This window comes from Equus przewalskii, chromosome 1 (assembly GCF_037783145.1).
Source record: "Equus przewalskii isolate Varuska chromosome 1, EquPr2, whole genome shotgun sequence".
Classification (NCBI taxonomy): Eukaryota; Metazoa; Chordata; class Mammalia; order Perissodactyla; family Equidae; genus Equus; species Equus przewalskii.
Window position 1 is genome coordinate 126,085,208 of NC_091831.1, and position 142,086 is coordinate 126,227,293.

The 142,086-nt window shown below is 53.8% G+C and overlaps 1 protein-coding gene and 1 long non-coding RNA gene across 3 annotated transcripts; both read right to left on the bottom strand.

Moving 5' to 3' along the window:
* Positions 1 to 9,761: 9,761 nt before the first annotated feature.
* On the bottom strand, positions 9,762 to 84,053 carry SMAD6 (SMAD family member 6). Of its 2 annotated transcripts, XM_070623014.1 has the most exons (4): positions 82,138 to 84,038; positions 74,474 to 74,530; positions 70,676 to 70,753; positions 9,762 to 11,558 (listed from the first exon to the last, which is right to left on the bottom strand). In XM_070623014.1, exons 1-4 carry the CDS (start codon positions 82,955 to 82,957, stop codon positions 11,017 to 11,019), a joined length of 1,497 nt encoding a protein of 498 aa, XP_070479115.1. In that variant the 5' UTR covers positions 82,958 to 84,038; the 3' UTR covers positions 9,762 to 11,016. The 2 variants fall into 2 exon arrangements, with proteins under 2 accessions (XP_070479115.1, XP_070479120.1); XM_070623019.1 differs by lacking the exon at positions 70,676 to 70,753 and having other exon boundaries at positions 82,138 to 84,053.
* A 48,455-nt stretch (positions 84,054 to 132,508) lies between these two features.
* LOC139083835 (uncharacterized) lies at positions 132,509 to 135,470 on the bottom strand. The gene is made up of 5 exons (XR_011540811.1): positions 135,291 to 135,470; positions 134,341 to 134,488; positions 134,080 to 134,134; positions 133,374 to 133,555; positions 132,509 to 132,940 (listed from the first exon to the last, which is right to left on the bottom strand). It is a non-coding gene; the product is annotated as an uncharacterized lncRNA (long non-coding RNA).
* Between the last annotated feature and the right edge of the window lie 6,616 nt (positions 135,471 to 142,086).

The following is a 142,086-nucleotide window of genomic DNA, read 5'->3' on the forward strand; positions in this document are numbered from 1 at the left end:
ACTCTGCTGAGAGGGATGAAGCACTGTGGCCAGCATCTGTGAGGCACATGAAGGCATCCCGGTGCCTTGGGTGAGGGAAAGCAAGTGAGATGGAACTTAGACAGCACTGGAACAAGAGTCAGGCAGGCCTAGTTGCAACTCAGCACCACCCCTTGCCTGTGTGACCTTGGGCAATTGCTTGACTTCTCTGAGCTTTTGCTTCTCCCCTGTAAAGCAGGCATCATCCCACAGATGCTGAAGCACTGTTGTGAGCATGGAACAAGAGAACTGATGGTGTATCAGCTATCTATTGCTGCGTAACAAATGAGGCCAGCCTGTCTTGTTTGTCAACACCAGCAGTCAGGTGGCATTCATCAGCCCCACAGATGTCTAAGCGATGGGAGTGGGTGTGGTTGACGGCCAGCTGCACTGACAGGTGTTTTGCATGGGAGGTGCAGGAGTTGGGGCTATCTGGTGCTGTTCTCATAACTTCTCGGTTTGGGGGGAAAGGTGAAGGGAAATGGCAATCAGAGCCATCTGGCGGGGGTGGCCGAGCCAGCAGTCAGCTCTAAGGCACCAGGAAGGGAGAGCTGCACAGGGCACTGGCCCCTGTCCAAGGTCTTCCCTTGCCGGGCTGAGGTGTCGGTCTTCCTCGACCGCCACAGCAACCAAACTGCCTCACTTGGTTACGTGGACCAAGCGGAGGTGAGGGAGATGAAGTCGGGAACTGAGTCGACAAGACCGTCCCTGTGGGTGGCAAGGAGCAGGGAAGGTCATCGAACACCTTGACTGTCAACCCGTTGTGGAGTGCCTTCTGTGATAAAAAGCACCCCACTGTCAGCCTGGAAGTGGTCCAGAAAGCTGAAAACATGACTCAGATTAGTTTTAAGGGCCACGATCTTGTGGCCGGAACTGGCTGATCAGACTGGAACAGCAATACCATAACCTGAAAATGTGTCACCAGCAGAGAGGCACACACCCATAGCCACAAGACGGGGTCAAAGGTCTAAGGTAGCCCGTCTGCCATGAGCAGGCAGAGACCATGCCCACTGCCACACAGTCAGGTAAACTTTTGGCAGGTGTCACAAGCCTGGCATGCAGTGTAGAAACATGGAGTCCTTTAGGCGCACAGGTCTCTGAGGGTAGGCAAGTGGCCCTACCTGCCAGGATGAGAGGTCCAAGCAGCCATGGGGGCAGTCTGGGCGGGGCAGGCACGCCCGTTGGTCTCACCAGAGGACAGACCCTTACCGTGTGTCATCCACAGGCCCGACCCACACAGTTCAATCAGCAGCCTCAACTTGTTCCCACAGTGTGTGACCCCATGGAAGGGCGCCTTTAATCAGCCAGTCTGTAGTTTTCCAAATGGCAGACGAAATAGGCAGGTCATTGGCTACACTCAAGAGACAGTAAAAATGTAATAAGCTTCATCAAGGGGCGTGTTGGCTGGAGCTGTGAGGACAGCCCTGAGTCTGCCCACCAAGCAGAGGGACTGTGCAGAGCTGGTACCGGGGTGGGACAGCCGCGGCAGCCCAGCGGACGCCATCAGGACAAGCCCAACCTGGAGCAGTGAGAACCCTCATACTATTCCATTCTTCACTGACGGTTTCCCCTGGGAGTTTGACGTTCTCACGGAAATGTCCCCAAGAAGGTCAAAACCCCCTCATAGCAGCCAGAACCCTTTTATAGTCTTTTTACTGTCATCTCTGAAGGGATCTAAAGTTGGCATGACAGACTGCAAGAGGGCTGAGTCATCATTTGTCCTTAACGAGCAAGATGGGCCCCACCCTCTCGTCTGCAAGTGAACCAGCCAGAGAGCTAAGGATCCCTCTGGTCTCTGCGCAGAGCAGTCAAGAAGTCCCTCTCACAGTGCCCATCTCTGTAACTGCCATCAGGAAGGCGGCGTCACCTCCTGCCCACCCAGGACAAAGCCTAGTGCTAGTTTGTTTCAGTGCGGAGGAACTGAGGCTGGCCACTACATCGGCAAGGAAGGCCCCCCCACCTGGAGGAGAGCTAGCCCCAAGCAGGGCACCATTTTGGCAGCTGTCTTTGAACCCACGTCCTGGTACTCAGCCTGCAACCACCTCCCCAGTTCCTCCTCATGAAAAGATAATAAAATAAAGGACCATTTATTGCTCACTTGGCCATATAACTTGGTCAATGTATTTGCTACTGATTTCCATGGACTTCCCTCAAAATCCCATTAGTTGGCTTGCAAAGCCCTCATCTTTCCTATTCTGGAAAGCCATGTCTCTGTCAGCATCTCATCCTCATCACCAAAACTGTCAAGAACTGTGGAGGATCTGAGGTGTTACCCTATTTGCAAGATAACAAGTTAGCTTGCTCCATTTCCTGGATGCTGGCAGAAGACACCAGACTCCTGGGTCAGAGATGACAGATTTCTATTACTCATGGCACAGCTGGCAGCGTGAGGATCACGTTTGCCTCGGTTTCCTTGTGGTGCAAAGAGAGACAGGTGACACCTGCATTCTCAGTGGGGTGCTTTATAGGAAAGGAGCCCTGAGCTTAGGGAACCTAAATCTTTTATAATGGGCAGTAAAGATGCCTGCCCTTTGCACCAGAGGAGACACTATCTTGGTCTTCTAAGGCTGTTGGCTGTCATATATCCTTGAAGAGATGGTCTAGAAGAAAGGTAGTCAGTGCCTTTGTTTGCAAGATTTGCAGAGACACCCATGGAGAATTGTCTCTCGACACCACATGCTTCCTCAGTTGGTCCCCAGATGTTAGAGGATATCATGCCCATTTTACATATGGGAAAACTGAGGCCCAGGGGAGATGCATGAAATGCCCAAGTTCACAGAGATTGGAAAATGAGAGGCAGAATTCAAACCTATGTCCACAGGCTTTCACTTCTTTCCAAAGCTGGCCCCTCCACTCTTGTCAGCGCAACTCAGGCATAAGGCTTGATGGAGAAGGTGACAAAGTCTCTCTATTCCAGACCAAGAAAGGGTGGTTTTTGGTGGCTCTGTGTACTTCAGTTCCCCAGTATCTCCTCCCTTCCCAACCATGGCAAGTTCAAGAACTTTGGCTTCTCCTGGTCTCTTGGGAGCCCACGCCCGAAGCCTAGAAACCATCACAGAAGATGTCTGATGACATCCCCTGCTTGGGTCAGGGCCAGGCCAGCCAGAGCAGTCCCCTAGGGGAGCACCCCAGAATCTCCAGCCTCAGACTCAGGCAGAACGAGATCCCAAACACGCTGACTGACAACTCCTCAACTGCAAACGCAGTGTGGCTCAGGCTGGTTCTTCTTCCCCGCAGCCCGGCCAGGGCACGGCACGGATCCCGGCTGTGGGCCTGGATGGGGCCACGTGGCCTCAGGGGTCAGACCTCAGCCCCCCGGAGCCCTCAAGTGAGGAGAGCCCAGCTGCCAGTCCAGGCCTGTCACCAAGGCAGCTCTGGCGCCACCCGGCTTTCTGGAGATCTGATGTGGTTTTTGACATCGTATTGTGGGCAGCACAAAGCAAGGGAGTCTTTTTTTTCCTTTTTTTTTTTTTGGAAGATTAGCCCTGAGCTAACATCTGCTGCTAATCCTCCTCTTTTCACTGAGGAAGACTGGCCCTGAGCTAACATCCGTGCCCATCTTCCTCTACTTCATATGTGGGACGCCTGCCACAGTACGGCTTGCCACGCGGTGCCACGTCCGCACCCGGGATCCGAACAAGCAGGGAATTCTTAAAGCATCAGAAAGGTTGTCGTCAGGCCCGGGAACAGCAACATCCTCGCTCAGCGGGCAGAAAAGGGAAGAAAAGAAGGAGTGGGGGGTGGGGTGGGGTCGCCATTTCCAAAGGGTCTGCTTCCACGCACGTAGAAAACACCAAAATGCTGCCCCTTTTAGACAACTTTAGGAACCTGGCCAACACGGAATGGCCTATGGAAGAGATTGTCTTCTCTCCTCTACAAAAACTCACGAATAGATGTGTTTCTGTAAAACGTTAAGGAAAGCGCACCTTGGACTGTCCGCACGAAGTAGTGTTACTTACGCGTGTGTTTTTCGAGGCATTCCTAAAGCTCCGGTTTTCTTGTTGCTCAATGATGAGAAACAGAAAGCGAAACTATTAAAAATAAACATTTCCAATTAATTTGCTGGTTCAAACCAAACCAAAGAAAAAGCTGGGAACAAACACAATATTTTTAAATTCAACAAGTGCTAAATGTTACTCACAATGAGGCAGGCCCTACTCTAACTGCTTCGCAAATAGAAACTCAGTTAGTTTAATCCTAAGCATTCTATGAGGGAGGTGCTAGTCTTATGCCCATTCTAACAAATCAGGAAACTGAGGCTCAGAGACTTTAAGTAACTTGCCCAAGGTCACTCAGCTGGAGGCCGAGCTGGGCCCGAAGCCCAAGAGTTGCCTCCAAGCCCATGTGCTGCGCAGCAGTGGGAAGTGAAGTTCAGAAGTACTGCCGCCAGCAGGGTCAGGGGAGGAACACCAGCCCTGGAACCAGAGAGATCTGGGTGGGAACCCTAGCTCTGACACTTCCTAGCTGTGTGACCTTGGGCAACTTGCTTAACTTCTCTGAGCCTCATCTATAAAACAGGGATAAGGATCAAATGAGATGATTCAAAGTGCCTAGTACATAACAAGTCCCCCAGTAAATGAGAAGAATTATCATGATTGCTAAAAAAAAGTAAGAGTTCTATTACTAGTGACTGTCTTGGCTCCTCTCAGTAGTCCAATGGGAAAGTCCATCCGAGCTGCCTCCCTTGGGACATAAAATTTTGGGGTGAGTGGCCAGGGCTCTCTAGAGGCACCGTCAAACCATCTGGTTTTGACCTTGCATTTTGGAGGGGAAATTGAGGCCCAGAAAGGGAGGGGCCTCTCCCAGCACGGGCTCCCACGGTGCCCCGAGGGGGTCCAAGGAGGTCACAGTGAAAACTGTCTGTCTCCTCTGCTCAGCCCACAGGCTCCGGTCTCACGTTCAGAAATTTGAGGCATTTTATCTACACTCCACTAGCCTCGCTGTGACCTGCTTTGAAAACAGCCAGCGAGGCTGCGAGGCCGTTCCAGCCGATGCTCCCGGGAGACAGTCAGCCTAGACTGGGTGCTCCTTCCCCGCGCCCTGGGCCAACCCCTCCGCGGGGCCGAGGCGACACACAGCTCCCTCGGGGTCACGCAGGCTGCCGGGTCTGAGTGGGGCCGCCAAATCCCAGGGGGAAGAACTTCAAAACTTTGTCTTCATTTGCCTTTTATTAAAGAGTAGAGGGAACACAACAACCAGAAGGTACTTAAAGCCACTGAACTGTATACTTAAAAGTGGTTAAACGAGTCAATTTTAGGCTATACATATTTTACCACAATTAAAAACAAACAAAACCAAAAACTGACCTGCACCCCTACCTGTCCTGCCTCTCACCTGCTTGCTCGGGCTGATGCTGGCTTCACAGAAGGCTCGACAGCTTCCCTGAGAGGCGGGCTCTGGAGGGAGCCCCGTCACAGGCTTAGTCCCCATTGGCCACTGCTTTCCTGTGTGACCCTGGTGAGCACCTGCCCTCTCTGAGCCTCCGTTCTGTAATAGCGATGAAACTAGATGCACTCACTCTAAGGGCCTTCCCTGTGCAGCTGGTCTTGCCACCACACCCCTGAGAGGGTAGAATAAGGCTGCAGGACATGAGCCCCCAGAACCTGGGGCCTGAGGATGGGGGAGGGGGTGAGGTTTCTTAAGGGCCTGTAAGGAGAAGCCAGCTGAGGTTGTCATGGAGACACAGGATGCTAATCAATACCCTGCCCCCACCCCCAAGCCCACTTGGTCCTTCAGAGTTTATAAAACACACCCACATCCATTACCTGCATGACCGTTCACCGCACAAACATCCAGGGAGCCCATCCCTGCCCAGCACTGCGCTGGCCCAGGGCCATGGGGCGAATGAGACACGAGACATCTCTGGCTTCCAGGGAACTCCCTGGGAGGAGAGATGGGGCAGCCGTGTGGTCAGAGCTTGGACTGGGCAGGCTGAGGCATGGTCAGGAGGAGGGGGCGGCTTGGGCAAAGGCTTGTGGGGAGAGAGAGAGGTCTGGAGCGCGGGCCTTTGAAGGGGTTGGCCAGGTCAAGATGGGGCAGGGCCAGATGCCCTCAGGGCCTCACAGGCCACTCTAAGAGGTAGCTCTTTATCCGGAGGGCACAGGGAGTCATCAGAGAGGTCAGGGTGACACGGAGGACAGGCGCCGTCAGATCTGGGTGCAGACCATCACTCTGGGTGGAGAGCGGATTGGAGGGGCAGGACGGGCAGGAGGCTCAGGGAAGAGGCCACAGCAGCTGCTGGGGGAGGCCCCGGTGTCCCCAGCTATGGATGTCCCAGTGGATCACGGACTCTACTTTCCCGCTGAAGAAACCGAGGTTCACGCAGGTCAGGTGACCGCCCAAAGGCAACAGCGAATTAAGAGACCCGAGTTTGAGTCCTCATCTTCGCTGAATCCCCAGCCAAAGCTGGTCTCACCAACCTGAGCTACCTTCCAGGCCCCAAAGCACTAGGGAGCACTTACTGAGAGCTTAACGTGAGTCAGCTCTGAGCGCTTTACGTGCATCAATTCATTTAATCTTCCCAGCAACCCTAGGAGGTAAAGACTCTTATTATCATTCAGATTAGGAAAGTGAGGCACAGAGAGGTTAAGTAACTTGCCTCAGATCACATAACCGATAAGTGGCAGTGGGGATCAGAACAAGGCACTGCAGCCGGAGGCCGCTGGGACTGGAATGTGTGTATGGGATGGAAGCTTCTAGGGGAGGACAGAGGGAGGAGGGAATGGGGCGTTCTCAGAGGTGAATAGATGTGTGTGCATGCCCCCTGGAGCACTGATGAAATCTGTGCCCAGACACAGAGGAAGCAGCCAGACAAGGGGTCCTGAGACCTCAGTTTTAGGCTCAGCTCTGCCCTGAACTTGCTGTGTGACCTCGGGCTACTCACACCCCTCTCTGGGCCTCCTGTTTCTCGCCTGAGGCATGAATACAAGATCTCCAGGCCCGCCTGTCTCCCAGTTCTGCTTCTCTCACTCCTAGATCAACCCCTCCATCTCCACACCCCTGACACTCCCAGAGACTAAGGCAGGGGGGGGACTACAGGTCGGGGTGGGCTGTGGAATGAAGATGGAGTATGGAGGGACTAACCCTTCTCCAAAAACCTAGTCAATTGCAGGAACCCCACCCCCACCCCCTCCAGGACTGAGCATGGGTTTGGGGGCAGTAAGCCCCACCCACCCCGTTCCCAGGGCCTGCAGGGACCAGGCTCCCGCCACACTCTCCAGAGACTGGCCTTGTTTAGAAAGTGTCTCCTGTGGCGCCTGAGTCACCAGATCCCTGGGTGGTCTGGGGGAAACCACAGAGTTACTGCAGCACCATGACTGGGGGAGGCGGGGGGACGGCAAGTCCTGCCACTGCTTGTGACCTCAGCAGCTCAGCCTATTCTGTCTGACACTCGGTTTCCCCATCTGTAAACTGAGGGGCTGGAACCGGAGTCTCAGACCCTCATGAAGAAAGGCAGCCACAAGTTCTCTCCCTGACACTTGAGGCCACCCGAAGACCTCAGGGAGGTCCTCAGTCTCAGGACAGGGCAGGCCTGACAGCAAGAGAGCTGTGAGGTCGATGTCCTTGGACCCCCAGAATTCAGCCCTTCAGGCTCGCGCTCGCAGACTGGCTCCAAGGGACAGGCTCACTCTGGCAGACCCATCACGGCCAGCACCGGGGAGAAGCCCCAGCTGGCATCTGAGACAGAGGGCTTGTTCCTTCCCCAGGGAGCTTGGGCAAATGATGGCATTCAAGTAAGCATCAGTTTTTCCATCTGAAAAAGAGAAGTAACTGAGAACCCGCCGCAGAGGTCCTCATGAAAATGAGATGCAGGAAAGATGCTGAGCGCATAGTAAGGGCTCACAAAGAGTGAGTTAGCATTATCAGGTGAAAAGAAGAAAAACAGTGACTCTGAGCCCATCCTTACACAGAACAGCCCAGCCCTGCTCAGTGCTCGAGAGGACCATGGCCTGGACAGTGCAGGACAATGGAGGGAGGAGGGGTCGGGGCGGAATGAAGGAGCAGAAGGGTCTGGCTGGCAGGGGAACCAGGAAAGAGTTTTCCTTGAAGGCCAGCGTGGCCCATGAGGCTTAACTCTAGAGGACAACATCAGCGGCCTGCATGGGCACCCTTTGAGAATCTGAGAGACAGGGAAAGGATGTCACTGTTTGGTCTGCACGAGTACACCCGGTGGTGGGAGAAGGGGAACCTGGGTCATATCGGAGCATCCATGATTACAGGCTTGAGGTGAGCACATCCCTGCTCTGGGCCTCAGCTTTCTCATCTACAAAATGGGCATGTCAATCCCTGTCCCTCTTGCTCCCTCCCAGAGGGGGATTAGGAGCATCACTTCCACGTCCAGGGTGGACTGGCTGCTGCCTCTAAGGGCAAGGGGCTCTCAGGAGACTGACCTGGGGGGCACTATGCTCTGGGGAGCCAGGACGGGTTCAGGGCTCAGCTGACCCGTTCCTGCCTGCAGCCTGGCCCTCCTTCTGGGACGCCCCTACAAGGAGCCTCCTAAAGCCCAGCTCTGATCACCTCCTTGGCCCACTCAGAAACCAGCCCAGTCCCCTGCCTCCCGAAGGTCAGCGCAGCTCATCTTGAATTTTGAGGGCCCCCCAGCCTCCCTTATTAGTAACAGCTGATATGCACTGATGATGGACCTGGTACTGTGTGACGTGCTTAATTCTCCCAATTTGCGCCTACTTCTGACACGGGAACCATTGTATCCCCATCTTAAAGATGGTAATGTTGAGGCACGTTGCGAAGTCTCTGACCACTCCACAAGCGGCAGAACCAGGATTTGAACTCAGGCAACTGGCTCCAGAGCCCAAGTGTCTGAAGACTCCCCCATCCTGCCTCCTAGGTGTTCCATGCAGAGGATGCCTCCTGGTTCCAGCCACTCCCACGGCCTTGCCCCTTTGCTCCTGCCCCCTCCGCCACCCCCAGCCTGTCAGCTTGCCACTCATCTGTCCTGGGAGGACCAGAGCTGCAGCCCTGAGGCCTCCTGGGATCCTCTCCTCAGCACTCCCCCAGAACTGGCTGCTTATTCCATCTCATTCCATCCTGCACTCCACTGGCTGCCTGAGCCCGAGGTGCCTCCCACACTGACCCCACACCAAGAACACCCCAGTAAGGCAGACACCCCCCACGAGCCTCTTTAGGGCAGAGCCTCAGTGCAGGGTGGTGCCCTGGGGTGTCCCGCAGTCAGCAGTGGCCAGCCCAGAGGCACCAGTGTGCCTGGGTGTGGGGACAGGATCAGCAGGGGTGGGGAAAGAGTCCACTGGCAAAGAACTTCAGGAAACAAGTAAATGGTGTATTTCTTGGAGGATGTGGTGGCCATAATCCCCACCTCCTTGGCATCCATTCTTGTGTGGTCCCTCCCACATCAAAGCACGAATGGTTTGTGTGATCAATACAGCAAAAGTGATGGCACGTCACTTCCAAGATAAGGTTACAAAAGATGGCAGCTTCCCCTTCGTCTCTCTTTTGGATCAGTTGCTCTGGGGCAAGCCACGCCATGAGCAGGCCGGTGACGAGGCCTACGTGATGAGGAACTGAGGCCTCCAGCCAACAGCCACGTGAGCTGGGAAGTGAGGCCTCCAGCCCCAATGAAGCCTCGGATGACTTGCGGCCCCGGCCGACAGCTTGACGGCAGCCTCATGAGACCCAGAACCAGAACCACCCAGCTAAGCTGCCCCTGCATTCCTGAACGCAGAAACTGAAACTGTGTGAGATAATGAATGTTAGCTGTTTCAAGCTGCTAAGTTTCAAGATAATTTATTATGGAGCAATAGATAATACACAGGACTTCTCAGAGCATTTAATATGCTAATCTAAATCTCCAAGAAAGATAGACAATGTAACGTTCCCCTTAGTTATTTGGCCAAGGAGGCCTTCTTTTTTGAGTTTTCTCAAGCGAGAAAACGGATTTAATATGGCTCTGGTCCTACAATTAGATGTAACTTCTAACCTTGATCCGGCTCATGAGCTAGTCATTTATCGTTCCAGGACTCAATTTTTCCCTTTTACAGAGTAGAAAGCCACTTGCCTTTGCATAAATCATGGACAAGCCCCAGATGGGCAGGTTCTGAGCTATCTGGTGAAGGGGGTAGGAGGGTAGCTTGTCTCCATCCTAACAGGAGCTTCACCCTGGGGCTCAGTTGGGTTCTACAAGGTCATCTTTCCTTCTCGGTCTTTCTTCCTCAGGCCATCTCCCCAAAGTAGTGAGAAGGAGTGTCTTCTTTGAGCTGGTGTGTAGCTCAGAGCCTGGAGGGGCTGACCTGAGCCTTCACCACCCGGGAGCCCGTCCGGGCCGGAGCATGCGCCTCCCCCCTCAGACGGGAGCGCTTCCCCAGGACGCATGGCCTCCTCTTCCATCCTGCGGACACACCACAGGCGAGGGCAGGAAGCAAGAACAGAACCTTCTCCGGCCTTAAGAGTAAACGGATCTCCTTCCTCCCATTTCAATTTATTCCCTCCCCTCTTTATCCCACAGAAGATTAAAATCAAGTTTCAGGATGCCTGATGGATCAGAAACCCACAAGCCCTGCGTGTCCCTCTTTGTTAAAAAGAAGACAGTTTAAAAAAAAAAAACTATAATGCGAATACTTTATTATCAATGGGTGGCTGGGATTAGCTTTTCATCTGGGCATTAATATTTCAAAAACCATACACCAAACCCAGGCTTTTCCACCTAGCTCTGCTGTATCATTTTCTTAAAAAAAAAAAAAAAATAACGAAGAGGAAGGAGGAAAAGAAGGAAAATATATCTGTATTGAAAGAATTATAAGCCAAAGTGCGTCTTTCTTGTTTTGTCCATATACACACATTGCACCATACATAAATAATTACATTGTAAAAATGACTCCATAATTACAAGTATAATATATATTTCCATATAATATATAAAACTTTATATTAAATCTAGGTAGATGATATCTGGGGGGTTCGTCCAGGGGGCTGTGTCTCTGGGCACCGGCCCCTCGGCGGGGCAGGCGCGGGCTGCCCGGGCGGCCGCTATCTGTGGTTGTTGAGGAGGACCTCGAGCCAGCAGGGGCAGGAGGTGATGAATTGCCGGGAGTAGCAGGGCCCCCAGCCCTTGGCGAAGCTGATGCGCACGCTGTTGGGGTCATAGGGGCCGTCGGCGGCGTCGGGCTCGGGCCCGTGCTGGAGCAGGCCGGAGCGCTCGAAGTCGAACACCTTGATGGAGTAGCCGGGGGGCACCTTGCGCACGACGAGGGCGCGGCCGCCGGGTGCGTCCAGCGTCGGGGAGTTGACGAAGATGGGGTGCTCGCCGCGGTTGTAGGCCCACACGCCGTCGGGCTCCTTGCTGAGCAGGATACCGAAGCCGATCTTGCTGCGCGTGCGCCGCACCGACTCGCTGCGCTGCTCCAGGTTGAGCTGGCCCAGGCAGAAGCCACTGCCCTGAGGTAGGTCGTAGAAGATGCTGACGGCCTGGTCGTACACCGCGTAGAGGCGGCCCACACGTGTCCGGTGCTCCCAGTAGGCCACGCTACACCAGTGGCTCGGCTTGGTGGCATCCGGAGACATGCTGGCGTCTGTGGGGCAAGCACAGGGCACCGGGATGTTATTCGGGGTGGGGAAGCAGGTGGCAGAGGGGAGCCGAGGTGGCACTGCGGCCTGGACAATTGGGGTTGGGTGGCGTTTCTAGCATTCAACACACTTGAGAGCACCTACTGCGTACCAGGTTGTCCTCAAGAAATTTAGCACACAGTAGGACATCCCCTTACCACACCACACACAAAGAAGACAAAGGCTATGAATCCGCAGAGAAGGCAAGGCATCTACTGCGTGCTAGGTCCTGTGGGTACACAGACGAACCACACCTGCCTGGCCCCTGCCCATAGCATTTTACAAGCGAGCAGAGAGGAACACCCACACACCCAGAGGAGGGCCTGAACAGGAGCGCCTACAACATCCCGGGGACTGGGCAGGCACTTCTTACTCTACACATGGCCTCGCTGTGTCCTGCAATCACTGTGGGGAGGCCACCTTCTCCTATTTTACAGATGGGGATCCAAGACTTGGCAGACACCAGCAGCGTGCCCAAGGCCACACAGCTAGGGAGGGGCATGGCCAGGGTTTGAACCTGGTCAGTCCAGCCTCAACCTGGACAGAGCGGGACTAAGCTATTATGGGGCATAATTACCACTTGGAGGGGACTCAGGCATAGGAAGGCGGTGGGGGTGGGGTGGGGGGAGGTTGGCTCCAGGGTCTCTCCCAGCCGAAATCGTGGCCTCGAGCATTTATGCCCAGTCTCCCAGGACCTGCCCCTTGAGTTGGCTCTCCCGGCAGGAAGGGCAGGTTTTCACCAGAACTGCAGGCACCTCTTTGACACAGAAGCTGAGGGTCTCTCAGTGCTAAATAGAATCACCCCTCTGGGGCTCCAGAGTTTGCCAGCTCTCGCAGCTGTGTGCTGCTTCTCTCTGGGCCTCAGTTTCCCCACGGACAGCCAAGGGGTGGCCTAGATGATGGCTAGAGTCCCTTCTCACTCCAGCTTGGGGCGTCTCTGTGTGTCTGGATGAATCTAACAATTTTCTGAGACCAGACCTGAGCCCGCACATATCCGGGGCCGGTCTCCAAGGGTAGCCCTATCCTCCCCGCTCTCGTGTGGGACCAGCTGCTCAGATTCCGAAGCCTTTTGACTCTGGTCTTTGCTTTGAGCTCACAGCTCTGAGAAGCAGGTTGGCACCCATGTCTGCCCAGCGAGGTGACATGTCCCCACACAGGCCCCCGGCTGGGGGTTGGCATGGAGGGAGAGGTTCTGCGGGAGGCGTTCTGCGGGAGGCCTGATAAGAACACAGCCAGGCACTTTACAGCTTGGCTTCTCCAGGAGAAACTGAGCAAAGTCCAGCCAAACCTGAGGGAGAAAACACTGCTAACAGTTCCATTCGGGAGCTGGGGTGAGGTCAGCTGTCTGCCTTCAGCCCAGCCCCGCCTAGAAGCCTCAGAGCAGCAGGGTGACGGGCCCCTGACAGCCTCTTAGGCACTGGGAGGCCCGCCTAGCCACCAGGCAGGAAACTGTGTGCCCGAGGGGCCTCCACCTGTAGGCTGCCAGCTCTGCCCTGGCCTTGGGCTGGGCAGGGCCTCAAATGGCATGCCCCTCACCCTCCGCCTGGCATTAAGGTCCCAGCCACAGTTCCCCAAGCCAGCCCCTGAGGACATATCATTTTGCCTCACAGTCTCCATCCAGGTGTCTCATGGTTCCTGCTGATGGTCAGGGGGGTAGAGAAGAGGCCTTGCTCCCTGCCCTCCCTTAGCTAGCAGGCAGAAAGCCAGCTCTAGCCCGTGGGGGGTGACCAAGCTGGCCAGTCCCAGCAGGTAGGCAGTCAGGAAGGCCCCAAACCATTGGCCCTCTCTCCATCCATCCATCTGGCACCAGTCTGAGAGTTCCCAAGATCCAGGAAAGCAGCACCATCCTGGCCTGCCCATGAAACTCCAGCACCAGCCTTCCCACCCAGTAACAGGAGTTCCTTCAGTGCATGAGGCACAGAGAGGTGGGAAAGCAAAGCAGCTGTGCCTGGAGGATGCTGGGCGCCAAGCCACAGGCATCCCTGAGTGCCGTCCATGAGCTGGGTGCCTTTTTCGCCAGAGTCACCTCTATCAGCACCCCATCTCACAGGTGAGGAAACTGAGGCCCCTGGTGGCGCCCCAACTGATAGAGAGGGTACACAGGAGTGAGTGCTGGAGCTGGCATCAGTACCAGGCCACACTCTGGAGGGGAGCTCTTCTCCATGCTCCAGGCAGACTCCTCCCTGACCCCCATGCACTGAGCAAGCCCCTCCCCTTCTCTAAGCCTCAGTTTCCCTCTCTGTAACCACAACTGCTTTTACGGTCTGTGAGTCCTACAGGTGCTTACCCACAGGCCGCTGAGTCACTTCCCACCCCACAAATGAAAGGCCTTCACCCCCCAAGTCCTTGGCCTACAGTCTCACTGGTGAGGGACTCCTGCTGTCCCCTTTTTACAGACCAGGCTCAGAGAGGGCCACCCAGTCATAAAGTGGCAGCTCTGCCCCAGGGTGTAGCCGCTCCACTGTAAAAGCAAAGAAGCAGCTGAACAGTGGGGAGTGTGGGGGGAGGGTACTGGGCTGGGGGGTGGGGCACTTCTTCCCTCCCAGCTCCCAAAAGGCTTTCAATTAAAAGCCAGGTGGGACTTCCTGTCTCCTCCTCTTAGCTCCTCCCACCTCAGCCAAGCCAAATGTCCCTCATCATCTACCCCCACCTCATCAAGACCTGTGTCCCCGGCCTTGCCTCAGTGCCCCAGTGCCCCTCAGGGGGATGGTATCCTGGGCTTAGGGACGAACCCCGTAGAACTGCCCTGGGGCTGGTCTGCCCCAGCCGTCTGGCTCGGGAACAGCGCCTGGGACACCTCCTGCGGCCTCTGGTTGAGCAGCCTGGGTGACACCTCATTGGGCCTGGGCTCCTGGCCAAGCCTTCCAAATTCCAGGAGATGGGCTGCCACCTCTGAGAAGCCCTCTCTGACCTCTCCCTCCTGTGTGCCTCCAGGCTTAAATGCAGCCCCTCTCTTGGCCTGAGCAGGTGTCAGTGCCCCTGGCTGGTCTAGACTCGCAGTTCGGAAGGGGTGGGGTCAGTCCCCTCTGCGTCTGTGCCAAGGCTGCCCGTACCCCTAGGGTGCTCTTGGGACACACTCCAGGCAAGAGGAAGGAAGTCAAATACATCCCAAGCGTCACTGGGCACTCTGCCCTCACCCTCACCCCATGGGAATCCTGCGCAGCAGGTGGGCTTGATGGCGAGGACTTAGGTCTCAGGGCTGATCCCGAGAGCAAGCCAGAGAGGAGCCCATCACCATGCTTGGGGCCTCCCTGTCCACACCCTGCTCTCGGGGCTCCAGAGCTTGAGGGCCCCTCTGACCTCATCTTGTCCAGGGAGCCCCAACACTTTGGGCTTTCACACCAATGCGCTGTTCACCAGAGGGGTTGGGGCGTCACAGGGTTTTCACTAGCTTATTTTGTCATGTATGGACTTCCCAAAAACCCCAAGACCATCTACTATCCCTGGCACAAAACAAAGTGTCATTTGATACTAACAGAATAGGTAGGACCTAAATCAGAAATTTTAGAGCTAATACATTTAGATTATAAGAAATTTTCTTATTTCTTTCACTGTGGACCAATGAAACAATCCTGAGACTGGCCTGGAGGAACCACTGATTGAGTCAAATGTCCTTGTGCCCCAAAGATGGCGCCTGGGGGTATAGGGTGACTCGCCCTGGACACAGGGTAGTGGGTGGCAGAACTGGGACCAGAGCTTGCCACCCCAGAATTCTAATCTACTCCTTATCACATGAGCCGAAAGGTTTCAGCGTGAGACAGATCTAAGCCTCTCATCACCGACTGGATGTGCGGCCGTGGACAAGCCGCTGAATGTCTCCAAGCCTCAGTCTCTCCATCTGTAAAATGGACTTACTCATAACCGAGTGCCTCTCTCACACAGTCTGTCTTTGGGTTTTCTGGAAACTCCAGAAGCAGATCCACTGGGGGCGGAAAGAAGCAGCTGTCTATTTATTGGTCTGAGTGCTGGCCTGACCCTTCAAAGGCCAGGGCTCCTTAGGGGTGTTGGGGGTCATGACCCAGGGTCACCGCCATGGGAGGTTACAAACAGGACAGTGGACAGCAATGCCCTTTGCGAACTGCAGAGCACTTTGCGGATGTTAAGGTTTAGCTCCTAGCCTGGCACCCGAGGTGAAAAAGGTGCTCAGTAAGCAAAGGAATGGAGAAGGAAGCCAGGGATAACTCGACCTCTAGAACCAAGGGCTGCCATTGCTATTCACACACACACTCGTGCATACATGCATTCGGATCTCGCGCAGGGTGTCCGATACAAGCTGACGTGCTCTCTGCGAGTGAGAAGGCAGGCACCCCCAACCCACGTCCCCTCTGCTCTTCCCACTCGCAGAGCCCCACTCCACCCATCGCACCTCTTGTCTGCAGCCTGGGCTGCCACTCAGGGTGCGAGGGGACAGTCCCTTGCAGAAGATCTTTTTCTCCTGTGGCTCCAAGGCTGTGGTCTCGCCATCAGCCTAATTAGGAACCAGCTCCTTAATTGCAAATAAATACAGGGGAGTCAGACCGAGTGAACAACATCAAAGATGACCGCACTCTGACCAAAACTCCGGCTCACGAGCCCCTGCTCGGGGCCTGGCCTAGTTCCCAGCCAGACTCCGGGTCCCGGCTGGGAGGGTTCCGGGCCGAGGAGGAGCGGAGAGGCGCAGTCTGGCACTGTGTCTGGGGTCGATCTGGCAGAGTGGCACCAGGCCAGGGGTCAGGAGTCCTGCAGTCAGGTGTCCTGCCTCCTGGTTCTGATCAGACAGGTCATCTTCCTTCTCCTGGCCTCAGTCTTCGTGTCTGAACAATGAGCTCTGAATTTCCGTGATTTAGTGACCGTTCACAGCAGCTCTGCTCATAATCACCCAGATGTCCGTCCACAAGAGAAGAGATGTGATGGACTGAATGTTTGTGCCCTCCCAAAATTCCTATGTTGAAATCCTAACCCTCAACGTGATAGTACCAGGAGGGTGGGGTCTTTGGGAGGTGATTAGGTCAGGAGCGGGGAGCCCTCATGAGTGGGATTAGTGCCCTTATAAAAGAGACCCCAGAGGGGCCGGCCCAGTGGTGCAGTGGTTAAGTTCCCACATTCTGCTTTGGTGGCCCGGGGTTCGCTGGTTCAGATCCCCGGTGCGGACATGGCACTGCTTGGCATGTCATGCTGTGGCAGGCGTCCCACGTATAAAGTGGAAGAAGATGGGCACGGATGTTTGCTCAGGGCCAGTCTTCCTCAGCAAAAAGAGAAGGATTGGCAGCAGATGCTAGCTCAGGGCTAATCTTCCTCAAATAAATAAATAAATAAATAAATAAATAAATAAATAAATAAAATTTTTAAAAAAGACCCCAGAGAGCTCCCTCACCCCTTCCACACGTGAGGACACAGCGAGAACATGGCCAACTAGAAACCAGGAAATGGAAATGGGCTCTCACTAGACGCCGAATGCGCCAGCACCTCGATCTTGGCCTTCCTCGTCTCCAGAACAGAGAGGAGCATGTGTTGTTTTAGCCACTCAGTCTATGGTATTTTTGTTCTATCAGCCCAGACAGACCAAGATAATGGATAAACAAAAATCAGGTACATCCATACCCTGGAACACGACTCACCAATAAAAAGCAACGAACTGCTGAAACACACACCAGTGAGGGGAACTCTCAAGTGATGGTGCTGATGGAGGCAGCCAGACACAGAAGACATGCTGTTGGTTTCCATTTACATGAACTGCTTGAGCAGACAGACCTAACCTGCGGTGACAGCATTCAGAACAGGGGCTCCCGCTGGGCAGCGGCGACGACCGGGAAGGGGCGTGAGGGGACTCTCTGGGGTGATGGAGGTCATGATTGCTACAGCGGGAACGCAGGTGTACACACTGTCAGCAATCACGACCTGTGCGCGTAAGAGCTGTGCGCGTCACTGTGGGTACGATGCCCTGAAAGAATGAAAATGAAGACAGTGGGGATGTGCTGCCAGGCCAGCTCCTTGGGGCTGTCCTGGAGTGGCCTCAGCAGGGCTCCGCAGTGGCCCAGGGGACAGCCCCTGTGTTTCCAGGCCGGGCAGGGGGCCCAGCCTCCGGGTGGCCCCACATTCCTGCCACCAGAGGGTGGTGGATGCCTGCGGTGGGCAGGAAGAGGCTGGCCCACAATAGGCCCAGTCCCTGGCCTGGAGGAGCCGGCCCCTCCAATGGTTGGCATTCCTTCCTCCCGGCCTCTCTGCCCAGTGGGTGCTGCGAGCCCAACGTGTAATTTTGTGGGGGTGCTGGGGCACCGAGGGGGCCAACTGCAGTCTGGGGAGGCGGGGAGAGCTGAAATCCCAAGAAAAGCCTTTAGCTTCTTCGAATCAGCAGTTTTCTGTCAAAACAAAGGGCAGGAACGTTCCTGTGTGCTCCCCCGTGGGCTGCACGCTCCAAAAGCCTGAGCACACGCGATGCAGCTTGTTTTCCTCGTGACTCCCCCCTTTCCATTTGGCCAAACCGCCTTGGACTTGGTCATCCTGCAGAAGGAACCGGAGATGCACCCAGATTAAAGTCTCTGATCCCTCAGACTCTAAGGGAGCCGCTGGGGGCATTTGCAGGAGGCCGGGCCCTTCTGGTCTCCAGGGGCCTGGCCGGGCCACTTATGCCCCTCTGTGTTCAAAGCCTTTGCTGCCGCTCCACTCCCTCTTGGGCAGGGGAGCCTCCCTGCCTCTCCGGGGGCTGGATGGAAAGAGCCAGTCTAGCCATACCTCAATGAGCACGACCCAGACCCCACCAAGAGCCGGGAAGGGAGACTCGGAGACCCAGAGGCCCAGAGAGGTTAAGTGACTTGCCCAGGGTCACTCAGTAAGTTGGTGGCAGAGCCAGAGAGCAGCCCAGAGCTGGCTTTTCCAATTCCCTTTTCACAGGGCCACGCTGGGCCTCCTGCTCTCCTGGAAAACTCCTTCCTTCTGTCCCCTGTCATGCCTGTGGCTTCAAGTTCCCGTCCAACCGGCAGCTTTTCATCTGCGGCTCCTAGGCCTGGGAGTAATTACGTGGCCCTGCATCTAGTTAACCTAACACCCCTTTAAAAGCCTTGTTTGCCCATTAGATAAGTAGTTTTTGTTATCAAACTTAAGGGGAAAAAAGGAGTTTCCACTTAACCTTCCTTTGTCATTTTAAGCTGCAGAAATGGCTTCGGGTTTTGCAGCAAGTCCAGAGATGCAGCATTAATTAGAGGCTCTTTTTTTTCTTTGTTAAGGGAGGGGGAGACCGGCCCTTTATCCACCGGGCTCCAGGCTCCGGCAGTAAAAGCAGAGAAGGAATGTGCACGGGGCCATGTTAATGGTCAACAGCTTAGAACGAGCCTCTGCTGAATGCTTTCCAAAAGCAGGGCCCAGCTGACAGGAGTTTCCTCTTATTTGCTCCCACCCGCCCCTCCCCACCCCCCACCTCGGCTCCAGCACCTCTGGCTCCTAGAGGAAGCCAGGCTTCCAAGAGGAAGTTCCTAATCGGTTATTACATCACGGGCGGTCTGGCCACAGCCACCGCCTGCGCAGGGTCCACCTCGGGGACTCTTTCGGCCATTGGTCTCCGGGGCCAAGCACTGTGCTTGCTACCACCCTCCAGGCAGTCAACCAGCCACTCTGCTTGGGGGCTTTTCCCCCAAGATGGAGTGAGACGGAAGTGCAAAGGGAGAATGCTAGCAAGGCGGGGAGTGAGGCCAGGAAACGCGCAGTCCATGTGGCCAAAATTCGTGATTTTGCAGATGCAAAAACTGAGGCCCAGAGAGGTAAACTCACTCACCAAGGTCACAGCAGAAATTAGCAACCGGGCCGGGAGCGGTGGGGCGTCTCCTACCACAGGGCTGGATTCAGAGCAGGGGCCCAGGAGCAAAGCTGCCTGCATGTGAATCCCAGCTCTGCCACTCACCAGCTGTGGAATCTTCGGTAAGTGACTGGTGGCACCCCTCCCCCGGGCCTCAGTTTCCTAATCTATAAAATAGGGATGCACTCAGGCTTACTCCACCAGGCTGCTGGGATTAACTTCAAGTGCGTCAACGCCTGGTTCAAAATAAGCACTCCCTAAGTAACAAATATTATTATTTTTACTAATATCATTACCACCATACAGTCTTATCCGTCTATATTATTTGTATACATTATTTAATAGATTGACTCAGCCTGTATCGTTTATAAGGGTATTCATTTCAGGTGATAATACCTGCAAAGATAAGATGTGCCAATGGAGTTGAGAGTCAAGGAGGTCATAATAGTAGCAGCAGTAATAATAATAATAAAATGAACCAGTCATTAATAATAGTAATAACAATATGCCAGCCAACATTTAATGAACCTTTACCAAAAGCCGGGCAGAGTATGAAGCCCTCTGAAAGCACTATCTCGACATTCTGTTGATCCTCTCCATTCTTCCCACTGTGAGAGGAAGGAGCTGAGGCCTGAGAGTCAGGTAACATGTCCACAGTGCTCACCTAGGAAGCCGCAAAGCTGGGATTCGAGTCCACATCTATCCTGGCTTAGAGACAGGGGACTTTGCATCACTCCCGTGGGCATCCCTGTGGGCTGCAAACCCCCAGAGGACTGCCAAGTAATGGCACAGGGACTGCGTTGTAATAATCCAGCCACATCCACTCCCAGCCGGCACGTGGAAGCTCTAAAAAGACTGGACATTCACAGGGGTCCTTGGATGTAGCCATGTGAGGGCCCCTGCCCACCTTCCCGGGAGGGCAGGGGCGTCTCAAATAGCATGCCTTGTAACAGCTATCTGTGGCCCGCTGTGCAGCCCTGCAAACACATACATTTTGGTTTTTAGGTGTAGTTTCTCCCACACACTCCCAGCCCCCTCCCCAACACTGAGCATTTTCTAGAGGCGCTGCGATAACCAAGGGCTGCTAACCCTGGCTAAGTCCTGGAGGCGGGGAGGACGCAATGCTCTCTGCTCTTCATCCCTTCTCCCTTTTGAACGTCCCCATTCTCAGAGGACAGACCCCCCAACCAGGGAGGCCACACAGCAGTGCAGGCCAGGAGGCCCGACTCTGAGCCCACCCTCTCTCTGCCGGCCCTTCGTGCTGCCCATCTGCTCCCTCTGCTCTTTTGGGAAGTCCTCGGAGCACCCCCCCGCACCCCCTGGAGGGTTTGGGAGGGACAGAGGTATATGGACAGTCAGTGGCCACCTGCGGGGCCCTGCAGGAAGCCCTTTCTTTCAGCCCTGGCGCCCTGACCTGACCTGCTTGGCCCCTCATCTCTGGTGGAACAAAGTGGCAGCCTGGGCTGAGGTGGGTAAGGTTTCCATTCTTTTATCTCGTGCAGCATTCAAACAAATCCTGAAAAGATGAACTCATCTGGCAACCCTGACATAAAACAAGCTTTCACTGGGGATCTCACACACAGGCCTGCTCAGCATCTCCTCCAAAGACACTTTCCCTAGGACCTACTGCTCCAGCAGGAGGAGGAAGCTGGGGCCCCGCTTCTATCAGCATCCATCTGGCCTTCCTGCCCGGGGAGCAGGGGCTTTTCTGCCCAGGCCTCAGTGGTCTGTGGTCCAAGCTCCCTTCTTAACAACACTGCAGGCAGCTCCAGCTTCTGAGGGCCACACTGAGGCTGCCATCAGATTGATCTCCTCCCTCAGAGCTGATCGATCTGACTCCGCACCAGAAACACTGGCGTGCCTGCCCACTGGGCCTCCTAAAGGAACCCCAACCATCTAAGCCAGAAAAGACAAGATGCCAAGGAAGCAGGGCAGGGAAAGCACTCAGACCTCTGGCAAGGAAGTGAGTGGGGGGATTCTGGTTCCCTGTGCCCTGGGAGGGAAGGACGGTGGAGAGTGCCTGCGATGGGGGAGACAGCGATCAGCAGTTCCTGCAACAAAAGGCTCTGAACTTTGCTCCCATTCCAAGTCCTTTTGTTTTATCACCAAGTCAGCCTCTGAGTCTGTTTGTTTGTTTTCTTACCCAGAGACCCCCGGGGTGGGAAAGTCTGGCTTTTCATATTGCCCCTGGAGAGATTCTAAAATAACACTATTTGTGCAAGATAATGACGCTGGGGACCTGGGTCCCCAGGAAGGAGGCCCAGTTGTGAGAAGGGAAGGGGCCCCAACTGCTCCCTGCCTGCGGGGCTGCACTGCTGATGGCCCGATTCCTGAATTCACACACAAAACCAACCCCTCCCTGGTTTGGGGGGTTCTTTTCTTAGTCCGCTGTGCGTGGGTTTTCATCTTAGGCTTTAAGTGCCACAGTTTGCTGAGTCCACCCAACTTTGACTTTCCTGTTGAATCTGAGACCACAGAGAACGAAATCAGCCCTTTAGGGGTTCAGATGGGGACAGCCTGGGAGCGTGTCAGAAGTGCAGGGAGGCTGGTGTGCGGCAGACGGCGGTATGCTTCAGGAAAGCCCCTTTCTGGGCACATTCTCGCCCTGCAGACTCCCAGGGCTGGGAGAGTTCGGGGCCCCTCTGTCTTTTTTTTAATATCCCAAATACAATTTGAGTTTTATTAGCAAAGCTCCTGCCTCAGACTTCTACTTGGACCCGATCTGAAGCGATCAAAGCAGAGTGCCTCAACACTGCCCTCACTCAGCCTGTCTCAGCTTCAGGCGCAGGAACCCACACTGGTGCAGACCCATCCCAGGGGCTACCCAGGTGAGCGCCCCCAGCCCCACTCCTCACATCCCTGGCCTCCCTGTCTCCTGCTGTGGGATCCCCTAGCATCCTGTGCCTTGAATACCCCACTCTCTCTTGATCTGGAAGGCTCCCTGAGAATACGGGCAGCAGAGAGGGCTCTGTGACCATGGGCAGGTAGCTACATCTCTGAGTGCCAGGACCAGCCGCATAACTTTTGGGGCCCAGTGCAAAATGAAAATGCAGGGCTCCTTGTTCAAAAATTACTCAGAATTTCAGTGGTGAAAGCAGAGCATTAAAGTGAGTGGCGGCCCCTTCAGAGCACGGGCCCTGAGTGGGGCGTACGACACAGCCACGAAGGCTGCTCTGCTGACTCCTGGCTTCCTCTCCCATAATACCTCACTCAGAGGGTCGAGGGGGTGCGTGAAGCGCCCAGCAAGAGTAACTGGCCCTCGATGAGTATGAGTTCCTCCCCCATTCCCCAGTGTGTGTCAGATGCTTGCTTAACCATCAAGCCCCCATGTCACCTCCCCTGACAAGCCTTCCTCGGTCCCTGGATCGGAACCTCCTCTGTGACACTCTACTTTGTGCTGTCAGCAGGAGGGCATGTGGCTCCACCCCATCCACCTGCGAGCAGGCTGGCCCGGAATTAGGCTGCACTCATCTCTGCCCCTCCTCCCCTGGGACCTGGCACAGTGCCACCAAGGGTGCAATCAACAATGGGGCACTGAATGGAATTTTACCTTTGATTGCTGGGAGGGCAGTGGGGAAATCATCGGGTTTTCCCAGGTTTGAAAAGGTGCAGCAGCTGTTCTGTTCCCATTACACGGATGACACCACTGATGCCCAGAGGCCAGGATGTTGGAGGGGTGGCAGGGGAAGCAGTGTTCCCACTTGCTGATCCTCATGATGCAGCCAATGGAATGCCAGATGAGCTCACTATGTGCAAGGATTGTTTCCGTGGCCCAAAAGAATTTTTTTTTAAAAATCACCGAAAACCTACAGTCATCTCATCTGGTAATGAGGGTGGATTTAGTTTCTCTGGCTGGCTGAGTCCATGAGGGTGAAGGGACCAGGGAGCACGGCTCTGAATGGAAGGGCCAAACGACAGGGTCGGAGGCTGGTTTTCTCATTTGCAAAGCTCTCAGAAAGAAACCCCATCTAACACTGGCCTGCTGTTATTTATCCACGAGACAGCATCACGTAACCTTTGCAAGTCGAATATACCGGCGTTGATTTACACTAAAGATGCACCTTGGGATAAACACCCCCAAATTAAATTCCCAGAGGCGGGGGCATTCAATTTTAAAATAATCCTTGCATTAAACCCCATCCTTGAAAATATCCTTTTATAACACAAAGGTACAGAACCCATGCCTCTTTAGTAAAGGCAGAAACATACATACTGAATTTTCTTAAAGTGAGGGTTGCCTGGACCATTCTTGTATATTTCTGGAACAAACAGGAGTGCTTTATCATAAGCAAAAAGCTAATATTGACTGGAGAGATCATTAAGCCACAATTAAATACTAGTATTTGCTGTAAAGAATGCAGTAACATGAGATTTCAACGTTCCCTGCAAAAATGTTGCAAAATGACCCACCCGTTGGCAGAAGCTCGCCCCTGCAGCCCCGTCTCCTGTTTTCGGCTGTGATACTGTGTGCAGGTGCAGTGACTAACTGCTTGGTGCTGGCCATGCCCAAGCTCTAGCTGCCTGGAAAGGGATGGCTTGTCTGATCTGGGGCAGGAGGTGCAGAGAAGAGAGGGAGCCAGTCAGTCTGTCCATCCCATCAGGTTGGCAGGTGGACACAGCCCCACAGACCTGGGCCCCATGCCTCAACTCCAAGTCCAAGACTGGTTTCCAAAGCAGGAGGAGGCCACGCTTGGTTCCCATAGCCCCTGTAGCCCAAGCCAAGAAAGTGGCTCCATCCCCATCAGTGGTGATGGTGGGATGCTGTTTTCAACTGTGGAAGGTTTTCCAATTCGCCAGCCCATTCGTAAATGATCCAATTTTAGGTTATGGAATCTAAAACTCAAGAGAGCTTGGGTGACTGCCCCGCTGTCCACAGGGTTAACGAGGAAGTAGGATCAGGGCTCATCTGTGTCTTCTGAGGCTGGAGGTGCTCCTTCCACTGTCATTGCCTCCCGCCACGCATCTGGGGAAGGTAAGCCGTCACCTCAGTAACAAGTTCATATTTCTCAAAGTAATTCTTTAGCCTGTGTCTGGATACACATGGGCACACGCTGCATGACTCAAGTCAATGCAGCAATAATGCAGGGGCAATGGTCGCACCTGTCAACTGTACTTCTCTTTGCTCTTCTATTCCCAAGGCTAACTTCTCAGCTAAGAGGGGCACATGGCTTTTTCTCCATGATCCCGTTCATAATACTTGATTTCTTCTAGAAAAGACAAGGGACCCAGGGAGACAACTGGGCTGAACCCAACTGAAGGCAATGCCCATGCCTTCTGGAACCATGGGGAAGCCTGAAGGGCTCTTGGGGAAGGGTGTTGAATAATTGTTTCTACCCTAGCAAGCAGCACACACTTGGCATGCACGGGCCCAGCAAACATCAGCAGAAATTTGCTACGTAAAGACCCTGCTTAGAGCTGCTGCAGGTGCCTTGTGCCACTGCCGGGTCGTTACTGAGATCTCATCTCCAGGCATCCCATGGGAATCCAGCTGCTCTGGAGCACCGACTGTCCACACATACCATCTCATTTAACCCAGGGAACAATCCTAAATCCTAGGAGGCAGGTATCTTACAGAGAAGGAAATGGAGGTGCAGGGAGGTTAAGCCCCCTGCCCAAGGACACATAGTCAGTCAGCCAGAATTTGAACCCAGGGTAACCAGACTCCACACCCACTCTTCCTTCCATTCCTCCTTGCAGAGTGAGACCTGGTGGGCGCTCAACTTCTAGGCTACACCTAGTTCCACCAGGTGGTCAGGGCAGTCCCTTTCCCTGCCGTCTCCCACGGGTGTGACTTGTACCTCCCTCCAAGGCTGGCGCCTGCCATGCTGCCCCCCACCCTTTCCCCCTCCCTGCCCCATGGGCACAAATGGCCCTGCAGGCCGCCAGCGTCTGCATTCCTGGAGCACATGCCCAAGTCGGGCCCACTAAGGAGGATCCCGAGTAATTCTGCCCATAAATCAGGGCCATTGTGAATTTCCCTTTTAGCCACAGGCAAAGTCAAACTTTTCCTTCCCCCACCGTAGTTAACCACTCTTTGTTCGCTGTATCTCTCGTGGCTCCGCCTGGCTGGGGGCCAGCTCTCAATTATTAATTAATCTGGGAGGCGCAGGTTGCATTCCTGGCCACCTAACCACTTCCTCCTCCTCCTTGGTGGGGAACTCGCAGGCCAGGCCCTTTTAGTTACAGAGCGTCTCACAACATCCCAGCCCTATCTTGCAGCCATCGCTGCAAGAAAGGACAGCTTAAAACCAGATTTAAAAATAACAGCAGAAAACCCAAACACCCAGAAGTCTCCTTTCCAACTCCATCCCACAGCACCAACCCAAACTCTGTGCTACCATCCTCATAAAACCATGACAGGCCTCGGTGGCTCGTCTGTGAAATGGGGATACGTTCCCCTGACACACAAGGCTGCTGTGTGTGCGTGTGCAGGAAGCGGGTAACTGGTGAGCCCTCTCCTCTGGTAATTCTCACTAGCCAGAAAGGGAGACACCAGGACCGAAAGCTAAGAGGCCACGGATCCAGAGGCCGGGCTGGGGAAGGCGCTGCCTCTAACTTCATCGGCTGGCTTTATCCTCACCAGATGAAGGAAAGGGACAGGCAGCCAGGTCAGTGAGGCCAGGAGAGGCTACAGTTGAGTTGAGGCATCTTCCGCAGTGGTGAGGAAGAGGATGGAAGTGTGAGCTCCTCTTTGTCTGGGCCAAGCCTTTGGGAGGTCTTTGCATGGGTAAGCACTCCAAGAAATTTGTGATCGATGGAACAAGGGGACCAACCTTGCTGTGGAACTTAGCCCCCTGTGGCAGTGACGTTTAACTGTGAATCCGAGCACACTTCTAAGATCAGTGCTGAACCCTTGGGAGAAGCGAGATCTTTACTTCCTAAATGTGATAAAAGTTTTTCCCTCTTTTAAGCTACAAATTAGCATGGGCACCTCATGTCAGCAGTAATGGTTGATGCTAATGCTGGCTGGATGAATGTCAAAAGCCGTTAAGACCAGTGAAGGACAAAAATGAGAGAGGGAACAAATAGAATCATAAACCAGGAAAAACATTTATTGTCGCGGGAAACTGTCATCAAGTGTCCTGTGGTATCTTCCTCCTCCCCCCCCACTCCCCTGGCCCCACAAACACCCCAGAGCATCTCAACCCCTCCCGGAGTGTCCACAGAGCTAGTCCAGCTCCAGCGACTCAACTCCTTAGGGGACAGTCTAGGAAAGATGTTTGAAATCTCATGCTTTATCTATGCCACAACGTCTGCTTTTGATCTGAAAAGACAAATGATTTGTCCCCCAAGTCTTCATATAATATCAACACTCTGGGGAGGAAGGGACACTTTTGGCTTTCCTCACCCTAAATACTGAGGCTTTTGGATAAAGCACACATACTGCCGAGATAAATTACTGTGCACATACTATATAAAGTGCCATTAATTAGGATTCCTAAATCCAGACTTGGTAATAATTCCGAAAGCAGCTGGGTTGAAGTTAAAAAAGAAAAAGTTTTGATAAACAAATGCAAAATATAAATAAGGTTCAGGGGAACTGTTTATCCTACTAGCACTGTATAAACAACCGGCGACCAATTACAAGTCACCCTGATCTGTTCACTAAAGCAGATCGCCCAATGACCTCTACCAGGAAACATCATCCAGTAAGCATCACAGTCTATGCTATTTGAAAATCACAAAACTGGGTTTCTTAGACAGTATCCTTTCCATTCCCCCACCACCCAATCTGCCTGAATTGGTGAGCAGTCCCTGAGTTGTCAGAGTTCCCTTTCTGTGTATCTGGAAAGGAAGCCACTTGGAGGGTTGACCCTCCAGCGCCCCCAGACCCTTCAGCAGTCGCCCAGGAAGGAGTGGTAGCCTTTGGCTCCAGCATGCCAACATGCCACCTGGTTATCTTCATGCCCATCTTAAAGAAGCAGGGCTTCCTAGGGCATTAGGCCAGGGGACCCAGCAAACCAGGGTGTTTCCACGTGAGAGCGGGTGGGGAGGGGCCCCGCCCCGCATGGAAACCCCTCAGGCAGCGACTGCAGGAGGTGAACCAAGGAAGCTTACGCCTCCTGCATGATTTACAAATTAGCCAGGCCTCATGTTTTCTCTTTGGGAGGAAATGGCATTTTCACTCCGGGGGGTCAATGATGTTTTCGGAGGAGCAGGCAAGGTGAGGGGCCCACAGATAAGCCTAGGGAGCATGGGGTGGCAGGAAGAGGCTGCGGGCAAGGAGGCTGGGAAGCTGTCAAGCTGAGAGGGTGTGTTGGTCCTGGCCCGGGAGGGACAGACTGCAAGGCCCCAGAGAGGCAGGCAGCGGGCCAAGCTGGAAATACCGAGGGCTGCTCCAGCTCGAGGAGACGGCCGTGCCAAGTCGGGGAGGCGGCACTGACAGGGGAATGGCAGGTTCCGGCCGGGCGGGTCCCCAAGGCCACCGAGTCAGGAGCAACCGCCTGTGTCTCTGGGCACGTGGGTACTGGAGCCATGCCAGGGAGACCCAGAGCCGCCAGTCTCCCTGGGGTGCCTCTGTCCTGGCGCTACCCCACAGTCTGCCAGCCTAAGGACCCCTGAGGAATGCACAGCCCCTCTGAGTGCCCCTGACCTTGGCTAGGGTGTGAGACCCAGCCTCCAGGCCAGAAGATTGTTCTTCTCCTTCCACCTTCCATCTCCTAGTTCCAGAGGTGACCACTGCCCCTGCAGGGCCTGCTGCTACTGCCCTCACGGGCATTTCAGACATCTTCTGGACCACTAAGATCCTGACAGCACCCACTGGTGATGGGACCAGCCTCAGAGGGGTTCCCAAGGCTAGTAGGGGCCTCTCTGCTGTATCCTTCGGGGAGAAGTGGTCTTGTTGGGCAGGAAAGCCAGGTGTATTGTAGATGCCTTTTCTCTCTCCCCCTACCAACTCCTCTGCACCTCCCTGTAGGGCTTCAGAAATTGCCATCGGTTCAGATCAACAGAAATACTGAAGCTGGGGCTGGCCACATACATGCATCCTGCCACCAGACGGAGAGTCTGACACAGACAAGATGGGTTGCACAGTTGACCCGCAGTTTGATCAGAAGGATCTTCATCCACAGGTTTGAAATCTGAGCATCCACTTGGTTCAGCCCTCTCCCTCCTCATGGCCTTTACAGACTCATTTATAAAGACTTACCAAGAACCACATCCTAGCGGGTCATTCACGCCAGAGTCTGACCATCTCTACCTTCCCAAAGCAACCCCTCCTGACCGCTCCCACCCAGCCCAGAGGGCTGCCCTGCCCAGGCTTCAAACATGTGGAGCTCCACCCTCAAACCCTGAAAGCAAATTCCCTGAGGGGAAAGAGTGGGTAGGATGTTTTCAAGAACCACTCATTGTGGGTTTGGGGTCCAGCCAACATAAGTGCCACTGAGATGCGAGAAGAACATTTGCTTAGGAGACTGGGCTCCTCTCTCACGCTCACTGAACGCCTACTGTGTGCAAGGATGCTCCAACACAGGCTCTCCAGAGGGATTAATAACTCTGTGGTGAGGGAAGTGCTGGAGGCTGAAGTGAGGAGAACATAACGGAGATGTCAAAGGAAATCAGAGAGACTCTTGCTTTTGTAAACATTCTTTCTGGTTAGTTCCAAGTTATTTAGTGGGCTATACACACGTATTTTTTTCCTCAAACCAAAATAGCCCTCCCTAAGACTTCCAGTCTGAGGGACATAAAAGGAATAGCATAAACATTCTTTGCAGCTGGCCTATAGGAGGCGAGCACTGGCCCGGGCCCGTAGCTAACTGCAAGGCTGTATGAACCTCACTCCCTGTGACCCCTGAGGGTCATTTCCCGGCTCCCACTTCAAAATGGACTCTGTCACCTGGAAATCCACCCACCACGCCAGTGGGTCATGTGATTGTCTCAGAGTTGAGGGTGGGGGGCACGCCACTCTTGGACTACTGGAACTCTGAAAATCATAGGGTGCTGTGGGAGATACTGTGTAACAGCAGCATCAAGTTTATTTCAAAGAGAAACTTGGGGGGAGTTAAGGGAACCTAAGGGATTCTTGGGGAATTGCTAAGTGTCAGGGCTAGAGATTATTCAGCCCAACCTCCTCTCTTCACAGAAGAGGAAACTGAGGCTCAGAGAACAGAATCTCTTGCCAGAGGTCAGGCAGCAGGGCCGGGCCTCACAGCTAGGGCTCCTGCCTCTGAGGAATGACTTGGTCCTCAACACCACGGGGCTCAAGGAACAAATAATCCTGATGAGTTCGGCCAACATGAATTATTTTCGCAAAAGGGTCTGTTTGTTTGTTCTTGTGGGTAGCAGGGAGAGAGTCCTTCCTCGCATCGCTGTCGGAACGACTCCCCGCCTCTGCCTGAGAAATGACCCGCCCCGGCTGGCCGGCACCACCACGGACTCTCAGGCAAAGGATGTGCGTTGCAAAAATGGGGCAAAGTTTCCTATTCTGAAGATAACATTGTAAGACACAGGAAGTCTGCGAGCAGGGCCTGCGTTTCCAGAAGGTCTCTGCACACCCATTCGCAGCCACTTCTATTGTACGGGGTTTCTAGAGATTCAAGGCTGGGGGATGGGGAGGGAGGGGTGGGATGGTGCAGCCACAGCCCAGATCAGAGTCCAGACAGGGCTTCCAGTCGCCCAGGCTCACGCCCAGGCTCACGGGGCCTCCAGGCACCGCAGACCCCTCTCCCAGGCCCGCCTTCCTCCACTGAGAGAGAAAAGGGTTAAAAAGCCAGCGTTTCCCCTTCTTTGGGCCTTTGCGTCCAGATTCCCAGGCCCCGCCCCTGGAGATTCTGATTCATGGGTCCTGGGTGGAGCCCAGGAATCTATGTTTTTAACAAGATTTATGAGGCCCCTTTTCTGGCTCTGATATGTCACAATCCCACAAGTGGAGGGTTCAACAGCCTGGCATGGCACTGAGAGAGCCCGCTTCCTCGAGGGAGGAATGACAGGGGCAGGAAGGAGACCAAACCAAATTGACTTCCCAGCAGTAGACAGCCGTGGAGACCGGCAGGGAAGGCGACACTCTGGAGCCACCTCGGATGGCCCTGACTCAGTGCGTCTGGGCGTGTTCGAGGACGGGCCCTCGGGACAGTGTGCACCTCCGCAAGGGAGCTGGAATCAAAGACCTCAGTTCAAATCCCAGCTCTGCTCCTTCCTGGCTGTGTGTGGGGGATGAATGGCCTTAGCCTCTCTGGGCCTGGGTTCCCCACCTATGAGATGGGATCAAGAGCACCCACATCAAAGAATCATTGGATGGGAACTATCAGACGAATAGCTGACATGTCCTACAAGCTCACCAGGTGCCAGGCCCACCTAGTTCCCACAACCACCCTAGGAGGTAGATGTTACCAACTGCCCCATTTTACAGACGAGGAGGAAACTGAGGCCTTCTGACCAATCCAAGGTCACGCACTGGTGCGGGGCTGGTGCCGAGATTCAGTTGGACGTCTCTGCTCCTGGTGGGTGTGCAGCAAAGATGCTGCCTTCCTTCCAGGGGCACTGCCGGGGAGCCTACGCCACACATACCATTCTCCTGGGGTGCCAGGGGACCAGACCACCTCCACTCCCGGAGCTCCAAGTCCTGGCGTGGAGACGTCACGACTATACAAGAGCGTTATAAATGGGGGGGCAGCAAGGCAGAGAAGGGTGGGCCACCAAATCCAGGTAGGGCAGGAGGACCGCTGAGGGGTTGGGAGGGATGGGGAGGGACAGGGGCGCTCCAGGGGCAAGGACACACAGGCAGGAGGCGATGGGGTGAAAACAGGCTCTGTGGCCAGGTCACAGAACTGGAAGGGCTCGTGGAGAAGGAGAGTCTGCACAGGTTGGCTGGGACCACACCACGCGACACCTTGAATATCCGACTCGGGTTGAGCTCTTGTGTTGTGTTGTGGGCACAGGGAGCCACAGCAAGGAGGTGAGCAAGGAGGGAAAGGGCCTGACCAGTTCTCCTCTGTTTCATGGGTGCACCCCCCACACCCCGACAGACCACTAGCAAGGGCAGGGACCCTGCCTACAATAGGTGTGGTTAATACTAGAAGACAGGTGGATTTTATAAGGGGGAACTCTAGGACTGTACAAAGCGCCCAGTGCTGAAGACACAGAGCTTTTTTTCCGGATTTTTATTTGTCAAGCCCATTTAGAGATAAGCCAGACTACTCTGATTAAAAAAAATCCAAAGAGTGAGTGAAGACCTGGTACAGTATAGTGTGACAAGCATCTGTAAATACACACCTCAACAAGTGCACGGTGTTGTTCAAAATTCTGTCTACTGGACCTGTCAACTTCTGAAAGCACCATGTTATAAAGTCCCATTCTTCTGGGGCTTTGTCAAATTCTCTTTTATTTCTAGCCATCTCTGATTTAGATATTTCAAAGCTATGTTGTTAGGTATATAAAGATTCTTGATTATTCTATCTTACGGATCGTTTTAGCTTTGATCTATGTCAGGGGTCAGCAAAAGCCAAATCTGGCCCCCCACTTGTTCTTGTCAATAAAGCTTTATTGGAACACGGTCATGCTAGTTGTTTTCTGTATTGTCTGTGGATGCCACACGGCAGAGCTGAGCAGCTGGGGCAGAGACCGTACAGCCTGCAAAACTGAAAATGTTTACCATCCGGCCCTTAACAAAAAAGTCGGCCAGCCCATGATCTATGTAAATTTGCCTCTTGGCTCCTTTTAATGCTTTTTTGCCTAGAACTATATTACCTCATATTAGTACTACTGCACTTTCTTTTTGTTTAACATTGACTAGTCTATCTTTTTCCACTCTCTTTAGTTTCAACCTTCCTAGAGAATTTCGTGTAGGTGTGTTTCTTCTGGAAATCCAGCATCTAGTTGGATTTATAAAAAACACAGTCTGAGAGCTTTTGTCACATTTATTGTCACTAGTGTTTAGACTTGCCATATTGTTACATGATTTTTTTTTAATCTACCACGTTTTGTTGTTGTTTTCATCCAGCTGAGTTTTAGAGTAGTTAACCCTCAGAAGGAAAGTGGAGTGGGGAAGAAAGGTAGACTTCTGCTTTATCAGTTTATTTTGAATTTTATATAAAGAGAATATAACTATATTACTGGTGTGATGACATATTACCTTATATTTGATAACAGGAGAGTTTTAAAGAACCAAGAGTCATGAATATACAAGGATCCATATGATGAATTCTTCAGTCAACAAAAGCATCGGCCACACTTTCCTTGCCACCACACCCACCCGCAGACAACACACACAAAGACAAGAGCAACTTTATATAAATGGAGTTTCTATAATGTGGAGTTGGCTTCGAGGAGGGTCCCCAGCCCTCTTGGTCAGCCTGACCAGCAGTCTCTCTGGGCCCCAGGACCCTGCTCCCTGAGGTCACCCAGCGTGCCGAGGTGGCTGTCCCTCGCCGGGCCATCTCCCCATTCACAGAGGGCTTGTCCCCAGTGCCCAGGCCATCACAGTCCACCCGCGGCTCTGCTGTCCTGCCAGCACTTCCCTTGCGGCGCGGCAGACATCCTGGCCTCCAGGCCGGCCCACGGGCCCCCTCCAGAAAGTCCTCTAGCCCTCTCCAGAAGGTTGTAGCCAGGCAAGACCCCCAAGAGATGGGGGATGAGGCCCTGCAAGGGGCTGGAATCAAGACAGACCAGCGCAGGCCTGGGGAGGGACCATGCTGAGGTGGGGACCCCCTCAGGAGCCATCAGGAGTGAGGCCCTGGGCTCAGGCCCTGCCCCTGGCACATCGTCTGCCGTCTCGGGGCCTCTGCTCCGCTAAGCTAAATAACTTGTCCACTCTCTCCCGAGTCCCTGTCATTCTGGGTGACTCCTCATCAAGGAAAGGGTGGCTGGAGGAGGTCCCCAGTAGAAAGGGAAGGGGCACTTCCTGCTATGTCTGACACGGATCCTAGGCGCCCAACGACACCAGACTCCCCCTCGTGTCACACGCCTCCTCCCGTGTCCTGTCTGGTATCTGTCGGCAGCTCGTGAGGGTTTTATAAAGGCGGTCCCTCGACACTGGTGTGCTTCCCGCTAGACCTCACGCCATCCTCCACGGCATCCTGACAACAGCACAGGAGACAGGGACCATCACCTACACTGGACAGACGGGGAAACTGAGGCTCAGGGAGATTAAGCCATCTACTCAGGTCACAGAAGCTAGTCAGCAGAAGCCCTTCCCCACAACCCTTGTCTCAGGACTCTCGGTGGGGGTTTTTCCACTACGCCATCGGTGCCCCAGGTAGACATGAAGTAGAACTTTCCTTCCAATACATGAGGGTCAAGGCCAAAGCTGCCTGAGGGGAGGAGAAAGGTTTCTTCCAAGGGAGAAGAAACAGCCAAAATAGCCACAAGGCAAGAACCCCTGCCCTCACTCTCACCTCTGTAGAGAGGACCCAGCGTATGCCTCAAGTCACTCTGCTCCTGATTTGCTGTGTGACTTCAGACAAGTCACTTCCTCACTCTGAGCCTCCATTTCCTCAAAACGAGGGGGTTGGACTATAAGAAACTGATGTCCCTTCCAGCTCCTTCCGTCCAATTCCACCCGTGACTAAACCTGACTGAGTCTCCGCTGGAAGATTCTGCTGTGTGTGGACCCTCCCCTTTGTGGGTATGTGGGATGCAGGGGGAGGGCAGACAGAGCAATGGAAAACAAATATTTTCAAGGGACGGGAGTAAACACTGCTGCTGGCATGGCAGAGCCTGCGGAGCTGCTGAACCAGAATCCTGAAACCGTTAAAAATAGGAAAAGAAATGGTACAGTTCACATATTTTGCAAAGCTAAGTTGAATCAACATCTGCAAAAAATATCCCCGTTAAACGGAATAGCAGGATTTCATTAAGTAAATTGCAAGTTGGCAAAAATTCTGAAAGAAAGGGGAAAAGCCACGGGCTGGCCTGTAATTTAAACCTTATTTTAACTGTGACAGCATGACTGCAAAGGGCTCCATTTCCAACGAGAGGAAAAAAATAAAATAAAACCTAAAAAAAATTTTTTTTTTTTTTAAAAAAGGGCCTCCTGCACTCCCAGGCACGCCCCTCCCCCTTGCTGCCACGGACCCACAATATTTTCAGTAATTATAACGTTACCTAGTTTTCCCATGGATATAACAACTGAGGGACAGAGAGCAGGGGGAGGTGTGGGGAGGAGGGAGGAAAAAGTGAGCACACAGACAAAGTCACCATTGTCACCTCTAATTAGGTTTTTTTACCAAAATGGCTTGAAGCACAGAACTCTGGGAATCTTTTCCTTCCTCCAGGAGGCCTTTCTGTTTAACCCCACTGTGGGTTCCCCTGGCTGGAAGCCCCATACAGAGGTAGGGGCCAAGCCCAGCCCTGCCCAGGGAGGGGGAGATCGCACACACATGCACACACGTGTACGCACACACACACCCCGGCTGCCATGGCCCTGCCACTCACTCAGCCCCTCACCTCTGGCACAGCTCCTCCTCCCCTGAGCCTCTGGTCCTCATCCCCCACACGGGGCGATAACAGCGGCTGCCCTGTCCAGGCCAGTGCTGGGGGATTAGCGGTGAGCACCTTGTCAAACAGAGCCCCACAAAGCCCAGGGACGGGCTGTGGGCTCTTCCACCTGCAACCCAGGTAGGGCCATGCTGCAGGGGAGCAGACGGCCACAGTGGCGACTGCACGGGCTGGTAAGCAGTCGAGGACACAGCCCTTAATACTGAGGATCCTGCCCTGCATCCTCCAACCAGCACCCCATCCTCCCCTCCGGGGCTCCCTGGGCATCATCCAGGGATGACCTTAACATGATAATGTCCTCATCGTAAAAGGGGCTTGAGCAGGAAGGGATCATCGACTCGGTTCTTCAAATGCTTTTCTTATTTAGCTCTGGAACACCTGCTCCCCTCCATCCCCCACACAGAATCGTACTGTCAATCCCAGGACCCATTTATTGTCAATCCCAGGACCCGAGTAGGTAAGAGCACAGCCACGTGAGCCCTCGCGCTTTGCAGCAGCACCTGAAGACTTTGAAAACCACAGATTCAAGCTGTCTCCTCTCCTTGCCTGGTACAAAAGGGGAAAGTGAGGCCTAGCAACGGGGAGGGACCGTGGTTTGTTGGTTTCAGGGGGGTGGGGACTCTGGAAGGGTGGCCCTGCGCTCACGCTCACAGGGCCTGTGACTCACCTTCCCGTGAGTAAAAAGGAATTTCTGTCACATCCCCAGCCTGGTGGTGACTGCTCAACATGAAGGTGACCCTCAGAGCTGTGCTATGACCCCCACACTCCTGAGGAGCTTTTGAAGAGTAGGGACAGCACCGGAACCAATAAAGACACAGCTCTTTTCCACACACAACTGATCTGCTGCCGGAGTTTCCAGACAATCCAAAGACAGACTGAATGAGTGTGCAGTCCATATAGGCTCAGAGAGGGAAAGGGGCTTGCCTAAGGTCACACAGCAGGTGAGCAGCAGAGCCAGGACTAAGGACAAGAATAAAGCAGCCAATCCCTAGCCCCGACTGAAGTCTTACCTCCTTGGTGAGCTGAGACACACTGCACCCCCAAACCACAAAGCCTCCTCCCGCCCCCTAGCTCGGCACTGCCGCCTCTGCAGGGAGCCAGGAGGCTTCACCTCGTCCCTTGCACTGTTGTCTTAAATGGACTTTCAAGCGCTGCACTGTTACCTTAAGTTGACATGTGCCTTTTCCGAGCCTCAGGGAACCCACCTGCAAAGTGGGGACTATAATCAACTCTACTCCTCCGCCAGCCCTGGATAGTGAGAAGGATTGTGGGAGACTCTCCGTGAGATGCCCACCTCTGTGCTGCACAGCTACTAGGCCCTTACTCAGCACCACCCTCCCACGCCAGCACAGGAGCCCCCCTGGTAACACCACTGCTGAGGGACGGAAGATAAAACGGGCACGTGCATTTACGGAGCTCTTACCAAGCACCCCGGATCGTCCTGCACACGAGGGGTCTGGGCGAGCTGTGTGTGCTCGTGTGCAAGCCGAGATGGTCAGGGAACAGGCGAGTGTCAACCTCTGCACGCCACACACGGCAGCCCAGTCTTTCTGCGGTGCAGTAAGGGCCTGCCCACCCCAGGCAGGGTCCCCTGGAGCCTGGTGATCTCTGCCTAACTCTTTCTGCCATGTGAGTTTGAGCTCGACCCTTCCTTTAATTTAAGGAGAGTGCTTGCACGAGGCCGGCCCGCTTGGTAGGAGTGGCACAGGCTGAGGGAGTCCTGAGACACGACAGAGTTGACAGAGAGAAAGGAGAGAAGAACGCCCCCTGGTCTCCGAGGACCAGGTAACAATAGCGCCCATTTATGGAGCATTTACTAAATGTGTGTTATTAACTCCTTCCCCTGGGGTGGGGCTTCCATTATCGTGCATTTACAGAGGAAGGCGAGAGAGCGGGTGACCACCCACAGAGAGCACGGTGGGCTGACATCTGACCCCAGAGCCTGAGCTCCCAAGCACCCCACACGCTGCCTTTCGGGGCCTCTGATGCTGAAGGCAGGTGGTGCCAGGAGGCTGGGCCAGGAAACAAAGGCGCAGCATCGCCCAGCTCGGGCTCTTTCCCCAGCAAGACCCTGTCCCCACACATCTCCAAAAGCGCGATGAAGCCCTGGCAAGAAGAGGAGAAAGATTTTTAAGTTTCCTCCTCAAGTTTGTGAGGAGCTTTGGGGATGGGGGCGGGCCCAAGATGTGTAAGGTGAGCAGCAAGTACTGGATCCCATTAAGCATCCTACCACAGCGGAGGGCTAGAGGGGCCACCATGGGCACACCTAGCAAGGGGGTCACCAGGAGTCTTGGCCGAGTCACTAATACAGGGCGACTCTGAGCAGGTCGCCTCCCCTCTCAGAGCCTGTTACCCCATCTGTGGAATGAAATCTTGAGCTGAGTGACCCCTGATGTCCCGGGCTCATGAAGCAGGACCCTTAGAAAAGGCCGCCCAGAGATTTGGGAAGAGGAGCAGGCATGCAGAGGCCAGTCTGGCCACACCTGCTTGCCCCTCCCACGGGAGCTGAGGCAGGAGGTGGCGAGAGGCCGGAGGGATGGTGCCCGAGGGGCAGTGCTGAGGGTTCTGAGAGCAAGAAGGAGCCCCTGAGGCTCCTTGGAGATGCTCGACTCACAGAAGGCCCAACTCTGCCCCAATCCTGCAGCTGGGATGACAGGCTAGGGGACGAGGCTGCTGGCACTGAGGTGGCACAGGGATGCTCCCTCCCACCCAGGCACACTCTCTTACGGGACTCACTCAGCCTCATCATCTCTTGCAGAGCTCAGGTCCTAAAAGTGCCGGAAGGTCTGATCAGGGTTTGGGGCCTCTGTGGCCACGGCTCAGGAGGCTGCCGAGAGGTGGGAGGAAGACAGGGGCTTTCAGACCTGATCCATGAGACCCTGACCAAGCTCTCTCCCCTCTCTGGGGCCCAAGGACCTCATCTGCCAAATGGCAATGATTAGACAGCCTTTCCAGGCTGTCTGTTATGAGAATTCAGTAAGACAACATCCATAAGGCACGTGTCCATGCTATGCATTTGGCAAACGCTACTGTCGTCCCCCTGCACCTTCTCCCTGGAGTGTCCTCCCTGTCCCCTGCCAAGGGCTAAATGTGACCTCCTCCATGAAGCCCTCCCACACTCATCTAGGCAACCCCTGCTGAGATCCCATGGCAATCTGTTTGGATCTTTATTCTAGATTTCTGTATGTAATTTTTAATTAGGTGTCTGTTTTTAACATTTTGAGAAGAGGCTAGAGCTGGCGGGTGACGTGAGACTATCTACCCCAGGGGAAGAACTCAAAGCACACAGGTGACGTGACTCCCTGTGGTGACACAGCAAGCCAGGGCCAGAGGTGGCCTTGAACCCCAGTCTTCTGGCTCTCTCCCCAGAAGCCCTCCCCGCAACAGCGTCTGCGATCTATCAGAAAGCAGGGAGGGGCTTCACAGCCAAGGCTTCCGGCCCTGGCCCTGGCCGTCCTGACGCACTGGAGGCCGGCGTATGGCAGAAAGATCACTGCCCCGGGAGTCCCCAGACCCGGACAAGCTTCCTGGGCCTCTGTCACTCCAGCTTGAAGCTGGGCAATGCCCGCTTGCCCCTCAATGGTTTTCCTAAGGAACAAGTGAAAGGTTGGGTTGTAAACTGCTTTCTAAAAAAGGCCCCGTTTAACATAAGGGATTTTTATTATGTTTATAAGTAACTATACTAATACGTACTTTACATAGTAGCTTCCTACGGAAGGAGTGGGAAGAAAAGCAAGCTGGCCATCAGGGACCTGGCTGCTGTTTTGGTTGTCAATAAGTCACTGTGTGACCTGGGGAAGTCACTGGTGTCTCTGGGACTGTTTCCTCTTCTCAACAAAACAAAGGTTTGGGCTGGCTGGCCGCCAAAGCCCCTCCAGGGCAGACATCCCGCTCTGTACCCAGTGCTGGCTAAGCGCTGAGGACACAGCATGCACAAATCGGGGGCTCGAGTTCCAGAGAGCCGGAACATCCTGATGCCACAACCTGCTCGAGACAGGTGAGTGCCACAGCCAGGGAACACGGCTGCTCCATCTCCACCCTGTCCCCAGGATGGCTTTGCAATTTGCTTTGACCTTGACACACACCTGCCATGTCGGGAAAGCACTGTGGCCCAGGGGCTCAGAGGACCTGGGTTTCGGTCTTAGTTCCTATAAGCCTCAGTTTCCCAAAAGAGGCAGCAATAGAGCCCGTCCTGTCGGCTTCTGCACAGCCTGTCGGGAGGGCCACAGAAGGGCATATGCCATCAGCCTGTAAGGGACGGGAGTGAGAGGGACCATTTCTTGAGCATCGCTGTGCAGGCACCAGGCTAGCACTGTCCTTTGGGGTGTTATTAAGGCTCACAGTGAGCCCGCAAGGTAGGTTCGGTGGCTTCCCCAAGGCCACAGGCTACCGACCGGCCACTTCTTCAGATTCTGGAGTGAGACGGTCAAAGTCTCCAGAGCTGGTGCTTGCTGCGCTGGCCCCCTTTCGTCCCCACGCTCCCACTGTTTCCTGCATCAGCCCCCAGCCCCAATCAACTGTGCACTATGTGCCTCAGGGTCTGCTTCTGGGAACGCCCAAACTAAGAAAACCTTCCCTTGGCACCAAGCGAACCGTAGCTTACGTAGCTGTTCTCAGGCCCCAGCTCCTAGAGGGAAGGGCCATAAGAACAGGGGCCGAGTCTTCTCCGCTTCGAGCCCCTGCACCAGCCCGCAGGCCAGGCTCCCAGCAGGTCCCGGTCAATGGAGCAAAACGAACAGAAGATGGCTCATGCACCGAGCAGTCACCGGCCACACGGAATACTCATCCTTGTCCTGGGGAGTCCCCAGTCTAGCTGAGAAGTAAGACACAAAACAGTTCATGAAGATACTCACAGAAAAAGAGGTATATGGTACCGCTGGGTTTTCCCAGCCATCTCGATAAAGGTCATGAGTCTTCCTGAGAGATGACTCACCCTCTCTTATGTGTGAAAACAGATTACAAGCCCCTCCAGAGCAGGGTTGAGCACAGCCCCTGTGGGCCCCGAGGTAGCTCGATCAATAAAGGGCCACTGGTTAATCTTTGAGGAAAGACCTGGCAGGCCCGGCGGCGGGGAACATCTGAGGGAGCGCCTGTGTGCGCTTCCCATGTGTACACATTAACCTCGAAGGCCAGCACCTGGCCAAGCGTGGAAACCGTGCCGCAGACCCATGATCTTCCCTCTCCCTCTCAGACGCCAAACCCAGTCTGTCAGCAGGCCCTCGCTGGCTCTGCTGTCCCGGCAACTTGGAACCACTGTCCACACACACTGACTCAACTCCAGGACGCCACGTGGGGCCGGGCCTCCCTCCGCAGGTGTCAGCCCTGTCCACCTCCCAGGATTAGAATCGCCAAGTCCCCAGCCCCAAGAGGATTCCGACAGGCAGCTTGCAGTGAGCACCAAGCACATGGCCCAGCCCCAAGAGGTGCCCAGTGGTCACTGTGTCCCTGCCCTCGAGTTTCTTAGACCCGGAAGGGTCCTCAGGAGCCCTGGCTCCAGTAATTTTTAACCAGAAAGGCAGAACATTAGCACCTGGGGAACTCGCTGACTCACACTGGGCGCCGAGCACTTGTACTGTGACAAAGTTCTCCAGAGCCTCTACTCCAAGCCCCGCATTTAACCGAGGAGAAACTGAGTCTCAGAGAGGGGCGGTGACTGACCCAGGGTCCCAAAGTTAGCATTGGGTATTTATAAATAAAGCATTTGGAAAAGCACTCTCCCATGGTCCTCTCTTAGAGCTCTGCAAGGAAACTCCTGTCCGGTCTCCTTTTCCCGATGATCTCGGTCAAAAGTGAGTTGCAGAAGTGAATTAGGGCGCAGCAGGGAAAGCTGGGGAGGGGCAGGAGCGTGACCCCTCCCCCAAGGGGCCTTGCCATCTAATGAAGCGCAGAGAAAGATTCAGGTGGCAGTTCAAACGCTCACATTTTAAAGATGAAAGTATGCAATTCAATTAAACGTTTAAGTAGTGTTTTCTCATACTAAATCACTGAAATGTTGGTGCATTCCTTGAATTTCTCAGGGCACTGTTCATTTTTATTTATTGTTGTAACCCAATGCCCTGAGCAGCGTGAATGGTGCTATTTGAAGGAAACTTGTTTTGCAACGGGGAAAGTTGTCCCAGGTCTCTTAAAAGGTTCATTATGTGCGTGGTAACTCAGTTCTATTAATAATCCCGGACTATATAGGCAGGGTTACTTTCCATTTAGCATTATATTTTCCACAATTCTGTAAACAGCTCCTCCACACAAACCCTTTTGATATTCAATTCCTCCTGTTTTTTTCGTAACCACTCTCCTCTCTGGGCCTACTCCTTATAAAAAAAAAAAAAAAGGAAAGAAAGAAATCACCAAGCACACATATTTTTTCAATTAAGCCATGCTTGGTGCCAAAATATATGGATCCCACTAATAGCCGTAAGTAATCTTAAGGTCTTTTCCCCAAATATTTTGATTATTTTACAAATGCCCCAAGGAATGTGCTCTTAGGGTGATTTATGGAGCCCAGGCAGGATCGGGATTCGGGGAGGGGTCTGGCTGCAGGGGGGCAAGTTAGGGTATGGGGGTGGCTGTGTGCACCCCACAAACACCGCCTCCTGCTAGGGCAGACGGGAGGGGGATGCAAAAGGCCCTCAGGGAAACTTCTTGTCCATCTCTGGGTGAGAAGGGTGAGTTAGTGGTTCCTACACAGGACAGATGCTGCCGCTGTCTGCCCTCTGGGGAAATGGTGGCTGGAGCAGAAGTGGCCACAGACAATCCAGCACCCGATAATCCCCAAGTCCCCTGTGTCTGCCTTGCCTTCTAAGGTGGAGCGCTTTGTTCAACCTCTATCAAATTTACACCGCTCACTTTTCAACTTTAATAAGTATATATGATTAAGGGGAACCCACGGTGTCAGGGGAAAGGTAACGTGGAATGAAGAACTGTCTGTGAATAATCTTCAGGTGAAGCAGCAATGCTGGTGGACAGATGGGGAGGGGCCTATGGCCCACGTGGGTTCTGTAAACAGTATCTCCAGACCCCTGACCGTGAAGTCCCTCAACCCCCCAGGGAACACCCAAGAGGATGGGGGTCAGAGACCCTCAAAGACCAGCTGGGACAGCCAGGCTGGCTTTCCTACGGGAGTCTGGCCAGAGCTTCCCGCTGACCGAGGGGGCCCAAATCAAGGATGGGCTTGTTGCAGGGGCAGATGAAGGGCAGGTGCGGTGGCAAGGGCCAGGCCTTGGCAGCCAGAGGCCTGGGGCCCATCCACACCCCGCTGGCTGGCTGCATGACCTCAGCAAACCGTGCAACCTCTGCCAAGCCTCAGTCTCCCCCCTTGCCAAGTGGAGCGAAGAATTTCGGTCTTCCTGGCTGCATCCGCTCGTGGCAGATCAATCAGATCAATTGGACTGTTCTTTGTAAACTCAAAACCAGGCCAGAAGGAATTTTGTGTATTCGTATTGTTAGACCAACAGCTGACATACTAAATGTCCCAAAGCACAGCATCTCCCGGAAAGCAGCTTAAATATATCCTTCCCTTCTTTATGCTTTAAAACAAGATTAACCCTTCAGAGCCCGTGTCTTCACATTCTGGGATCATTCCCCCAACTCTGGGGAATTCAACTCTTCACAGTTAACCCTGACTTGAATGTCGTGTGAATCCACACGGCGGGGACGTGCTGGATTCACTCTGGGTCATCGTATCCGTTCACGTCCAGAAGCGAGCCCTCTCTGCACTGCCTCCATCCGCTACCGTCAAAGTGAACCTCATCTTTGACCACCTGAGCAGCTTAATTATCACACTCAACAATGGCATGAAATCAGCCTCAGCCAGTAGTGGCCAAGCCTCGGTTTGACAAAACTCAAGCTATAAGCCTGGGAAGTCACCGTCTCACCCAGCAAGGTGGGGTCCCAAAATGACATTTTCCATGAAAGAGCAAATGGCTTTTCATAAGCAGGTGTGCACAGATCCCAACCCCCCAAGCCCGCACTGCCAACACCAGCAACCCCCAACCCCAGTGCAGATCCAGAGAGGAACTCCGCGCCTCTGTGTCAGCAGCGGGAACAATAGGCTGAAGTCAGGGTCCTTGAGGATGTGGAACAAAGAGCTGGCTTGCCGGGGAAGACCTTTAACTTCCAGAAATCACACACGTCCCATCCCACACATGGTCCCACATGCCAGGAGAGAGCCCCAGGGTCACATGGCCTTTTGAAGCTTTGCTGGGGCCAGAAAACCCCTTGCCTTGCAAACACCTGACGGACAGGAGTCAGCCCAGCTGCACAGCGGCTGCGTCCCTGTCTGTCAGTCCAGTGTGTGTCATGAGGCCTTCTCACCTGTACGAAAGGGCTTGGGGAGGCCCCAGAGGGGGCGGGCAGAAGCTGGTGAGACTGGAGCCAGCCAGCTCTATCTCCCCCTGCCCCAGACCTCCAGCTGGTTCACGGGAGCCGCGGCCTCTTATCAGGGCCCGCCAGCCGGGCACCACCACACATCCCCGCTGGCTGCACCTTCCGCCCGAGCAGGCCTTTGTCTCTGGCTCCAAACTGGCTGCGGGAAGTGGGGCGCTAGGGAGGGGTGGGGGTGCCACAGGGCCCCGGAGGCACTGCAAGGGGCGGCCCTCCCTGATGTCATGTGATCCTCACATAGCGACAGAGAAGCAGAGGTGGAAAGGAACTCAAGAGACCATCCACCGCCCACCTACTCACTCTGTGGATGAGCAAGCTGAGGCCCAGAGAGGGAATGGAACTTGTACAAGGTCACACAGCAAGCTGAAGACAGAAGCTGGGCTGGAGCTCCAGCTTTTCTGGCGTGACTCTCCTTCCTATGTGAGGCCGCTGCTGTGCCATGTGCCCTGAGGAAGTAGCTTCACTTTTCTGGTGCTTAGTGTCCTCATCAACAAAATGGATTCAGCACTCAGATCTTGAGGATACAAGTCCAAGATGGGAAAATGTTTTGCCAAAGTAAAAGTGCCCTCCTTGAGTAGGAAGCTCTTCTTTTAGCCTAAGCAGAGGGAAAGTTTAGGAAACAAGTGGGAGAGAGTGGGACAGAAGGGAGAAAACCCACACCAAGAGCTGTTTTATTGTGGGGTCCAGGAAGGGGGTGGGGTGGGGGAGTCAAGCTGAGGGGCAGAAGGCATGCCAGCCTGGGGGGCTGTAAAAGAGGGCCCCCGGGTGGGGGTTGGGGATGGAGCCTGGATTTTAAAAGCAGGATGTTCGGCAGGGGCCTCTCCTCTCAAATAAACAATCCACAACCTTATACCAAACAGAGCGGCCCCGGTGGGGAAGGGCTGGATCACCTTATTGCCACATCCCCTCCCCAAGGAAGTGCCGCCAGCCACTTTCGAGAACCCAGCTGAGGGGTGGGGTGGGGGGCAGTGGCAGTGACAAGGGCTGGGCATGTGGGACCCGGAGTCTTGCCAAGTGACACCCTCTGTGCCCTCATCCTGACCACAGGCCCCCAGATTCTTGGCCTGAGAGCCAGAAGGGGGCCCTGAGAACAAAGTCTAGTCCCTTAAGAAAACTGAGGTTCATGGCCGAGTGGTTAAGTTTGTGTGCTCCGCTTCGGTGGCCCAGGGTTTCACTGGTTTGGATCCTAGGTGCGGACATGGCACCGCTCATCAGGCCACGCTGAGGCGGCGTCCCACATAGCAGAGGCAGAAGGACCTACAACTGGAATATACAACTATGTACTAGGGGGCTTTGGGGAGAAGAAGAAGAAAAAGATGATTGGCAACAGATGTTAGCTCAGATGACAATCTTTAAAAAAAAAAAAAGAAAAAATCGAGGCTCAGATAATGAGGCGACTACCCTGGTCATATAGGAGCGGGGGCTCGAAATTGGCACCTAGACTCCCTGTCCAGTGCTTGCTCACCACTATGAGGAGAGTGGATGTACCAGCACGATGGCTCATCCCATTTTCTTGTGGAGACTGGACCACTTCTCCACCGCTTTCTTGGATTCCTTCGTCCCATGGAGCCTTCATTCACCTGGCCAGTATTTACAGAAAACAGACACGGTTCTAGGCTTGGGTGTAGCCAGCTGTGAACAAGCTACACCTACTTTGAAGAGCTCATGTTGGCTTCTGATGGTAACAAGTTGGTTTTTGATATCTGACAAATATTCACTGTGTGTCCAGTCCACGTGAGTGCTGAGCCAGATGCCAGGGACGGAGGTGGCTGCGGAGGCTGTGGCCCTGACCTTAGCCTGAACTTGTTGGTCCTGCTGCCTTCAGGTGTTCACCACCTTCCCCATCCAGGAAGAAGGGAAGCCGCCTGAGACACGGACCAGGTCTCTGCTCTTCTCTGCATTCCCAAACGGCCTGGCCGAGGCAGGCCGCAGAGCATCCACTCAGAAACTGGGAGTGGACTATTTACCAAATGCCTCCCTTCCTCTGGCAGGAAGTTGCTCCCAGCACGGTGGTTTTCCTTTTTTTTTTTTTTTCAACTCTTTCTGGGCGCGGGGTTTGGAAATAGCAAAGGGTTGTGAGTTTCAAGATCCGGGCGCTCTCCTCCATAGCTGCTGGGAGAGAAAACAGAGGCAGCCTTTCTGGAGGGCACTCTGACCTTAAGTATGCATGGCCTTTGACCTAGCAACCCCACTTCTAGGAATTTGTCCTAAGGAAATAACCGGTGATGCGCAAAGACGTATGTACAAGGACGCTCGCCAAGTGGTGACATCTATGACAGTTAAAAAACAAAATCACTCTAACAACCTGAATGTCCAGGGCTGGTGGTTGGTAAGTAAATACGGTACATCCATGAGATGGAATACTAAACAGCCATTAAAAACCACACAGAATATTTGTTGAATTAAGGAAATGTTCTCAATGGTGTTAAGATTAAAAAAAGGAGCTACAAACAGCTGTATGCACTTCTCATAGCTCCCTTCTCATTTGGCAATATACATAAAGGTATACAGCAGATTTCTACTTCCTATTTTTTGCTAAGAAAGAGGATGACAAGAAAAATAAGATTCCAAGCTAATTAAAAAATAATACTGAAAACAACAACTACAGCAAAGCTGCAGGGTACAAAATCAACTTACAAAAATCACTTGCATTTCTATACTCCAATAACGAACTAACCGAAAGAGAACTCAGGAATACAATCCCATTTACAATCGCAACAAAAAGAATAAAAAAATGTACGAACAAATTTAACCAAGGAGGTGAAAGACTTATACAACGAAAACTGTAAGACATTACTGAAAGAAATCGATAATGACAAAGAAATGGAAAGAGATTCCACGCACATGGATTGGAAGAATAAACATAGTTAAAATGTCCATAATACCTAAAGCAATCTGCAGATTCAACCCAATCCCAATCAGAATCCCAATGACATTCTTCATGGAAACAGAACAAAGAATGCTAACATTCATGTGGGGCAACCAAAGACCCTGACCCGAATTGCTAAAGCAATCCTGAGAAAAAAGAACAAAGCTGGAGGCATCACAATCCCTGACTTCAAACTATACTACAAAGCCATAGTAATGAAAACAGCATGGTACTGATACAAAAACAGGCACACACATCAATGGAAAAGAACTGGAAGCCCAGTTTGACACCCACTCTTGTTTGACAGCCCTTTCAGGTAGACAGCCATTGTACAGCTGCAGAAACGGCCTCCAGCCCAGCACAGAGGCCTCTGCTCACCATCCAAGCCCCACCACCAGCCACCCCAAGACAACGCAGCCAAGTCTACCTTGCGGGCTTGTTTAGGAGTCGGGGGTCGAGCAGGATCCTGGGAGAAAACTGCCCCACCACAGAGCCACCAACCCTTCTAAGAAAGCAGACTCTCAGCCACTACATCCTCACTGCAAACTGCAAGGGGCACTCTGAGAGCCCCCGGGAAGAGGCACTGAGGGTTTCTGGCTGGTGGGCGCATCCATCCATTCACTCAGCCTTCCCCGGGCAGCGGCTACGTCCAGGGCAGGGGTGACTCACGGAAGCACAGGGCTGGAAAGAACAGGTTACGTCCTGATGTGGAAACTGAGGCCCACAGGTCACACAGCCAGGGCGTGGCCTGCCACATGCTGACTCTGGAGGGGCAGGTGCTCTGGAATGCCAAACCTCCAGGTCGGGAGCTCCAAGGAAAAGAATTTCAGGGCTGAGGATTCAGGCAAGAACTCAGTAAAAGCACCTAAGCCCAGAAGCAAAGTCAGGTCTCGGGCCAGGGAGCCCAGTGGGCAGTGTAAGGCAAAGGCCACGTCCACCAACCCGCTGGGCTTCCTTAACCAAGGCTGGGGACTTGAGAAGGGGCGCTGACTGTGGACAGGGTCAGAATTGCCAGAGGTGACCCTGAGAGCCACGAGCTGTGTCAGGAGGGGCACAGAGCCAACCAGCCACCCCTTCCCTGGGGGGAGGGGTCAACCAGCAAGTGTGCTTTGGCTGAATCCTATTCTTGGGACAACCAATTACCATCCGGGGGGCTGCCTGGATGCCCCATGGGGCCCCGAGACCACAAATATTGGGGCTGCAGAGCACCACGTGCAAAGTCTCGTGGCCTGGGAGACCCAACGGGAAGTGGCCTGCCCAAGACCACCAGACACACCCTCAGCCAGGGCTGAGTCTCCTGTGCTGTCTGCAGGGAGCGGAAGGCGGCCGGGTAAAGGATTCGTCCCCTTCATTGACAAGGTGGGCACTAAAGTAACTTGCCCCTCCCCCTGGACTCCGTGACCCTCACAAAGGCCTGTCTGCTAGGCCGGTGAAGTTTCGAAGTGCCCCGAATTGCTTGTGGGGAATTCTTGGAGGGCGTGACATCGGTGGGATGACAAGGACCAGCGCCTCAGCCCCTAGTGCTGGGAGCAGCAGTGCTTCATCAGGGCAGCGAGAGGACATGGACACCCACCAGGGGTGGGAGGAGCCCCGTAGGCCATCCTTGTGCGTGTGTCCTGGCTGTGACACCAAAGCTGCTCAAGCTGCCCCCGGAATCCCAAGCTGCGGCTAAAGGGTCACCAGGTCTGAGTAAAGGACCACTCACCGGCTTGCAGGGCATGGGGTGCACTGGACAGAGATCGGGGGAATGCCTCTGCTCTCCCGGAAAGTTGTGGGGATGCAGAACCACCTCTCCCCACATCCGGCCTCCGCCTCTCAGAGACCCCTCATCTTAATTCACGGAGGTCCCGAGCACCTGGTTCTCTCAGCAGGGAACTCAAGCAGGGGGCAGCCTCACTGCCTGGGACCCAAGGGCCAAATCAATGCCCCAGGGACACTCACTTGCGGAGGCCCCCAGAGGGGCAGGTGGCACTTGTTCAACACGTACATTCTTTCTGGAATTCCATAGTGGTAACGGGTGCACGACACTGAGAATATACCAAGAGCCACTTAAGTGTACACTTTAAAAAGGTGAATTTGGTTGTGTGAATTTACTCTCCATTTTAAGAATTGCCCCGAAAATGCACACTGCTAGGCCCTACCCTGGAGAGTCTGAGGCAGCAGGCCTTGGAATCTGCATTTTACATGCACTGCAGGTGACGATGCTTCCCAGCCAGGACTGGAAACCCGCAACCCCGGGACCCTGGTTTCCATATGATGTTGGGTCTGAAAGTTATACACCGTCCCATCAACCTGCTCCCTCATTTTACAGATGGGGAAACTGAGGCCCAGAGTAGGAAAAGGACCCAAAGCTCTTGCAGGATCCTCCTGAAATTCCAACAAGCCTTCCCTAACTCAGAGCAGGGTCTGCTACAGACGGTCCCTGCGAGGCGCAGCCCCTTGGCAATCCTGCTCACTTGGGTGGAGCGGCCTGACCTGGCAGATGTAGGACGGAAGAGGGGAACTTTCCTGTCCGACTGCCCTGCCCAGATGTCACAGGGCAAAGACATCCACCATCTCCCCACCTGGGCCCGAAGGAACCAGAAGGCCGGAGGAGATGGAGATATTTTTTTTATTATTGTTATTTTTTAAATACGAATTATTTCCAGCCGGAAGGCAGAGGGATGAGGGCCACTGGAGGCCTCCGGCCGCCGGCACCCAGCCAGCCTCGTAAATGTCTGGCAGCTGGAGGGAGACTCAGCTCATTGCTATCGAAATGAGCTCGTTACTGCTAATTTCCCTGGCTCACTAACTGATGGATCCAGTGTGTTCCTGAATCTCCAAAGACGTTTCCTACGCCACCCTCAAGGGATCTGCCAAGAGCCACGGAGTGTAGGCGGAACTTCAGGGTGGCCTCAGTTTCCCCAACCAACGTGTGGGCAGAAGAAAAGGGAGCAAAGATAGTTCATTCAGCTGTAGCTGAGTCAACTAGAGTTCAGGTCAACCATTGCCCCCAGGCCGCTCATTCCTTCAGGGTGAAAGGGGAGACAAGAGGACAGCACGACCTCACTGTTGGGGCTGAGAATAACCCTCACCACTTATCAAGCACCCACGACGTCCCTGGACGTACTAGGCACCTGGCATCTATTACTCTTTTCATCTACATGACAACCAGGCAAACAGGACGTTATCATCACTCTCATTTTACAAACGAAGGAACCAAGACTCAGAGAGGGTAGGGAACTTGCCCAAAGTTACACAGCTAGTGAATGGCAAGGCCTTCCTCTAAGCCAGAACTCTGAGAAGCAGGCAAGAAGAAGAGGCCTAACATGGCAAGGAGGACACCCACCCTGTAAGCACGCACGATCTAGGCAGGGTGTGTGACGGCTCCTCCTTGCTGGGAGTTGAGAGAGGAAGGGAAATGCCCACTTGCCACCCAAGCTGGGGTGACCAGAGAAGGTGCCCGGAGGACCCATACCATTCATGCCCAGGGCTGCCGAAGCTCAAAGGAGGGAGAGGTTAACGCCACCCACGCGGGGTGTCTACCCCCCTGGGGCCAGGCCCAGGTAGGGAGCAACACAGCCCAGAGGAGCGGGCTGAAAGGACTGAAGGAGCAAGAGCCACTGCCTGCCCCGTGGGCAGGGCCCTCCTCCCGCCTGGGAGGCCAGGCGTCCACTTCCGAGCTAGTAAGTGAGCCCTGGTAGAACCATAGGCTGGAATAGAATGCAGCCATCAAAAACAATGTTTATGGAGGATGTTAATGACGCGGGAAAATATTTATGTAATGCTGAGAGGGAAAGGCGGGATGCGAAATTGTATTTTTTTTAACAGAAAAAAACAAAATTTACACAGAATAAGCCAAAATGTTAACAGTGGTTATCTCTGGAGGGCAGGATTACGGGAATTCCCTTTCTGCACCTCTTTCTACGCTAATTTTTCCATAATAAGCCATATGCTTCTTTGAAAAACAAAAGCAAAAAGGTGTGTTTTAAGCTAACCAAAACGATGCCACTGCCGGCCCCTCTCCCTGGCCCCCATCCCTCGCCAAGGGCCCTCAGCAGTGCACGCCTGCATCCTGGAGCAGCTCCCCTGGGAGACACACAGCCTGGGTAAGGCTCTCTCTCCAGGAGTCCCTGGGAGCGGCAATCCAAGGCGCCAGGAAGATGGAAACATAATGCCAGACATTCAGCGGCCACTCTGTAGTGTCCAGAAGGCTGCCAGGTTGACCAATCCACACCTGGGTTCCATTCGCAGCCAGGTGGGGGCCTTAGCTCCCCACAGGTGATACAGGACCAAGAGAGGGGTGCCTGTGAATGCACTGCATGGACTCAAAGATGCCACATCAATCTTCCCAGCATCCCCTGTCCACAACCTTGTTCAAAAAGGAGGTGCCCCACAGGCTGCCAAGGCGTCCGGCCTCCTCCTTCCACATCTCAGCCCACCTACCTGAACCTATTCCCTGGCCCCCATGGCAGCCAGCACCCCTACACCCACCCGCCGCTTGGAGAGGGTTACCGTTAGAACTGCGCCCTGGACAAAGCAGGGTTGCTCGTAAACGTCTGGAAGCTTAGGGGTGCAACAAGGAAAAGCAGTTCCAGCATGACGTCAGGTGAGGAGGGCAGAAAGAATGTCTTCTATGCCCCTGCACGGCGACAGCATGACAATACGTGCACGAGACAAGATACTGAAGGACAGAGAGGAAACGGAGCGTGGCAGCTGTTTAACAGGTTTCTTTTCCTATTCCCCCAATTCCTGGATTATTGTGACACTTGCTTCATGCACCACCCCCAATTTTCATGGCGATGACATGAACAGGTAGATTTACAAGAGTGGCCCGCATGCACCATCACCTAGTGTCCCATTTGGAGCCTGAAACCAGAATGTGCCCTCATAATCCTCTCATGCCCAACCTTCCTTGGCCCCTTGGTCCTGTGCCCCATAAGAATGAGAGGGCAGGGGGCTGTTTTATTTATCTGTGTCCCCAGCCTCTGAGGGTACATTTTCAACAGGATTGAATATGGGGCTTTAAAAAGCCATCTTCCTTTTGCAAGATGAAGAGGGTTCCGTGTTTGGATGGTGGTAACGGTAGCACAGAAACGTGAGTGTATTTGATGCCACTGAACTGGACACTTAAAAATGGTTAAAATGGTCAATTTTGTTATGTGTATTTGACCACAATTTTTTTTAAAAAAGGAATTCTTTTCATACCAAAAGAGCAAGTGTCCTAGGGCTCCCGTTCCGAAGTAGGGTCCTGGCTGCCCCCCCACCCCGGCCCCTCAGCCTCCCAGGCCACGGCCCACTGCACGAGGGGGAGGCCGCGCGCCTCACGTCCGCGTTTACTGGGAGTGGAGTTCTGGGAAGTGGAGGCTCAGCCTGGGCCGGCGAGGGCCCGGCTCCAAGGCTCCGGGTTTGCCACAGGGGCCGTTTTCCACCTACCAGGGCCCAGAGCTGGCAGTGCCCGACTTCCTGGCTCACTTGCTTTTTCCCCTCGAGTCATTATAAACCTGTTTACCTTTGGGCTGCACAGGGCCTAGGCTCCCGGCAAACCAACTTAAGTGCCAGCCAAGAAGAGGAGCTGCAGGAAGGGGGACCCTTCTGGGAACAATGGGACCCCACTCCCGCAACAGAATCCTTCCTTCTCCCTCCAATTTAATACCCATTTACCAAGAGCCTCACCAGGCCGGGCACCACCATCGGACACGGAGAAGTACGGAGCCAACCGCGAAAGGGACACGCAGAGCCCTCGCTCCTTCCTGCTGAGAAGTACACTGCTCTCGCGGAGTCTGTGCCGTAAGTCACTGGAGGATGGGCGATCAACTCTGCTGCGGGGGTCAGGGCAGGCTCCAGGCAGGAGGTGACAGGAGTTAGCCCTCCAGAAGGAACAGGAGGAGTTGGCCAGGTGGACAAAAACAGCCTGGCAGGGCATTCCAAGTAGAGGGAACAGCGAAGGCTCGGGGGCTGTGGAGGAGCCTAGCATGCTGGTAGTTTGGGGCAGGCCCCGTGTGCCAGGCTGAGCTTCCGCCTGCTGCTGGCAGGGAGCCGTGGGAGGATGCTGAATTGGGGAGGGTGACGAATGGGGCCTGGGCTCCCTGCCTCTCCCAGCACATTCCCGGGCTGAAGCCAGGGTGGGGGCTCTGGGTACTTTCCAGGTGCCAGAGTTCCCTCCTGGTCTCTGGTGTATTCTTTTCCACATTCACGAACAATGAGACTAGGGGCCCAAGCCAGTGATTCTTGGCCCTGGTTGTGTCAGATTCACCTGCGGAGCTTTACAAAAGTACTGGGGGAGGAGGCCTGTCCAATAGAGACTCTGACTTCATTGGTCTGTGGTGCGGCCCAGGCATCACTATTTTTCAGAGCTGCCCAGAGAACTCTAAGGGGCTCTGCTGCCAGGCAACACCCTTAAGAGGCCCTGGCAAGAATATACCTCCCAAAACCTTTGGTTAGTGCCGTACCCATCAGGGTTGAAAAACACAGGCTTTGGGGACAGCCCAACTTGAGTATGAATCTTAGCTCCACCACTTATGAGATATGTGCCCTAGTTACGGTCGTCAGGTAAAATCAAGATGCCCAGTTAAAATTTAAATTTCAGATAAACACTGAATTAACTTTTTAGTATAAGTATTTCCCAAATACTGCATGGGATATACTTATACTAAAACTTTTAAAATGTTGTTTATCTGAAATTCAAATAAAACTGGCCAGCCTGTATTTTTAAGTGCTAAATCTGGCAACCCGAGACCTAGGGTTAGTTCCTTAACTTCTCTGAGTCTCAACGTCCCTATTTGTATCAGGGAAATAACCCAGGTGAAAGAAGGCAGCGAGAGCTTGGCAGCAAGCCAGCACTCACGGGGTGGGAGTTACCTTCTTCCTTCCTCTCAGAACCTTGTTTCAATAGAGATTGTTTCTTCATTATGAAAAATTTCAAGCACACACCAAAAGTAGAAAGCATAGTAATAATAAACTCCCATATACCCATGTAGTAGATGCTATTACATGCCCCACCCAGGTCCCCATTATGCCCAGCTACTGGGAGGTTTGGGCTGCTAATGGTTCACAGATGTCCCTTATTGGGAGAACTGTCCTGGGTCAGGCGATTACAGCACCCCCCCACAACATGGGGGGGTGGGGGTGGGGGGGGTACGTGTGTGTCTACCGACAGCCAATGAGTAACTGACATGGGAACAAAAGCTGACCCTTTGCCTCAAGGTGTGACCAAGTCTGCGGTGCAGTTCCGGCCCCAGAGCACCCAGTGGGATGAGGCTGAGACTGGACTCCAGCTGAGACCACATCCTTGCCGCCCCATCCTGCTTCCTTCACTTGCTTCTCCCACAAACACGCCCCCAATAAGCTGCGTGCATCCACAGCCCAGGCTCAGGCTCAGGCTCAGGCTCTGCTTCTAAGAACCCAACCTAAGCTAACTCTCCCTGAGATGCAGCAATGATCAAGATCACTTCATTTAGCCCCTTTTATTTATTTGCTTGTTTGTTTTGGCTCAAGTACCTCATATAATTTTTCCCTACATCCTTCATTATGCATCTCTAAAAAAATATGAGCAGTTAGGTTTTGACTTCCTTCCCTGATTTCCCTCCCCAAAGGGAAGACTCTTGTGGGAGAAAGAGTCATAACGCCCAGCAGTGCCAAGGGACAGAGACCAGAGGCCAGCCAGGCGGGCCCCAGGCCATCCGCCCTGGCTCCAGACCAGCCCTGGACTATGGTGGGGCTTTGGTGGCCAGCAGGCCGTGGTCACTCCAGGTCCTTCCTCTTTTGTGTGGATCAAGAGCTCTGGGACAGTGTCCCAGCATCCTCTTGGGGATGCTGCCAGGGTCTGAGTTCTCTCCATCCTTAGAGAGAAGAATGGCGTGGAAAGGCCAACCCGGCCATGGGTATCCACTGGTCAAAGCCTCTGTCCACCCTTCTGTCTGGACCCTGGGCAGTCCCACCAACCAGGAGGCACTGCCACAAGGGCCCACACTCTCCTGTGCAAAGGAGTCTGCTATGGTGGGAGGTGACATGGATAGGGGAAAAAAGGCACCAGCTTTTTTTTTTTAATTGTGGTAAAGTACACACAATATAAAATTAACCAGTTTTCAATGCACCATTCAGTGGCATTAAGTACACTCACAATGTTGTGCAGCCATCATCACTATCTAGTCCCACAACTTTTCAGCACCCCAACAGAAACCTTGTGCATGCCATTAGCAGCTCTTCCTCGTCACACCAACTGTTGAGCTTGGGGAAAACTTGGGTTCAAGTCACAGCTCCTTTACTTGCTCCCTGTGTAACTCTGGTAGGTAAGTAAAACCTCTCTGGGCCTCAGTTTCTTCATCTGTAAAATGGGATGATAACTCAGAGAGATGCTATGAAAATGAGAGCTAAGGGGTAGTAAATGCTGACCTGCTCTCGGCACTACTGAATGAGGCCCTGCTGGGGCCCCTAGGGCTGAGAAGGCTCCTGCCCCCCCCCCACCCCCCCACCGCTTGTCCTCATCAGGTTCCCGGGCTGACGGCAGGGACGAGGGGGAGAGGAGACTGCTTCCCTCTCCCAGAGCGGAGCAATTGGAACACGCACTAATGGGTTCCAGTGTTTTCCCCTAGCCATGCCCAGACCCGGTTCCAAACCAAAGAGTTACAAAGGCCTTTAAACTTCACACTCGAGGCGAGGTCAGCCAAAACCGGCATTTCCAAGCATGGTGCTTTCATACTTTGAAAACAGCCAAACGTGAACTGGCCACTTCTGAGGGTCACAGCTCCCGGCGGCCGCTTGGCTGCTGGCACTGATGGCCGCCTCTCAGCCTCTCCCTCCCTCCTGGCTGTGGAGTCATCTCCCCAGTCTCCAGGCTGGGCTGTCTCTCCCCTGTCCAAATCAGGGTGAGGGCCCGGGTTTGGGAATATGAGACCTGTGCTCTCAGCTACTGGTCAACCCCAGGCATGGCCCCTTCCCTCTCGGTTCTGCGAAATAAGGGTTCCCGAAGACGAGGACTCGGCTCTCTTCCAAACCCCTTGGCCTGCAGTTTCTGTGAACATCAGGCTCCAGGGTGGGCGGGATCGCGCTAGGTCATCTGAACCAGTTCTCCCCAGTGCCTTCCATTTTACGACAGGAAACTGACGGCAACTCGCCCGAGATGTCACATCTGTGTCAGGGGGATAAATCCACACTTGGCTATCTTAGGGAATGTCAAGGGGCAGAAGGGATGCTCCTGAGAGTCCAGGAGAAAAAAATTCTCCACTTTGCAACCCTTCCTCTGAAACATGGCACCCAACACCAAGCACCCAAGCAACTAAAGTCCTATGCATACAAGGTCAGTAGACAAAAATTAACTGTATTTCTACATACTAATAACGAATAAGGGAAAATGTTTTACGATTTACAATAGTACCAAGAAATGTGAACTAGGTAGGTATAAATTTAACAATAACGTGCAAGATCTGTATTTTGAAAACTATAAAACGTTGATGACAGAAATCAAAGACCTAGATACATGGAGAGATATACCATATTCATTGATTGGAAGACTCAATATTATCAAGATGTCAGTTCTGCCCACACTGATCTATAGATTCAATGCAGTCCCAATCAGAATCCCTGCAGGACTTTTGTAGAAATCCACGGCTGATTCTAAAATTAATATGGAAATGCAAATGCCCAGAATAACCAAAACAACTTTGAAAAAGAACAAAGTCAGAAGACTCATGCTACTCCATTTCAAAACTTACTATGAAGCTACAGTAATCAAAACAGTGTGGTATTGGTAAAAGGATAGATACACAGACAAACAGAATCAAGTCCAGAGAGAGAACATACATACATGATCAACTGATTTATTTATTTATTTATTTTTTGGTGAGGAAGATTGGCCCTGACCTAACATCTGTGCCAACCTTCCGTTCTACTTTGTATGTGGGATGCTGCCACAGCATGGCTGAAGAGTGGTGTAGGTCTGCACCCGGGATCTGAACCTGCAAACCCTAGGCTGCCGAAGTGGAGCGCACAAAATTAACCACTACACCTCTGGGCTGGCCCCTCAAGATCAATTGATTTTTGACCAAGGAGACAACATAACTCGAGAGAAGGGGTAGTCTTTTCAACAAATGATATCAGAACAACTGGACCTCCATATGCAAAAAATAAAATAAATCTAGACTCGTATCTCAAACCTTATACAAAAATTAACTCAACATGGATTATAAACCTAACACTATAACACTTCTAGAAGAAAACACAGGAGAAGATTTCTGTGACCTTGGGTTTAGCAGAGTTTTTCACATGACACAAAAAGTGTGAAAAGAAATGACGTATAAATTGAACTTCAGTAAAATTAAAACTTCTGTTCTTCAAAATACTCCATTATGAAAACGAAAAGACAAGCCACAGATTGGGAGAAAATACTTACAAAACACCTATCTTTTAAATGACTGATAACCAGAATATATAAAGAACTCTCAAAATTCAATAAGAAAGCAATCAACCCAATAAAAAAAATGTGCAAAGATCTCAATAGACACCTCACCAAAGACACACAGATGGCAAAAAAAGCACACGAAAAGATGTTCAACATCCTTAGTCATCAGGAAAATGTGAATTAAAACCACAATGGGATTTCACTACACATCTATTAGAATGACTCAAAAATAAATGGACCATGTCAAGTGCTGGTGAGGATGTGGGGTAACTGGAACTCTCATACGCTGCTGGTGAGATTGCAAAATGGTACAACTACTTTGGAAAACTTTGGCAGCTTTTTACAAAGTTAAACATACCTTTCACTATACACCCAGCAATGCTACTCCGAGGTGTTTAGCCAAGTGAAGTGAAAACTTATGTTTACACAAAAAGCTGAACACGAATGTTTATAGCCAAAAACACTGAAACTAACCCAAATGTCCATCCACGCAACAACATGAATCTCAAAACGTTATTCTGAGTTAAGGAAAAAGGTACAAAAGGCCGCTTGCTGTGTGATTACATTTGCAGGATATTCTGGAAAAGGCAAAACTATAGAGATGGAAGTTAGATCAGCAGTTGCCAGCAGCTGGGGGCTGGTGTTAAGGGCTGGCCACCCAGGAACTTTTAAGGGCAACATTAAATGTTCTCTATCTTGATTGTGCGAGACTGTAACATAGCTGTCAAAATTCATACAACAGTACAGTGTCAGAAAGTTTTACTATATATAGATTGCATCTTAATAAACCAAAACAAACAATAAACCCTATGCAGCCTCATAGGGGCTTGTCTTGTTTCTCCAACCAGTCTATGAACTCACTGACAGAATGTGCCCACGTTTCTGGCCCAGAGAGGTCAACTGAGTTGTTGAAGGACACAGGTTCTAGAGTCAGATGGATTTGAGTCCAAATCCCAGCTCTGCCCTTTATCAGCTTGTTGCCCCTGGGCAAACTACTCCTCCACCTGAGCCTCAGTTTTCTTGTCTGTAAAATGGGGGTAAGCAATAACAGAACCTACCTCACTGGGACTAATGAGCTGAAGGAATAAGAAACAGCACAGTGTCTGCCACGTTTGGCACTCAAATTTCAGCCATTATTATTACTTCTTCTACTGCCATTGTCATTATTACTGTGAAAGAGCCAGGACCGAGGTGCAGGGAACACCTCCAATCCAGATCTTTCTGCATGAGGTGGGCAATGCCAGGCACCTGGGCCACCAGCTTCCCTAAGGGGCAGAGGCAGACGTGGCCCTGCCCAGAAGGCATTCACAGTCCAGTTGGGGACAAATGACAGCCTCAAGGCAAAGTTGACCCACTGCAAGGGAGCAGTAGAGAGACGAAAACTACTGAGAGTTGAGAGAAGAGAGAAGAGAGAAGCCGCTGCGGGCCGCACAAGCCCTGAAGGCTTCCCGGAAAAGGCTGGCTTTTACTGAGCCACAAAGGACAAATCAGATGTAATTAAATCAAAGGAAAAGAGCTATCAGGAAGCGGGGGAACCAGAAACCCTCTACCTTAACTTCTCCCCGCCCATCCCTGGCCAAAGGCAGCAGCGCGCCCGCAGCCTTGGTATTTCCTTCCAGGAACAGCCCTGGGCCAAGGGGAGGTGCAGGCATGACAGCAGAGAGCCCAGGCACCGTGCGTCAGCCGGGCACCCACATGTGTCCCCACCTCTGGGCAGGAGGGTGCGATGGTGGGCTGGCCCGGTGGTGAGGCTTCACTTCCCCCCTTTTTTTCCACGGACCTGAATCTGGGTTTGTCTGGGGCGTGTTTTCTTAAGCCTGAGCATTCGCCCGCGGCAGGGCCGCCCCCTCCCTGCCCTCCCAGCCGGTCTGGAGTGCCGGCCAGGGAACCGGGGCCGGCCGCCACGGCCGCCTTTGATGCACGCCCCTCTCCAGACTTCAATGTCGCTGTGTGCACGGCCCCTTTAATAAGTTATTTCCGTGGAAAACCCTGGTAACTTGGTCGTGAATCAAGCCTATAAACACCTCAAACCCATCAAAGCACCCAAGAAAGGGAGGGGTGGGCAAGCGAAGAGAATCTCTTACGGTAACTCACACGCCGCTCCCCTAGAGGGGCCGAGGCTGCCCGCCGGGGAGCCCGCAGCCAGCCCGTGCTGGCGAGGACGGGTCACCCAGCGTCCAGGGACCCAGAGCCCCGAAGGACACTGCCCGCTGTGTGTCCCGCAGACGATGCGAGAGTCCCGACGCAACACCCCAGCAAGATTTACAGCCCAGAGAGGCAAACCCGACCGGCTGCTCCCGCGGTACAGGAATGTAATGTTTTGGCTACCGGTGAAAGGCCCAGTTTATTGGAAACACACTTCTTTTCCAGTGTTTGGTTTCCTTTCACTCTTCTCTCCTTTTTGTTTTTCCCAGAGTGCACTGCCTGGGGCCTTCGGAAAGGAGTTGGAGCTCAAATCCTGCTCAGGGGTAAGGGGGGGAGGCGGGGTACGGGACCTGAATTCATCTGAGTGGCGGGCAGAGCGTGGGCAGAGCCCTGAACATGGAGCAGGGAGACCCCGGGTCTAGACCGAGCTCTGCCACTTGGGAGCTCTAGGGCCAAGGACTGGCACTGCCTCTCTCTGGGTCTCACTGTAAAATGGGTGGGATGAACCAAAATCCCCCTAAAAGCATTTCTGACTGAACGCTGTGGTCCTGGGCAACAGTATGGAGGGGCATGGAATAAGGCTGACCACACGTTTAATGTACAACCCAGCAATTCCATTCCCAGATATACATCCAAAAGAAGTGTGTCCTTACGTCCGCAGAAAGGCTTCTCCAAGGGTATTTGTTGGGTAGCAGCCAGAAACTGGGACCTGCCCAAGTGCCCATCGGGAGTGGAATGGACACATTAGACTAGGAGAAGTATGGTATGTGGCCAGGGACTACTGCCCAGCAATGAATGAGCGATCACAGTGTTCACAGCAACATGGATGAGCCTCACAGACACTGTTGAGTTAAAGAAGAACCACAGGACAGGTGGTGGGTTGGGGGAATGGGTGAAGGTGGTTGAAAGGTACAAACTTCCAGTTATAAGATAAAAAAGTCCTGGGGATGTAATGTACAGCATGGCAACTATAGTTAACAATTCTATATTGTTTATGTGAAAGTTGCTAAGACAGATCTTGAAAGTTCTCATCACAAGAAAAAAATTGGTAACTATGTGTGGTGATCGATGTTAACTAAATTTATGTGGTAATCATTTCACAATATATTCACATATCAAATCATGATGTTGTACACCTAAAACTAATACAATGTTCTATGTCAGTTACACCTCAATTAAAAAAAAAAAAAGTGGCCCTCTCTGAAGTGGCATTCAAGGCCCTCCCCATGGACCTCACTTCTTATTGCCCTGCCAGGATCGCTCACCTTCCCAGAACAAGCATCCTCACATTGTCTTGCCTTTGCCTAGCAGTTCCCTAGGTCTGGGGTGCCCTTCCCGCCTCAGCCTGGTGAAACCTGCCAGCTCCTTCACCCCAGGTCTGCTCCCAGCATCCCTTGCAGCCGCCCTACAGAGCTGTCTGCCAGCCCACACTGTTCACTTAGGAACAGCACTCACCCTACCTCTCTAGGAAGTGATTTTTTCCCAATCTTTCCAATTAGAGTGTGTGTTTCCTGAGAAGACCCCACCCTGGGTGTCCTCTCCTTCACGCCATCCTAACCCTCACGCTAATACCTGGTTACCAATCCACATAATTACCATTTATGGAAAGTCCTCTGTGCGCCAAGCACGTGCTGCCCATGGTACATACGGATCCCCATGGAGCCCAGGAGGTGTTGCCACGCCCACCTGTCAGACTGGACTGAAGCAAGGCTGTGGGAAGGCTAAGAGGGTTAGACCACAGCTCTGTCCGCCCCAAGGCCCGGGCTCTTCACCCCTGCCCTCCTGGGTACCCGAGCATCCCATCATCTACACCCCTCACTCCACACCCTACTGGAGGTCTAGAGGCAAGCCTGGCTGAGCTGAGCGGCTCAGATGAAAATGACGACATCCTCGTGGACGAGCTGGTCAGAGCTAGCCTTTAGCCGGGTGTCTGAGCAAGTCACCTTAACCACCTCCCAGACTCAGTTTTCTCATCTGAAAACTGGAAGTTACAACACCCACTTCACCATGCTGTGGTGACACTGCAATGTGCAGGCACCTGGTGACCCTCAGAGGGACAGTCAGATGTGACCTCACTGGTGTTCTCACACAGCTAACCCCCAGGACACACACCACAGCTGAAGGGATGAGAAGCGAGGCAGCGCACAAACGGAACAGGCTATTCTAGGATGCCATGTGCGCCCGGCCCCAGAAGCAATCAAGTAGAGGCTGGGGGACCAGATACAGAAAAGGCTCTTGCCTTGAGGGGAAGATGCCCTGATGCTCTGGGTCCACCAAGACCTGGGTTCTCAGCCCTGGCTGCATATTAGAATCGCCTGGGGAATTTTTAAAATCCTGATGCCCAGATCCACCACAACCATTTCTGGAATAGCGTCTGAGCTTTTTAAACACTCTTCAGGGGGTTCCAATGTGCAAAGAGGGTTGAGAACCAATGAGTTAGACCAACTGACCCATTTTACAGATGGAGAAGCAGTCTGAGACCACCAAGAGACATGGGACAGAGCCAGGACTGGGCCCTGGGGCTCCTGGCCCCCAGGTCAGGTGTGGCACTACCCTTAGACTCAGAGGAAGCCCCTGGGGCTCTCTCTGGCCTTTGTTCTGTGAGAGAGAGGCCAAGCAGCTAAGACACTGCTGGGCAGCCAGGGAGGAGGAGCCGGGTCTGTCTCCCCAGGTGCCTGGGCCCTCTCCACCCACCTCGGCTCCTCCCTCATGTCAAACGGCAGCATAGGCCCCAGAGGCCAGCTCCTCCCACCCACATCAGGGTCTCCTTGGGTCTGAGACAGACAACATGAGCTGAGACAGTCTGGGGGTATGGAGAAGCTGCAGCCTCTCTGTGAAATCCGTTTTGTCTTAAACCCTCTGGGGGCCCTTCTGTGATCACAGACCAATCCCAACATCCCTGAATGCCCGGCCGTGAGCCAGGCGCTAGGAGGGGAAGACCCAGGCCCTGCCCAGAGTCAAGCCCCCACCCCATTCCCAACATTGGCCCTCTGAGAGCAGCCTGGAGTCCTCGCTCAGGAAACAGTGTCACCTCTCCTCCCTGGGGGTAGGCCTGGGAGTCACCCTCTGCATCCCTCAGCCCGTCAGGGCAGAATCTGAGGCCCAGAGTGGACGTGTGGTTCACTGAAGACCACACAGCCCCTGAGTGGAAAGCTGGGACCCAACACAGAGGCTGGGGAGTGTATGCCCTTGGTGCCGGACATAGGGCAGTGGACGGGAGGACTGGGGAAGGTGAGGAGAGTTCCTGCACACACGCACCCTGAAGGGCTGACACGGACAGCCTGTCTACAGAGGCACCTGCTGGGTGCCCCGTTTCACGCCATTCAGCCCAAGAGGCCGGAGCCAACAGCTACTCTCTGTCCCCATCCCTCTCCCAATGCCCCACTGACCACACGTGTCCAGCAAAACCCCTCCCCTAGCTGCTTCCAGGGCTGCTGAGGAGCCACACGGCCCCCGGCCCAGCCCCACCCCTGTCTCAGGCTGTGGCGGAGCCCACCTCTTCCCCTTACCCACCTGGCCCCGGAGGCCAGAGAGCCCCGACATCCCAGCTTCTCCCAGCTCTGTCCAGCACTGGAACTACCCTGGGCGACCCGGGGAGATGAAAATGGCTTCCAGGCTCCCACGTCTGGGTTCCCATCTCTCCTTTCACAGATCACTTAAAGCCTCAGCGATGATTCACCTTGCAGTCTGGGACAGCGGCTTTGATGTCCGCTCCAGACAGGAGACCTCTGCTTTTCCTAACCTAGAAACTTCTACCATGGGGTAAAGGTAGCATCCTCCCTCCGGCCAGGGCAGCCCCTGCTTTGTAAGGGTGCCAGCCCCCAAGGCCTCACCCCCTCTGGCTGAGGGTGCCAGGCCCAGACCTGGGGGAAGAACCGGGGGCGGGGCATGGGACAAGGGCCCCTGAACACCAGGAATGCTTTCCACCAAGGGCAACTGGAAAAGCCACGCATCTCCGCTTCTCTTGGCGGCCAAGGGCCATGCAGGGAGAATGTTTAATATAAAAACATCTGACAAAGTACCTTCAGGATATATTTTCTGCATCAAAGAAGGAGCTCTTGGCAACAGCCGCTCTACCCTGACAAGGAAACTTTCGAGCGCGGCTCCCAATTGTTACAGACGCCCGGGGAAAGCATGCCAGCGGGACAGGAGGAGGGGGGCCATGGGCCCGGCAGACAGATGGTAATGATTAGGCTGGATGCAACCAAGTGCATTTTCTGGAATTTCAGGTCTGCTCAGAAAACCTGCCGGTTCCCCCAGTGATGCAGGCCGCCGGAGGCGTAGAGAGGGGCAGGGTCCAGCTGCCTCCAGCTTAGAGGATGGTCCTGGACAGGCCCAGCAGCCTCCCCTCAGAAGCCCACCCAACTGCCATCTCACGGGTCCTCCACTTGTCCACCCAGCAACCATCCAATGAGCAGAGCTGCTCTGGGGCCTGGGGACAGCTGCTCACACCGAATCTCGGGTACCCAGGGACACAGAAGCCCCCAAGGGGCGAAAGCCGTGTGAGTCCTGCATGTTCCAGGGGGCAGAGAGGGCACCGCCTCAGACACCGGGGAGCCCGACAGGGGCCAGAGGCCTGGGTTCTGATCCCAGGCCTACGGCTTTCTAGCTGGGTGATCCTGGGCAAGTTACTAACCTCTCTGAGCTTCAGTTACTTCTCCTTTAACTCGGCTAACAAAGCGGCCACCTCCTAGAGTTGTTGGGAGGATTTCATGAATGAATATGCGCACAGCACTTAGAGAGAGCCTGGCCCAGAGCTCTGTGTTAGCTGTGAGTCTTAAATATGTGTTATGATCTCTCTGTTTGTATCTTTCCGTGTTCTCTCTCTCTCTCTGGATCTTTTTGTCCCGGGCAAAAAATCATTCATTCATTCATTCATTCATTCATTCATTCATTTATTTATTCCACAGTGACTTCCAGCTAAGGCTAGGCCCTGTGCTGGATGCCAGCCAAGGTCCAGAGCCCCTTCAGTCCCAGAGTTCCCCCAGCCCAGTGACGGCTATCCCGCTGATCCAGCCCATTCCTCCAGATGCAGGACAACCTCTCTGGACTCCCCTTTCCCTGTTCCTCCATCTCTCACATACTAACCTTCTAGCGACAAACTCAGAACACGCGGTACTACTGCACACCCCTGCTTCTGCACAAGCTGTTCCGTCTATCTGACAGGCTGTCTCTATTCTGTTGTCTCCTTGGTGAACTCCTGGTCATCCTACAAAACCCAACTCAGAATCACTTTCTCCTTAAAGCTTTCCCTGCACACCTCATTCCTACCCCAAAAGAGCCCCCTGCTCTTGTTTCTGTGCCGGCGCTAGGACCTGCCCACATCTCCACAGATGTGGGGCACCGTCACCCACCATTCTTTGCTTGCTGTCTAGGTCTGCTTCTAGACATCCGCTCCCAAAGGCGAAGGTCCAGGCGTCCTTCATTCGCATCACCCGCACTGGCATGCAGCAGGTTCTTAAGAAATGTTCAATACATTGACTTGTCACCCCAAAGCCTAGTCAGCAAGTACACCAGCCCTGGTGTCTATTGTCAGGGACCCTGGGGAGTATAAAAGCTGTGTGATCTCTGGCAAGTCAGTTGCCCTCTCTGGGTCTTGGATTCTTCATCGGTCAAGCACACCTTCACTCCAGTCCCCAAGCTTTAGTGCTCTGGGATGGGAGGTCCAGGACACTGACCTCCTCCTTCCACATGGCCTTGGCCCAGGCTGTAGTTTTGTTGCTCTGAGACAGTGATGACAAGCTAAGATGCTGTGGGCCAGAAGGCCCAGCTCTCTGCACAACCCCTCAAGGCCCAGGAGTTGGCACTGTCTGCCTGGAGCACATCAGCATCAAAGGGCCCCTGAGATCAGGGCCCCAACGGACAGCTGAGCAAACTGAGACTAGACGGGCAAGGAGCTCACCTGAGGTCACACCGGAGGTAGAGGGCAAAGCCAGGCCTGGACCGCCTCCAGCGTGCTGCCCACCACCCCACACTGCTTCTTGGCAAACCAGGTGGGCCAGACCCCCCCAACTGCCTGGTCCTCGCAGGACTGCTGCAGTCTCCTGTCCCTGTCGCCTTCACCCCTCACCACTGCCGCTCCAGCCTCCGCCAGCCAGCCTGGGAGAACGGGTCCCTCTGGGAGACACCGCAGGTCTCCAGAACGGAGGAAGGCTTTCCGTCTTTAGTTGGTCAAAGCTGAAAACACACGTGGCCGAGGCTCGATGCAAGTTCCAAATGCTGCCGATTCCGGAACCAGAGGGGAGCGCTCCTTCTCCCCCACCCCTGCCCCGTTTCTCAGCTGGAAACGGAAGCTGGTCCTGGCCCGGGAGCTCAGTGTCGGTCCCACAGCCTGTCCACCACGTTCAGGCTGGAGCCCGACCCAGGGGGTAGGAGAACGGGGCTGGGCCACACCCAAGGGCCGCCTCTGAACCCCTGGGGACGGATCGAGGGTCAAGTCTGACATTTCAGGGCGCCATCTGCCCCGAACTCCAGGCAAAAAGTCCTTCCTGCTCGCCAAAGCCGAACGAAAGCCTCTTCAGCTAACACTCTACCCCCCAGCCTCCCACTGTCTCTTCTCAGCCACCCACTCAGCACGCAGCACCCCGAGACCCATGGGCAATGAGCACTCTCGTGTGTCAGGACCAAGCACTATCTTATGACAGCAAAGTTGCCCAGGCCCTGCCGGTCACCCAGGTGTGATCACTCTGTAAGCTTCACTGAGCTGGGGCCTTACCTGTGCTCTCTGCATATTACAGTAAAAAGCTTTTACAAAATATTAGCCAGCCCTGGCCTCCCCTGCCTCATCTCCCACCAGCGCCCTGTGCTTTGCTCCCAACCCCTCTCAGCTCCTCTGGTTTCTCAACATCAGGCTGCCTGCACACCCCCAGGCCTTTGCACCTGCTATTCCATCTACCTGGAACATGTCTCCCAACCCCAAATCTTGTCTCTTTGATAAACTCCTATTCATCCTGTAAAACCCAACTTGGATATTACCTCTTCCAGGGAGTCCTCCTTGGTTGCCTCCCCACCACGCAAAGAGGCAGCCACTAATCCCTTCGTCCTCTGAACTGCCTCTTATACCACTTCTCATTATTACTGTCTGTGTCTTTACCTGTCTGCGAGTACCCTGAGGGCAAAGATGATGCAGTTTTTATCTCTGCGCCCCCCAGCCCTAAGCACAGCGCTTGGCACACTGCAATGGCAACGCCTACCATATGCCATGTGCCAAGCCTTGGCTGATTCACAGGCATCCTCTCCTTTAACCTTCACCACAAGGGGTATGTTGTTACTAACATGCCCACTTTCCAGGTGAGAAAACTGAGGGACAGAGGGCTTTTGGGGCTGCCCCAAGTCCCACAACTAGGAAATGGCGCAGCTGGGACTTGAACCCAGGGCCCCTGCTCTTTGGCCCACCTTGCTAGAGAAGGTCAGCACACGCTAACAGAACTGACCAGAGCCCCCTGGAGAACAAGCAGCTTGAGGGTCTCGTCAGACCTGGCATCCGAGGAGAGTATGCTCGCGCCCTAGAATCAGGAAGTGGTGGGAAACAGTACTGCACCAACACAGTCCTCTCCCAGCTTCTGTGGGTACCGACGGCAAACGTCAGACAGCATTGACCCCCAAGCGCACCTCTTCAGGGACCGCTGAGAGGAAAGGCGACAAGCAGGTGGGCAGCGTGGACCCACCTGGGTTGTGACCTGGCTCTCCTTACTCACGCTTGCTCTGAGCCTCTGTTCCCAAACTCTGTCAATCTACAGAATGATGTGTGCCCTCAAGGAGCTTACAGTTTAGGTGGTGGAGGAAAGACATCCACACGCAGCTGAGCCCCCAGCTCTCCACGTGGTCCTGCGTTAGCTCCCTTCCTTCCCTGGGGCCGCATCCTCTTTACAACGAGGGGCTTGCCCTCACTGAGGCAGCTCTAAAGAAACCAGAACCCTCCAAGGACTGAGATATTGATACACACATCATGGTCAACAAAGGACTGCCCGGCCCATGACAGGCAGCTTACACCACCCTTTGCATACAGTGGATGCTTAATACAGCACTTGAACAGTTATCCAACAGGCACTAAAATGGGACACCAGGGGGGCATCGCTGCTTCCTGAAGAGGCCTGCCCAGTGCAGCACCCCCAGCCCCACAGCGCTGGAGTAGAGCGGGCCTGGCTCTAAGAGCCCCCACTTCAGGCTCTTGCTACACAGCCCAGAGCTCACTCGGCACCCAGCACCGAGATTCTCACACACAGGGCATAAAGCTTGCGTCCTGCTCATTCTGTTCTTCCAGCCTCAAGGAGCCCAGAGCTGAGAGAACCCTGTCTTTCTCGCTCAGCCCTCCTCAGAATGGCCATTCCCACATGGCTCTTCATCCTGCCAATTCTTTGAATGATGGCATATTCTGCCTTTAATTTGCCAAGAAGGGTCCCGCCTACCAGCCTCTCACAGCTTAGTATGAATTTAACTAGTTAATCTTGCTTTCCTCCCCAAACTAAACTGAAATCAAGGGAACAGGAGAGGGGTAGGGATGTTGTAGGGAGGAAGAGGATGGCCTTGGGGGGCTTTAGACAGTCAGCGGGCTGCGCCCCAGGCCCTAAGTTAGGCAAGGAACCCAGAGGATCAAGGTCCCCAAAGGGGACTTGCAGGGTTTCAATTTTATCCAAATCACACTGGAGACTCCGAGTGTTAAGGGTCCCTCTCCACTGAGCAGAGCCTCTGCCCTCACTGAGGGGTCATGGCGAAATACTCGCCCCTCTGAGCTTAGTCTTCTCGTCTGTTCAGTAGGGATCCTGCACCTAGACCGGGAGCGGAGGCAGAGATCAGACGAGTGTCCGGTCAGCCACTGAGCAGAGAGCTGGAACAAGAGTGTGTGCTGCCCCGCCGCCCTGCCCTGCCCTCAGATGCATCCTCGCCTGCCCCAGCTGGGACTGAGCCTCAAAACGCCCACCATTCCCCCTAAAGTGGCCTCAACAACAGGACAGGAAAGTGGAGCAGAGACCTTGGAGCTGGATAAAAATAGCCCCTGGCTGGGCGCTGGGAGTGTCATTGTGCGAGACAACAAGGGCGCTCTCCGTCCTGGGGCTGCAGACACCCTGCTGAAGCGTGACACCCGTCCCAAGATGCCACGAGGGGCCAGGCTCTCAGGGACAGCAGCCCCTCAGGACACAGGGAGACAGAGGGGGCTGGGGCAGCTGGCCAGTGTGGTCTCTGGGGGGTCTGCAAGGTTTGCCTGGTGGGGACACGGATGAAGCCAGCCCCCCACCTCTGTCCTTGGTATCTAAATAGGGACAGGCTGCCCCAGGCTCCTTTCGATCACTGTGTTTTGTTCCCAGCCCCCGCTAGGGTTTGTCTCAGGTAGGGGCACGGGAAGCCTTGCTGTGCAAAGCTACACAGGGACCTCAGGTGGGAGAGCCAGGCAGTCAGGCTGCCCAGCTCCCATCCCAAGCCAGCCACTTACAGTGTGGGAATGCGGACAGCTGGCCCAGCCCTGAGCCTCCGTTTCCTCACCTATGAAACAGGGGCATCACCTCTGTCTCCCCCCAGCTGCGGTAAGGAGTCAGCGAGATGGAGAATGACCAGCACTTAGCACAGTGCCAAGTAGTGAGTGTGAATAAATGTCACCGTGGTCAGCAGCAGCATTACGTGTCCTTGAATATCAAACGTCCTGGCCTGGCCCAACACATTCCGCCCCTAACCCTCTGACCTGACCTCCCGCCCTGCCCTTGGCACAACCCTGCATTCCACTTTGCAGGATGACTCCTGCCTTCATCATCCACCTGTCACCCCTCTGGGCCTTTTCCTACCTATGCCTGTCCTCCAGTGTGACAGCCACTACAGCCCCAAGTCTGCGAGCTCCCAGGAAGCAGGGACAGTACCCACCCATTGGTCCTCAGATCCCCAGAGCATGAGTGAGCCAGAAAAGCTGAAGAGCGAGCCCCTGGGGCGGGAGGAGATGCGTGTCGTCCCTGGGAGGGGCCTGGATGCCCACAATAGGGAACGCTCCACTCGCCGGTTACCGAGACCACCTGGAACTCAGATCAAAGCCACTCGATCTCCCTCCCACTGGAAATCCCAAACTTCCTCCCCAGTTCCTTTAGCCCCTTAGAATTCCAAGCCACTGGACGACATTTTCTCATGAGAACCACACAGTCCTCGTCCACAGGAAAGAGCAGCGGGGCCTTCTTACCAGCTAGCACCAAGGACTGCTCTGGGATAACTGGGTGGGAGTCCAGAACACAGGCCCACTGGGCTCCAAAAGCCGCCGAACCGCATGGCCCCAGGGTCTCTGGAGACCCCCCAGCCTCCAGACGGCGCTCTCTCCCAGGAACCAGCTCAGAGGCGGGGCCTCCTGCAAGTGCTCTGGGGTCTGCTCCTTGCCTGAGCCACACACCAGGCCAGCTCTGAGATGACAGAGATCACAAGACTATCTGTGAGGACACCAGGAAACTGTAGGGCACCTCCACACGTGGGCGTTTCCACCATTAATAACGGGGGGAAGGGGATGTCAAAAAATTACCTGTGCATCCAGACACCCCATGCCAACGCAATCCACCTAAATCAGATACACCCCGGGGCTGGCAGGGACACAGAACCAAGCATTCAGAAATACCGTTATGGAAATTATACGTGGCCTCCATCCACGGAGGCACAGAGGAAGAATGGATTAAAATGTGAACTTCTTGTGCTCATGTGGTTAGGTCTTTCAGGGAAAGACATTATAAGCAAGTAGAGCCAAAAGGGAGAGAAAAAACCACGGTGGCCCAGTTAGAGGGGTCCCCAAAGACCAGTAGCCAAGTAGGACCCAGAAGACCTGGGCCCCAGTACCAGCTGTGCCACAAACCCCACTATGTGGCCCTGGGCAAGTCACTTCATGCCCCGTCTTCTAGTTTCTCCAGCTTGGAGACAGGCGTGCTCTTGGCATCTCCCGTGGTTGTGGTGGAATACGGAACGGATGGGGAAGGGCTCTGGACACAGGAGGCAGCCAGGCAGCAGTGAGCAGCCAGCATCGTGTCACCCTTAGAGTCATGGGGGGAGTACGGCAAAAAGACGGACAGAACTTCGGGCAAAATAAGTTTATCAGAGGTCTGTTCAGCTCTTGCAGAAAAGTGGAGGACAGAACAGTGCCTAGGAGCACAGTGGCAAATGGCTCTGTTACTATGTGACCCTGGACAAGTCACTTGACTGCTGCACTGATGATGCATAAAAAGGGGCCCAAGTACAGGATGTAAACACTCAATAAATAGCTGTGATCACTGTTGCTGCTCTTACGACATGGGCATGCGGTAGGTGAAGGACAGCTCAGATGCAGACAGAGGCCTTCACGCGGAGATCCAGCCAGGCCCACTTGGGAGGCAGCTCCAGCCCAAGGGGCTGTCATCCCACATGGCACAGAGCCAGGCCACAGGCCCCAGCTGTCCTCATAGCATACCCAAACGGCCCCACGGACCTCTGCGCCCTAATCACTCTTGGCTCTCAATGCCCCCAGGCCACCCCCAAGCTCTCATTCCTTAAGGAAAGTTTGATTTCAGTACTCCCCAGAACATGAGGGGCCCTATGGCCAACTCAATTGCAGGGGGTGGGGGCTCCACACCAACTTCTCTCTGCTTCCCAGCTCAGCATCCACGGCTCAGGAAGAGGCATGGAAACCACCAGCAAACTCCTCACCTGCCAGACACCCCCTCAAGCTCCTTCTACCCACTTCACTTCCCCACCTCCTGACCCTTCACATCGGTCCTTGCCCAGAGCGGGGACAGGAGGAGAAACCCAGGAAGATAAACGTACACAAACACATCCATTCTGCTGTCTCTCGGCAGCTGGGAGAAGGATCCCATACTAAGGACGGATGGAGAGTTGTGCTGGCCTGTAATCATTTCCACGAGAAACAAGGGAGACAACTGGTCCAAACGCGGATCGACGAGCATTTTAAAAGTTACCATCTTTAGGTTTCACCCATGCAGACTGTTCCTAACCCCAAGAACACCAGCGACAAAGTCACCGGCAGTCTTCCCACCCAAGGGGTGAGAGGAAAAGGGACAAGAACAGGAGGGGGTAATCCAAGAGGCCTCCATCAAGTCCCCCCAACCTGTCCCTTCCAGAAAGTTCAACGTGACAGCAAGGTGCAAGAAAAAAAAATGCCAACCTGAGAATTCACCCGGAGCAGTGATGAGGGAGTTGGTGGCCTCCGTTTCAGTGTAAGACAATGTGGAATCAGATAGATCTACGGAAGGAAAGAGAAAGAGAACTTAGTTGGCTACGGGGCTCCCTCTTCTTTCTCATGCCTGCGTGTGTGTATGTGCACGTGTATGTGTGCACACGTGTATGCACGCAAGTGCTTACAAAGGGCAGCACACCCCTCCCAACTTTCGGATGCCACTCTGTAACCCCGTCCCATGATCGCAAGAAGCCAGGCCGGCCAGGCCCGGAACTCTTCTGGAAAATGCTGACTGCAGCAGCCCTAGCACCTGAAAAAGTTTCAATGGCTCTGACCACAGAAATAACACGAGTTCAGGGGACCAAGCAAGTAGCAACTTGGAGCCTCCGTGGGTAAGGTTAAATTAAGCCCGTAAACAATTCATAGTTGCCGTACTTAATTACAACCATTAAAATTCTTGAAGTTGTTCCTTCTTGCTTCCTTCCTTCCTTCCTTCCTTCCTTCCTCCTGCTCGAGCTGGGGAAACTGTTTTAACAAGTTACCGCCATCCTCACTCCGTCCTGCTTACACCCCTCTAATTAAGGGCTCAAGCTTTTGCTCCCAGATTAACTTGTCTCTCTCCCCTCCTCCACTCCCTAACATCCAAACCTGCTCACAGAGCAACTTTCAATGCCTGGACTGGTTTGTTTTAAGGCGTTCCTTGCTGTGTGAGTGGTTTTAAGAACCTCACATGGCCTGCATTATTCGTTGTCCCCCGTCTGCAGCACAGGCAGACAGGCACAGAAATTCTCCTGCGCGTTTTCTCTTGAAGGCTGAGCTGCTGGCTCAACCAGCCGATGCCTTTGGGGGCAGGCAGACTTGGAGATTTTTTCCTGGGCCTGTGCCTCTGCTACCAGCAATGGGGTGTTGTCCCCGTTAAGGTCAGGCCTGTCCAGGAGTCAGAAGGCATGTGCTTGAAGCCTAAAGCACTTTCGTCATCTTCTCATCAGCACAACCCTGGTCTGGCTTGGCTGGTCCCACCTGGCTCAGGAGAGCCACTCCAAGCCAGGGGTTCCTGGGACAAAACCGTTAGCCTCGGCCCTAGCTAGCTAGAATTCCATTCGATTCTGCAGGAATTTTTTCCTTCTACCACATGGCTTGGGGAGCGGGAAGATGAAACATTAACCAATTTGGCCTTTTTTTCTTTTTTTTTCGTTTCCCACTTGCCAGATGCTGACTGGGTGTTCTGGGTTTTATTTTGTTTTCTGGGTCTCATGTGATCACACAGACTTAGAAGTGAACTGACTTTTGTTTATGAAAAAGCAACAATGCAAGGAAAAGAAAATAATACAAACAAGAACTTGGACTATTTATCAGGGCACAAAAAAGTTATCTGTTGGTAAAATGTGTTAGGAGGAGAATAAGGACAGATGGAAAATCTCTTTAAAAAAAATAATAACCTCGATGCCTCAGTGGGGACTTCTTAAAAGAGTTGTGCTTTTAATAACTAATGTTCCCCAAGTGTCCAGCCTCCCCACCAAGTCTTGCTGCCACTTCTCATTTGAAGTGGCAACATCACAGGCTGAACCCCATTTCTTAGAGAAGCACTGTGGAGCCAGCACCGATAGCTGTGGGAGGGTCCCAGGACGGCGGGGGGGGGGGGGGGGGGGGGACGACGACAGCTTCCCGCCTTTCCCAGCTCGCCACACCCTCCCATCGAGCTTCCAGTGTGGTCCTCGGGGTCTGAAGTGCCGTAGTGGCTGTCGTAGAAGAACATTCCCACCCTTGATCACTGCTCCAGCCCCAAGGAGGGACCCCATTTGGAAGCTGGAGCCCCAAGTTTGCATCCCACCTCCACTACTAGTCAGCAACATCAGGGGTCTCCAACTCTTTCTGCAGAGGCCCCGATAGTAAACACTGTCTGCTTTGTGAGCCACACGATCTCCATTCCAAGTACTCAACTCTGCCGCCGTCATGTGGAAGCAGCCACAGACAACACGGAAACAGGTGAGTACATTCCGTTCCTGCAGAGCTTCACGACACACGCTGACATTTGAATTTCATGTAATTTTCACAAGTCGGGCAATACACTTCTTTTGATTTTTTTAACCATCTAAAAAAGTAAAAACCATTCTTAGCCCATGAGCCATACAAAAACAGATGGTGGGCTGGAGTTTGTAATCCCCTGAGTTTATGACCACCAACAAGGGTCACTTCTTCTTTCTAGGCCTCAGTTGTCGGGTTTGTAAAATAAGCTTTGTAATAACCCGTTTGTAAATAACCTGTTGATTTCCGATCGGTCACTCTGCAGGGCTGCACGGTGTCCTGAACTTTGCTGCTTTATTGCGGGCTGACCCACAATTCCTCAGGGCAATGATCCTTGACGTTCAAACTGAGGCTCTACCCTCACAGAGAACGTTTGAGGTTTCCTTTTTTCTCTAACGGAACTAGGGATCTAAGTGACCAGCGTGATTACGTTGACTTTGGAAATGCTGCAGCCGGCCTGTGAGGGAAGGATGGGGAACCCCCAGCGAAAAGTGGGCTGCGCTGGTTTCCCCCTCAGCCCTGCCACTCACTAGCGGGGCGGCCTTCCCAGTCCCTCAGCCTGATTCCTCATCTGTGAGGTGACAGGGTCCCCCCAGATGACCGCTCCAGCTCCTCAGAGAACTAAATAAAGCTCCTCCATCCACGGGATGACTATACTTCAGGAAAGACAATGAGGAAGTTGTCATCGTTAAGCCACTGACTCACACACCATCACGGGACAGCCTCTGTCCTCCTGGACTGACAGGTCCCCTGAAGGGACCCAGTGGGCACTTCGGACTCCACAGGGGGGGCCTGAAAGAAAAACTGGACTGAATGCCTGAGAGCCTATGACACTTAGAAGTGACCTCCCGGATGATGCTGACACACGCTACTGGGAAGAAGCCTTGACCGAAGACAAAACCAAACCCACTTCTTGTGGTCTCTTGGTGGAATGTGTTAACATCGATGCCACGCCATCTGACTTTGAAAGCTTGAGTCCCACGGGAACTGCTGGGTCACAAAGTTGCTCTCCTGCTATCTGAAGACCAACTGAACTCGCCCACCATTGGGATTCTCCACTGGGGGACACAGGATAGCCAGGAAACAAGCCATCTTGACTTTTAAAACCACAGGCATCTACTCCAGAATAGGAACTGCCCATCCAGCCCCAAAGTTTTACAGAAAACACGTTCCACCTCTGAATGGGACCTGTCTAAGAAATGACCACCTCCAGTGAGCGACCTGGGGGCCCATCCATGACAGGGGCCTTATGGACCAACACACATGCTCTCTACACGTTCCAACTGTTGCTTCCGCCTAGGTGAACTTTTTAGCTTAAAATGGGAGAAAACAAACAGCTCCCCCTAACAGTGACTTCACGTGCAACCTATTTGTCACAGTGCTAATTAATACACACTAAAAGAGGACAACCTAAGGCTGAGGGAGGGAGGGGAAAGGGACAGAAATCCCAACCCACTTCCAATGAGATGCTTAAGTCGAAACCCATTCATCTCCCACAGGCCCATGTTTAAAGGTCACACTGAGGTTAATGATGAGCTGAGGAATTTCAAGATGTAAATAGCCCGCTGCAGAGGTTGGGTCTGCTTTGGCCCAACTGCGGGTGTGTTTGTAAAACTTCACCCCATTTCAAAGGCAACCAGGCCCGCGGTCCCCGCCCCAACCCCATCCCCTGCAGCCCTTCAGCACCGAGGCTGGCGCTGGACTGAAGGGGAGCCCAGGATGGACGCGCCTCCCCTAGGGTCGGAGGGAGGACACACTTACCCAGTGGCTTGTACTCGTCGCGAGGAGACAGCCGAGAGTAGGGGGGTGGTGGTGATTCTGGAAGACAGGAGACAACACATCACTGCCGTGGTGGGAGAGTTCACACCTGCGGTTCTACATGCCTTTGATTATTGGTGTCCTCAAATAATAAACCCGGCCTCCAGGAAACCCTCCTTTTCTCCCAGCACCTCTGCTGCCCAAATCCACCAGAATAGCATTGCTCAACACGAAGGCCGCAGGTGTGGAGGACAGACCTGGGCTCAATCCCTGCTTGGCCACCTTTGGCTGTGTGACCTGGGGCCAGTTACTTCACCTCTCTGAGCCTGTCTCCTCAGCTCTAAAATGGGGACACTAATCACAGACCCCCCAGGTTTGCCAGGAGGGCAACAGAAGTTAATGTATATAAAACACTTAGTAGAGCTCTTGGAACTGTGGAAAAATACCTCCACGACAGTGACTATCACTACAACAAGAGAAACACAGTCACAGGGAAAGTCAGAGCTGGGGTGGCTGATAAAACACAGGATGCTCAGTTAAATTCGAATTTTGGATATACATGGCATAATCTTTTAGTATAAGTATGTCCCTTGCAATATTTGGGACATACTTATACTAAAAAATGATGTGTGGTTTATCTGAAATTCAAATTTAATGGGCATTCTGTAATTTTATTTGCTAAATTTGGCAACTCTTATCAGAACTGAGCGTGAGTGCAGAGGTCCAGACACAAAAGCTCGTTTCCAAACAAGCTGCATTAGAACTAACATTTTTGGGGGCGGGGAGGAGAGCAGGACTGGTTGGGACCCAGGAAGCCAAACCCAGCTACCCAGATCGGGGACCTTAAACCAGTCGCTTCCCGCACTGGGCCTCGGTCTCCCCTTTGCTAAGAGAAGGGATGGAACACAGCTCTCTAAGGCCTTCCAGCTCAGACCCTCTGAGATTCCTTACTGTCGATGGTATTTTTCTTTTGGTTTCCTTTCATTTGCCTAAAATACTCCTCCTTAAAAACATATACTTTGTCTTCAGAAGAATTCCTTAGCCTCTTGCTTTACGGGAAGTAACAATTTGCTAAACTAAGTAACAATTTGCATGAATGAAATGACCCTTCATTTTCCATAAATGAAACTAAACACCATCAAATCGCAAACCAAAACAAACTCTCAGTGGTAGTAAAGTGGTAATAACTATTATTAGGCAGGTATCAGTAATGACACAGGGGTAAGAAGTGTTTTTCGCAATGATAATAAGGCACAATTAGTCACAGGAGTATTTGCGTTGTCCGTACACCCAAGGCAGCTTCTCTTCTTCCCCACTCCGGCTTTTCCAGGCAGAAATTACTTGAACAAAGTGAGGGTTCTGAGGTCCAGCAACAGAGAGCCTTTTGTGGACAGGAGTTCGGGAGAAGGAGAAGTGAATCACGGAGTGGCCACTGGGAGGGAAGCAGACATGTGCTGGATGCCCACCCTGTGTCTCTCTCCATGCCATTTCATTTACTGCTTTATTCTTTGGGAGCTGAGGTACAGAGTGGTTAATCACACTCATGGGGAACCTGTTTTATTTCATCCTTTCTCACAAATAGGTAAGACGGCCATTATTGTTCCCATTTTACAGAAGAGAACACTGACTTGCCCGTGTCCCCCAGCCAGTCATGGTGGAGCTGGGATTTGAAGCCAGACCTAACTCTGCTCTACACCCCAATGAGACCAGCAATCAAGAGGCACCCCGTCTTACCCCTCTCCAGCCCAGCAGGGTCCAGTACATCACGTGCACAGAAAGTGCTCAAATGTTTGTGGACAGAGATGATGGTGTTGAGGATAATGGTAACGTTGGGGACATTTGGGGACAGAGGTGTGGAGAAAGAGGACCTAGGGGGCTAAAGGGGTGACCCAAGGGAGACCTCAAACACGAGTCAAGACTTCAGTAGGAGCCACCTCATCCACCGGTCCTCAGGCCTTGGAGGAGCTAGAGCAGACTTGAGTGAGGACCAGCCTCTCAGGACAAGAAGCAAAACACAGACATGGAGGGCTAGCGCTCCATGGGAAAAGAGAACTGAGGCCAGCACTCCCACTGCACAGAGGAGAAGACTGAGGCCTGGACAGAGGAAGTGACGCCCTCGGGGCCAGACAGGGAACTGGCTGCAGAGCCAGGACTTGAAGCCAGGTCTCCTGACCCCAGCCCCATGCCCCTTCCACTACCCCACTAACTGATCAGAAAGCCTGCAATTCCGGGGTTAGGGTTCCTTTTCCAAAAATCTGGTTGGCTGAAGTCTAGGCCATGCAAGGTAGGGAGCTCTGGACATCTGCCCCCAGATCTGTCCCTAAAAATGAAACTTGGCAGCGATGGGCAGAGGTGGCTGGAGTCGAGCCACTGTCATCAACCCCAGCATCTCTTCCAGGGGCTGCTTACCTGGGACCAGAAAGATGGGGGGAAAGGGGAGGGCTTGCAGGAGCCTCCTGGGCCTTGACTTGTGACACCCACCACCCACGGCCACACCAGGCTGGGAGTTCTAACGTGAGTGAGACAGAAAGCAAATCTACAAACTTGAAACGTCAGACACATCAGCTAGGGAGGAACTGCCAAGCGTCCAGCAGGGACTCTACCAGAGCTCCTCTGCTCCAGCAAAACGGTTTGCAAAGAACTGTTTAACAACTGTAGAGACTAGGAGCCAAGCACTAAATTCCACTCCAGGCAAATAAAAAAGTATGAAGGCCTACAGACTCCGCCCCAAGAGCCAGGGGTTTAGAATGTCAGAGGTATATCCAACGTGATGCGGCCGCTGAGGGCCAGCCAGGTAAAGGACCCGCCCAAGGCCACACGAGAAGGTAAGAGGTGTTATTCTACTTCAGCTAAACAAACAGGGTGGGGGTAGTCGGGGACCAATACCAAGTTACCTTTTTTAAAAAACTGAGTTATCATTCGTGCATCCTTAGATTCACTCTTAACATGTACACTTCAGTGGTTTTTTAGTATATTCAGAGTGGTGAGACCAATACCACCATCTGATTCCAGGACATTTTCATCATCCCAAAAGAAACCCTGTCCTCCTTAGCAGTCAGTCCCTATTCCAACCCCCAAACCCTAAGCAACCATAAATCTACTTCCTTTCCCTATGGATTTGCCTATTCTGGACATTTCCCACAAGCGGATGCATATAATATGTGTCCTTTTGTGTCTGGCCTCTTTCACTTTGCATGTTTTTGAGGCTCATCCAGGCTGTAGCAGCTATCATACGTGACTGTTTTTTACGGTTGAATGCTATTCCACTGTATGGATGTACCACATTTTGTTTATCCATTCATCAGCCAATGGACATCTGGGGTCGTTTCCACTTTTTGGCTTTTAGGAATAATGAACAATACTGGGTGATCTTCACTGGCACCTCCACTCCACTCCCACACATCCAGGCCTCACGGATCCTGGAGAACTGAGCCCCAGGACATTAACTCAGGTGGGCAAGGTGGGCACTCAGGTGAGACAAAAGGTCAGAAGAGAAAGTAAGCTGCCTCCAGGCCCTCTGTCCACTCCCCTCTTAGAAGCTATCTTAATTCTTACAAAAGTTGGGTTGATTTTTAGATAATAACTTAAGCCTCAAACTTTAAGGAGAGAACTTCTGGAGCCCTGCAGGCCCCTCTGAAAGATAGGAACATGGGGGAGAGAGACACATCAGACACTCCAGCCCCCTCAGGCATCCAGCCTCAGGCATCAACTTCAGGAATCTCCTCCAACTTCCTCAGAAGTGAGAGCAGTCAGCCAGGGGCCAGTGCACCAGAAGGCTAGCGCTCAGCCCGGCTCAGCCAGACGGGCCTCCGGGTAGCCCTCAGGGGGTACTTAGCCTTCTGGGATCTGGACCCTGATTCTAAAGTCAGAAGAGTTCACAGCCTCTCCCAGTGCCCGGTAAGGTTTCAGTTTGGGACATTAGCTTCCACCCCTGTCTTGCAGCCCAGCATCTTGCTTAGAAAAGGCTCCACCACCTCCCTGGGCCTCCCAGTTTCCACCTTCCCAAGGGGTGGCCCTGGATGGGGAGGGGGCTCCCCGGCACCTGTCCCCCCGCAGCCCCAGAACCTGAAGGCTCAACCCCTAGCTCTGGGGTGGGAGACGGAGAAAAGGAGCTCCTGGCGCTTTAAGGCCGGCTGAGCCTAATTGCCCAGATTCCCCCGGCAGCCAGATAAACAGCGCGGCCGGCTGGCGCCAGCAAGAGGCAAACTGCACATTATCACCCCTTCCTCACCTCCAAGGAGGAGCTCTGAGGAGCTGGGCGGGCGGCCGGGGGCCGGGCGGGGGCTTGGAAGCCCTACTTGAAATTGATCTCATTTCAAAGGGATAATGCCAGGCCAAATAAAAGGAAAACTTTCTAGCCCATTCTAATTCCTATAGTGCTGGCCTGGGAACCCTGTGTTTTCCTAGGCGGCCTCCTCCAGTCATTTAGAAGTTCTCTCTCTCTCTCCCTCGCTCTGTCTCTCCCTGGCGCAATTTGGATAATAGTAATTTACTGAATATAATTACAGCAAAAAAAAAAAGTGGTGAAGCAAAGAGCAGGAGATTTATTCCAAAGTTAATGGATACTTTCAGGAGAAAGGAGCTCTATAAACACAGGTTAGAACTGTGATTAAAGTATTTCTCCACATTTCCGTCCACATAGGCACCAAGCTCCGCGGACGGGCTTTTCCCGGGACAGAAAGACACACGAGAGGGAGGGAGAGATAGGGCCTGACTCCCACGGGGGCGGGAGGCCCGGGGTAGCGCCGGGCACAGAGGGAGGCCCCCACTTTCTGAGAAAGCATGAGGGAGAGGGCAGGGGAGGCAGGCCTGTGTCACCTGGAATCTGCCCGTCAGACTTAGGGGTTCCATCCGTCCCCTCCCTTTACAGATGGGAAAGAGGCCCACAGAGGGGAAGTGGCCCCAGAACCCCAAAGCAAGTTGATGGATGGAGCAGGGTTTGCTCTGAGCCGCAGGGGTCCACACTGACCAGAAAGGGGCCCCCTGTCACTGGGGCTCCCCATAGGGGCCAGGGGGGCACAGAGGTGACTGGTGCCAGGTGAGTGTCCCTCAGTTGGGCTGCTGGGCATTCCAGTGTACTCTCTAGCTGTGTGCCTGCTCTGTGTGTGTGTGTGTGTGTGTGTGTGTCTGTCTGTCTGTCTGTCTGTCCCAGCGCCCCAGCCCTCTTCCCCGGAGCCCTGGAAGGAGCAGTCTCCTTATCAGGACGCGCACGGCTGAGCTCCAGCTATGCACCCGCCCAGCTCCTGGGAGCCAGGCTGGCGGCCAGGCAACAGGGGTCGGGTGGGCCGCAAAGGGCTCCCCCAGGTCTCAGTCCCGGCGGCCCAAGTCATCAGGCAGGGCATGAAGCAAGAAAGAGGGTCAACCTGGCGCCTACTAGAAACTCTTCTCAGACCATCGGTCCTCCCAGCTGCTCCCAGGGTGTCTTGAAGTGGGGGGGGGGTCCCCTGGGGCGGGCAAAGAGGAAGGAGAATAGACACAGCTCCGGCAATAGCACCTCCTTCTGGGAGGAGGAACAGAGTCAAGCGCCAACGCTTAGCCTAGAATTAGATGTGGAGAATGTTCCCAGAGCGAACCCCACTCACTGACCAGTAGGGAGACACAGAGGGGAAGTCACTAGTCCAAGGTCAAGTTGTCATTACTGGCGGGGCAGAGCCCAGGTCCAGGTCTGCAGTTAAGAAGTGTTCCACTGCAGTCAGCCCCTCAACCTGCACGTGCCCAAGCCCACCAAACTCACACCAGCCCCCAAGCTGACTTCTAACCCAAGGAGCAGGGGCAGGGGTGGGTCCTGTCAGTTGTCCCCAACTTTTTCGCTCCACCCCCTCGCACCCACACACCCCTCAGCTTGCCTGGCACTGGGACCTCTGCTCCTCCTCCTCAACAGCCATTTCCCCTTCCCCATCCTCCAAGGGCGGGCTCCAGGTGAGAGCTCTGGACCTCCTGGAGGTGATCCTGTTACATCCACACACACCCGCCAGCGCTCTGAGGGTTCAGACCCACTAACCTGGCCCTTCTTCCCCTATCTCCCCCGCAAGATTAGGTTTCTTGAAGGCATGGACCCTGCTCATATTCCACTCTTCCTGCTACAGCACCCAGCACGCTGCCTGGCACAGAGTCAGTGCTCAACAAGTATCTGCTGGCCCACTGACCTAGTGAGAGAGAAAATACCTGCCAGGGCCTTGAAAAGAGCAGAGTGGGCCCCACCTGTTATCTCCCGCTAAACAAAAATGACCAGGGACAGGCCAACCACAAATAGGGCTCCCTCCCCCAGAGGCAGGGAGGAGCCTGGAGGGTAGAGGAGCGAAAGCCACTTCCAGGGGAGCTGTCAGGAAGAGGAACAAGGGGCAGAGAAAGCCCACCGTGGGCCACAGGTCAGGGACTGCCAAAAACCCCTGCGATGGACCTGGAGTGACCATGTGGGGAGCCGGGTGGCCAGATCAACACTGCCTCTCCCCACCTGCCCCCCATCAGGAACCACCACTGAGCACGGAGGCACCCTCCTTTCCCCTGCAGCCACTATCCCACACACAAACAAGACACTGGGACAAACCCACACTCCTAGGCCCACCCACCCCTTGCATACTGGGAGTCAAGAGACCTGTGATCTGACCCACCAGGTGCCCCAGGCTGAGAGCTGACTCTCCAGAAGGGCCAGACCGGAGGAACTCAGGGCCCTCCCAGGTCCCACAGCCTGTAACTCTCTGACAGACCCACCCCTGCAGAACCCCCAATGTCACCCAAGATGCATACACCCCTAAGATGCTACTGGCTAAAGCGTGTGATCCCTCCAGTGCAGAGGTGAGAGCAGGGGGGAAAACAAGCCTCTGGCCTGCCAGGAGCCCCCAGCCATCCTCACATCTGCTCCAGCACCCAGGGCCTGTTCAGGTAAGCAAGGCTGGGGGTGGGGTGTGTGCAGGAAATCCCAGGAGAACAAAGAAGGAAGGCAGTTCTCAGAGGTAATAAAATATCTGGCTTCCTCACCTACTCACAGATGCCTCTAGGACCCTCAACCCTATAGAAAAGCTGGACATAGACTTGAGAAGGATGATGATGGAGGGCCCTGGCACTGGACACCCAAGGGATGCTGGGAGCAATCAGAGCAAGAGGGTGGTCTCCACTCTGAGGGGTTGCCCTGCAAAACCTTTGCTCCAAAGTATACAAAGGAACAGGCAGGACAATTTACTACTGACTCTAGCCATGAATTGTCTACACCCAATCTGACAACGTGTATCTACTTGGATACAGGAAAGCAGAGCGTAGGTACAGGCAATATGCCCATGAATGCTACAGGCCTAGGCACAGACTAGGGGTGACCGCGAGGGGGTGGATGGGGCACTCATGTCTTTGGCTTCTCCTAGGCCTGTCCTTCTCTTCCACTGTCTATGAAATTGGAACCTACATCACACGAAGCTGCACAGAGAAATCTCCACCGCGTACCCTTTTAAGTTTGCGGGAGCCTCAGAATGAAGATGCCATTTGATGTGTGTGCCCCGATACCCACGCCCTGGCTCTCCTATCAGGGTGAGGCACCATCCCTGGGAGCCACCACGCTCCAGGGGCACCCGGGGGAGCACCGCAGCTCCGCCCGCCCGCGGGGTCACGGATAGCAGGGCAGCCGCGGAGGGGCAGCCGCGGAGGGGCCCCCGCGCGGCGCGGCGCGGCGCGCTCACCTGGCCCGCAGAGCCGGCTGAAGTGGTAGGGGTTGCAGCACACGGTGGGGCCGTCGGCGGCGGCGGCGAAGCTGTGGCAGCCGCACAGGGGCTTCAGCTCCACGGCGTGCTGCAGGTCGGGCCAGCGGAAGAGGCGGCCGAGCAGCAGCTGCGGCGGCGCGGGCTGGCCGCCCAGGCGGAGGTCGGCGCGCGGCACCAGCACGCAGCCGCCCGGCACGCCGCCGCGGGACTCCACCGCCTCCAACAGCGTGTCCAGCGAGCGCTCCTTGAGCCGCTTCAGCAGCGAGTACGTGACCGTCTTGAGCTCCTGCTCCAGCAGCAGCAGCCGCGAGCGCGCTTCGCGACTCCGCCCGCCGCCCGCCGGCTCCAGGGCGGCCCGGGCCAGGGGGTCGCCGGCGTCCCGGGGCGCGCCAGCGGCGTCCCGCTCGGAGAAGAGACAGCAAGTCACCGTCTCGCAGTCACTTTCGGGCAGCCAGCCCGGGCCTCCCGGCTCCACCACGTCCAGCGGGGAGCCCCCAGCGCCGGCCCCAGGCTCCGACATGGGCCTCGGGGGACCCCCTCCGCGCCGGCGCCGCCCTGCGCCCTGGGCGCCTCGCTGTCCCACCGCGTCCCGGGGCCGCCGCGGGGCTACCGGGCGGACTTCGGAGCGGCCGCAGCCTCCGCCTTCTCGTGCCCGCGGGGCTGGCTCAGCTCGGCTGCCCAAGCTCCCATCCTCGTCGCCGCCGCCGCCGCCGCCGCTGCCGCCGCCTTCCTCCCGGTCGGGGACCACACGACTTCGCCAAAGTCGCCGCACCAGCCCCGAGCGTTTGGACCTGAACATACGATATCCTTTGGCGCCGGGGGTGGGGGGGAGGCGGTCTCCGGTTACCGAGGGTCCGTTCCCTCAGCGAGGCGCCGGCTACGCGGGCCGCAGCCCCACATGAAGCTCCGCCGCCGGGCGCCGTGCAGACCGCGCACAGCCTGTCGTCGAAGGGGCGCCGCAGGGCTGCAACATGAGTGAGCTCGCCGCGGCGGGCCGGCCGGGAGCACGCGCGCGCCGAGCCGCAGTCCGCGCCGGGCCAGCGGCTACATGGACCCCGGCGGCCGGGCTGCTCAGCAAGTCCAGCCCCGGCGCCTTAGGGGGACTGCAAGCGGCGCGCCGCCGGAAAGACCCCGCATGGGCCGGCGAGCCTTCAGAAGTTGCGCGGCTGGTCCATGAGCACAAAGCGCTCGCGCCGAACCCCCCAAATGTGTCTGGGAAGCCCTGCCTTTAAAACCCAAGCGCTTAACTACATCGGCTTTTCCTGCAGGATCAGAGAGGCAGGCTTGTTGATACCCTCAGCTTCCTTCTTACTCCCTGCAAAAAGAAAAAAAAGGGAAAGAAAGAAAAAGAAACCCCAAACAAAACCAAAATCCCTGGAATTGCATGCATGAAAAGCCAACTCCGTCTCAGGTCCCAGGCGCTAGATGCACTCGGAGCGAGTTTCTCCTGAACGCGAGTGTCAACACATGAGTGGAAACTGTAAAAATCCCAAAGAGCTGCTAGGAATCCTTAATTAAAAATGCAATCCAACGAGGCAGAGGTCGCAGCCCGCCCCACGCTGCGCTCGGACGCCCCGGGCGCCGCGGCTGCAGAGGTCGCCCCCCTCCCCCCTCCACAAAAAGTGCCTCCCGGTGGCCCCGCGGTCCCTGCGAGGTCTGGCGAAGCAGCGCCCGGCGGCTCTTTCTCTCGGCTCGGCTCCCTCGCTCGCTCCCCTGCTCGGCTCTCTCTCTCTCTTTTTTGTTCTCCTCAAACGCACACTGAGGGCCCCCGGAGGAGCGCCGCGGAGTCATTGGCTGCCTCCCATCATATGCCAGTCTAGACACTTTGGCGGCTCCGCGGCGCTGATTGTTGCGCAAACAAGGTTTCAAGTTTCTTAACTCTTAAAGGAGAACACGTCCCATTGCTGGGCCGGAGGCTCCGAGGGGCCGGCTCCTGGGGCGGGCGGAGCCCGGGCCCCCGCCCCACGCTCGCCCCGGCGCCCCCGCCCCGGGCCTGACAGCGCCCACAGCCTGCTCTCTGGCGCGAGTTGCGCTGCGGGCACGGATACGAGCGAGCACACGCACACGCGCGCGCACACACACACACACACACAGTTATACAAACTACGGGCGGGCGGCGGGAGGGCTCGGTGGACCCACTGAGACTCGGACGCAAACGGGGCGCTTTGCCTCTCTCTGGCTTGTGCACAAACTTGCAAACACATTGCGCTTTAGAGTTGGTCCAAACCCCCATCCCAGGAAAGACTAATAAAAATGAGTGTGCGTGTGCCTTCCTGGCTTGCGTCTCCTGAGAGCAGGGGGTGAGTGACTTGGGATAGAAGATCTTCCGTGATAGCACGAGGTCTCCACACCCTCTGCGCAAAGTCAGGGGTCGCTCTGCTGGGCCAGATGGGGGCCGTGGGACGCTGGGCGGACCGGGGCTCAGGCTGGCCCGAATTAGGGAGTTGCAGAGTGTGGGGTAGAGGAGGGGAGTGTCTCCCTCTCTCGGGCTCCTCACGGTCGCCACGGCCCTCCCTCGGAGCTAGGCGTCCTCTAGCCGTCCGGGCCCCCTCGAGGCCGGGTGCTCCCTCTTCCCCCTTCCCCAATTTATTCTGTGCACCATGGAGAGAGATGTGGTGAGGAATCGTGCTTTCCCAAGCGACATTTCACCACGGAAGTGGAGGTGGGTTGGGGGGCGGGGTCCCGCCCAGCCAGGCCCGGGGCTGGCTGGGGGCCCCGGCGGCAGCAGCGCGCCCGGCGCGGAAAGGGTTAAGGCCGCTCCTGCCCCTGGAGCCGGCGCGGCGGGGTACCTCCTCGGGCGCGCTCGCTCGTCCGAGGGTGGCAAAAGTTCAAGCTTGTAAAGTCGGGATTGGTCCCGCGCGGAGGGAAAAAAGGCCTGGTCCCCCCTCCCCCCCCGGGCGCGGCGCCGATTGGCCGGGCCGCGGGGCGGGCACCGCCCTCTCCCCCGCGCGCGAAGGCCCCGCCCCCGGCGCGGCGCCCCGCCCCTTTCCGGGCAAGAGTCCGGCCCCGCACTGAATGAAAGAAATTCCGCTACTCTCATTGGCCCCGGGCTGGGCGCCCTGCCCCGCGGGGCCGCGGGGGCGCCGGCGCGCGGGTCTCCCCCGGGGGTGCCCACGTGTGGGGCTGGCCTTGTGAGAGTGCGGCGATGCGAGGCCCCCGCCGGGCAAGGGGCTGTGTGTGCGCTGGGAGGAGGCGGTCTGTGCAGGAAGGGCTCAGAACCGTCCGTCGAGTTTTACCTGGAGCCAGGTGCTGCTCGCGCCGCGCTCCCTGGGAACGGTGGTTGCTCTCCCGAATGGAGGACCATCCATTCCTCACCCCCATCCCCTGCTGCCTTGGCCAAGTCAAAATAGCTGTCTTGGCCTCAGTTTCTTGTTTGAAAAACGGGGATGCTGATGCCTGCCCTGCATTCTTCACAGAACCGTGAAGATCCTAGGAGACAGTGCATTTTAAGTGCACAAATCGCAAGTGAACAGCAGGGTGCATTTTCACAAGTGAATACAACACCTGTGTAGCCAGCGCCCGGAAGCCCCTCTCATGGCCCCTTTCGGTCACTTCTCGCCCCGGAGAAATTAATGCATCTTGAAATATAAGGAGGAGCTCAGTGTAAAGTAAAGTATTTTCTTTTATCAAGGCATTTGCTGGTTTGGCTGTGGATTACTATAATAACAGCTCGTGCTTGAGTGGTTAAAGTGGCAAGCATTACAAGGATTCAGTTGCTGAATCCTCACAAAACTCTGCTAGGGACTGTTATCATCTCCATTGTACAGATGAGGAAACTGAGGCACAGGAACTTGCCCATTTAATTTGCCATTGAAATGAAAATAGCATTGGGAGTCCTAAAATGCTAAAACCAGAGGGGCATAAACCAGTAGATATGTTCACTCCTGATAGCTGGAAAGTGGTGTGTGTGTCTGCGTTTCACAGCACACCCTTCAAGGCAGTGATTTTCAAACTGTGGTCCATTGGGGCTGCTGAATCAAAGTGTTACCGGGCAAGACCCCAGACTCCACATAACACTTTGGGGGCAGGTATGGTTGTTACCACCATTTTACAGAGAAAGACACTGAGGCACAAAGACATTAAGTAACTTGCATGAGCTTTTAGTTAGTGGCAGAGGCAGGGTTTGGACCCACGCAGTTTGGCCGGGGGAAGGGGTATGTGTGTGTAACGGGAGCAAAGGGAAGGGGACCTCAGGCAGGGGATTGGTTACCACTCAGGGCCTGCACAAATGCCCTCAACCTACCGCTGGGGCAGGTATAGGAACACTGGCTCCTTCTTCCACCCCCCTGACCTCCCTGAGGTACAATGGCATCCCCTTTCCGGGGGAGCGCCCTGAGGGATGTCGGGCCTTCAGGCCAGGGAGGGACTGAAGCAGTGACCCTCCTGGGAGGGCTGCCTTCTTCCCTGGGCCACCAGTTTGGCTTCGGCTCTTGCTCACCCAGAGATGTGGCATTAGGCGTGGGGTGCCATTAGGTGCCAGCTGGATGACATCAGAAGAGCACTGAAACGAGAGTCTGGGAGGCCTGAGTTCAGTTCTGACCCTCCTTTACCTCCCTCCGCTCAGTAAGCCTCGGGGTTCTCATCAGTAAGGGGGATAGGAATCATGCTCGAGTGGATGCCTAAATGAAATGACATAGGACGCAGAGTCATCCCCCATTAAAGGAAGACCGCCTCCAAGTGGAGACAGTATCAGGAAGGGAAAGGTAGTGACAGTCCCTCTGTCCTTGGCTTCCCAGGCCCCTGGAGCCTCATGCCTGCTGTGCTGTGACCACTAGAGGGTGCATGCGGCAGGGCCCATGGGGCAGGCCACGGAGCTGCAGCCTCCGGCACCCTCCTAGACACCCCTCTGGAGAACCAGCCCCCGTTCCCTGGGGGTGTAGGAGAGGAGGAAGGCGGGGTCCCAGCTGCTGCTCCTCCAGTCCCCGCTGCCACGTTACTCGCAAACTCTAACCCCTCAGATTCAGACCTACCCCCTCCCCATTATCCGGGATGCCCCAAAGCGCCCTGTGCTGTCTCTTTACAGCGCTTCTCACAATTCCTAACCGTACAGTTCCTGGTCCGTGCTCCTCTGCCTCCGGAGTGTGAGGCCCAGGCCACCCACAGCAGCACCCAGGGAGTGCAGTCAGAAACAGGCCATCGATGCCACTCTGTGCCATCCAAGAAGCTAATTCACACAAAGGCGGCGCCTGCCCCATTTCTTCTCCCCATTCTCTAGCACAACGCCTAGCACATAGTGGGCACTCAATAAATATTTGTGATGTGGTTGAATTAAAATCCCTCACTTCACCAAGCTCCGTGCTCGTCATCATCATGTACTGAATACTTATACGCACTATCGCATCAAATCTCCCCAACAACACAATGAAGTTTTTATTCTTACTAGACCTGTTTTTAGAGAAGGAAACAGAGAGGTTAAATAATTTGTCTCTGGTCACACAGCCAACAGGTGGCAGAGTTGGGGCTTGAACCCAGGGCTGCTTGAGGTGAGTGTTCATCTTCCTAACATCTGGTCCTTGAAAAGGAGACATGGTCCTTTGCCCTTGGGGAGTTGCTGCATTAGCTGGGAAGACACAAGGCCTGAAACAGCAGAGCTTGCTTCATGGTGGTGGGAAGGGGCAGGCTGTAGGGATCACTGCTTATGAACAGAAGCATCACAGAGAGAATCTGAACCACCTCTTGCTGTAGTCAAGTGGATTGGCAAGGAGACCGATTCACCCTAACCCACCTCACAGGAGACTGATGGATAAACCAAGGCCCCACTTATTAATTCAGGGTGAACAACTATAGGCCTGACTGGCTAAGTGGTGTTGTCTGCTCCTGTGGAAGGTAAATTTCCTTGGCCAAGATGGCCCCAAATGGGGGAGTGGGGACACCCTTGGGTGGTAGACAACCCTTCGGAGGCTTTGATGAATGCCGTGGGCCCTCTGTCTCTTGAAAAAAATGCATGTGTGCATGAAGGGAACTTTGCGTTCATTCATTAGACACATACTTATTGAGCTCCTGTTGGGTGCCAGGCCATGTTCTAGGTGCTGGGGATCCTGCACTTAAGGAAAACACAAAAATTCCTGAGCTCAAGGAGTCCAGGGGGAGGACAGACAGACCGTAAACTCAATAATCAGATATACAGCGTATTAGGAAGTAAATGTGCCAAGGTCAAAAATAAAGCAGAGAAGAGGAGAGAGGAATGCCGGGAGAGGGTAGGTGTGGTTCAGAGGAAGCGGGAAGGTGACATTGGAGCAGAGTCTTGATGGTGGCGGGGGAACCACTGGGACACTGTCTGGGGGAAGAATGTTCCGGGCACCAAGGGTCCTGAGCTGGGGGCAGGCCTGGCATGTTCCAGGATCATCAGAGAGGTAATGAGATGGGAGACATACTGGGGGGTGGATTATAGGGTCTCACAGGGTCACATAGGGTCTGTGGCCTGTCCTCTGAGGGAGCCGGGAGCTCCTAGGGGTTCTGAGGCGGCTCAGGCCCTGATCTCCCTCTAGCAGCCATGTGGGTGGACTGCAGTGGGCAGGGTGGGAGCAGGGCCTGGGATGAAGCCATTGCAGTGGTCCAACAGGCCATGATGGTTCGGGGAGAAGCGGTGGCATCCTGGACGTATTTGAAGACAGAACCAGCATGATCTGCTGGTTACATATTTGAGAGTGTGAGAGAACACCTGAACAGTGTACACTTGTTATTGACACATTTACTTAATTTTTAAAATCAATTCACCTCTTTTATTTAGCCTTGTCATAAGCAGTGATAACCATGGAGTCGCAAATGTACTAGTTACGTTTATCACTTTAAAATAAACACATTAGGGCCAGCCCCAGTGGCCTAGTGGTTAAGTTCAGTGCACTCTGCTTTGGCGGCCAAGGTTCAGTACCCGGGCGCAGACCTACACCACTCATCAGTGACCATGCTGTGGTGGCAACCCACGTGCAAAATAGAGGAAGACTGGCACACATGTTAGCTCAGGGTGAATCTTCCTCAGCAAAAAACAGGAAGACTGGCAACTGATGTTAGCTCAGGGCAAATCTTCCTCAGCAAAAATAAAATAAAAATTTAAAAAATAATAATAAAATAAATATGTAAAATATGGTTATCTGTGCCTCACCTGAAGTTATCCTGAGGACCACCTGGATACATTGCAATGTTGGGAACACTACTCTAACCAATTCCTAATGTCACCTACTTTTAGGCTTTTTTGTTTGTTTATGTGCTTTTTACTACTTTCTCTCAGAAAGATTTCTCCTGTTCCTGTCTATGATTGTGATTCACAGCTCCTATGAATCGAATGCTGGTTTCACTATTGCCACTCCAGGCAGCCTGTGCCTGACTAGGACAGAGTCATGGTTCTTAACCGTTACACTGGTGAGCCCAACAGACCTGGGTTCAAATCCTATCCAGCCACCTCTTGGCTCTGTGGCCTTGGGCAATTTCCTTTACCTCCTACAATAACCCCCAAGAAGGTGCTATTATTATTCCCAGGTTATAGATTACCCAAGACTTAACTGGTAATAATTATATTGGGAAGTTGTTTTGAAGACTAAAGTGCTTAGCATGATGTCTGGCACCTGATAAGCATTCAGTTAACGGTAGCGATTATTAGTGAAATGAGCATGGAGTCAGCAAGTTAAGCCACTAAACCAACAACAACTTTGCCAACTATTTACCCTCTGGGAGACTCAGTTTCCTCATCTATAAAATGGACCTACCTGACCTGGGTGGGAGTTAAGTGAGTGAAGTCCTGGCAGGCTGCGGGCCTCAGCAGCTGTCATGGAAGTGGCCTGGAAGGAAGGTGGGCCGTGTCAGGGAACCGGGAGAAACTGCTCTCCCAGTGCTTCCGGTCACACCCGTGGGCTACACGAGCCCTCTGCAGTCTCAACAGCCTTTCGCAAGTGCAGAACAGAATGGGGCAGGGACAGGGGCCCAGGAGATTCCAGCGTCGGGAAAGGAGGGTGACCTGCCCAAGATCACACGGCCAACTTGGGGAAGCTGGGCATTGAGCTGAGGTTTTCAGACTCCGAGGGCGGCTTGCCTCTCATTCCAGTGCTTGAGGTCTCGCCCTTTCTGGGCAGTGGACGTCGTGCAGGAGGTAAGAGGGCAGGCCCTGGAGTCAGACTGCCTGGGTCCTCGTCCTGACTCTGCCCCCTCACGGAGTGGCCTTGGTCACTTTACCTGTCCTCTCTGAGCTTCAGTGTCCCCGTCTGTAAAATGGGTTTGATAATAACAGCACCTACGTCAGAGGGCCATGGTGAGTATTGAGATCACATGCGCAGAGGATTTAGCGCCGCTCCTGTGACCCCGCATGAGAGGGGGACGCCCTGTGCGTGATCAGCTTTCGGAAGTACCAGTGAGTGAACGAATGGAGGCATGAATGAGTGAAGTGCAGCAAGCGTCCTGGCCGTTCAGAGGGCTGGGGCAGTGCACGGAGACCGGGCTGAGGACTGGATTTGCTGCGGTGCAGCTGGATGACCGGCACCCATCCCTCTCACTGGGCGACTGGGGGGCCTCTCAAAGTCAGAAGATTTTTCTGGAGAGCTAATCTGACTCAAAGCTGCTGGAGAAACTTATGTGTATATTTGTAATATATTCCATTTTTTATGTTAAAGCTAACCCAGATACATCAGGGAATCGAATGCAAAATTCCCATGAGTTTTTGAACAGAGATGGGAGACTTGTAAAGAATGTCATAGTCATTGGGAGCAGCGTCAGAGCATGACCCTGGGCCTGACCCCAGGCCTCCCAGAGGAGGCTCACTCCCCTTGGCTTTCAAGGGAATACAGGAACCCCCACTTAAGGGACAATGCCCAGGGTATGGCTCATTTTGGGGCTTGGCTAAAATTCCACCGCTTGTCTCTACTGGGCACTCGCTGTGAGCCAAAGGCATTTAGTGCCGGGAGCCCTGCCCTTCAGGGCCTGAGAAAACGCCTGGCTTGTTCCTTCCGCCACACCGTAGCCGGAGAGCCTTCTAGCATTCCTCTCTGACCCTGAGGCTCCCAGGTTGAGAACCCTTCGATGGATCCCCATGACAACAGGTTACCCTGTTAGGTGCAGGTCCCGTCTGATCTCCCCCTCCCACCACATGGACCCTGACCAAGGGCCTGCGTGCTCCCAAGAACACCCCAGAGTTCCCCTGTGTCCCCCCAACATCCCACCTTCACACACGCTGGTCCACCTGCCTGGATGCCCTTCCTTCTTTTCCCCTGAGCAGACTTTTTTCTCTCTCTCCCGAGGCTGTCTTCGTTGCCCTGTCCTGGCATTTGTACATCCCTCCCTCCCAGGGCTGGAAATGACTTGTCCCCATCTGAGAGCCCTTCAAGAGCACAGCCTGAGAGCTCCTCACCTCTGTACCCCTAGCCCAGCACCCAGGAGGTGCTCCAGAAATTGATCGGGGAGGAGATTTAATTTTTGATAGATATGGCCAAATTGGCCTCCCCACAGAGGTGGTCCCAACTGCCTCTTCCTGCAGCAGTGCCCACACCTGTTGACCCTGCAATTCTGCTTTATACATATTCCATCGGATGCTGTGTAGGAGTGAAATGATGTGTGTACAGTTCCATAACGCACAACTGAAAGAGTGGGGAGTTATGCTCCATAAGGTTACCTTATAAGGAAAAGAAAGAGATTGGAAACAACCTTTATCAATAGAGGATCTAGTTAAATAAATTATGGTACATCTCCAGCTGCTGAAAAAGAATGAGGCAGCCCTCAGTATGAAAAGATCAAGATGCTAAGTGACTAACGACGTGTGCAGTATGCTAAAATTCATGTAAATTTTTGGAAAAGCATATATGCTTGCATTTGCATAAACGTCTTTGGAAAGATACGTGATCAGCTGGTACAGATGGTTGTCTGGGTAGGGGAGCGGGGGGCAGGGAGGCTGGACGCCAGGTGGGAGGGAGATGAACTTTTCAGCCCCTACCTGTTTGGTTATTCTGTTTGCCTCCTCGCATTGTTTTAATTCATTGTATTAAATAGGCAATGTTTGCACACGGTACAAAATCTAAACAGGACCAATTCAGCACAGAAGGAGTCTCCCTCGCTCTCCTGCCCCCAGCCTTCTTGGTGTGCACTCTTCAGAACCCTCCAAATTTCTGCTCCATGGGCTGAATTGCCTATTCAAAAACAATTAAATTCAATATTTAAAAAGAACAAACAGATGGGGCTGGCCTGGTGACATAGTGATTAAGTTCACACAGTCCACTTTGGCGCCCCAGGGTTCACAGGTTTGGAACCCCGGGCATGGACCTACACACCACTCATCAATCCATGCTGTGGTGGCTCCCACATACAAAATAGAGGGAGATTGGCACACACGTTGGTTAGCTCAGCAACAATCTTCCTCAAGCCAAAAGAGGAAGATTGGCAACGGATGTTAGCTCAGGGCCAATCTTCCTCACCAAAAAAAACCCCATACTATTAAAATGGTAAATATTTGTTGAAGAAAGGAGTAAATCAACAAAAGAATAGTTGATTGAAAAATTAAATACGTGAAACAGTTCAATAACCTGCAAGGCAGGACATGAGTAAGTGACAAATGAAATGACAAAACAAGAAGAGAGGTAAGAACTGACGGCCGTCGGAGATTGCACCCTGTCTTGTCCTGCTCTGGTTCCTGGTGTGTACATCTCCTCCTCCTAGCCAGACCGGGACACGCTGTGTGCTCTTGTGTACTTCCCAGAGCCAGGCGTACAGAAGGCATGTGGTAAACATTTCTTGCCTTGATCCCCACTGGCACTCGCCACGCTCTGGGAAGGGCCGGGGGACACGGTCGCAGTGCCCTCCAGGGCCCGGGACTGTGTGCAGGGCTGCATGAGGACTTCCATGGGCCCTAGACATTTCTGTCTTCATGAGCCCCCCTTCCATAAAAAAATATTAAAAGTACATTTTACAAGCATATTGACAAAAAGAAAAATGTAATCCAAGGTGGATTTGTTGTTATATATTATTATCATTATTCATTTTTGTCTTCTGATTTCAGACAAAATTAAAACATTTCATGGACCCTCTAAAATTACCGTGGGCCCTGGGCACCGTGTCTGCTGTGTCCAGAGCATAAGCAGGCCGGGACTATGCCCTGGGTGGCTGGTATTCAGTAAACAGGCCGTGCTCCTGGGAGCAGCCTGGCTGGCCACATAGTGTGGGCTTTTGTCCCATTACCAGCCAGCATCACCCCGAGGGCTCGGAAGGCAACCGCTGAGGCTCCCTGACCGCAGTGTCCGCCCTGCTTGAAAGGCAGTGCTGCCAGGAGGATTAGGTGCTTCATAAATGCCCAATAGCGTGGATTTGTCCCCAAGATGGAGGGGGTCCTCTGGAGGTGGACGTCAATGACACTGACCACAGCTGGGAGCCCTGGCCCCTGCAGGGGGCGAGATGGGAGGCAGGGGGTGGTGGGAGCTGTGGTCCCTGGCCTTCTCTTAGTATAAGTCTGGAGCAGATAGAGGAAGATGAAAATTCAGAGTTCGGCCTCTCCTCTGGGGTTCTCGGCCTTAACTGTGGGTTAGAATCACCTGGGAGCTTTAAAAAGTGCTAAAGCTCAGTCCCTACCCCAGACCAGTTAAATCAGAATAGCTGATGTGGGGCCTGGGTCTGTTTTTAAGCTCCTCCAGGTGATTTCAAGATGGAGCAGGTCTGAACATCCCCATGGCTATTCCTGTGATGGAAGGAGTGCCTGGGGAGTGATCTGTCTTGTCCAGCAAACAACTTCTTACCCCGACGACACCTAAGACCAGGAACTTGGGCCAGCCCTGGTGGCCTAGTGGTTAACTTTGGTGCACTCCACTTCAGCAGCCTGGGTTCAGTTTCGAGGCGCAGACCTACACCACTCATGTGTCAATGGCCAGCTGTGGCAGCAGCTCACATACAGAAAGAGGAAGATTGGCAACAGATGTTAGCTCAGGGCAAATCTTCATTAGGGAGAAAAAAAAAAAAAGACCATAAACTCTTAGTGGCTGCCAGAGACAGATTGAAAGTGGGGCAAACTCCATTTGTAGGGGTCCTTCCCAGGCCCTGCACCCAACAGTCTTCTTTTCCTTAAAGACTGCTTCCCAAGTTTCGTAACTGCTCTCAGCCTGGATCCATCCCTGTGGGTGCTACTTTGGGCCCAGAAGCTTGCTGGGCCCTGAGACGAAGGGACCAGAGCATTCCCCTGCCTGATGGGGGGAATAACGAAGAAGATACAGGACCTACGCCAGCAAGCGTTGTGTGGGTTTCTCCGAGGGTGGGCTGCAGGCCCCTCCGCCTGCAGACCTGGGTGCAGTTCACTCGCCCTCCTCGGCGGCCCCAGCCCCTGAACCAGCATCTCCGGGTTAGGCCAGAGGCTGCGTTTTTCACATGCTCCCGTGGGGATGCTCACGCACAGCGACACTTTCGAGTTAAGAGAGGACTCATGTACCACCTCACGGTTTGGGAGGGGGTTACACAATATACACATACGTCAAAAATCGTCAAGGTTTACACTTAAGATGTGTACTTATGCACCTGGCTCAAAAACAAAACGAACGAAGAAAACCTACCACATGTCTGGAGCTTCAGGAAGGAGAATCAGGGGAGGCTGCCTGGAAGAGGGGCTTTTTGAGCTAGGTCTAGACAGGAAGAGGAGCAGGCAACAGGGTGGAGGGAGTTGGAGGCCCATGGGGAAGAGACTCTTGTAGCCGGAACGGTGGGACGCGAGTGCGAATGGAGAGAGGGGTGGTTCTGAGGCCTCGACAGGCAGCTGCCTCGTCCCCAGCCGGGAGCAGGGTGTCTTCAGAGCCCACAGTCTGCTGTGGTCAGCACAGGTAGGCCCTGTAAACTCCCGACTTGCCTCCAAGTGCATCCAGGTCATTCTCCCCAACAAGACAGCATTGTTTGGGGTTCTAATGCAGGGCAAGAAAAACAGAGAGCCCAATTGTCCCTGTCATAATGGGTATATAATTTATAATAATGTCAGCTATTAAAGGATTTTTAGTAATTAACTGACAGTGGGGTGCTATTTCACTGCATTTTTGCCTGCCATAATGATCTTGAACTTTGCAAGGCGGTTTTGAACTTGCTCAAAATAAGCCCTGAATACAAAGAAGGGCGAGATCATTCCAAATGAGGGGTAAGAGGGGTTGGGGCCGTTCTCCTCCCAGGAAGAGGGGTGAGCTGTGCAGGACCAGGGAGGTCTGAGGCCCAGTCTTCCCAGGGGACTGAACAACCAGTAAAACGCCTGCCGGGCCCAAGTGGTGACTATAGCAAGTCAGCCGTTTCATGAGGGTGTGTTAAGCTGCATTTTTTCAACACACCTTGTTTGCATGGTACTCAGCTAGGAATATTTTGCTTTTCCCCAAAGAAATATGTTTCCACTCATTTTTCTTGAAACACATGACTTTCTCAGTGTATCTTAGCTGTTTTGATTTTGAAAGAAATATTGCTTTCTCCTCTAACTCCACTAAAAGCCAGCACAAGCCCAGTGATAAATAGATCTGACACTGAGTGCTGGAGAGGCATTAGAGAGTGGTGGGGTCTGTGGCAAATTGTTGAACTCAGGCCCAGTGTGAGGGAGGTATCTGCTACAACAGTCAGGACTGAAGGCCCCTGACACAGACTATTAGGTGCCTATGGCAACCTCAGCTCTCCCCCCTTTCTCTTTAATAGCAGAATAATGATTTATTTTTAGCTGGGAAAATTTTATCCTGGGGGATAAGACTATCTTGGCCTGAGTATAGTCACATGACTATCCCTATCCTCCCTCGTACTTGATACAGCCATGTGAGTATTTCTGGACAATAAGATGTAAGTAGAAGCTTTATGCAAGAATTCTAGGAAGGCTGCATAAAGAGAGCTGACTCAGCTGGGAGGCACCCTTTTCTGCCTTCAACCTTTCCTTCTCTGGCCTAGAGTGTGAATGTGATGGCTAGAGCCCTGGAAGCCATCATGGACCATGAAGCAACCTTTGCAAATGCAAACTATACACTGAAGACAACAGGGCAGAGAGAGGAGCCTACACCCCTGATGACTTTCTGAATCCCCCACCCCAGGCCTGGGCTGCCTGGTCATCTCCTGCCTTCTTTTCTATGAGAAAGAAACATCAGTCTTACGTAAGCTACTGTTATTTTGAATTTTTCTGTTACAATCTTCCCGACTTAGTCCTAATTAATACAGCTGGGCTCACGATCACCAGATAGTCCAACTTCTCAAGTTTAGAAAGACTATGCAGATTCGTATAGGACGTATCTTGATGTCATAAATATGAGAAACCTTATAAAAATATTTAAAATACTGAACAGGCCAAACAAACCATGTCTGAGCTGCATTCACCCCAACCCCCGCTCTGGCCTGCGCCGCTGATGGTAGCTATCAGGACTGTTGACACAGCCCGTCCTTGCTTTTCTGGGAACATCGTAAGATTGTGCTTCTCCACCCGCTGAACTCGTGTGGCCACGTGGCTGGTTTTGGCCCATGAGACATGGGCAGAAGTCAGGGGAAGCACTTCTGGGCAGGTGATTGCAGACCCAGGGTGGGGTGTACCAGACTCCACTCCGTGCTGCTGTCACTATGGCACCGTGGAGCTTCCTTCAGCTGGACCTTTGAGTGACTTGAAGATCAGAGCACCCTGGTAAACACCCCACGCAGCGCATAAACCAGAAATAATCATGGGTGTTGTAAAGCCACTGGGTTTCGGGCACGTTTGCTCCCACAGCATTGCCTCGCCTCTCCTGACTCATCTGCCATTTGCACCCTGGACACTCGTCACTGGATTTTACCAAGCCATCCTTCAGCCTGTTTCTCTGTGGGTGAAGTTTCCCCATCTGTCTAGCCCTCTTTCTCATTCTTTTTTCTTATTTACTCTTTCATTCATTCATATATACATACATCAAACAACAGAGGGGCTTCTATGAGGCGAGTCAAGTCACTGCAATCTGGGTGCTCACAACCTTCCTTTAACTGAGTTGTTGCTCTTGCCCTGTATCCGTTTGGACCCTTCCCAACCCCCCTCACATCCAACCCAGCAGCGGAAAGGAATAGGGAGAGAGGGGGATAACGTCCTTAAGGGCAGCCTCTCAGGACTAGGATTAATATCAGGGTTTGTTTGTTTTTACATTTATCTAATTCAACTCTTACCATCTGCAGTGAGAAAACTAAGGGCTCAGAGAAGGTAACTAACTTGCCCAAAGTCACACAGTTGGGAAGCAGCTGACCTAGACTTGAAGCCAGTTCTGACAACCTGCAAGGCCTGTGCCCCCACCGCTACCCTAGATCACCTGCCTCCGTGGGAGTCACTCTGCTGTGGTCAGTGCCACCGCCAGAAGCCATCTGTAGGGAAGCATCGCAATAAGAACCCATCTCCCACTTCTGACTCTCTTTTGTCACAAACTAAAAAGGCATTTGAAACTCTGCCCTGAATCTGACGTGGTCAGTGCAAGCCCACGGTCAGCAGAGGAAACCAGGAGGGCTTGGCCTGCAGTCCGTGGGAGCCAAGAATGCTCGCATATGGGGTGACAATGGTGCATGGCAGCTGTGTCCATTAGCTTCAGACCTCAAGTAACTGGAAATCCAACTCAAAAGTGACTCAACCAATAAGCACCTTTGTTATTTCATGATAAAAAGAACCTCAGAGGTAGAACAGGTTCTCAGAGCAGTCCCACAAAGTCACTGAGGATCCACTTCTTTCCAACTCTGCTTTTCCATCCTCAGTGGGTCAGTTTTGCTTTGCTGGCTTTCCTCATGCTTGCAAGATGGCTGCTGCAGTTCCAGGCATCGCATCAGACACAATGAAGAACACATCTTTCCTGCTGTCTCTTTCCTAAAACTAGAGACCCTTTCCCCAGAAACTCCCTGGCAGATCTTCCCTCAAATCTCTTTTGCCAGAATGGGGTCACTGACTGACTTAAGCTAAAGAAATTTCATTTGTTAGGTGGCTAGATATCTTCCCTCCCCTTCTCCACCCTCTGTGTGCTGTGAGGCTGATGTGTGTGGGCTGCATCAACAGGCAGCCTTGCTCTCTGACGTCAGGTTGGACTCAGCCAATGGGGGACACGAGAAAGTGCTCCCAGGACAGGGAGAGGGAGCGGTCAGGGCATTTACTCCCCTGTATTGTCCTCGCTGGGTTGCTGGGTCATCTGCATCTTCTACCAAAGGCCACAGCATTTGTAAGGCAGCCGTCTCCATGCCGTAACCTGGTTCTGGTTCCTGCTCCCTCCCTTGGGGCCTCCTCAGACCTAGGGGTGATAGCCCCCCACCATCGTTAGCCCCAGGCTACTTTATCACCCCCTCTGCAATGCCCAAACCCCTCCCACATGCTTGTAAATAGCCCTTTATCCGCCTCTCTCAGGTGCCCAGTCTGAATGTGCTATGCTCTACCCTTCCCCAGACCTGACTGAGTCCCTGGGCTGAGGAGAAAGCTCCCTTTGCAGTCTTGAATCACTGTCCCCGGCCTCTTCCCAGAAGGCCTCGGTAGCACTTAACCCGCAGTGTGTCCCAGACAGCGTGCGTCTCCCACCCCCACGCGGACTTCCCCATCTCTGTCAACAGCACCCAGGACCAAAACCCGGGTGTCGACTTCCGCTCTCCCACTGCCTTGCCCCCAACCCAATCCAGAACAGTCCATTGATGGCACCTCTACTGCCTCTCCCCTTCCTCCCCCTCCCCAGTTTCAGGCCTCTATCACTGCCATCTGCCTCATGACAGCAGCCTCCTCAGTGATGCCCCTGCCTCCCATTCATGCCACTCCCTGCTGCCACAGGAAATGTCCCTAACCACAGCCCTGATCATCATCTTATTCTCCTGCTCAAAACCCTGCTCCTATTGCTGCAAATTAAACTCCAAGAGCCTTACTCTGGCATCAAAGCTCTCCACGGTCAGGCCCCTGCCATCTTCCCAGCCTCAGTTCCAGCACCAGCATAACCCTCGGGCGGTACAAGTTCTATCAGTCAGCTGGGTAAGAAATCACCCCAGACCAAGTAGCTTAAAACAACAACATATATTATTGCTAACAAGGCTAAGGTCAGCCAGGAGTTCTGCTGATCTGGGCCAGGCTCAGCTGATCTCAGCTTGGCCTCACTCACATGTCTAGTGGTTGTCTGGCTGTTGGCTGGGTGAAAGGAAGTGACTGGGCCACAAGTCACTCATCATCCAGCAGACTAGCCTGGTGATGTATTAGTTATCTATTGCTGTGTAACAAATTACACAGCTAAAAACAACAAACTTATTTTCTCACAGTTCCTGTGGGTCAGGAGTCCACGTGCTGCTCGCTAGATATCTTTGGCCAAAGGGCCTCTCACAAGGTCACAATCAAGGTATCAACTAGGGCTTCAGTCATTTCAAGGCTCAAATCGGGGAGCATCCTGTAGCTTTTGGCAGGTCTCAGGTCCCCACTGGTGGTTTCCCAGAGACATCATTTCCATGTCACATGGCTTCTCCATAAGGCACTGACAACATGGCAGCTGAATTCCCTCAACGCTTGCCAGCAAGACAGCAAGAAAGGGAGAGCCAGATGGAGGTCACACAGGTCTTTTCGTAACCTCATAGCAGAAGTGCCAACCCATCTCTTTGCTCGTATTCTATTCGTTAGAAGCGAACCACTAGGTCCCGCCAACACCCAATGGGAGACTCCATTCCAGGAGGTGGAGATCACTGGGAGCCCTTTTAGAGGCTGCTGTCACACCTGGGCTTGGTCATATGCTGGTGGCAGGCTTCCAAGAACAGCCGGAGTGAGCGCAGAAGTGTGCAACACCTCCTGAGGCCCCGGCTCGGAACCTGCTGATGTTTGGCCAAAACAAATCATAGGCCAAGTGCAGATTCAAGGGATGAGGAAACCAACTCCATCTCTTGATGGAGAGCTGCCTAGTTATATTGCGAAGGGGATACCAGCAAGGGTAGAGAATTGTGTCCAGTTTTGCAAAGAACCTTGCAGACTTTCCCACTGGTCCCCCAAAAGGCTTTGTGCTTTCTAGCCTCAGGGTCTTTGGGTGCACAGTTTCTAATTCCTGTGTATCCCGGCCCCACCTCTGCCTGTAACCATCCTGCCAGTCTTCAAGGACTAACTCACACCCGTATTAGTTTCCTTTTGCTGCTATTGCAAATTACCACAAACTTAGTGGCTTAAAACAATTTAAATTTTGTTACCTTACAGTTCTGGAAGTCTGGAGCCCAAAATGGGTGTCCCTGGGCTAAAACGAGAGCATTGGCAGGGCTGTGTACTGTTCCAGGGGCTCTAGGGGAGAACCTGTTTTCCTGCCTTTTCCTGCTTCTAGAGGCCACCCACATTCCTTGGCTTGTGGCCCCTTCATCCGTCTTCAAGCCAGGAATGGCTGGTGGAGTCTTTCTCACCCACATCACTGTGACACCAACTCTCTTCTGCCTCCCTCTTCCACTTATAAGGACCCTGTGATGACATTGGGGCCACCTTGATAATCCACAATAATCTCCCCCATCTTAAAGTCAGTTGATTAGCAACCTTAATTCCACCTGCAGTCTTAACTCCCTCTGCTGTTAACCTCACATATTCACAGGTTCCAGGGACGAGGACAGGGACATCTTTAGGCAGGGCTGTGACTCGGTCTGCCACCCCTACTTCCACCCTCATGAACAAAAATGGCAGTTGCACTTGTTGAGCACACTGCCTGCCAGTGTGCCTAGTGCTGCTTTCTGACTGATCTCATCCATTCTTCGTCACCCTGCGAGAATCTTCTATTAGTGCTCTCATTTTACAGACTCCAAGAAGTTAAGCAATTCTCCGAGGCCACCCAGAAAGTAAGTGCTGGATATTGGAATTTGAACTCAAGTTTGCCCAACTCAGAAACCAGACTCCCAACCACTCACTCATGTTGCCTCCTATGAAGCCACTGGATCCCTTCCAGTAGACCTCACTCCTTCTCTATGCTCACAGGGCTGAGTAACTGGGCCTCTCTCTCTCTCTCTCTTTTTTTGGTGAGGAAGATTGGCCCTGAGCTAACATCCGTTGCAAATCTTCCTCTTTTTGCTTGAGGAAGATCATTGCTGAGCTAGCATCTGTGCCAATCTTCCTCTATTTTGTATATGGGATGTCACCACAGCATGGCTTGATGAGCAGTGTGTAGGTCCACACCCAGAATCCAAACCCACGAGCCCCAGGCCGCCGAAGCCAAGCACACGAATTGAACCACTACGCCACCGGGCCAGCCCCTGGGCCTCTCTTTTAAGAGATACTCATCCGAAGTCTCAGTTTTGGGCAGGCCACCTCCCCAACTCAGCCGTCAAAGTAATAACAGTAATTCTTTAATGAAAACCCTCCATGTGCCAGCCCCTTCAAATCCAGCATCTCTCACACTCACTGCGGACGTAGGCGCTGCTTCCACTTTCCGGAGGAGGAGACCGGGACTCCGGGGGCTGAGGTGCAGTGTCTGGCTCATCAGCGTCAGCGCCGGGGGTGAACACAGGCCCAACTCCAGAGCCGGCGCTTCCGCTTTCCGAGGCCGCTCCAGCAGCTGTGAATCCCGCTACCTTCACAGGCCGGGCAGCAGCACCTGGACCCTCACCTGGCTTTGAGCTGGCCGTGGAGCACAGTGGTTAAATGGGAGATTCTGGAGTCATATTGCAGGGGTTCAAACCCCAGCCCTCCCATTTTCTGCCTGCATGACTTTGGCAAGTCATTTAACCCGTGCCTGCCTCAATTTCCTCATCTGTAAAATGGATATAATGATAGCACTGCCTCGTCAGGGCTGTGTGAGGATTAAATGAATTAACATATCCCAAGAGCTTTTGACAGTCATTGCCACACGGTAAGCACTCTGTAAGTGTCAGCTATTGTGGCGGGTCGGCCTGGTCAGCTGAGGGTCATTCAGGGCCCCTGCCCCAATGTCTGGCCGTGTCTTTGGCCTCTGCTCCAGCCTTGCTAAGCATCTCCCTTCTGCGAAACTTATCACCCCCAGACTACCTAAACCTAACGTTATCTGGAAGAGCAAAAAAGATAACTGTTGAGAAAATGCTTTGTCAACTGTAGAGTGAAGTGCCCGTGTTAGCTATTAATGACCTTTATGACGTGCTTAACACTCGGGCCAGGAAACCACAGACCCCGGCGGACCCAGTGCCGGCCTTCCTCCTTGTGGGCGCCAGGGGAACGGAGGGCCGGCCGGCAGCTGTCATTTTTCCTCCTCCCCTCCATCTCCACACCCGCCCCACCCGCATCCACCCTGGGGTGGCCCGAGCTTCAGGAATGCGATGGTATCTCAGCACAGACAGTCTGTTCCCAGAGGAGATTGACCGCCCCCAGGGGCCCCACTCTCCCAGCCACAGTCAACACAAGGGTCTGTCCTCTTTATCAGCTCGGCACAGCACAGTGGAGTCGGTCTGCCCACTGGAGAGTGGCTGTGGTGAGAAGCCGCTGGTCCCCTCGTTGGCTGCCCTCCTGAGGCTGCAGCCGAGCTGTCCCGGAACAGGAATCCTGGGGCTGGCCGAGGGCCTCAACACCTCCTCCAGGGGCTGGGGGGCTGGCTGCCTGCACTCTGAGGATGTCAGCCACTCATGAAGAAAGCAAAGGCCCAGAGTTGTGCCAGGGGGCCAGGGTGCACAGTCTGCAAGGCCCCAGTTGCTCTCAAAGACTTGTGAATCCTTTAATCGCATTGCTTTGCGAGATAGCTTTTTCACCATCATCACCATCATCTTTACAGAACACATGCATCGATGATAGTTTCCCCTCCAGTGTTTTCCAGGCCACACTCTGTTCAATGAATGAATGCACGGAAAGCACTCAGCCTGGTAAGGGCTCAGCGAAAGTTCACTTGCAGTAGGCGCAGTGTAGCGTCCTTGTCATCATTCTAGTGGCACAAACAACCTTTCGTCCCTTAAAATAATAACCCACCAACTTGCACGTTAGGGAGGGTCAGAGCCATTATGTCCTCAGTTTCTCGGGTGACTGGAGGTGGGGAATACTGGAGTGAACAGCATCCCCACTTGACAAAGGAGGAAACTGAAGGGCATAAAGAAATGAAGTGCTTGGCCCAAGGCTGCACAGCCGGGACGTGCACAGCTGGGACCAGCCCGAAGCCCTCGAACTCAAAGTCTGATGCATCCTTTTCCATCCTGGCCACTGCCTGCCCTCAGCCAACCACCGAGGAGCCTGGACTGGGTCACTGGTCCATGTCCTGGATCCTCCCTGGGTCAGTCGGGGAAGATAAGATCCCGGGGGTTGGAGATTGGCTGACAGCTCCTCCACAGCATCCTGGAAAACAGCAGTCAATGGAACTCCAGAATAACCAGTGGCAGCTGGGATCCTGCAGGATGAGCACTGGGCCAGGAGTCTGACAGCCCTGGGGTCCAGTCCCAACTCTGCTATTTTTAAGCTGGTGACCTGGGGCTGGGCACTTACCCTCTCTGGGCTTAGTCCCAAGATCTTTATCTCCTTATCTATAAAATAAGTCACCTCCTCTGCCTTGGTACCTTCTCCAAGAGTTGCTGGGTGAATTAAATGAAACAGGACATGTTAAAACCCGGTGGTTTGGTGCTCCTGAGTAAAACGTCCTCTCCTCCTGATCAGCTGACTTTCCAACCACTGATCACTATTTGGCGCCCAGTTCAGATGCTTCCTCTTCCAAGAAGCCCTCACTGGTCTCCCAGCAGGTCACAAACGCAGCCTCTTTAGAGCTGTCACGTCTTTCCTGGGGTACCCTCTTCCTTGCATGGGGTCAAAGTTCAGGACGGATTCCTCGTGGCATCCACAGATCCCAGCACAGAGTCCAGCAGACTGAAAGTGCATAATCAAGTGAGCGAGTAAGTGAATGAACGACGGAAGTGACAAGTCTCTCTGCGCCCTTTCTTGTTAACAAGAAGGATGGCGAGCAGGCTCCTCCTCCCCTTTGGGCACACCCCTGGGTGGGAGTTCTTCCTGAAGACAGCGCCCTTCCTTGGCCCCCTCCCACTCGCCGCTCCAGACGCCCGCATGCTCCCGAGGCCCCCAGGATTCTATCCTGACTGCTCGGCCTGACCTTCCAGGCCCTTCCCAGCCAGGCCTCGGCATCTGCTCAGCCTCTTCTCCGGCTCCCGGTCTCAAGAGCGCCCTCTACCCAGGCCTTTGTTCTCCAACACACGGCAACCTCTGTTCTCACTGCGTCACCAATCCAGCCACCACCCTCGCAGGGGCTTCTGCCACCTCCTCCTTCTAAATGGCCCCCCACAGACACACATGCCCTAGCCGAGGGACCTCCGGTGGCCTCTGGTTCTCACAAATGGGTCTACCATCACCTCTCCCAACAAAGCAAGGGCCCCTGAAACCCCCTCCCCCACATCCACAGGCTCTGATTCTCCAGGTACCAGAGAGAAGGGATAGGCAGCGAGCCGGAATTGGGGGCATACAGAATGGCCCCTGCTGTCTCAGGCTTTCTCCAGGCCACATCTTGCTCCCCATGCCTGCCGGAGTGTTCCTGCCTCCACCGTCCACACTTCCTTTAGCTCCCCCATCACAGGGGGCCCCGTCAGTCCACAGCTGCAGCCTCGGACTTCTGGTCAGCTCCCCAGGCATCACCACGGCCTTGCTGCCATCTGTGCCTGAACATCCAGCCTATCACCTCCAGATTCACAAATACTACCTGAGTGCCTACTCTGTGCCAGGTGCTGTTCTAGGCACTGGGGACACAGCAGTGAATCAGACAGCTGTGGGCCCTTCCCTCATGGAGCTTTCATTCTAATGAAGGAAATGAGGGAAACGGTCAATTAAAACAAATGAGTAAAACTTATAGCATTTTACATTAGTTTTACTGTAGGTAACTTTACCCTCGTTGAAAGTAACAGCTTTGGCTAAAAATAAAGCAGTGCTGGGTTTGGAGGGTGCAGGGTGGAGCTGCTATTTAAACAGGGTGGGCCTCCTTGAGAAGGGGTCATTTGCTCAAAGAGTGCAAGGAGGCAAGGGGGTGGGCCTTGAGGATCCTGGGGGAAGAGCATTCCAAGTAGAGGGAACGGCCAGTGCAAAGGCCCCTGTCTGGATCCTGGTCCTCCTCTGTGCACTCACATTTTCCATTCCTTTATTTGGTCCAGAGCAGAGTTCAAGAGTGTTAGAGGAAGTTGTTCTCTTGGCCACCTGTCCCGCCGTCCCAGGAGCTCCTCAGGGCAGGGATCCTGTAATGGTCAACTCCATAGTCACCCCAGACCCCACCCTGACATTCCAGACACACACACACACCCAGACCCGCACACTCATGCCCAGACACACACACCCAGACATGCACACAGAGACCCACACACGATGGCAATAGAGAAGGCCTCCGTGATTGTCTACTGAGACGAACTGAACGGAGAGTAAATAATAATTCAGTGTGCCCAGCCCCGTCTAGTTTACAAAGGTCTGCCTTGTGCCTGCTCTTTGCACTGGAGAACTGGGTGGTTATTAAAGTGAGGCTCGGAGAGACCAAGGTGAGCAGGCTGGTAATTGGTATTTGCAATACTGGAACCCAGCTCTTCTGATTACCATCCAATATATGTTTTCATTTTTTTAAAAAGTTCAGATGTGAACATGAACAGAATTCAAAATGTCCACAGAAGCAAGTGTGCCCCACCCCACCCCCAGCCAAGGCACACGGCTCCCTCCCTAGGGTCTGGGCACACTTACCAGTTTATTTCTGATTTACTTAAATGGAGACGGGCTTCCCTCTCTCTGTGAAAAAATCTGCTTTGCAAATACATCTGACAGGAGGAAAACAGGCCAGGAGCCCTCGCTCTGGAAGCGGCTCTCCTTGCTCCTAGAGCCTAGGCTGTCTGGGGCCAGGCTTGGCATCCACTTGGTCTCCCCAAACCACAAGCCTCTTGGATCCACGACATGGTCACTACACATCCTACATCTTAGTCTCTGGGGGAGATCCACTCATCGTGAGGAACCCCTTGTCCTCAGAGAGAGGAGACAGAGACGGGAAGAAGGGGGAAGGAATAGGAAGGGGCTTGTGTGGGGAGCTGGGCACAGGAGAAGATCACACAGTGCTGGAATGTCTCTAAAATGAGGTTTTGTAGCTGATGGACTGTAGGTTCCCATTTGAAAACGATGGCGTCGGGGTCCCTCCCACACCCCAGCACGGTGCCCCAAACACACGCAGCTACAACTGTGTAGCGCAGTGCATGCCTTTCCTTCACTAGGAGCAGGTGAAAATGAGTCAAGCACAGGCCTGCTCCCAGGAGCTTACAGTCTAGGAGAGGAGACACGCACACATCTCAGGGGAACGGTGCACAGGGAGCCTTGGGGGACCAGAGGATGGTGTTCCTACTGGACTGAGTGAAGGAGAGAGAAGAAGGAATACACAGGACCCCAGGCAGAGGAGCCAACATATGCAAAGAGCAGGGACGATTAAGAAATGGTAAGGGGAACGTTGGCCTTGTGTGGCAGAGCCAAATGGGAAGAGTCAGTGGAGGTCAGAAGTGAAGGGCCTGGATGTCAAGGGTGTGCGGACAATCTCACAGGTGCAGGTTTTCGAGCAGGGGATGGCAGGATCCGATCCATGGTTTACCTGGATCTCTCATGGACTCTGAGCTGTGACTGTAGAGGATGGGTTGGAGATTCTAGAGGCTTCCAGGCAGGAGATATCAAGCCCTGACTAAAGTCGAGCGGAGAGAATATACTTATAAGGTTTTATTTCTTAAATAGGGTAATAGGGACCCAGTGGTTATGGGGTTTTTTAATATGTCAGATAGTTCATAATGAAAAAGACATTTTAAATAAAAATGATGTCAGTGAACATAAGCTCCAAGAGGGTGAAGTTAAAAATAATAGCTAACAATGAAGATTATTATGCACTTAATAACAGTGCCTCATAGCCACTGTTGCTAGGACTTCATAAGTATGCATTCATTTAACCCCCACACCCCTGTGAGATAGGCGTTTTACTCCCAAATTACAGATGAGGATAATGAAGTACAGAGAAGTTGACTATCTTGCCCAAGGTCACCCAGTCAGTAGGCTGGAATGCTGGGATTCAGGGATCCCCCCTTTAACCAGGACTCATAGTGCCTCGTGGGTCCTGTTCACTACCACATCCCCAGCACCCGGCACACGCCAAGCCTACAGTAAGTTTGCGTTGAATGAATGCAGCCCAGAGAGGTTCAGCAAGTTCCCCAAGGTCACACAGCCCTTCAAGATGAGACCCTCACAGGAGCCTGGTTGGGAGCCTCGTTGCCGGGCTCCTGGTCCAGCGCTCCTTCCCAACCCGGCCGCACCCCTTCCTCCCTCTCCTGTTGCCCTCGCCCTCTCCATTCCTAACTGTCCCGGGTCACGATGATGCCGGCAGCAGCCAGAGCCTGACTCAGCCAGACCAGCGGAGCCAGGCAGGCGGCCACACTCGCCGGACCCGGCTGAGGACACCACCCCGCGGGGAGGCGGGGCTGGATGGGCGGGGCCGACGGGGTGGCGCGGGCACAGGCGAGCGCTGCGGGGACGCGCCCTCCGGCTCCGGCTCGGGCTCAGTCTGCACCGCCTGGCTGTCCCGCTGGCGGCCGCCCGCTCCAAGAGACCCGGCTATTTGGTGCCTGTTTTCCTACCCAGAATGTCAGTACCCTCGCAAGGGCCTAGGCCAGGTGGACCCAAGGGGAGCCTTCCTGCTCGGGGCGCTGGGTGCCGTGGCAACCCAGGCCCCAGAGTGCAGGCTCAAGGCCTGGACCCGCCCGCTGCTGTGGCCGCAGCCTTCCCGGCTGCAGTTTCCCGCCTGTAAACTATGGCGGTGGGGGGGCGTCTTCCCACGTCTGGTGCCTCAGGCCCTTGGGGAGGTGGGACATACCCCTGCCCACCCGCCACTGCACTCTTGTCTTCTAGCAAAGCTTCCAATGGTTTTCAAATTGTGACACATAGCATTAGCAGGATCCCGAGAGAACGTGTCAGAAAGGCAAATTGCCCCATCCCAGGCCCACTGAATTAGGAACTCTGGAGCCACGGCCCTGCGGGCTGGGTTAACCAGCCCCCGGGGGATTCTGATGAGAACTATTTCTGTAATCTAATTTCTCCGATTTTGGCCTGAAGCACGGCCGCCATCTTTCTTGTGCTCAGCATATCATCAGTGGCTCCCTGGTGGCGTACAACCAAGCCCGTGTCCTTCTCCTGACATCCAAGGCCTCTCACAACTTAATTCCTGCTTAGAGCCCACCCCCTAGAAGAACACCCAGCACCCAGGACAACTAAATAACTTGTCTTCCCCAAAACACGTCCTGCCTGCATGTGCTTCCAGGCCTTTCTTAATGCTGTTCCCTGTCCTTCCTTCTTTCCACCAAAACTTCAAGTTTTTCTCTCCCAGGGAACTTTCCCAGAATGCCCAACACTCAATAGCGCCCTCCTGGGAGACCTCAGTCTTTGCAGTCCTGAGCACGACGAAGCATTGACAAGTGTCTGGTTTTGTTGTGGGCTAAATTGTATCCCCCAAAATTCACACAATGAAGCCCCAACCCCCAGTTCCCCGGAATGTGACTCTGTTCAGAGATAGGGCTTTAAAGAAAGGGTTACGTTAAAATGAGCTCCTCGTGCGTGAGCCCTGATCCCATCTGATTGGGATCCTTATAAAAGAGGAAGCTTGGACACACAGAGACACAGGGGATGCGTGCCCACAGAGAAAAGACGGTGTGAAGGGGCAGCAAGAGGCAGGCCCTCTGAAACCAAGGAGCGGGGCCTCAGAGGAAACCAACCCTGCCAACACCTTGATCTTGGACTTTCAGCCTCCAGAGCCGTGAGAAAATAAATTTCTGAGTTGAAGCCCCGCCGTCTGTGGCCTTTGGTTATGGCAGCCCCAGCTGACTAATGCACATTCCCTAGAGGTTAACCGTATTTTCCCTGAGGTCTCTCCTCCTCCTGAATCCCACTCCTCCTCAGGTCATGGTGGCAGGCTCTGTCAGCACTCCCTAGCAGGACCCTGGGGCCTGAACAATGGCCATTTATCAGACGGGGCTCGCCAGCTCTTCTAGGGTAGGAATGGTTGGACACGAGCAAAGGCAGATGGACACTGTGCACTCCCTCTGTGTCCCAGCCTCGCAAACGGCTTCTCTCTGGGGAACAGCATGCCTAGTGCTAAAGGGGCCCAGACACCAGTGTCACTGCAGGAAAAGTCATTTCCAGTTACTGGATTCCACCTCCCTCATTCCCGGCCTCTCCCCTTTCCCTCAGCTCAAGTCACATTGTGACAGAAGCAACATTGGTTAAGATGACGGACCTAGGAGACTATAAGCCGTGGTGCAGAGTCATGAAAACCTGGGCTCCAGACTTGGCCCCTAATCTGCAGTGTGGTTCTGACTTAGTCACATCCCCCTCTGGGCTCCAGGCTCCCCTGTGAAAGGAAGAGCCTGGATGAGCAGATGTCAGACAGTAAGGGGACCATGAGGAGCTCCAACCAGTCAGAGCAGATGTTGGGGTGGGAGGAAGGCAAATCAGATTGGAAGAGGGAGACGAAGCTGGACTATTGAATCCTTGAAAACCATGCCAGGAGGTGGGAATTGCAGGGATGGGCAATGGGGAGCCATGGCAGGCTTCTGAGCAGTGGAGGGGCCTAAGGAACCTGAACCTAAAGGATGAGTGGCCATGGAGGAGTGGCAGGGAGCTTGCCCATTGCCCTGCCTTCCTAACTTCGTCCCTTTCCACACTCCCCATGTTTACTCTGACCTTCTTGTTCTTCCTGGAACTTGCTGAGCCCTTTCCCACCTCAGGGCCTTTGCCCTTGCTGTTGCCTCTGCTAGAAAAGCAGAAGTGGAAGCAAACACTTCTAGCATTGACGGATGTGTGACGTACCGTTTAAGCACTTCACGTATAGTAACTTGTTTAATCCTCTCCACCTCCCTATGGGTGGACACTGTCATTATCCCCATTGTGTCGATGAGCAAACTGAGGCATAGAGAGAAGTGACTTGTTCAAGGCCTCACAATGGTGGCAGAGCTGGGATTTGAAACTCTGGGATCCAACTCTTATCCTATGTGAGTGGCTTACCCCTCCTTCACCATCCAGTATAAAATGCCTCCCACCCCTGCCCCTCTGTGGTTTCCATGGTAGCATTTGTGTCCCCGTGACATTTTGCACTTCTTCCTTGGTCTCTATTGTCTGAGTTGTCCATCATATTGTGAGCTCCGTGAAGGCAAGACTGTCTTGTTCACAGCCCTAGCTCCCAGCACAGGGCCTGGCACATAGCAGATACTCAGGAAAAATTTGTTGAATGACTGACTAAAGGAACAGGAATGTGGATGTGAGATAGGAAAACTCAGCTCAAGCCTCACTGGACTTCTTTCCTGAACCTCCAACCCCAAGAGGAAGGACCCCTCCCTCCCGCTCTGTGCTCCCCACCCATCCCCATGCTTGTTAGCACACACGAGTGTGACTTCCCACTAGAATGGTCACCACCTAAAAACAGCAACTAAGTCACAGTCATCTTAATGCAAATACCACTAATCATAACACACTTTTTGAGTGTGCATTATGCCTCAGGCCCTGTGCCAAGCATTTTACATGAACTCGTTTAATCTTTCTTACAATCTTGTGAGGTGTGTACCACTATCCCCATTTCACAGATAAGGAAACTGAGGCAGAGAGGGGTTAAGTATCTTGCCCACAGTCATACACCTAGTAAAGGGCAAATTCAGGATTTGGGCTCAGGCGCTCCAGACTCCAGAGTCAGTGCTCTTTTCCCCATGCCGCAGCTGGTACGGCTGCTCCCCACTGGGGCCCTGGGTAGGGCTGAGGCCTGGATTGAGCTCTGGCCTCCTCGTGGGCAGGCCAGCATCTCCTCCCCATTACACACAGGCCTGCAGGGCCTCAGGGCCGGACACCGAGCATCGGTGGACCTGAAGCCCGATATACAGCCCTGAATCTGCGGGGGTTTCCAGTACAGGGGAGAGAGCCGGCACAGCAGGAGGGGCTGGCTGGGATATATTACTTTCCTGTCGCTCCTGTAACAAAGTGCCAGAAACTTAGTGGCTTAAAACAGCACCAATTTGTTATCTTACAGTTCTGTAGGTGAGACGTCTGACACGGGTCTCTAAACTCAGGGTGACGGCAGGGCCGTGTTCCTTCTGGGTGCTAGGGGAGAATGTGTTCCCTTGCCTTTTCTGGCTCCTAGAGGCCTCCTGCATTCCCAGCTCGCGGCCTCTTCCTCCTTCTCCACAGCCAGCGACAGTGGATCCAGTTCTTCTCACTCCACACCGCTCACGCTGCTTCTTTCTTCACACCTCTTTCTCTCACTCTCTTCTTCTGCCTCCCTCTCCCACTTTTAGGGACTCTTGGGCCCATCCGGATGGTTGAGAATGATCTTCCTGTCTTAAGGTCAGCGGAGAGTGACTTTAATTCCAACTGAACCTTAGGTCCCCAGTTCCATGTCAGCCAACAAGGTCCCGGTTTCCGGGATGAGGACGTGGGCATCCTGGCATGCAAGGGCATGATCCGGCCGACCACACAGGTGTTTCTCAGGTTGTTTTTCAAACTTCCCCATCCGTAAGTAGCTGTGAATCATTGCAGCCTCAAAGGCCTGCACAGTGGCACAGCCGGGGCCTCAGCTCCTCAGGTCTCCAGTGTTGGGGCAGGGATGGGCATGGGCCGCCCTCAGAGAAGCCCTTCATAGCCTGCAAGGAAGAGAACACATGGGGGCCAGCCAGGGACTGGCAGTCGGCCATTCAGCAAGAAGAGAGTGGCCCCTCAGAGCATCTTCTGCTATCAGTATCTCGCAATCCTGAGCGGGAGTCCCTGAAGATATTCTCATCCCCATTTTAACGGGCAGGCAAGTGAGGCGCGGAGAAGTGAGGTCGCTGGCCCCAAATCTTGCCTGCAGCCCTCACGCACATGCTCTGAACCAGGTGCTCATTCTCCTGCAAGCTTGCTTCTCACTGTGAAGGATTTGCATCACTCAGGTGGCCAGGGCCCTGGAATTCAGATAAACATGAATCCTCACCCCACCATAATGTTTCGTTGAACCTAAGTTACCTAAAATATTCCTTCTTTGTTAAAACAACACACATATTATGAAGTAAAGTGCAAAAGCCATTCAAATTTTTAAGAGAAAGCCTAAGACCTAAGAGAACTGTGGGAGTTGCATGGGTCATGTCTGCCAAATGTTGGAGGGACATTTTTCCGTCCTCCAATCTTCGGGGACATTTCAAAGAAGCAAAGTGCCACATGCACCAACACAGCAGTGCATGAGCATATGCGCACATGCACACACACACACACTGCCATTCTCCCCAGAGTCCCAGAAAGACCTGTGGTCCAGGTGCAGCCGACTGGATTCTTCCTTTCCAATATGGATGCTTTTTATTTCTTCTTCTGGCCTGGCTGCACGAGCTAGAACCTCTAGTACAGGGTTGAATAGAAATTGTGAGAGCGGACAGCCTCGTCCCGCTCCTGATCTTAAGGAGAAAACATTCAGTCTTTCACCATTAAAATGTTAGCTGTGGATTTTCATAGATGCCCTGAGTCAGGTTGAGAAGTGCCCTTCTATTCCTGATTTATTGAGAGTTTTTATAGGAATGAGTGTTGGGTTTTGTCAAATGCTTCTTCCACACTTATCGAAATGATTATACGGCTTTTCACTTTTAGTCTGTTAATATGGTGACATTAATATGTTAAAATTGATTTTTTAATAGTACACCAACCTTGCATACCTGGGATAAACCCCACTTGATATATCGTGTTATCCTTTTCATATATTGGTAAATTCAATTTGCTAAAATTTTGCTATTCATTTTAGCATCTATGTTCACAAGGGATATTGGTCTGTGGTTTTCTTTTGTTATACTGTCTTTGACTGGTTTAGGATGAGAGTAATGCTGGCCTAATAGAATGGTTTAGGAAGTGCATCCTTTTCAACTTTCTAGGAGATTTTATGTATAACGGTATACTTTCTTCCTTAAATGTCTGGTAGAATTCTTCAGCGAAGCCACCTGGGCCTAAGTTTTCTTTGTGGAAAGGCTTTTCACTACAAATTCAATGCTGCTTTAATAGGTAATGGGCTCTTTGGGTTATCTATTTCTTCTTTTTGTTTTTTTTAAAGATTTTATTTTTTCCTTTTTCTCCCCAAAGCCCCCCGGTACATAATTGTATATTCTTTGTTGTGGGTCCTTCTAGTTGTGGCAAGTGGGACGCCGCCTCAGCGTGGTTTGATGAGCAGTGCCATGTCTGCGCCCAGGATTCGAACCAATGAAACACTGGGCCGCCTGCAGCGGAGCACGCGAACTTAACCACTCGGCCGCGGGGGCCGGCCCCTGTCTATTTCTTCTTGAACGAGTTTTGGCACTATTCTGAGTCCAGTAGAGCTCCAGGTCTGTTCTTCCTTATCTTTTGGGGTTCTTTCTGGTCCTTGGCTAGTTTTCTCACACACATGTGCTGACTGGTACTCAAGTGAGTACGAGGGGGATCTCGGCCGCTCCCTACGTGGTGCTCTCCTCCCTAGGACGCCTCCCTGTGAACCTGCTTCCTTGGACTCCCAGCTCCATCTTCTCGACTCAAGGTGACTGCTGGGCTCTACCCGGGTCCCTGTCCCTTTGTGTGGCCTGGAAATGCTCTCTGGGCAGTAATCTGGGGCAATCACAGCTCCTCTCATTTGTTTTCTATCACTGTCCTCTACTGCCTGGGACCCAACATCTTGGGAGTCATTGTTCCCTATATTTTGTCTGGATTTAAGTTGTTTTCAGGTGGCACGGTAAATCCAGTTCCTGCTACCTGAAAGTGAAAGTGTCAATGATCTTTGACGTTTAAAACATTAACAGTCCTTTTAAAAATATTAAATATTTACTGATACATCTGATAAAAGATGAGCAAAACCCATAGACTGAAAACTACAAGACACTGCTAGGAGGAAATTAAAGCATACGTAAACAGATGGAGAGAGAGCCCATCTTCACGCATCAGAGACTCACTATGCTAAGATGTCAGTTCTGTCCAAAGTGACATATAGATTCAATGTAACCCAACCAAAATCCCAGCAGGCATTTTTTGTTAAAATTGACCAGCTGATTCTAAAATCCATATGGAAATGCAAAGGACCTAAAATAGCCAAAATGATTTTGAAAACAAAAAGCAAAGTTGAAGGACTTACACTACCTGTCTTCAGGACTTATTATGAAACCACAGTAATCAAGACGATGTGGCGCTGCCCTCAAGATAGGTAAATAGATCAATGAAATGGAACAGAGCGTCCAGAAGCAGACCCACATGTAAACAGCCAATTGATCTTTAACAAATGTTCCAAGATAATTCAGTGGGAAACGAGTCTTTTCAACAAATGGTGCTGGGACAATTAGATACCTATATACAAAAAAGATAAATAAACTTTAATCCATACCCTGCACCATATATAAACGCTAACTCAAAAGAGGGCTCAGCCCCATGGCCAAGTGATTAAAGTTCCCACTCCACTTTGGCAGCCTGGATTCGCCAGTTCAGGTCCCCAGCGTGGACCCACTCCACTCACCAGCCGTGCTGTGGAGGTTTCCCACATACAAGAAAATAGAGGAGGATTGGCACAGATGTTAGCTCACGGCTAATCTTCCTCAAGCAAAGAAAGAGGAGTATTGGCAACGGATGTTAGCCCAGGGCAAATTTTCCTCAGCAAAAAAATAAACTCAAAATGGACATAGACCTAAACGGAAAACCTGAATACTATGAAACCTTAGAAGAAAATACAAGAGAAAATCTTTGTAACCTTGAATTAGGCAAAGATGTCTTAGATACACACCAAAAACACAATAGATACAAGAAAAAAGTGATAAATTGGACTTCACCAACAGAAGAACTTCTGCTCTTTGAAAAGCACTGGCAAGAAAATGAAAAGATAAGCCGCAGACTGGGAGAAAATGCTTGCACATCAGATATTTGATAAAGGATTTGTACCCAGAACATATATAGAACACTCAAAACTCAATAATGAGAAAATAAACAACCTAATTAAAAAATGGGCAAATGATTTGAACAGACACTTCACCAAAGAAGATAGTATACAGATGGCAAGTAAGCAAATGAGAAGATCACTATCAGTATCTCTAATCATGAGGGAAATGTAAATTAAAACCACAATGAGATATCACTACACAACTATTAGAATGTCTAAAACCAAAAGACAGATTATGCCAAGTGTTGGCAAGGATGTGGAACAACTGGGATTCTCTTACACTGCTGGGTGGAATGAAAATACTACCACCACATTGGAAAGCAGTTTCTTTTCTTTTGTTTTTTTGAGGAAGATTAGCCCTGAGCTAACATCTGCTGCCAATCCTCCTCTTTTTGCTGAGGAAGACTGGCCCTGAGCTAACATCCGTGCCCATCTTCCTCTACTTTATATGTGGGACGCCTACCACAGCATGGCTTGACAAGTGGTGCCATGTCCGCACCCGGGATCCGAACTTGCAAACCGCAGGCCTCTGAAGCGGGATGTGCCAACTTAACCACTAGGCCACCGGGCCGGCCCCTAGCTGTTTCTTTAAAAAGTTAAACATATATCTACTATATGACCCAGGCTCCGATTTCTAGGTATTTACCCAAGACTAACGAAAGCTTATGTTCATACAAAAACTTGTATGTGAATGCTCATAGCAGCTTTATTCGTAAGAGTGAAACCTCCAAGCATCCAGATGCCCATCGAGAGGTAAATGGATAAACAAATTGTGGGATACCCATCCAATGGAATTCTACTCAACAATAAAAGGAGTGAACCATTGATATATGCACAATATGGATGGGTCTCAAAATAATTGTGCTAAATGAAAGAAAACTTACAGATAAGAATACATACTGTCTGACTCCGTTTATATAAAATTCTTGAAAATGCAAACTAATGATAGTGACCTAAAGCAGATCAGCGGTTGCCTGGGGACTGAGGTTGGGGCGGGAGAGATGGAGAGAGGGAAGGATTATGAAGTGGTACAAAGAAACTCTTGGCAGTGATGGACGTGTTCATTTTCTTGATCACGGTGATGGTTTCATGAGCGTAAACACATGTCAAAACTTATCACGCTGTACACTGTAAGTATGTGCAATTTATTGTATGTCAGCCACGTCTCAACAGAGCTGTTTCTAAAACATGAAAGAAAGAGACACAGAGATAAATCTGACCCGGACTCTGCCTCCAGCCGCCTCGCGGGGAGGGGGAGGGCTGTGCAGTGTACCCTAATCAAAGCCTGGGGCTGGAAGGGGGAAGCTGGAAGGGCGGGGGTTAGGCGCAGAGCAAGGGTGGGGACAGCACTGAAGACGCGGAGCCTTCTGCGTTCCTGAAGTCACCCTCCCACACGAGAGGCTGGCTCCGCCTTATCGCTACTGCCTTCTCTCTCCAACATTCTTTCATCCCAAGAAGTTTCCAGCCAAAAAAGACTTCCTGAAATTGGGCAGGGCAGACCGAGGAGGCAAGAACAATAGCAGAGCCCCAGTCGTGGGGCCAGGCTCTCTGCACACATTATTGTATTTAACTCTCCCCTCACCCCAGTATGAGCTACCTCTCATGGTCCCATCTTGCTAATAAAGAAATCTGGAGGAGATGGGAGGGAATGGAGGCTGAGGAAGGTGAAATAACCCCTCCAAGGATGATAGCTGACAGCAAGCCCCAGCCACAGTGGGCCCCTGGGCTGTTCCTTCCTGGCTGGAGGACCAGTGGTGGGCGGGCCGGCTTAAGGCTTGTCTCAACCCTGGCCACTCTTATTCCGGAGATCCCACCCCACTCCCTGTAAGGCATATTAAACCCACAGACCCTATTAGTGCATATGAGTTTAACGCGATTCTTCATTTTATTTGCAGTGTTCTTGTTGTATTTGGTAGGCAAGACTTGTTCTTTTCCCCAGTTTCAAACATTTTCTAAACTCTAAGTTCTAACGGCAAGGTGGCCCTGTTTGTTGGGGGGGTCTTTTCAGGGGATGTGCTGGGGGTACTGGCTTGTGGGCAAGGATGTGAAGCCCCAGGAAGGGGCCCTGGGCTCAAGGACAGGCGTGCCTCATTCCTGGGGTCAGGGGGCCCATGTTGCTTGGAAGCCTGGCTTGGCACACAAGCTCGGGGGTCAGAGTTGTCTGGTACGTATCCTGGCTCCACTGCCATTCCTGTGTGACCTTGGGCACCACATCTCACCTCTCTGAGCCTCAGTTTTTTCTTCTGTGAGGTTGGGATCTTAATACCTACCTGACAGGGTCAATGATTATAACACATTTGGTTGGATAGTGTTTAAGGTCCTTTGCTGTTCAGAGACATGTGAGGACTCAAGAACTAATGTCTGAACAGGTGCCGTAAATCACATGCTGTCGGCCATTTCGGCACCCCCTCTGGACTCCGGCTGTTTTCCTTTGGAGTCATCTTACCTTATCAAGTCACAAGTCCCTGAGTCACCCCCAACCCTGAGGCCAGCTCCCCGGCTGTCCCTGCCACGCTTCCTGTGGCCCTCCTCCACCCGCCCCATATTGTTCCCTGCCCCACCACGTTCTGGGACGTTTCGTCTCCCTGGGCCTGGCGGCTGTGAGCCGCTGGGAACAGGAACTGCAGAGAGGCCCCTGGTCGCCATCCCAGGAAGTCCGCGTGCAACGGAAGAGCACGTGTCAAGTGGCAGGCCTGTCTGGCCAGCGTGGACTCCAGCTTCCAGCCTCGGCCCTGCCCCCATGCCAGAGGGCTGGAAAAAGATCAGAACAAGGACAGCAGCCCGGCTTTGGGGGTCCCTTCTGTGCCTTGACAGTCATCATGTTTACCCCCCATCCTAGCAGCGTCCTGGATGTGCCATTAAGGTTTCTGGATATGGGGAGGCCCTGGGACCTGGGAGAGGGGCCAGCAGCCTGAGCACTGGAGAGGGGAGGGGAGCATTGGCCTCAGTTAGTTACAACACGTACGCCAGTGCATCAGTGTTTTAACTGCTGGTATGGCCGTGCCCACACATGCCAGCTGAAGGTCAGCCCTGCAGGTTCCACCCCCTCTGCCTACTCAGGTGCCACCCCTTCCAGAAAGACTTCTCTGACCCCACCAGCCAGTATTAGGGGCCCTTTCCAGTGGCCACGCTTACCCCTGTCACAGCACCTGTCTCGCCATGATCCCCAATTCCTACTCCCTTATCTGTCTGTCCCTCGAGATATTCTGGGGAGAGGGGCTCAGGCTGTCTCTGCCTTCTCTACCTCCACGAAAGGGGCTGCACTTTTTTGTGAAATGAACAAAAGGCATTCTATAGGTTCAGACCTGGTCAGGTCTAGGTTCAAATCCCCGCCTCCCCTCTCAGAATTATGTGCTCTTTGGTATGTTTGTAAACTGCCTTGTGCCTCACTTTCCCCCTCTGAGAAATGGGTGTAACAATGGCTGCCTAACGCATCACCTGGAACCATTCAGGCAAAGTGTCTTCCTGCTCTTTTCTCTTCTCACTAACCCTTAGATGAAGTGAGGCACCACCTGCCACAGGCGCAGACAGAGGGGCAGCTGTGGCTTTCTGGTGGGAGGGGGAAAAAGCTCTGCTGAGAGGCCTCACCTGGACCTGGCTGCCTTCTCTGCTAAATACGAGGCTCATCTGTGCCTTGCGAACTCCCGGGCCTTAAACTGCGCCATTGACACATGTGCTTCATAAGAAAGCGTCATCGTCGTCGTAACAGGAGCAACTTACTTTTACAAAGGCTTCGGGACTCACACACCTGACCTGAATTAATTCCCACGAGCGCTCTGTAACGTCAGTAACAGGAGCGGCCCCTTGTACAGATGAGCAAACTGAGGTTCCAAGAGTTCTGCAGCAGGAACTGTGTGTGAACGACTAAGGCACTCAGAACGCCTGCCCACGACATGTGCATTTTGACCTGAGGAACAGCCCGAAGTAAATGGAATGACTCGATAATAGTGGGGGCTTCTGAAACCTGATCCCATGGGTGGTCACACCCCTCTACCTATAGTTGGACCTGGAAAAGCAAACATATCCGCCCTGACTCTGGGGCCAGGGGAGGATCCGAGGAGAAACTTGGCCCAGCGTCTGTACTGAGCTGGCTCTCCACTCTTCACTTTTCTAAGTTCAGGCAGGAGAAAAGGCCGGGAGAAAGCTCTGCTACTAATAAGGAAATCAATTAGTTGGTGTGCGTGTCACGAAATGCTTCAATAAAGATCTGCCTTTGGGGGATTTTTCCTCCCCCTCTATTTTTTTCCCCCAAAGAGACCTGGCTGGGGCCAGAACGCCTTGCCAGCGTCCTCCCGTCAGAAGGAGGCGACGCAGCAGCGTCTGGAGCTGATTACTGGAGGGATGTGCTCTGCTGCCCTGCTGGCATCACGGGCAGCTATGGGGTCCCCACCTCAGCCTGTCCTGGCCGCACCCATCTGCGTGGGTCAAGGAGGAGCGGTCGTGCCCAGCCCAGGTCCTGGTCCACCAGGCTGGAAAGAGGCTTCACGGCCCTCCACCACACACAATGACACACACATAGTCGCTCCAGATCACCCATGCATAAACACACACACACACACAATCTCTCACGATAACTACTCAGACAGCCCAAACTGCACACAAATCCACTATCACAACCTATATACACACACACACAATTATACACATACTCACACTCATCCCCAAACATATACACATTCACAACCACCCTTCTCCAGACACGTATATAATCACACACATATACAGTCATGCACACATAATCCATATGCACATACTCACGCACCCTATTATGCTGCATACTCACCATCCCCCACATGCAATCACACACCGTCACTCACAGAATCACACACACCTAACTGCCCACAAGTGCACACACAATCACACACATATACTTGATGTGAGAATCCAAGGACATCTGAGCTAGAATAGATCTTCAAAGTCTTCAATTCCAACCCCCCCTTCACATTACCAGTGGGGAAACTGAAGCCCAGAGAGAAGGCATGAATTGTACAAATGGCACCTCTTTATCCCCACTCTCCCAGTTAGTGGCATCTTGGGATGAGAGATATTGATCAGGGGATCCAGGGCTGAGAGAAAGTGGGAGAGGAACTCACCTGGAGCCCGGGCCCCAAAAAACTTCAGCCAAACCTTCTAATGAGGAAATGCAAAAATAAGAATCAAGAAGGAATCTGCACAGCCCCAGAATTCCCCCAACCCCTGCCCAGCCTGGAGAACAGCACAGTCTAAGTGCAAAGACCGTGGCCTTCTGGGGAGACAGACCAGGTTTCCTGAAACTTGGCTCTGCCATTCACTTGCTGGGTGACCTAGGGCAAAGTACTCCATCTCTCTGAGCCTCAGTTTTCTCAACCATAAAATGGGAATAAAACTGACCTCCCAGGATTATGGGGAGGGATAACACGTTAATTCCCCCAGAGCATCCAGCACTGGGCCTGGCAGGCAGCAGGGACTCCACCAATGCTACTTCCTCGTCCCTTCTGTCCCTCACCCAGGCCACAGTTTTGCTGTGTGACCTGGGTCAGTCCCTTCCCTCTCTGGGCTCTGGCCTCCCCTTCTAAAGGGATCTCTAAGGCCGAATAGCAATGAGCTTCGCAGCTGAGAGCCGGCGAGCAGAGTGGGCCAGGACAGTAACCAAGGCGATGGCCTGGAACTTGCCCCTGAGACTCCAGGCCCCCAGGTTCGAGGGGAGCGGGGCTATGCCCCTCAGAGAGAAGGCTTTGAGGGGAACTCAGCCTTTGTCAGCCCCCGCCTGGTGAGGCTGGTATTTGAAATATTCTTCTGAACGGTTGTGAGACGCTGGGAGGTCTCAAGGCAGGCAGGGAGGAGGGATGCGGTTGCCTAGGCAACCACGTGTTTTCACTTTTGCGAGAGAGGGGGTTCCTGAAGAGGAAGGGCCTGGGGTGGGCACAGTTGGAGGAGAACGGGGAGAATGTGTGGCCCTGGGGAGCAGACTGAGGGGGGTAGGGAGAGAGCCAGCCCAGAAGGGGTTCAGCGAGGGGCTTGAGGGAAAGTTTATGGGCTTCAAATGCCTGAGGGCACAAGGAAGACCCAGAATCACCAAAATGCTTGCTAAAAATACAGATCCCCAGGCCCTGCTGGGGACCCACTAAATGGGAGGGCAGGAGGCTGGAAGGGGGATGGAAATCTGTGTTATTAATCATCTCCTGGCCTGGGAATACTGGGAGGATGGTATCAAATTAGGAAGAAGGAAAATGGGGCCAAATCTGGCCCCTCCTGGACCCTGGGTGTCTTCATGCATCAGAAGAGGTGGGAGGAAGGTGGGGCAAGTGGACCCAAAGGCCTCTCCACAGCCCCATTCCCTGGATGCTGTGGCAGGAAGGCAGCAGCCTGGGCTTCTGTGACAGGCTTATCTGCGTTCAAATTCCAGTTCCCCCAGTTATGGATGTAGTCTAGCTAAGTCATTTGCCTGAGCCACAGTTTGCTTGACTGTCAAATGGGTATATCACCTATTATTATTATTTATCATTTTATTAATGTGGTAAAGTAACAGTGGTGTAACATGAAACCTGTTCTTCTGTCCTTGCCTTGGGGTGGAAGAGCCTTCTCCATGTGGCCCCACCTGCCCCTCCATCTCCACCTCCTCCAGCCACCCCTACACCTGCCTCTGCTCTGCCCGAGTCCTCCCACTGGCCTCCGGCCTTCGCCCTGTTGGGCTCTCTGCCTTCCTCCTCTCTACCTTCTTCCTTTTAACCACCCTGGACTGACTCAAACATCTCCTCCTGGGTATTCCCCGGCTTTTCTCCTCCCTGGGGACCCCACAATGCCCGCTCCATCCCTGCCCAAGCTCTTCACCGCTGCCTCCCTCTAGCTGACAGTTGGCCCTGTCGCTGGCAGGGGCTCTGTTGAAATCTGGCTGGGACTCACCTTCAGGTATCCCCTGCAGGGCCGTCCTTCCTCAGAGCCCCGAGAGCAGGTTATCCCACCTCCCCATCCCAAGGGCCTTCACCTGCCGCCTCCTGCTTTCTTCAGACCACCTGCAGTGGAGGGGGCAGAGTGGATCCCTCTTGTCCTTTTATCATCTGTGAGGTTCTAGACCCCCAGCACCTAGTGGCTGGGGGGTATGTGTGTGGCACCTGAGAGAGAGAGGATTTTCCTAGAAGCTGAGCTGAAGAGGCCATTCTAAGCAGAGGGAGCAACCAGGGCAGATGCGGACCATGTGGATGAGAACAGAGACAGTGCTGGAGAGGGGACTCAGCCATCAGCGCCCACTGCTGATGGACCTGCCCTCTGAGCTCTGTCAGGGCCTGGGCCCCACAGGCCTCACTGGAGGCTGGCATATTCTGGGGCTCAGCTGGCCTGCCTCTGTGCCACTGACACCCAGGCCCAGGAAAAGAAAGCCTCTCTGGACCCTGGATGGGGAAGATCTTGCTGGGGTAGGGGGTGGGGGAGCTATCTCCCCAAAAGGCCCTCCCCGGCCCCAAGTTGGCCAGTTCCTCCCACAGTGGCTGCCAAGGGGGTGGAGGGGGCCTCCCTGGCCCCTCCACCTACCAGCACCCCCGCCCCCCCAGGCCCAAGGGGCTGGCAGCAGGTCCCCTCTGCTCTGCTCCCGGGCCACCCCACCCCAACCCCCACCCCTCTGCCCTCGGGGAGTCCGGAGGGCCCCGCCGCCGCCGGCGTGGAGCCGGGAGCGGGAGCGGGAGCGGCCGGGCAGCGCCCGCCAGCCGGGGCGGCCGAGACGGCCGGCCGGAGACAGGCCGATAAGGCGGCGGCTCCGCGCCGCCCCTCCCGCCCGGCCGGCCGCGCTGGATCCGAAACCAGACTCGCGCATCCGGCGGGCGGCAGGGAGGGCCGGCGGGGGCGCTGGGCCCCCTCCTGGTCTCACCCTGCTAGCACCCTGCCCCCGTCCCCATGGTGACCCTACTGCGCCGCCCTCGGGGACAAGGGCCTCCCTCCCTGGTCTCACCCTCGGGTGCTCCAGTTTTGGGGGTGTTGCTGTGGGGCCCGGGAACTGGGGCGGGCAGGGAATGGAGCGGCTGAAGCCAGCAGGCCCTACTGCCCTACTGGTAGTGGGTTTTCTCAGCTCTGGGGGCTGGGCTCGAGAGAGAGCCGGTCCCACTGGGGTGGGGGTCAGGAGCGGGCTCTTCCTGCCCCCCGGGGCTCCGGATCCTGAGATGATGGTGCAGGGGGCCCAACCCCCAGCCCAACAAGGGCTGTGCTTGAAGACTTCACAGGTGGTGAGCGGTCGTTTAGGACCATCCTGTGTGACCAACAGTTACCACCCTTTTACTACAGCTGGGAAGACTGAGGGTCGCTGGCACAGCTTAGCTAAGTCGCGGCCCCTGCCAGGATCACACTCTCCTTCTGAACTTCTCAACAGACTGGGCTTGATCTGTGCTCCTCCTTTTGTACCTCGCTGTCATTCATTAATACTCATTCACTCAAACGCACCAGGCCCTTACTCCATGCCAGGCTGTGTGTGGTGTTGCGAGGACACAGCAGAACCGGTCCCTGGGCCTCACAGGACTTCACATTCTAAAGAGAAAGACCAATAAGCTGCACAACTAAAAGCTTATTTGCAGCTGTGAGCATTTTGCAGCGGGCACAGCACGTGTAAACAAGAGGACACCCGACTTTGGAGTGGGGAGTGGGGAGGGGGTTCCCTTCTAAACGGAAGCTTCCTTTAGAAGGCAGTTTGACCAGACATCTGACCGCTGGGTAGACCAGGGTGAAGGGGCCAGCGTGTGGGCCGTGGGGGTCTCCCACGTGGAGGTGCTGAAGCCGAAGGGGACCCCCACAGGTTGGAGAAGCCAGAAGCAGACCCCTTGTTCAGAGCAGGGGCCCAAAGCTTGAATGGGGAGGAGCAGAGGCCAGAAGGTGTCAAGCCTGGTGGTCCCTGGTAGGGGTGGTGGTGGGAAGGCACAGAGCATTAGAAACCTGGGGGCAAGCCAGGGACCCAGCTGTGTGTCTGAGAGCCCTCCATCCACTGTGGTAAATGGACTCGAGGGGTGAGGACAGAGCAGGGAGACCGGACAGGAGGTTATGGCAGGTGCCCACCAAAGAGACGCCAGGGGCTTGGCCTCTGTGCGTCCATCTGCTTTCTGCTTCACGCCTCCACTGAACGGCTTTTGATGGGTTCATCAGTGACCTCCATGTGGCCAAATCCACATGAGCATCTGTGCTGCTGGGCCCAGCTGGCTACTCCCTCCTTGAACTCCCCTCTGTGGCTCCTGGGGCCCATGCTCTCCAGTCTCCCCCTCCCTTCTGACCAGTCCTCTCCTTCGCCCTACCCCTAACACAGGCACATGCCACCTTCAGGCTCCCCGCCCTCTCCCCACTCTCTCGAGACAGCCTCAGCCATGCTCACACATTCAACCACTGCCTGGACACGAGCCTCTCAAACATCCTCCCCTCTGCTCCAAACGCCTTGGTTCACCTGTATGCTGGACACCCCACCTGGCTTTCCTTGGGCTCTCTGAAAGCATCCTGCCCCGGAGGACGTGTGTAGACACCCCTACATTCCCCCAGCCAGAAACTTAGAGTCCTCCTTGACCACTCCCACCCTCTCTGTCACACCTGACCCATGAGGCCCCCTCCTCTCCCTCCCAGAACCACTGCTTTCTAAAACGTGGATCTGTCCTCAGCTCTCGCTTCATGCTGGTTCTCTGCTTCCCCATCAGCCTTAGAACAAGCCCGGGTTTCCCGGCACAGCTTCCGGGGTCCAGGATTTACAGCTCCAAGTCTCATCTCCTGCCAAGCCTCCCCGCCTCTGCACACGCTTTTGCACAGGCTATTTCTTCTGCCTGGTGATCTGCAGTTGCTGCTCAGACACCCCTCCTCCAGGAAGCCTCTCCTGCCTGCTGGCTCTTCTTGGTCCCTGTATTTCTCCAGCTTGGTGATGGACAGGGAAGACAGAACTTTGCCCTTCCTATAAGGTCAGGACTACCATGAGGAAGAGGTCTGGCCTAACAGACCTGGCTCCGGGGAATCATGGCCACAGAAAGATGGGGCTTCGGGGACAGACAGAGAGTAAGTAGCACAGCCCCAGGCTGGACCAGCAGGATGGTTGCAGGGGGAGCCTGTTTCAAGATGGGGACATCCCCACTGGCCATCATGCCAACTGGACTGGCTTACATGGAGGTGCTCCAGGAGGCCTCAGGAAGGCATCTCCATTGCCCGTCTCCCATCCTGAATGTCCTCTGAGATTGCCACTCCTTTCTGATAAGCACTGCCCCCGCCATCTTCCCTGATCCTCTGCAAACTCTCCAAGAAGGGATGTACACATTGAACAGCCACTTCTTGCTAGATCCTCCTTAGAGATCAACCGCCAAGATGGAGCATCCAAACCTGAGAAGCTGGTAGGCATTCTAGGGCTGGGTCGTGGGGCGGTATGTATGATCCGACACCCTATGTCCACAGAGCAGGACCCGATGAACTCTGCATTCACAAACACACGTGGGAGGAATTACCTGGAGGGCTCTCACCTGAGCGTGAAGCCGCCTGTGCTCTGCCAATAGCTTGGCAGGTCAACTTGTTTGCAATTCCTTCATCATCGAGATGCAGGACAACCCAACGTGCCTTCATCTCTAGCTCAGCTCTGCAGTTGACAGAACGCTCCGCAAACAGGACCATGAGGGCAGGAAGGGTCCTCAGAGCTCACCTCATACAACCCCTTATTGACAGATGAGTAAACTGAGGCCCAGGGGGTGGGGACAGGGGCTTGCTCAGGGCTACAGACCAGGGCAACAACCAGACCTTAGGATCCCAGATTCCCAGGCCAGGGCTCTCCCTGCTGCCTCAACACCTGAGTGTGGGAAATTCTGAATGGGGGGTGGGGGGGCCGTGTTTTCAAAGGGCACCAGTGACTTTGCAGTTGGTTAAATGTGCATCGGGGGGAGACTGAGGGGCCTCTGTTGAATAATTTTTGGAGAGGAGCTGCTGCTTAAAGAATGACGCAGCTGGCTTAGGGGAGGGTGTACAGAGATGCCTGGAGACACTCAGAGCTGCAAAAATTCTCTGTTGTTAGTTGAAAATCACTAAAACACACATTCATACACACAAACTCATACATAGCTGCTGTTTTCATTTAGCTGATTTTATTATACGAGTATTCCATACTCATTGAAGAAAATTTAGAAAATACAGATAAACAAAAATCAAGCAAGGTAATTCATCCAGAAGTCTACCCGAGTGACAAGAGACAGTATTGCCAAGCGGTCAGGAGTGCAAGCACAAAGCGGCCACCTAGACCTGAGTTCAGTCCAGACTGTATCACTTGGCAGCTGTGTGACCTTTAACAGGTTGCTTAACTTCTCTGAGCCACTGTTTCCTCATTTACAAAATGGACACTATTCTAGAAGTGGAACACTTAGCCTCATGTCTGACATGTAACAACCACAAGACAAAAGGCAGTTATGATGATTCTCACTTGATGCGTGGCCTTCCAGACACCACCTCCCATTTTTCAAACAAATGTAAAGAAAAATAATTCCTAGAATTGGACCAAGTAACATTTGAGTCCCTATCCTACTCAGCTTCTATGATTCCACCTCATTGATGATGATGGATTCTGGGGCAGGGGCCTTCTTGTCTACAGGCCTTAGTTTCCCTGTCTGTATTCTGGACCCAGTTGCTCTCAGGAGTGGTTTCTGTCTTCTGACCAGGCTTGATGGCCGCCGGCACCTGCTCAACCATCTCTGTGCCCTGGCTCTGGAGATGTGCCGATGGCTAGGAGGCTGGCCCAGGTGGCAGGGGAACCGGGCAGCCAGTGCAGTCAGAGTCTCCAGAGCTTGCAAGCCTCCCCATCTCGCTCCTCCACAGCCCCGTGAGCTTCCCCAGGCTAGGGCAGCATTGTGCCCGCAGCCGGCCAGCCCAGCCAAATAAACCGGTACGTGCCCTTCACCCAGCCTTCCCAGCTGAGCCACCTCAAAGACCACCTGCAGGCCGAGTACCCCAGGATGCTGAGACGCAGGCTGTGGGGGCGGCTTTCCAGGCCCTTGACCCTTAGGGGCTGGGAAAGGAGGTGCGTAGAGCTTCGTCCTCTTATTGACTCACTCACTCACTCCTTCACTGGGTCGTTCATTCAATAAACTCACAGAGCATTGTCTAAATGTCAGGCATTGTGCTGGTGCTGGGGAATCAGACTGAGCCAAACAGCCCCCACTTTCAGATTGTTCCTGGGCTGGCAAGGACAAAATTCCCAGAGGTGCTGTCAGGATACAAACACTGAGAGGAGAGATCCAGAACAAAGCACTAGCACTTCTAGTTTGTGAGATCCGGGAAGACTTCCCAGAAGCAGTGGCCTTTGAGGCAGGCCTCGAAAGGTGGGTATGGGTGGGTCAGACAAAAAGAGAGGTAGGCCACCGCTGGCCGAGAGGACCGCGTGAACAAAAGCTGTGATGGGTGAGCTGATCATCGAAATCACAGCGTGAGCACTGGACAAAGCCAGAGAGATCAGCTAGCCCCACAGAGAAGAGGCCCCCTGAGGACCCAGTTCTCTCCTGCTCTGAGCTCCCTCTCCTGTCCCACAGTGGGGCCCACCACGGTCCTCCCAAAGGAGCTGTGTGTCTGTGACTCCCAGGAGAAGGGCCCTGAGCTCCGGGAGCTCTTCTGGGGCCCACAGTGGTTCTGATTTGGGGCACGGACCCATCTGGGAGTCTAAAGAAGACTGTTGACCTTGTCCCAGAAAAACTCTCCACCTGTCCGGAGTTCACCTGCGGTGTCAGCAGTTCCTGGAGCCCTGAGGCCTGTTTGTGGCCCCAGCGCGGTGAGAGGAGGCTCAGAAGACCCATAGGCCTGAGCTCCAGTGCAGGCTCCGCCACTCACCAGCAGTGTGACTTAGAGTAACTTGACGGCTCTGGGCCTCAGTTTCCCCACCGTGAAAAGGAGGGAAAGAGCGCCCTTCCCACAGAGTGTGGCAGGAAATTGATTCATGCATGTAAAGCATCGAGCGCCGTGCTGGGCACTGAGAGCCGAGGGTGCGTGTATCCTTCCTGCCTGCTGAAGGGCAGGCTCATCAGGGACAGTGGGGGACGCCGATTAAAGAGGCGAAACTCCTTCAAAAACTCCCTTCGGAGAAGATTGGTGCCTCTGTTTGCTCCTCAAGGCTGTCCAACCTTTCTACAAAGGACACACGTGACTTGTATATAAAAAGGACATTATAGGAGAGAAATAGGACCAAAGAGGAGTTACGAACATGGCTGCCACACGAAGCCACACTAGGTGTGGTAGTCCCCTACCCCCGCCACCTCTCCACCGCGGCTCCTGTCCCACTCACAGCCCTCAGGCACACTTTTGTGTCTTAACTCAGGTTGCACTTCACTCTACCCAGCACTTCCTTCTGCTCTTTTCCATCTGAGAAACTCCTACCCATCCATCACAGCCCACCCCAAATGTCCCCTCTTCTCTGGGTTGGACAAGCTTGCCACCACACCTAGCTGCCCGCAGGGCATTGGTCTCACCTCGAGTCCAGGCTTCTCACATCTCCCCCCTCATTTGTCCCGCCTGTTTGTTGAGAGCTGGGCCCAGGGTCGTCATTGCCCACCTTGCACCCTGCTCTCAGGGGGAGCTTCGTGACCTGGGGCCAATGTCAGAGGCATGAAGAACAAATAAGTGAGTTTCCAGTGTCTGAACTTGGGCGATCCCACCGCCTGCTCTCCAGAGGCTTCGAGAAGGTGAGCACGACCTAATTCCTGATCTTACCCTAAAGCCTCTGACAGGTGGGACCAGCCAGAGAAGAGAGGAAAGGATTGACTACCCGAGCTCTCACTCCAGGACAGAGTTTCTCAACCTTCCCTTGCATTATTACCCCACCCCAGGAGCCTTCAGCGACAGTCTTTCCTAATCACCACCCTGCACAAAATTCTGACACCCCAGATATGCTGTTTAAGTACCATATGCATACCTGTGACTTACGATTTTTTCATACCCCCTCCCTGAACCAATTTTTGCCACCGGGGGGCAATTCACTTGCTCTAGAGAGAATGCCCGTGCTAGGGTGGGGAACATCTACATTATCTCCTCTAGCCTTCAAAACAGCCCATGAGGCGGCCACCATTATGCCCACTGTACAGTTTGTAAACTGAGGCACAGATGTTACTTCCCTTGCCCAGCTGGCGAGTGAGTGACAGGGCCAGGTCTTTCAGAGCGCACATCCCCTGACTTGCCAGTTGCCTTGGGCAAGACAGCAGGCAGCTGTATGCTGACAGGGACGGAGCCCTGGGCTGTGAGCCAGGCATTTCCTGCTCTGGGCCTCAGTTTCCCCCTCCTAAAGTGAGGAGGGGGGCCTCAGTGTATCCTAAGCACCCCTCAGTCTTCGAGCCTCTGAAAGGGAGGCTTTGGGGCCCCAGGAACTGGGTGGCCTCCCCCAGGCTGGGAGAGGGGCTGTCTGCCTGGCCGGGGTCAGGTGGAGGGAGAGGATGGCTGAGCCGCCGGCCCCAGAGACGAGACGTCTGCTCCCAGCTGGCGGCCTCCCAGGGGTGCTCGGCTGGGAGCCTGGCTGGCCCCGGCTCTCCCCAGGGCCTGATAAACCAGAAAAAAGAAAGCATGCTGTGAAGGGAAGGAAGCACCAGCAGACAAAGGAGGGAAGGGCACGCTGATTCCATCGGCTCCAAGCCCTCAGCCTCCCCGGCGGGCTGGGCAGGGCAGGACGTGCCGCCGGGCGGCCTGGGGAGCTGGCGGCAGGATGCTGGGAGCCGGCGGCCCAGTGATCACTGTGCCCGCCTGTCCTGGTGCCCAGGCTGGCTGGGGTGGGGACTGGGACCAGGCCAGCGGGGACAGGCCCCAGCACACTGGCCCTACCATCTCACTGAGGCCTCCCCACAATTATCCCTGTGTACAAAGTCCCACAGCCAGGCAGTGGCAATGCCAGGCTGGGACCTAGCTCTCTGGCTCTAAGCTCCAGGCTCTTTCCCACCCCATACCTCACCCAAGTCTGCCGAAACCCAATTCTGTTGTCTGAGGGGCAGAGAACCACTCAGAACACAGAAATCAAATAGACCCAGCTCCTGATGTCCAGGTGTTTTCTGTGTTATTTGACTCAATCTTCGAAAGGGCCCCCTGAGGTTGGCTCTGCGGTCATCCCTCCTTTACAGATGAGGGAGCGGGGACGCAGAGAGGTTAAGTAACCAGCCCAGGGCACTGGGGCTGGGATCATAGCTTGCCCTCCTCATGGCGGGGCCTGTGCAAGGCTCCCTAGGGCAGCCAGCTTTCCCCCGATCTGGGGTCTCCAGGGCCCCGGGTGGGGACAGGAAGCCTCTCAGCCCCTGCCCCTGAGCTATGGGGCCTTCCCTGAGGGCTCGAAGGGGAAGGGCTGAGAGATGGGGACGGACAGCTAGACTCTTCCAAAACCAAGAACCAGAAAAGATATTCTGAAACCACAAACAGAAGGAGGAAAAGAGTGAAGCCTGGCTCGGCTCTGGCCCTCCAGCCAGCTGCTCCATCCACAGGGCAATGCATCCCTCGCTCCTCGGGCTGGTGAGAGGAGCAGAGGGAATGCGGGCAGAGACCCTCGCAGGGCTGGCTCCACTGTCGGGCTGCAGCCTGAGGGTTTCAGGCATGCCAGCTGCCGCTCACACACGTACCGCGACCCCGGGGGACATTCCTCAAAGACTCTGGCCTCTCCTAGATGCCCCCCAAGGTCAGAAATGAGGGGCTGGGATGAGTGGAACAGAGGAGGAAGGAAAGCCAACCTAAGGGGAATTAAGGAGTTAGTTACAGCTGTGGGCACCTGGGGCTCCGTGCTGGGGACCCTCAGAGGGAAGAATGCAGCTCAGAATCGGTCCCCCCAGGTTAATTTTATCCACTTGTTCCCATCACCTGGGGCAGAAAGCAAGCACGGAGCAGGCTGCAAGGCCAGGGCTGTCACTTTACCCCCGTGCAGAGCTAGTTGCCTCAGAAAGAGCTGGAGGAGGACAGAGGCGAGCCGAGGGGATGTGAGATGGGGCTCCAGAGGGGCTGATGCCATGTCCCTGCAGGCGTCCCCCTGCTCAATGAATGGTCTGTGGGCCGGGGTACCCAAGGATGGGTCAGACCCGACGCCTGCCCTCTAGGAGCTCACAGCCAGCAAGGAGCCCTCACATTCATGCTCTCACCAGGAGATAATGACAACCGGACCCACCATTCCCTCAGCACCTCCTGGGCGCTAGGTGCCATTGGCAGTCCTGCAAGATGGACATCACCTCCATCTGACGGAGGGGCACACTGAGGCTCAGAGAGATTAAGAAACTTCCCGCGGTCTCACTCCACCCTCAAGCCTTCCTGATGTTTCTGGTAGGGGCAGGAAGTACAGTGGGGCCTTAGAGAAGGGTGACTGCCTGGAGGAGGTGGCACTGGGTCTGCACATTGGAGGCCGTGCGTGCTTCACCCCCTGCCTGCTCTCTGTCCGTAAGAGCATCTCAGGAAGACTTAAAATCACAGCTCATCAGGCTGGTCGGCCCTCAGGGACTGGCTGGCTCAACTCCTCAGCCACCTTCCTGTGATAAAACTGAGGTCCAGAGAGGGACGTGATGTGCCCAAGCTCACACAGCATGGGGTGGAAAGCCAAGACAGGAACCCAGGTCTCCTGACTCCCGGTTCGGTGCTCTCTCCCATGTAGGCAGCACGTACTAGGTTCTCCAGGGCCTGTCTCGGCTCTCAGGAGTAGAGCTCATCAGGGTGACTCATATCCAAAACTTCCTTTCTTGTTCTGTGGCTGAATCTCTTTCCTGGGATGTGCTGGTCTCAAAGGAGAGGGAGCACAGAGACCCTGAGCTTCGGCTGGGGCAGGTGAGAGGGAGCAGGAGGGCGGGGCTCTGGCTATTACAGCCGGGGTCAAAGCCACTGGCTCCTCCCTCCTCCCCACTACCCCAAGGCCCCAGCCACTGGGCAGAGGAATAGCGCTCGCTCACCTGGGCGCTGGGCTACAGCAAACAGGGTTGGCTGAGCCTGGGTGACCTAAAGTGCCCGAGATAGGGGCTGGTGGAGAATCCAAAACACAAAACAAACACACAACCGCCCCCAAAGGAAAAGCCCAGAGTCTGAATTTTAAACAGGAAGAACTAGGCGTCAGACTCAGAGGAAGATAACAGGGCCCAGCTGAGCAAAGAAACAACAGAGAAAGAGCTGAGGACGGCTGGGGGAGGGCGTTCCCGCCGGGAGCCTGGGAGCTTTCCCACTCTCCCTCATCCCCAGGGGCCAGGGGGGCCAGGGTCCCGGCTGCCACCCAGTGACAGGGCGTAGGACCCCCTGGGGCACGGTGGGAGACCTTCTTGGAGGAGCACCAGGCTATGCAGGAAAGAGCATGGTGGGGGCCAGGCAGCCCAAGGCTGGAACCTCTGGGCAGGTGACATTCTGAGCGTCTGTTTCTCCCTCTGGAAAACGTGACTAAGAATATCCACCTTGAAGTGTGGACATGACCAAGGGAGACAGGAATGGCCAGGGCTGGGCACACAGCAGGGCTATTTTTTATCATCCCAGAGACCCCAGTGTTCACAGGCCCAATGATGAAGGACTCTCTCCTCGTTTGGAAGCACTGGGGGCTCATGCGGTCATGCCCTCGTCAGGTCCTGGCGGCCTGGTGAATCAAGGCCGTCCTTGTGGGGCCAGACATACAACCTCTGACCCGTTGGTTTGCGTGGGCCGCCATGACAAAGAACCACGGACTGGGTGGCTCAAACAACAAAATTTATTTTCTCACAATTCTAGAGGCTCAAAGTCCAAGATCAAGGTGTCCGCAGGGCCGGTTTCTCCTGCGGCCTCTCTCCTTGGCCTGTCGGTGGCCACCTTGTCCCCATATCTTCACGTGCTTTTCCTTCTGTGTGTGTCTGTGTCCTGATCCCCTCTTCTCGTAAGGACACCAGTCACATTGGGTTAAATGAACTCATTTTAACTCAATTACCTCGTTAAAGACCCTGTCTCCAGATACAGCCACATTCTGACACTGGGGTTAGGACCTCAACATGTGAATTTCTGGGGAGGGGGACACAATTCAGCCCATAACGCCCGCCACGTCCCCATCTGCCAGGCCGCTCCGTCCCGGGCTGCGTCCAGGAAGCCTCCGCTTTGGCACTGGAAGAAGCTATAACCGCTCTGAAGTCCGACTCCTGTTTTTCAAGAGAGGGTAAGTGATTGTCCCCTGTGACACGACAAAGAAAAATATGCATAAAATCCAGGCTCCTGGAGGACAGCACCTCCCGAGAGAAGACAGTGCAAAAAGGACAATCCCAGGTCCCTCAGCGGGGGACACCCAAAAAGTGACGCCCTCACGTCTGTGTGTTCTGCCAGTTCAGAAAACTGTAGGGCTGAAGACTTTGGTGAGGGCAGGGAGGGGACACGAGCCACCCTACCCCTTTTCTGGAGTGCCAGAAAGAAAACAGCTCACGTTTCTGAGCGCCTACTGTGTGCAGGGCGCCATTCAAAACACTTCACGTGTACTAATTTGTTTAAGCAGCACAGCAATCCTGTGATATATGTGACAGTTCTTATAACCACTTTAGGGAAGGGGAAACTGAGGCACAGAGAAGTTAAGTGACTCACCCATTGTCACACATCTGACCGTGAGTGTGCATGGCGGTGCCAGGAGCAGTCTGGCTCCAGGAACTGTGACCTCAGCAGCAATGCTCCCTGCAGGTGAGCTGGCACAGAATGGACCCCAGGCTGGTCACTGGGCTTGGCACTTCCATCACTTGCTGTGGGGCCTTGGGCCTCCATGTCCCCACCTGTCACAAGACAGGTAAGATCAGCTGAGCCTTGAGTCCAAAACAAGTTGCTCCCTTGCCTTTTCAAGGCCTTCCTCAGGTCCACAAGTGCAGCCTTTGGCCTCACTGCCACGGAAGTAAGTCGCCTCTCAGGGACTCAGCGTCTGCAGGGCAGAGCAAGGAGTGAGGCGAGCCCCAAGCCACACTGCCCACTGCGTGTCCTCCACGGCTGGTCTGGCCACACGGGGGTGGCCCTGCTGGCTCAGCAAGGTGGCAGAGTCTTTTTTGGGGAGAGCCATCCCCAGCTCTGCAAGAGGCCCCTTGAGCAGGCAAAGGAGGGCTTGGGAGCAGGCGGATCTGTGCCTGGCTCACGGGCAGCTGGCCCGTCTCCCTCCCCAGTCACTGTCTAGAGTCCCCTCCCCGTCTGAGTTGTCCACAGACAGACCTCACCTCTGGGAGGCCTCTCACTCCACCCCCAGCCTCACCACCCAGGCTGTTACAGCGCCCGTCCCTTGAACCACTTGGACTTGTCGTGTCTGGCTCACCCAAACACAGTAGACCCGTCCACGAGGTGTCCACAGCCGCAAGGGAAAAAAGGCGCTGGAGATGAACATTCGTTGACAAGATGAAATGTTATCAAAATATTGGTAAGTGGAAAAGAGAGAAAACTTTATAAAACAACATAGAAAATATTATGCTATAGTCTTTAACACACAGGTACATCTAGGTATTTTGATAGTCATGCACAGAGAAAAGTCTGGAAGGAGCGCCACCAAAATGGTAACAGCGGTTTTCCCGGGAGTTACCACTATGATTCTTTCTTTGTCTTTTTATCTTTTTCTTTCTTTTTTTCTTTCCTTCTTTCTTTCTTCCTTTCTTCCTTCTTTTCTTTCTTCCTTGCTCGCTCTCTCTCTGTTTCTGCTTCTCTTTATTTCCTTACACTTGTGGTAAAGTCTATTTTAGGGGCAATAAAAAGACAAATTAATTACATAAGCAAATACGAAAAGTAGAGTAATGCTAAAGGTGCCCCAGAGCGTGGAGCCCTTGCACAGGAACCTGCCTCCTTGGAGACTGCGACCTGCCCCCACCCCCCTGCAACTGCTAGTTTTCCTGAGTTCCCTTCATGAACCTCACACATACCCTTCACTTTATAACTTTCAAAGAAAAGTCACCCTCAGGGGATGTCAGCCCTCAGGGGATGCGTGAGGCCAGAGATCACCATTGACACCCTGTGCAGGTGAGGACCAGGGAAGGGCTGTGACTCGTTCCAAAGTCATCCTGCAAGTGAGAGGCACAGTGGGCTTCACCCCCCGACTCCTGGTCCCTCCGGTCTGGGGATGCCCTCAGAGGCTTGGGGTACCTGGGCCAGAGATTTGGAAGTTAGGGGGCTGAGAGCAGAAAGCATTGGTAGGGACTCTCCTGAACCCAAATGAATCACTATTTTGCTCTGAAGCTCTCTGCCTCAGTTTCCCCAACTGTAGAAGAACAAGCCTGGCCTTCCCCCTCTCCAGCCTCCCCTCCTAATGTGAATGGAGACACTGCCTCCTGGGCTGCGGGGTGGGGCTGAGACACATCCTGTTGTCTGTCCTATGCCTCAGGCCTGGCCCCCAGAGCCAGTCTCTCCCGCCCCTCTTCCTGGCACCCACAGCACTCGCACAGGGCCCCAGCTCCCCCGCGGAGGTGCTCAGCAAGCACACTGACTGGACAGAAAGGCGGGAGGGGAGGGAGCACAGCACTGGCCCCCGTCCCCACTCACTGTGTGACCCAGAGCAGCCAGCCAGTCCTCCTCTCCGGGCCTCAGTTTCCTCCTCTGTACACCATGAGGGCAGAAGATGTGCCTCTGTGGTCCTTGCAGGACAAGCATTAGCTGAGCCCAGAGCTGTGCTAAGAGCAGAGCTGAGTGCTGGTAGCTCACAGCCACAGCGTGGCCGGAGACGAGCCCCTGGGCACAGCGCCCAGTGTCTGGGAAAGGGCTCTTAGTCTGCGCTCGGAGGCACAGCTTGCCACTTAACACGGGGGGACGGTACCCTACTTTTCTGGTCCTTGGGTTTCCTCTATGTACAATGGGAAGTCAGTTGAAAGGGCCTCAAATGGCCAATTTTTAAAAGACAACCGCCACAAGAACAATGGTTTCTCTCACTCTGCTTCTGGCCTGGGGGTGGAAAGCCAGAGGCAGCCAAGAAGAACGGCAGGCTTACGCAGGCCCAGGACTTTACAGACAGACTGTGTTCCCAGACACCCAGTGTGATCGCTGCCTTCTCAAACCTTGCTAAGGGGTGGGTGTGTTTGGTGAAGGAGATTCAGAGAGCAAAGGTTTCAAGGAAGAAGGGGCAGGGCCACACTGGAGCCCAGAGCACTGGGCCCCTGGCCAGTTCAGCCCCTGGGGCCCTGGAGCTGCCCTCTGGCTTCACAGACCAAGCAATGTGGCCATAGGATGAGAATAGTGGCGCGAATAACAACCGATGCTTACGAATCCTCATCTTGTGCCAGGAATAGTAAGTGCTTTAATTGAATTAACTCATTTAAACTTCAGGCAACCCTACGAGAGAGATTCTATTATTATGCCCTGGTTTGCAAATGAGGAAACTGAGGCACAAGGAGATCAAGTAACATGGCCAAGATGAGGCAGCCAGCAAACGGCAGAGCCGGGATTTGAACCCAGGCAGCCCAGCACTAGGGTTGACTCTTCAACCACTGCGTTGTGCTGGCTCCCAGGAGAGTGGTCCAGGACACACGAGACCCTCCATCCCTGTCTCAGCGGCAAGCCCTCCTGCTGCTGCTTCTCTCCCTGCACGGGCAAAGCACTGCCCAGCCCCGACAACGGGCCGTGGGGTCTGGGACACATTAGGATTACAAGTCCAGTGTCCCACTGTTAACCCCTACAATGGCCCCCTGACACAGCCGATGCTGTCTGTCTCCACTCTACCCCTCCACAGGCAGTTTCCAGGGACTGAATTAGGCGAGTGCCACAACATCCATCATTTGCCCATGTTGACGTGAGATTGAATAAATGCACACATCTGTCTGCACAGAGACACTACTGGAGGGATGCTCCCCAATGAGTTAACTGGGATAACCTCTGGGTGCTAGGGTTTGTAGTTTCCTCACTACACGTTTCTATCCTTTCAACATTTTTTTAATCACTCGCATCATTTCTACCAAAATAATAAGGTTTTTTAATAAAGCGTCTTAGGTCCAAAACCAGGTTGGAACCCAGGTCAGTGGGGCTTCAAACCCGCAATTCTTTGTCCTTTTCTGTCACATCTCATTGAAACGGCTGCTGCCCCTGGGAGGTGGCCCAGGCTTCGGGCTGAGGCTGGGCGTCTCCCCGGAGCACAGCCAACTTCCAGCATCAGCAAGTCAAGAGTCAGCCACCCGCAGGCTGTACTCCTGTAGAGGAGAGCAATAGCTTGTACGTTCAGCCTAAGCAGAATAATTTGAGCCACTCTGAGAATATTTAGGCCATCAGCCCTCTTCCGATGCCTTAAGTCCCACCATTAACACTTAATAATAATAAATAATAATTGTGAAAGTGGATTTTTTCCTTATCTCTATATACCAACATTTTGACAATGATTGTATATTACTTTACAGTAAAAAAAATTTTTTTTCAATTTTGTAAGATTAACACAAGGCCAAGTTTTGATTCTTACCCTGGAACATAAAGGTTTTCTTTCTTTGTGCCTCCTATGTAAAGGCTCTATGTTAAACACTTTACGAATAACATCTATGGTCTTTGTTATATCCTTGCAAGAAAGAGACTATTGTCTCCATTTTGAGTTAAGGCTGAGACTCTGGGAGGCTATGAGGCCAAGTGACCTGCCCAAGTCACCAGCCCGGGTTCAAACTCAGGTCTGCCTGTCCTGTCATGGCTGTCTCCCTGAGGCTGTGCCCTCACCTCCCCACGCGCCCCCAACAGCACGCCACCTCACTCTTCAGGGAGAAGGTCTTGCCCCGCCCCCTCTTCCAGTCCAGCTGTCAGCATCATGAGTCCAACCCCTGGCCACCGCGGGAGGGACGTGGGAGGGATTGCTTAGGGTTCCTCCCACTAGGACCCTGTAAAACAGTAGGGTCCCACCGGCCACATCCATGCTGTAATTAGAAGTACATTTCCGTGCCTCAGTGGTGCCCGCACCAGGCCTATGGCTAGCATCACGCTGCCACGGGCCTGCCAGGAATACCCATGTAATCTCTGCTCTGTTGACAAAAGGCATTCTTCGTCCTTCCCAAACCACACAAAACCCCCAGAGGGCAGGTCCCAAGCCCCAGAGTTCAAGGCTAGCCTCCTACAAGTGGGAGGGGTGGGCCCATGGGAAGGAGGCAGGGTCCTGTGGCCCAGGGCTGGGCTCAGAACCTGGAACAGAGTATATGGAACAGAATTTAGACCTAGACCCTTTCTTGCCTGGAAGCCACAGAGGGGAAGGGAGGCCAAGGCCATATACCCTTCAGGGCTTGGTGGGCAGCCCAGCTCTCCTGACCCCTGGAACAGGCCCTTTCCCCCAACCCACTTTGTGAGAAGGACATGCCCTCTTTCTGTTCCTTCCAGTCCTCCAAAAGGTCCCTCAGGGGGCCAACCTGGTGGCGTAGAGGTTAGGTTCCCTGCTCCACTTCCATGGCCCAGGTTTCACAGGTTCAGATCCGAGGCATGGACCTACACACCGCTCATCAAGCCATGCTATGGCAGCGTCCCACATACAAAATGGAGGAAGACGGGCACAGATGTTAGCTTAGGGCCAGTCTTCCTCACCAAAAAAAAAAAGTCCCTCAGCAAACAGAATCCCCTGCCTGGATTGATTATGCTCCTTTTTTGTGCAAAGTGCAGAGTGCTGTTGGGCATTCGGGGGTGCTTCACATCTGGGGAACAAACTCTTTCATCAGTCTGACCCACCCCCTTTCCCACTGGTCCTCACACAAGTCAGTGAAGTGGGCAGGGCAGACACGGCAATGCCATTTTGCAGAGGAGGGAGCAGAGGTCCCAGAGCCCGCACAGCTGGGCCGTGGCACCAGAGCTTGAACTTGATGCCAAGGGAGCTGGACTCTAGGTCCAGTGCTCTTTCTGCTCTGCCCAGCTGTCTAGAAAGACTTGCGGTCAAGACTCACCCACCCAGGAAGAGGCAGTGCCGAGCAGGGGCCAAGGGCAGGGGCTCTGAAGCAGTGGCCAACTATTGGTGACGTGGGCAATTGACGTCACGTCTCAAAGTCTCAGGCTCCTCGCCTGCAAACTGGGGTAATGGGCTCTTCTGTGGCTGTTAGAAGTGCTCCCGGCTGGAGTGCTCAGTCTGGGAGTTATTATCAGTGAGCTGCGGGAGGGAGCCAGGCTTCAGGCAGCAGTGAGGAAGGCTCCCTAGAAGAGGCAGGAGGTTTGATGGAGGGGAGGAGCCAGCAGACGGAGGGCAAGCAGGGGATGGCTACAGACGGTGGTTATAGGCAGAGGCACTAGACAGGAGGCAGAAGGTCTGAGTCCTCGTCCCAGCAATGCCACCAAGTTGTTGCACATCCTTGGGCAAGACACTCCCCCTCAAGGGAAACAAGGGGGTCGGCTCAGATGCGTGCTCAGCCCGATGGTTGCCTGCCTTGATTGTCCCTTCCGGAGCAAAGGTTTGGGGGCTGGATGAAGCCACGTGGTTCAGACAGAGGGGGAGGCCGGGAGGGGGGCACCGAGCAGACTGGATGGACAGGGAGAGGACAGGCCGAGGCAGACACTTTGGTGGAACTAAACTTCCATCCCAGCACAGAGGGCTTCGCGGAGGAGAATTACGGGTTCAGCCTTCTGGCTGTGAGGAAACCCCAGGCAAGTGCTGGTGGTGGCTGTGTCCAGCGGAGAGACTGCCAGGGGCTTTTTTCTCTTTTTTTTTGCTTATCTCTGCATGCCATCATTTTGACAATGACCTAACCATATATTGCTGCATACTGAAAAACAGTAAGTTTTGAAAATTATAAAATTAATGAAAGTGCTAGTTTCAATTCTTACTCCAGGGCATAAAAGTGTTCTTTCTTTACATGAACAGCCTCCCTGTGACAGGGCAAGACCCCTCCTGGGCCCATGCAAATGTCACCTCCTGGCGAGGTCTTCCCTGATGACCTGGGGCTGAGAGCCTACGGCAGGAGGATGGGGGAGGCCACCACCAGCCCCGCGGTGACAGCAGTCCCGTGCCTGTGTGCGCCCTGACGGGCAGGCGCTCAGCGGTGTGCTCACGACGACGACGACGACGACAACGACGGCACTCTGGAATGGCCCAGCTCCTGCTCGGCTCCTGGGCTCCTCCAGGGGCGGCCGCACCCTGCCTCAGCTCCTGCTCACAGCCCTTCCTGTCCTCAGTGTGAGAACTAGCGTTATCCGTGCTGCCTACGTTCCTGGAAATGCGCTAACCTAACCTCCTCCCAGGAACCATTTTCTATACCCCTCATGACTCCCCTCAGGGGCGTCCAGGCCCCCTAACATTTGCAGGGCCCAGGGCCCACTCACCATAATCCAAATACTGGAAAGTTATTAATCAAACCAACAAATGGTTAAACGTCCCATCCTGCTGCCTTGACAAAGCAGCACAAGCACCTCCAGAATGCCTGGGGAGGACATGGTTGCATTTAGATTTCTTGAATACCTCAGAGCTCCTTGCTGGAACTGGCAGCCCCCACCCCAGGATTCCTCTTCTCTTTCTATCCCCAGCTCCATGCCTCCTGCAAACAGATGCCCCTGGGCACCCTCTGGGCAGGCATGCGCACACTGACATCCATGTCCGCCCTGAGGCGGATGGACTCTGGAGGGGATAGGGCCATCTGGAGGGGATTCTAGTCCTTGGGGCTGGAGTATGGTTGGGAGGAAACGGGGCCGTAGGCTCTGGGTGGGCACATCCTCTTGGCCCTTCAGGCTACTCACTCCATGAGAGGGACTTGTCCAGAGGACGTGCTGGGTCTAAGGCACTACTGTAGGTGGATTCAGTCAATATCTCCATTTTACAGAAGGGGAAGCTGAGGCTCAGAGGGTCTAAATTGGCTGTCCAAAGCCTCATAGCCACGATGTGGTGGGCTAGATTCAAATTCAGAGCTGGGTGACTCTGACCCTGGGAGGGGATGGCAGACCTCTGCAGCCGTGATGGGGTTACCACCTGGGCAGAGGCGGGCTGCTGCCCCAGTCTACAGAAAAGGCAGAGAAAGGTCAAGTGCCAGGACTGGGACTCAAGGAGCTCCTCTGCAGGCTCAAAGGGACATAAGGCCAGAAAAAATATCTCTAAATCAGGCAGAGGAAGCTGGGAGGTGTGGTCAGCAAGGTGATTGGGGCAGCGACCCCAGGAGACTGCGTTTCAGATGGGCCTGGAGGGAGGGGAGGCAGAGGTCACAGCACAAACGAAGGCTGAGAACAAGCAGGCGCACCCAGGGAGCAGCCAGTCGTTTTCAGTGTGTTGGTGGTCAGAGCCTGTGCTGTGGGCCAGGGAGTGGGGGAAGCTGGGGCTGAGGGAGAGGCTGGGGATGTGGGGGGCTGGCTGGCCCAGGGAGGGGACTTCCTGCAGTGGGCAGTCTGATGGTGGTGCTGGGGGAGGTACCTATAAGCCAGGAAGGGACCTCATGGGAGTGTCTGGAACGTCTTCAGGAAGACGATGATGCCTGGTAGGCCAGGGGGGCGTTCTCTGCTAAGAGAAGGTCCTGCAGGCTGGGCCTGCCCTGAGAGATGCTCTGGGCTGAGGCCTGCCAAGGCCACCCTGGGACTGTGTCCCCATCTTCTCCACCAACAGGCAGCTTCCTAAAGAGGGGACCCAAATGCCCCCAACTTCCCTGTCCTCAGCACCGGCTCTGTCCACCTCCGCTCTTGTCCACCCATTCAGCAGACAGTTATTGAGCGCCTGGCCATTGCCCAAGCCTGTGCTGGGCGCTGGGAATAGGAGATAAAAGACCTGGCCCTGCACGCGAGGATCACAGAGTCCCACGGAGAAAACAGACATGTATTCACGAATCAGAGCCCTCTCCACACCACCTGGTGACGTGTGCTTCTGTGTGCCCCCGTGTGCCCACCCAGAGCTGTGTAGGGGCCATGGGAAGTGATCAGCACCTGGGAAAGGAGTCAAGGCCGGGCAAGGAGGGGTCCCAAGGGAGGAAACAGCAAGGACAAAGGCATGGGGGCCTGAAAGAGACCCCCAGGTTAGAGAGCATCAGCAACACTGAGACAGGCAGGGGTGCAGAGAGGCAAGACTGATAAAGGAGATGGGATGGGGGGACGGGGGGTCCTCAAAGGCCACACTGAGGAGCTCAGACAGTCCCTCTAGGCAGTGGGGAGCCATTAAAGGGTTTTAAACTGGAGTGTGAAGGGGTCAGATTTGCATTTTGGAGCTGGAACTTGGGGAATTCTGGGGAGGAGAAGTGGGAACGAGGGTGGGGCAGGGAGGCTGGGGTCACCGGAGGCCTGGGGAACTGGGGCCAGGGACCTGAGAAGAGGGAGAGCAGCCTGAGCCCCTGGGGGATGGTGAGGCCCAGGCTGGACAGATTTGGGGGACGCAGGAGTCACGGAAGTTGACTGTCCCTGGGGAGAGAGGGGCCAGCAGGACACCCAGATTCTAGCC

Bases quoted from the DNA above. Each gene is read 5' to 3' on its own strand.
- SMAD6 (XM_070623014.1), bottom strand. From the start codon at position 82,957: ATGTTCAGGTCCAAACGCTCGGGGCTGGTGCGGCGACTTTGGCGAAGT. The intron at 70,754-74,473 runs GTAAGTGTGTCC...TTCCTTCCGTAG, and splicing joins CGACGAGTACAAGCCACTGG to ATCTATCTGATTCCACATTG. The intron at 11,559-70,675 runs GTTGGCATTTTT...CTTGCCCCACAG, and splicing joins TGCTCCGGGTGAATTCTCAG to ACGCCAGCATGTCTCCGGAT.